This window comes from Coenobita brevimanus, chromosome 14 (genome assembly GCF_032717465.1).
Source record: "Coenobita brevimanus isolate Jiangsu-jjx chromosome 14, ASM3271746v2, whole genome shotgun sequence".
In the NCBI taxonomy this organism is placed as follows: Eukaryota; Metazoa; Arthropoda; class Malacostraca; order Decapoda; family Coenobitidae; genus Coenobita; species Coenobita brevimanus.
The window spans coordinates 58,259,071-58,370,637 of record NC_136967.1 but is presented as its reverse complement, the minus strand read 5'-3'; the positions used below and the strand labels follow the sequence as shown (position 1 = coordinate 58,370,637).

Below are 111,567 nucleotides of genomic sequence, written 5' to 3'. Positions count from 1 at the left end.
AACTTTTCTACCACATCTTCGACAATTAAGTAACTTCTGTAATGACCAGTCTTGTGAAATCGCATGAATAATGTCAAGGAATTCACTACAAGCAATCAGCACACCCTCCGGGTTCATGCAGTCTTTTCGCAGAGCCGCAGAGGTACGAATGGACTTCCGCTAAGACCCGTATTCCCAGAGAAGAAGGGCTTAGAGGCCTTTACGAGGAAATAGAACGAACGGGTGTGCTAGAGTGTGTGGGAAACCCCTTTGCGCTTGATAAGTTTAATAATTATTTCAATAATATTGATATTCTCATCGTGCCAGTTGTCATGTGCCCGCGGGCCGCAGGCCCTTTTTTTTTTTCCAGCGTATTCTGGGTTCAACTTGAACTCAGCGTATGGGCATGGACTTGGGTTCTTTTGTTCAGGACCGGGCAAGAGCATGCAGCAAAGGTACAGGGCTCGAACACAGACTAACCAGTCTTACACGTATATTACAATAGTACAGTGGACTCGCACAATACAAAACAATATAGTACACAAGTAAAGCACAGAGTCTAGATCACAGGTAGGTGCAGGTGGCGGCCAGGTGTGGTAGGGGGGCCGTCAGGGGTACGCTCTCGGGAGAGGAGCTGGTCTCGGGCTGCGTAGTCGGGTGTCCGGTATAGGCCAAAGGGCGGCGTCGTGGGAGGCCCTTTCCTGGTGGGGGCCTTAGGGGTGTGGTGGCCCTCGGGACTGGGGCCAAATAGGGCCAGTAGGTATGCTGCTCGGCGCCTGCCCTTGGCTGCGTTGGGAGTCTTGGTGGAGGGTCCGGGCTAGTCAGGGCCCGGGGTCGTCAAGGCGCCCCTTGAAGGCCGAGGGCTGTGGTCTCGTCGGGAGGGGGAGGCCATCAGGAGTCGCCTGTGGCTGCTCACTCCCAGGGAGTCCGACAGCTGCTGGGGACGTCATGGGCTCGGCTGCAGGGACAGGACACCCAGGATCACAACAGGTCCGCTCCAGACGTTGTTGAGCAGGAGCTCTGCAGGGGAGCAATCTCCACCCTTAGTGGTACAGGGGGAGCGTGAGGGACGTCTTACTCGGCCTCTGGAGGGGCAGGCCGAGCCAGGGACGCTGCCCTCGGTGGAAGCCTCCGGAGTAATGGAGGAGGGAAGACCGGTTGTCTTTCCCTTGGGTTGGCAGGTCTGGTGGACTCTACTGGAACTCCACTCTGGGGCAGTGGAAGGAGATCCGGTGGATTCTTCCTCAGCCTGGCAAGTTTGGTGGATGTTACCAAGGCTCCCATCCAGGGTAGTGGGGGAAGGAAGTCTGGTGGATTTTCCTCTCACCCGGCAAGTCCAATGGACGTTGCCGGGACACCACCCATTCCAGGGACAGCAGGAGGAGGAAGTCCGATGGACGTTCTGACTCCTGCAGCAGGTCCGGTGGACTCTACCATGGTCCTGCTGCCAGGGGAAAGTCACAGCCGAGGGGTATCCAGTGGATTCCCCCTCTATGGCAGGTCTGGTGGACTCTACCAAGGCTCTGCTCCCTTCCCTGGGACTGTAAGTGGGGGAAGTCCAATGGACGTTCCCATGCCCCTGCTCCCAAAGGTGGATGGCAGAAGAACGGGATCCGATGGAAGTTTCCTCTGCAGTAGATCCGGTGGATGCTACTGTGCTGCTGCTCCCCTTGGTGTACGTAAGACTGGGAAGACTGGTGGTCATTCCCCCTCTTCTAGTGACAGGTCCAGTGGACTGTACCACCGAGGTCCTACGTGGGACTGTATGAGAACAAGTCCCACACCAAGGCTGGTGAGTGCTGTCCTGGTCGGAGGGTAATGCACCGGGACAATGCACTTCCCGCTGGTCTGGCTGGGTGGAAGAGGGGCATATGGTAGCGGGGGATGTGGGCTGGTGTGGCTCGGGGCTCCTATGCACCTCCCCGTGGCCTCCTCTTGGGGTGGGTGTCGCGCCCTCCCCGGGGTCACTTCCTCGGGTGGGTATTTCATTCTTCACAGGGCATAAGCTTCACAAACTGTAATACTATACACCCACATGCCACCATTTTGGCCAAACATCCACCATCTACTGGATACTGAATACGTGCTCGAATTGTCTCATACAGGATTGGTGGTGGGGTATATTTTTCACATTTACAGTAACCGTTAAGGAGATCGCACTACTCCATCATGCGCAACAACTCCAGATAATTTCCAATCACCTAAAAATAAAAAAAAAGTTGAAATGGAGGACAGCCTATGGATAATGGTGAAGGGACGAACTTGATACAGGTGGGCAGCAATAGTCTAATCTTCAAGTGGTTCGTAGTATGCTGGTTTGTTGGTTCGTTTTTAAAACAGCCTACAATTTTCTAATGAAAAATACTCATATTGCGGTCAGTTATTAACTGAATAACAGGATAAGGACATCTATGCATACTTCATATCAAACATTTGTTTCATCCTGCAGTCTGTCTCGTAAGATTTCCTGTTCGTTAACCTATCAGCTACAGCATTCTGTGCACAATGAGTGTGTATGTAGCATAATTCTGAACTTTGACGGAAGTTTTTATCAAATTTTTGCACGTATGTCCAATATCAAACAAAAAGTTTTGTTCAGAATGGTATTCTCTGAGTGGATGTTTTGGCTGTCTCCTGTGACTGTTTACTTGGGAGTATTGTGCACAGAGTTTTAGCTTTCTAAGTACTGTACTGTAAATGTGTGTGTGTGTGTGTGTGTGTGTGTTAGAGAGAGAGAGGCCAGATTGATTTTCTGTGAGGGGCTGTTATTGCTAATTCTGCAATGATGAAGCTCCCAACACACCACATCACCAATATGGCCAGTGTAGGAGTTAAGACACCCCATTATACTAATGCAGGACTTGTAACAGGATTCTTTACACAGCAGTAAAATTCCTCTTTGTCTAAATATTATTCACACGCAAGACAAAGGATGTCTGGAAAGATCATCATATAAGATATATACAGTACTGTATATTCAAACTTATTGAACTAACATGTGCAAACTAGAACACTTTCATCATGACCATGCAGGTTCAGCACATAGAACTGGAGGCAATATTTTGGGTTGTACAGTCTCTGTATACTGTACTACTATATACTGCACTTACATACTCCAAGCTGTCAATCAATGGTCAGTTATATTTCAAGCTGTCAATCAAAGGTCTTCAAAACATAAAGCTGGGAAATATTTCTAGTTAGCCATCACTTATTATGCAAGGAAGAAGGACGCCAAGGCTAGAAGCCCACAAGATTGTTCCCTCCAAAGAAAAAAAAAAATAATGGAGCCAAATTCAAGATCCCTTCATTTCAAGATGCCAGAACACATTGCGTTTTAATAGACTGGAGGTCATAGACCGTAGGAAATCCAGAAAAAGTTCCAGAGTTAGCTGTTGTATACATGAAGGACTGGGAGTAATGGTAAACACTTGCATGAGAGAGATGGACAAATGTGCTGCCAGATTAGTGCTATATGCTCATCATAGTGGTGGAGGGATGCAAGCAGACTTCAGAGGAGCAATGATCACAGAAGGAACAACAGAAAAGAGGGAAAAGGTACTGTACAACCCTGCAGTGATGAGACAGAGGTTGAGGAAAGCCAGTAAAAGGAGCGTTAATGAGACAAAAAGTCTTTGATTTTTACCTTGTTGAGAAGAGCTGTATGTGGGGAGCCATGACAGTTGTACTCAACACAGGAACAAATAAAACCCCAGTATAAAGTCAACAGCTGTGCAGGAATAAAGAAAGCATTGGGTCGGATTAGCACACCTAACCTATAGGAAGCAGATTTTACGAGATAGGTAATATGATCTTTCCAAGATAAATCATGGGAGAATGAAACCCCAAGTATTTTTAAAGATGATGTAGGATTGAGTTGGATATTGTTTAGAATTAAAGAATACTGTGGAAGATTTTGAGAAGTTGAAAGATGTAAGATTTACATTAAAACCAAGATTACTCTTACCCTCAAAAGAGATATGAACCTAATTGGACATAGGTGTGCCATAACCTCATCCCTTGTTTGCTAAGGTAGCCTCCGAGATGAATGCTGCAAGAGGCGAATAGAAAGATGAAAGGTGGAGTCATCAGCACATGAGTGGACAGGGTTAGATGTACAGCTTAAAGGTCACTGATAAATAGAAGGAAGAAAGATGGTGATAGGACAGAACCCTGAGCATCACTGTTATTGATAGCTCTAGGACAAGAACGGTCACCAACTACAACAGCAGCTATAAAACAACCAGAATGGAAGCTAGAGATGCAGGTACAGATAAAAGGGTAGAAACCACTAGAGGGCAGATTGGAAAGTAGAGAATTCTATCTGATTCGATCAAAAGCCTTTGAGATGTCAAGTGCAATAACAAAGCTTTGTTTTTGCACTTGACATCTTTAGCCAAAGTCCCAAAAGGAGGATGACCAGGAGTCTAAACGGAAGGTGAGAAGATCACCAGAGAAGCATCCCTGTCGGTACCCATACTGGCAATTGGGAAGAAAGTTGTGATAGGAAAGGTGCTTTAAGCTGTTTTTTAAGAATACCCTGTATATTAAAAATCTTTAGAGATACAGGATGTTAAAGCAACTGGGCAATAGTCAGAGGGCTGGGATGCTCATCCTTCTTTGGGACTGGCTGAATGAGAGCAAACTTCCATCAAGAAGGAAAATTACAACTCAACAGGCTATAGCAAAAGAGTTTACCTAGGCAGGGTGTAAGCACAGTCCCTTTCACAAGTAATTATACTCATTTCACATTCACAGGGTATAGCTGCATTCAATAAAACAATAAATTATAAGTTAAGTAATATTTTGATACTAAAAACTGGTACAACGAAAACTTTTCAAGAAACAATATGTAATATAAGATGACTAGAAGATATCCTAAAGGTATGGTACAGTTTCCAAGCACTGCTTTGTAATGTTCCTAGCTGTATATTCTGTGCACAAGTTTTGATACTGGTGCACTAAATTAACCATAAATACTATTTTTTTATAATCATTACTGGTACGCCATATACGGTAGATCTTCAGTGTACCAAAATGCATCCTACTGTATAATGACATAGCTCTCTGACAGTAATTTTTTTTTTTCCTAATGCTGTTTGTCAAAATAAGTATATGGTCAAATTGTTTTTTTTTTTTTTTTATCAGGCTCAAATATATGAAACAAATCTTAAAATATGGACATACATTACAATGAGGATCCATGAACTAATGTATTTCTTATTTATTGTAATAAACCCAGTATACTCATCAGTTCATCAAGATCTACTGTACTGGTGGTCAGCAACCTATAATAGTCCACTCTACTACATTGCAGTAGTGAATCCCTGTACTGTATTTATAAACAGCCAACTGACAGAGTACTGTTTTCTTATGTAAAGCAACTTTAATGTTGTGTTCATTTATAATAAACACTGATTAATTCGCCAACAAATTAAACCAGAAAAATGAACCATCAGCTATCAGTACATCTACACCAACTAAGGGAATGAGTAACCTACTGTACAGTGCCATATATTCCAGATTCAAGTGAGAATGCTGTACAAATCAAAGATACCTGAACATTCACTCTACATATGGTAATTAAAGTTTGCTCCACAAGTGCAGGAGATATTTATAACATGAACTCTTTTCATTATGGGTACACAGTGACCGACTCAATATAAGCTCAATTGCTTTAATGGCCATCGACAATATCAAGCACATAACTGATGAAGCAAAACTATGAGAAAAATTACATAGCAGTACATCACTTGCCAAAACACTGAAGCAGTTAATAAATTGTAAAACCACTAGCTTAAGCACGCCATATGTATAAATGACTAGTTTCTTCCTTCTTAAATGGTCACAGCCCCCCTGTAATGTAGGTTTCACAAAGGGAAGTTTGGTATAACATGATGTGGGTACAATATGCCAACTTTTACACAGTCAATCATTTCCTTAGTGTGAGCCAGGCATAGCTATAGCTTGACCTGGCTTGGCTCGACTTAGATTCTAACAACAGATTCCATGTTCTAGTTCAGGAAATATCAGATCATACTGTATCATATGCTCTGTCATAATCACAACTCTAAAGGCTGCCTTTTCATTCACACTAAGGCGTGTGTCCTGCCCCTCTGTTGTGTCAGCTGCACCAAGACAAAAATAATCAGAAGAAGTTAATGCTCAATAAAGTGTAGCATCTGACACCACAAGTGTCTGATTCTTACACTAATCAAGCCTGGGAGCAATTCAGCACTGTTTCTGACACTGAAGACCTTGAGAATCATGATGTGGATTTGCCTGTGGTGACAGCTGTGGAATCTGAGGGCTATGGGGATAAGGGGATGACCCACTTGATGCATCTGGGGCTCACTAGCCTGACCCCTGCTCCAGTCTCAGAATCCCTACACTCCCTGCATGTTTATCAATAAACCTATCTATGGTAAATATATCTCTTTATCTATAGTCAGACACCATAACCTGCAAAAAGTTGCCATATGACTGGGAGTTAGTTTTTATAGGGAGGGGCACTAACCCTCTGCCAGCCCACATGCTGACAGGTAGGGAACATGTATGGTTGGTTATATGGTTACCAACCAGCACTGTAAATGGTTTCCTGGCTAACAGGAAATCATTAGACTTGTCACTCAATGTAAAGCCACCTGAAATGAAAGAAGAGTAACAAAAAGTGACAGGAAAGATGGAAGAAACTGGATGAGAGGAGGGCAGATATAGAAAAAAAAAATGATAGGGGTGAAAGAAGAAGTAGGCAACACTACATCAAGTGAGAGGACAATGGTTGCCACTACCATACTAATACAATGTACACGTATGAAGGCAAGTTAATACCAGTATTACTCACTCTATTATTTTAAAAATGTTTGAATGAACTATATTTCTTGGAGGATCATGGAATAGCTGCCAGAAATCCCAAAATCAGTTAAAGCCCTCTTATGTAAAACTGGGTCCCACAAGCAAGACTTTTTTTTAGCTTTTTCATCATGGTCATGGCTCAGAATAGTACAGTAATATCCCACTGCGGAAGGAATGATTCTGTATCACTACTTGGATGACCAATAACCTTATACCCCAGCCTTCTTCAGGAGGTCATCAGCAAACTGCTCCAAGTCAGCACTAAATCTGAAAATAAAAAGATGTATAACCATTCATAATGCCTACATCTATGTATGGCAAATAGAATTGGATGCCTTTGCCTTTCATTACAGTAAATAAATCACATGGTGGTTGCAGTTATAAAGTATAAGATGTAAAAGGTTTTTTGTACATCCAAAAACCAATTTTTCACTCAAAAAAAAGTTAATTTAATGACACCTTTCAAGAAGATACTTCATCACTCTCAACACCACAAAGGCATTTGAAATGGTAAAGGAAGGAGTCATTCTACATACAGAGAGCTAAGGATACAACAGACTGCATCTTGTCTACTGTTATGCCGCACATGGCATGGTCATCGGTGTCTTGTTTGCTCATTCAGGCCAATGCTATGTGATGCACTTCCGCATGATGTACTGGGAGTCCACTCTTGGCAGCGGTGCACTCATGATGCCACTGTTCTTGTCTCTAGTACAGCATTCAGATCTTTTGTCACTGTGCTCCTTTTGGGTCCCCTTCTGTCACCTGGCTTCCCAGTTCTTTGAGTAAGTTTCTGGGTCTTTTATGTCAGCCCCTCCAGTTATGCAGTCAATAATAAGCTAACCTATCCCTCAAGTACATGGAAACTGCAAAGACACTCCTTCTGCCCACTGTAATAAAGCTAATATGCTAACCAAACCTTTAGCCTGACTGCCACTTTTCCACAAAAACCACGACCCCAACTTTCCTAGCGATATGCATTCCAGTGACATACCTTACTACTGTTGTTACTGTAGCTCCAGGTTGAGCTGGACATAAAGCCAATGGACTGTGGGCTAAAGCCGCCCTTCTCTTGCAGTCCACTATCCTCCTTTCGAAGGATAGAGAGGGAGATGAGGGACACTTGTATGAATCGGCAGAATAGCCACTTGTTTATGTTGATGCCACTGCATGAAGACAATCCTCTCCAACACCTACCCTACTGTATACACACACACACACAAACATTATAAATATATATATATATATATATCCATCCGTCCATCATCCAATCCTACGTTGCCCCATGAGGAGCGTAGGAGCCCAGGGCTAGGCAGTTGGTCCTGACATTTAAAATGAGAGTGACCAGCCTCACTCATCCCTGAGTGGCATTACGTAAGCAATAAACCCCAACCATCCCTTGGATATAAACCTTCACCAGCTCAATCCGATTGGAGCACAATAATTGCCCACTAAACCACCAGGCGCCAAAATTTGGTTATATAGTTACCACCCAGCATAGTAAATGGTTTCCTGGTGTACAGGAAATCATTTGGTATGTCACTCAGTGTAGAGTCACCCACGGGCAGAAGAAAGAGGAAAGAATGAAGGAATGAAAGACAGAAGAGGGAGTGTAAAGTCACCTGCAGGCAGAAAGACGAGGAAAGAATGAAGGAAAGAAAGACAGAAGAAGATGGAAGGAAAGAAGGATGGAGGGGAGGATAGGGCAGACACCCAAGAGTAGCACTACATTGAGTGAGTGGATGGTGAATGCCCCCACCTACAACTAATATATATATATATATATATGTTGTGGTAGGCGGGGGTGCTCACCATCCACTCACTTGATGTAGTGCTGCTCTCGGGTGTCTGCCCTTTCCTCTCCTCCATCCTTCTTTCCATCCATCCTCTTCTGTCTTTCTTTCCTTCATTATAACTCTGAGCACTACTTACTATCTATCTATCTATCTATTGCCAGATGCCTCAATCCCGTTTGGGGTGGCCACAAACAAATCGCCTCCAAGTCGCCCTGTCCCCCGCCATTTCACTCCCCTGCTCCCAACTCACACTCCCCTCTCTCATATACCTCTCCACCCCATCCCTCCATCTCATCCTCGGCCTCCCCCTCCCTCTCTCCCCCTCCACCTCACTCACATACACTCTCTTCGTCAATCTTTCACCCTCCATCCTCTCCACATGGCCAAACCACCTCAGTGTGTTCCTCATAACGCTTCCTATCACATCCACATCAACACCACAACACTCCTTTATATCCTCATTCGTCAGCCTGTCTCTCCATGTGACTCCACAGGCTCCTCTTAAATAACTCATTTCCACTGCTCTCATTTTTGACTTGTGTCCTTCCAACAAAGTCCAAGCTTCACTTCCGTACGTTAGAGTTGGTATCACAATACTGTCATGTAGTAACTTTTTCACTTCCATGCTCACTTCCCTGTTTCTTATCACTGCTTTCAAAGAACCAGCAACCTTTCTTCCCTGCTGTACCCTTTCAAGCACTTCACCCTCCAAACCTCCATCCTTACTCATCACACTACCCAAGTACTTAAACGTACTCACATTTTCCAATTCCTCACCATCCAACCTCGCTGTACATTCACTGACTTCACCTCTCCCAAAGACCATCACTTTACTCTTCCCTACATTCACCTTTAGATTCCGTTTCTTACACACTCTCTCAAACTCATCCACCAAGCCTTGCAGCTCCCCTTCGTCTTCACTCAACAACACAGTATCATCTGCAAACAACAGTACAGGGAGTTTCCAAACACTATCCTCTCTCACCAGGGCCACTCCAACATCCACTACCCTACCTTGTACCTCTTTCATTACCCCATCCATGTACAGATTGAAGAACCATGGAGACATGAAACATCCCTGTTTCAACCCAACTTTCAAAGAGAAAAATTCACTTAGTTCACCATCCACACGCACTGCAGCCTTCGCACCATCGTACATACTCTTCACAGCATTCAACAACTTCCCATCTACTCCATATATTCTTAACACTTTCCACAATCCTAGTCTATCCACCCCGTCATATGCTTTCTCCAAATCCATGAAAGCCGCATACAACTTCTTTCCCTTCTCTAGAAACTTTTCCACTAAAGATCTGAGAATGAATATCTGATCTACACAACCTCTTCCCTTCCTAAAGCCTCCCTGTTCTTCTCCAACTAATTTCTCTGTTCTTTCTCTAACTCTGTCAATAAGTATCCTACCATACACTTTTCCTATTATACTAAGAAGACAAATGCCCCTATGATTACCACACACTTCTTTTTCCCCTTTTCCTTTGTACAAGGGAATAATTATACCTGACTTCCAATCCTCCGGGACTTACTTACACTTCCATAAATATTCAAAAGTTCTGTTTCATACAAATCACAGAAATTATGGAGTTCGCTATCCTGGCCAATAACTTATTTAAACAATGTCCTAAAATATTTAATCTACCAATTTCTACAACTCACAGAGTCCTCACATGATATTTTGGTAATTACACTGCTATTTCAACTCCCCATCTACCTGTAATTTTAAGAATGCCATGGCATTTTAATATGTGTACTGAAAAACCTGCAGGGGTGTACATTATGGGATTTTGCAGTTTCTGTACTGTGCTGTGTATCTGTCTACTAACATCACCACTTTTTCTTTTGAACATTTCTCACACAATTAATTTTCCTTATATGGTAATATTCATGCTTGTGTACAATGGAAATGGCATCTCACACAGAGGTCATCATTGTGCAACAATTTTGTCACAATACTGGCTCTTCCTTAATGATGTTAGATTAGGTTAGGTTAGGCTAAAATGATCTGCAAGAGACATGCAAAGAAATGAATATTTTGAAAAGTGAAAGTTTGGAAATTATTGGGGGTAGCATTTCTGAAGTGAGGCTTTATATATATATATATATATATATATATATAATATACATATATATATATATATATATATATATATATATATATATATATATATATATAATATACATATATATATATTCATTCATTCATTCATTGCCAGACGCCATGTATCCCAAACGGGGTGGCCAAGGCTTAGAGTTAATTGTTTTACAGGGAGGGGCACTAATCCTCCACCAACCCCACTTGACACGTAGGGAGAACGTTATGCCAACAGCATCCGGTGTTCCCAGGTGGTCACCCATCCAAGTACTAACCAGACCCAACGTTGCTATATATATATATATTGTGAGTGAGGACTATCATTATTTCTGTAGTGGACTGCAGTGTTGTGAGATGAAGAAGCTGCACAGATTGGTGAAAGAATATGGAAAATACATGACAAAAAAGTTTGTGGTTACTTTAAATATAAACAAATCAAAGGTATGGTGTTCAAAAGAAGCATGGAGATAATTATGGTGTGAAGCAAAAGGTGTGGGAAGGGATAAACTGAAGGGATCCATGAATAAAACAAGATTAAATAATGAACAATAATCGCAACTTGAGGATGATATGAATAAAAGGGTGCACCACGGAAGGTTCCAGGGGTACTAGAAGCAGAAACACAAAATAGAAAATAAGAGAATGGTAGTAAAGAAAGCATTAAATTACAGTATCTAACCCCTCCACTGATATTCAGTGCAAAAAACAAGTCTTGAGAATTAGGAATTTTTATATGGGGAAACCCCAAGCTGGACCTTGATAGATCACACAGCCCCGCTAGGTAAGGGGAGTGCGCTATGTCTCCCAGCAGGCCAGCTACCTTGGCAGGGCGCGAACTCTCAACCCTTTGGTCTCAAGTCAGGTGCTCTGCCACTGAGCCACCCTGCCCCATCAATAAGTCTTAGGAAGACAGCCTAGGTCTCAGTTGCCAACACCATGGTTTACCTGCCAATTGGGGTACTTTTAATGGTGTGCTATAGCCTAAAAATATATTGCTGCTACCTGTTTTTGTTTGGGTTAATTTCGAAAGTCAGACTGCGGTACCAGTAATTAACTCACTATTCATTATGATTATTTACTTAGGAAACAGTCAAAATGATTATATACTTTGGAAACAGAGTCTCTCCCTTATTTTATTTTATTTTTTTTTTTCACCCAATGAGGAAACTGGTACACTGCATTAATTATACAGACACTATATGAGTTATAGTAAGTAAAATATATGGAAACTCTTTATTATTGGCTGAATTGAAGTTTTTGTGATTTTTTTTTTTTTTTTTTTTTTTGAAGCATGAGCTTTGTTACATTTAAAGTATTTATATAAATAACTGTGACCCATCTTCAAAATTTGTAAATTTACAAGTATACACTCATTCTAAGATTAGAGTTTAACTTATACTCATACATTTAAGGTTTTGTAAGCCTACACAAGGCTAAAGGGATCTAGAGACCCTATATATTTATTCCAGTATACTGTATGTTAATGGTCGGTGGGGATACTGAAGAACAGACTGTTACAGAAAGTACGATGAGCTACTTCTAAAATACAGCGTATGTCACAGTTTTGTTCAAGTGCTATCTACTACAGTCTGGCAATGTTCTTTGTTGGCAATCCTGGTCTGAGTTAGGGGTTGTAGAGACAAGTTACTGGTAGCCAATAGTAGCTAACTGTTAAGTAACTTATGAAATAAAAAATTAATGGCTATGTGAGTATTATGATTGAAGGGTTAGGTGGTAAGGTGGTTCTACATATGGAATATATGGTAAGTGAGTGACTAAGACAGTGTGTGGCAGGTAGCCTAGGAGGATGGAAGAATTAACAGACCAAAAATGAGACATAAGGAAAGTGTTGTGGTATGTGAGGGGTCATTACTGGGTGGCGACAGTAAAAGGTCATTCTCTCATAATAACCTTTCTTAAGATCCACCATCAACAACAGTTATGCTGAAAAATGTAATGCTCTATAAGCTGCAGTCATATTCAGTAACTGTATACTGTACAGCATGAAAAATAACCAAGTGCTGAGAAAGCATGCAAGTACAGTATTGTTCATCATAATAAAAAATGTGTAGTCCAAACCTACTTTGCTTATCTTCTTATTTAGAACATGCAAAACCACCATACCTATTCACTGTACTGTAGACCAAACCTCAAGAAACCATTAAAGGTCAATATATTATTGTGAATTATGTAGCAAACATGCAGACATTGGTCTACAGCTATGTTCTTTGTATCTGAGTGATTTTGTCATTCTCAAACTGGATATACCAAGGGTACCTAGGTAACTTTTTAATAGCTTCATCTCTGAAGATAGTTTTCAGGCTTGCCAGGGTTTCTGCTGCAAATTTTTCTGCTCTGCTACGGAATTTGATGCTCGCTTGCTATTCAAAGTGAGATATCACTACAAGCACTAATAACATACTTTTCCTCAAAAGATGATAGTAATATATTGACATTGCTAGTGCTGCTTAGATTTGGTTTACAGCAAACAGACAGGTTCTTGTACATGTCCATAACCTATAAGATAAAAGCATAATAGGTTTTGGTGAAACATCACAATGCTGGGAACTATTTTATCCTACCTCATAACACTGATCTTAAACGTTTATAATGTATACTGAAAACGATATCAATAAATTATCAGTTCCAGAATCACAAATAATGGATCACATTCAACTTTAAATTCTTCTGCTCTGTCTTTAGAGTGTAATACTGACAAAAATACATTACGTTACTTTAACTGACAAAATAATTCTTTTGATATAAAGCTACATTAAGCCACAGCACTGTCAGTAATTCAGATAAAGCAACTATATACAATAGTTTCAATGTGTGATGAGCTCACATTAAATTTTACAAACTCTTATGTCAGTAGTTACCCAACCAATTATGAGCAGCACTTTGAACACCAGCATATTACAAGACTGTAAAAAAAATTTCAGGCTAGCATGTGAATGTGAACACATGTGCAATGGAGATATTGGGTGATGAGTGCACTATGTGCTGGTTTACACTAACTACTCACGGACACGGAGTCAACACTTATGGCGCTACTATTCCCTTGCCTCTTTCTCTCACCAAAACTATATGCAAGAAGAAAGAGGGATTTTTAATGTTCCTTTGACCCTTTATGATTTTTCAAGTACACATATAAACAATCATCATTCTTTCACATTCCCATACAGTAAACATCAGGGAGGATCTATAACCAAGAAAAAGAAAACAAGCAACACCACAAATAATTAATCCTGTACTTCAGCACAAAACTGCAACAACAGATTTTTGCAGTGAAAATATACTAATATGTTATGGCTTCTTAGGATTTGGTACAATACAGTACAGTATCCATACTGTGCTTTACTCTCTCTTGTCTCCTCATCACCCTGGTCAAAATCACATCAACGCTGGCTAACAACAGTGGCCAGGCACTTACAACATCTTTGGAGTAAACCTCACCACCCTTCACAGCATCAAATTGTCTCTGATACCATTCTCCCAAAGCAATCTCCATATCTTCTCTATCTCTCCTCCTCTGTTGTTTTGTTTCTTGTGCTATGTTGTGGACACCGTCCTGCACTCTCCTAGCTGCATAGCTTCACACTGTGGTCTATGTGCATGTTCTTTGTTCTTTATAGATTTTTTTCCTCTCTCTTTCTTTTTTAATGGTGAGATACAGTCAGGAGCAGGTAGCAGCCGTGGCTCAGTGGGTCAGAGCGCTCCACTCTGGCTGATGCGTCAGAGGTTTGAGTCCACCCAAGGGTCATTGGTAGACATCAGGAAAGGCATCTGGTCATCAAGGAGTAGACTGTAGCACCAGTCGAGCAGGGCAGTACTCCCGAGGTGGATGGAAAGCTGATGACAGGGAGTGCTGGAGCTCCCGTTTCATCAGCCCTCAGGACTAGTTCCTGACCATCCCCCTTTGCTGAACTTTTTCAGTGTCTCAGTTACACAGAGAGTAGGCCAGCATGCTCTCCAGTACAAATTTCTCTATCTATCTTCACCAAACTACATGCACAGTACACACTACACTTCCTATTCAAAATTTACCAAAATGGCGTCAATTCACCCAGCCTCGGAGTCCCCAGAGGGGGGGACCATAAATGCCCCCGCCATCTGCCCCTCTCCCGGTGACGACTCGAGGTGCCTGGAACCACTGTCTGACTCTCTTCTTCTTCATTTCTGCAACATTCGCGGCCTTTCATCTAACTTTCGCTCTGTTGAGCACCACCTCTCCTCCTCTAAACCTCACCTTCTTTTTCTAACGGAGACTCAGCTGTCTGAGGCAACTGACAGCAAACCCTTTTCTGTATCCTCCTACTTTCTCTATACTCATTTCAAAGCCAAAGGTGGCTGTTGTGTATACATACGCAACGACTTATCTTGCTCTCGTGTTCCTGAACTTGATTCTTCTGAATTCTCCACTCTCTGGCTTCGGCTTTCCTGTCATTCTCTGACTAAATATATCTGTGCTGTTTACTTATCCCTAATTCTACTGACTATCAAAAATTCTTCGACTATCTTACTTCTACGATGGAACACATTCTGTCCATTTCTCCTTTCTCTGAAATCTCCATTCTTGGAGATTTCAATGTTCACCACCACCTTTGGCTCTCCTCTCCTTTCACGGATCCACCTGGTGAACAAGCCTACATCTTTTCTATCCTTAATGACCTAGAGCAGCTTGTACAGCACCCTACCCGTATCCCTGACCGCCTTGGAGAGAGCTCCAACATACTTGACCTCTTCCTCACAACTAATCCTTCTGCTTACTCTGTTAATCTTTTCTCTCCACTGGGCTCCTCCGATCACAACCTTATTACCTTAACCTGTCCTATCGCTCCAGTACGGCCTGCGGACCCTCCAGGGAAACGTCGTCTCTGGCATTTTGGAGCTGCGGACTGGGAGGCCCTCAGGCAGTACTTCTTTGATTTTCCCTGGAATGATTATTGCTTCCATGGCCGTGAGCCATCTGAGTGTGCCTTGCGCATTACGGAGGTTATTCTCTCGGGCATGGAAGCATACATTCCTTTCTCATATCCTTTGACTAACGCAAGAAAGCCTTGGTTTAATCACGCTTGTTCTAATGCTGTCAGCAACAAGGAGAAGGCCTACAAAAGGTACCGGAGCCAACCCACCCCTGAATCACATCATCTTTACGTTTCTGCCCGGAATCGTGCTAAGTCTGTTCTTCGCTCTACTAAAAATAATTTCATCCATACTAAATGCTCTCAACTCTCCAACTCGAATTCTTCCCGCTCCTTCTGGCACCTTGCCAAAAATCTTTCTAACAACTTTACCTCATCATCCTTCCCTCCTCTTTTCTACTCTGATGGTTCTGTAGCTATTTCTTCTACTGATAAAGCAGATCTCTTAGCACAGACTTTCTCCTCCAATTCCACCTTAGACGATTCCGGTGCTGTTCCTCCATCACTTCCCCCTCTGACTTCCTCATGGCTGACATTAAAATTTCTTCAGTTGATGTATTTTCTGCCATTACTGGCCTCAGTACTAACAAGGCATATGGGCCTGATGGGGTCCCTCCTGTTGTTCTCAAAAACTGTGCTTCTGTGCTTACACCCTGCCTAGGCAAACTATTTAGCCTTTGTCTGTCAACTTGTACCTTTCCTTCTTGCTGGAAGTTTGCTCTCATTCAGGCAGTCCTAAATTAGGTGACCTCTCCCAACACTCAATCTATCGTCCAATTGCTTTAACGTCCTGTATTTCAAAAGTTTTCGAGTCAATTCTTAATAAAAAAATTTTAAGGCATCTTTCCTATCACAACCTTCTTTCCGATCGTCAGTATGGGTTCCGTCAGGGACGCTCCACTGGCAATCTTCTCACCTACCTTTCAGACTCCTGGTCATCCTCCTTTCGGGACTTTGGCGAAAGCTTTGCCATTGCACTTGACATCTCAAAGGCTTTCGATCGAGTCTGGCACAAATCTTTAATTTCCAAACTGCCCTCCTACGGTTTCTATCCTTCTATCTGTACCTTCATCGCTAGCTTCCTTTCTGGTCGTTCTATAGCTGCTGTCGTAGACGGCCATCGTTCTTCTCCTAGATCTGTCAACAATGGTGTTCCTCAGGGCTCTGTCCTATCACCAACTCTCTTCCTTTTATTCATCAATGATCTTCTAAGCTGTACATCTAACCCTATCCACTCATACGCTGATGACTCCACCCTTCACCTTTCCATTCGGTTCCCGTAACGCCCATCTCAACAGTTACTTCAAGAAACAAGGGATGAGGCTATGGCACACCTAATGTCTGACTTGGCTCATATCTCTGACTGGGGTAAAAATAATATGGTTGTGTTTAATGCTTCTAAGACTCAGTTCTTACACCTATCAACCTGACAAAATCTTCCACAGGTATACCCACTAATGTTTAATAATATTCAGATTAATCCTGCATCATCCTTGAACATGCTTGGGGTTTCATTTACTCGGGACTTATCTTGGAAAGATCATATTACATCTCTTGTAAAATCTGCTTCCAAGAGATTGGGTGTGCTAAGCCGACTCCGCTCTTTCTTTACCCCTGCACAATTGTTGACTCTATACAGGGGTTTTATCCGCCCCTGTGTGGAGTACAACTCTCATGTGTGGGGAGGCTCCCCCACATACAGCTCTTCTCAATAGGGTGGAGTCAAAGGCTTTTTCGTCTCATTAACTCTCCTCCTCTTACTGACTCCCTTCAACCTCTGTCTCTTCGCCGCACTGTTGCATCTTTATCTCTTTTCTATCGCTACTTTAATGGTCACTGCTCCTCTGAACTGTCTGCTTGCATTCCTCCACCTCTACGACGGGAGCGTAGCACCCGTCTGGCAGCAAACTCTCATCCCTTTTCTGTCCAACTCTCTAATGCAAGAGTTAACCGTTACTCCCAGTCTTTCATTCATGCAACAGGTCAGCTCTGGAACTGTCTCCCTCTGTCTGTATTTCCTCCTGCCTATGATCTCCAGTCTTTCAAACGCAGTGTGTCCAGGCATCTCAAAATGATCGGATCTTGAATTTGGCTCTCTATTGTATTTTGTTTTTCTCTTGGAGGGAACTGTTACTGCGGGCTCATGGCCTTTGGTTCCTTCTTCCTCGCATTAAAAAAAAAAAAAAAAAAAAAAAAAAAAAAGTACTACATGCTCCAAACCAAAATCCTCTACCCAGGAGCAATGCCTTAGCCCTTATATATATACAGTGCTCGTCAGAAGTATGGAGTGCCCTGCGTCCCTCCTGAGAAACAAACCTTTCAACACTGAAAAAACATATAAATAATGCATTTTATTTACCTTTAGTGCTTCGTAGGGTAGCCTTTACGTTTCTTCACGGACCCGAGACGTCTTGGAAGTGAAAGGGCGAGGCTCCTGAGGTGCTGGAGTGGTATTTTGTCCCAGGAGTCACAAATGGCGGCTTCCAGCTTAGGCAGAGAGCTCACGTCCTTCCCTTGGAGACTCTTCTTTACGAGGTACCAGAGGTTTTCAATCGGGTTGAGGTCTGGGCTATTTCCTGGCCAGTCTGTCATGAATGATACCTCGCAGTCACGAAGCCAATTGGTGACCGATTTGGCCTTGTGAGCAGGTGCACCGTCCTGCTGAAACACTCGTGCACCTGTTAGCTCGAAGGAGTCTGGTAAATGATCACACAGAAGCTCCAGGTAAACATCCTGATTCACTCTGAGGTTCTTGGGAAGTACAGCAAGCTTCCCCAAACCCTTCCCTGAGAAACAACCCCATACCATGAGTGAATCAGGATGTTTAACTGTGCTTTCTACATACCGTGGGTCAAGTGGGTCACTACCTTTGCGTGCTCCTCTGTTACAGGTAACACTAAACGTTGCCTCATCAGACCACAACACTGACAACCATTGCTCCTCACCCCAGTTTAGATATTTATTAGCAAAGGCAAGCCTACGAATTCTCTGGCTGCTAGAGAGAAGAGGCTTTTTCACAGGCCTGTGACTTGTGTAACCAAGCTCATGCACCCTACGAGACACTGTTCTCACTGACACCTCACCAAACACTTCTGGGTTGCTCTCCTTAATTTTCCTTGCACTCACACGAGGATTAAACTCCACTGCACGTTTTAAAACATTAACAGACCTTGGGGAAGTTTTCCTAGGCCTACCAGACCTCGGTTTCTTTGTGGGAACTTCACCACTGTTTTCCTCCCGAAACCGCGCACACCAACAACGCACTGTCGATCGTGCCACACCAACCAATTCACTAATTTCCTTTGTCTGGTGGCCTGCCTCCTTTAGAGCAATGATCTGGGATATGATTTCACTCGATAGTTCACGGGTAGGTGCCATAACAAAGTTTTAAAGGCCAAAACACTGCGGGACACTCGGTAAAAAATGGCGCAATTTGAGAGGGACACTCGGCGGAGTTCCTCTCTCTCAGGCAGCCCGTGGGCAACTGAGGCGGGAACCAACCAGCGTGTCGGAAGGCCTCAGGCTACCGTGACGTCATGCTCGGAGCTCAAACTTGTGGCTCAATTCTTACCCCCAAAAATGGGTGATTCTTTTTGGGCCATAAGTATTGCGCGCCCGGCGGACAACGCTGAATACTTCTGACGAGTACTGTATATATATATATATATATATATATATATATATATATATAAAAAGTCAGACGTAGATCCTGACCAATTTATTTCATGCCTGGTAATATCTTAAACCCACTACTGTGTTTATGTTCTGAACTGATGGGAGCTTGTTTTTCAGTCAATGAACTTTGTATTCTATAGGATAATAGTTAAGTAAACAAGGGTGAAAGAAGAGAGAGAGAGAGAGAGAGAGAGAGAGAGAGAGAGAGAGAGAGAGAGAGAGAGGGGTGAGGTCTGTCACACCATGCCTGGTTTGTTCATCTCCCTCTGTCTCTCTGTTAGACCTAACTCCCACACACTAACACAAACACCTGCAGACATACATTCCTATCAGATAACGCATTCCCACTTTGTTTATATATATGTTTGGTTATTTTGTATGATTAGCTACAGTGATGTGTGGTTTACTGCATAGTGATTAGGTGCAGTGCTGTGTGTTGTTATCAAGGAATCGAGTAGTTTTTACTGCAGGTGTGTACTTTCGAGTTAAGACTATCAGCCATGTTATGACTTTCCTTTCTGGTAATTACAGTAGCTTCATTTAGGTTACGATTATATGGATTATTCTGAATGCTGTGTTTGGAAGATGTATTTTTCCTCTATTATATGTGTTACTACAATTAAAATTAAGTATATTTCTTCCTCTTGTTTCTTTCCTCTTCTGTAAGCCGGTGACTCTACACTGAGTGACAAGCCAATTGGTACATGAAAACATTTACTATGCTGGGTGGTAACCATATAACCAAACTATGGCGCCTGATGGTTTCGTAGATAATTAAGGCACTTAGTGGGTATTTAAGGCACTCCAGCTGGATTGAGCCTGTGTAGGTATATATCCAAGCGGTGGTTGGGGTTTATTTTGCTTTTTTAGTTAGTTCTTTTTACGGGGTGGGGCACTAACCCACCACCAACCCTTTTAGTCGCCTCGTACGACAAGCAGGGATACTGGGGGAGTATTCTTGAAACCCCCCTACCCCCAGGGGAAAGCGGGGATTCGAACCAGCGCTTGCAACTGCATGAGTACAGCAGCTTACCAAGTGAGCCATTTAGGAAGCGAGGCGTGGACATTGCAAGAGGGGAACAAGTCAAGAGTGAGAGCAGTGGAAATGAGTTACTTGAGAGGAGCATGTGGAGTGACATGGAGGGACAGGTTGACGAATGAAGAAGTGAAGGAACGTTGTGGGGTAGATGTGGATGTGGTTGAAAAGATTAGGAGAAATACACTGAGGTGGTTTGGACATGTGGAGAGAATGGAGAATGAAAGACTGACTAAGAGGGTGTATGTAGGTGAGGTGGAGGGAGGGAGAGGGAGGGGTAGACCGAGGATGAGGTGGAGGGATGGAGTTGAGAGGTATATGAGGGAGGGGGGGGTGAGTTGGGGGGAGGGGAGTCAAATGGTGGGTGACAGAGTGACTTGTAGGCGTTTTGTCTGCGGCCACCCTTTGCGAGATTAGGGCGTCGGGCTATAGATAGATAGATAGATAGGTTGGGGTTTACTGTTTATGTAATGCCACTCAGGAATGAGTGAGGCTGGTCGCAATCATTTTAAATGTCAGGACCAACTTGTCTAGCCCCGGTCTATTATGCTCCTCATGGGGCAGCACAGGATTAGATAATGATGATGATGATTTCTTTACCTCAATGAGGTAGGTGGGGACACTCATCATCCACTCACTCGATGTAGTGCTGCTTTGGGTGTCTGCCCTTTCCACTCTTCCTTCCTTCCTATTGTATTTCTTTCCTTCATTCTTTCCTCTTCCTTCTGCCTATGGGTGACTCTACACTGAACGACAATCCAAATGGTTTCCTGCACACTAGGTAACCATTTACTATGCTGGGTGGTAACCATATAACCAAATTACGGCACCTAGTGGTTTAGTGAGTACTTAAGGTGCTCCAATCGGATTGAGTCGGTGCAGGTTTATATCCAGGGGGTGGTTGGGGTTTATTGCTCATGTAATGCCACTCAGGGATGAGTGAGGCTGGTCACTCATCTTAAATGTCAGGACCAACTTGCCTAGCCACAGGCTCCTAAGCAACTAATGGGGCAACACACGACTGGATGATGGATGGATGGATGAATATACACTACACTGTGCTATTAAATTAATTCACTGGTCTTTTCATATGAATCTGTACTAAACAACCTAAAAGTCAGGGATTTTTGCCCATCTTATTTATTTTCATGTATTTTCATGCACAGTACTCTGAATGAATTAACCCCTGCATGCCATGTGATGGACATGTTCAACACAAAAGAGGTGTATGGGCACCGCTGGGTGTCGGTATGATCCACAAATGCAACCCCACCACAGTTTGAATGGTCCGCCATTTGATCTTGCTACCAAAGAGTAGGGAGAGATGCCCTCCCACCCAGCGCAAGCATACCTCAGTCTTCTCTGTGACTTAGCCAGGTGAAGAGCGATGTTTTCTGAAACATCCTCATGCAATTCTGTTGCTGCCTTACATGGACCCCTTGCCTCATCCACCCTTGACAAGCTTCTTCCTAAGGATACTAGGAAAGGGCTCAGCGATAGTGCCATAAGGTGTGCCTTGGATGCCACTGTGTCTAGTTTATCAAGTAGTGGAGTGGTTATCACGCTGAGAGTGTAGCCAAAGTAGGGGCCACATACACACGCACAAAGACATCCTGCTTCAAGTGTCATAAGTTAATTATCTTTCACATCCCAACTCATCGACGTGCCCACCTGCAGACATGGAGATCCTTTCATTCGCACGAAGAAGAGTTGTTGAGTAATATGGTCTTCATTTTGTTTCCCTAACTGCTAAACTCTCCCAGACATGAAGGTTTGAAAAAAGGCTATTTCAGGAAATATGCCTGCAGCGAGAGGGAGGCCGCGCCAAAATAATGCCAGTGTCAGTGGGGTGTGCCAGCTGAAGTAGATGAGAATGGTAGTGCTTTGGTGGACATCTGTGCTTGTAAGGGGTTGGCAATAGCCAACACCTACTTTCGTCATAAGATGATCCACCGGTATATATGGAGAGTAATGAGGAGGATGGATGGTGAACTTGTTGAACGAAAGGCAATGATAGACTATGTATGTGTGGATGAGCGAATAAGAAGACAAGTGTTGGATGCAAGAGTGTGGAAAGGATGGGGGAATGGAGTCTCAGACCATCACTTAGTGATGGCCAAGGTAGAGCTGCAAAGAAAGTGGTTGAGGAGACGAAGGGGAAGACAGGAGGAAGCAGCTCCTGTGAGAAGAGTGGAGAAATTGCAAGATAGTGAGAAAATGACAGAGTATAAGAGCATAGTGGAAGAAAGATTGGGAAGGTATGAGCTAGAGCAGATGGAAGGGGTGGAAGACGTATGTAAGATATTCAAGGAAGAGATAGGCGCAGCGTGTGAGGTGGTTGTGGAGTGAGGAGGAGATGCAAAGGTGTGCAAGGGACAGCATGGTGGAATGATGAGGTGAAACGAGCTGTGGAACAAAAGAAGAAGGCATATAGAGAATGGTTAGTGAGTAGAGGTAGGGGGAGATGAGAGAGAGAGAAGAGAGGGGTATATGTGAGCAGGAGAAGGGAGGTTAAGAGACTGGTGAAGGAGAGTAAGAAGAAAGTGGATGAAGAGTTTGGGAGGAATCTGAGTGTGAAATGGAGGGAGAGTAAGAAATTGTTTTGGAAGGAGGTAGAGAAAGTAAGGCAGTGTGAAAGGGGAAATAGTAGGGGAGTGAAAGATAGGAATAATAGAATGTTGGTGGAGAAGAGAGAGAAATTGAGGAGATGGAAGGAGCACTTTGAGGATTTGTTGAATGTAGAGAGTGAAAGCAGTGTGAGTATAAGTGGTTGGTGAATGACTGGGAGAAGAAGAGATGAGAGGAGGGAGGAAGAGATCAGTAGGGTGGAAGTAGTGGAAGTGATGAAGAAGATTAAGTTGGGAAAGGCCCCAGGAATTGATGGAGTGTGTGGTGAAATGCTTAGGTATGGGGGTGAGATTGTTGTGAAGTGGATATGGAAGTTGTGTAGATTGGCTTGGGAAGAGGGAAGGGTTCCAGAGGACTGGAAATCAGGTATAATTGTTCCTTTATACAAAGGAAAAGGGGAGAGAGAAGTATGTGGTAACCATAGGGGTATTTGCCTTCTTAGTGCAACTGGTAAAATATATGGTAGAATACTCATTGATAGGGTTAGGCATATGACAGAGGAGCTAGTTGGAGAAGAACAAAGGGGATTTAGGAAGGGAAAAGGGTGTGTAGATCAGATATTTGTTCTAAGATGTTTAGTGGAGAAGTGTCTAGAGAAGGGAAGGAAAGTGTATGCTGCCTTCATGGACTTGGAGAAAGCTTATGACAAAATAGATAGGCAAGGTATGTGGAAGGTATTAAGAACATATGGAGTGGAGGGGAAATTGTTGAGTGCTGTGAAGAGTACGTACGAGGGAGGTAGGGCTACAGTGCGAGTAGATGGTGAGCTGAGTGAATTCTTTTATCTCAATGTGGGACTGAAACAGGGTTGTGTGATGTCTCCATGGCTGTTTAATAAATACATGGATGGGGTTGTAAAGGAGGTGCAAGGTAGGGCAGTGGATGTGGGGGTGGCTCTAATGAATGAGGGTGAGATTTGGAAGCTTCCGGTGTTGCTGTTTGCTGATGATACAGTATTGTTGAGTGAAGATGAATGGACGTTGCAAGGTTTGGTGAATGAATTTGGGACAGTGTGTAGGAGGAGGAATCTGAAAGTTAATGTAAACAAAAGTAAAGTTATGGTGTTTGAGAGGAATGAAGTCACAGAGTGTGCAGTGAGGTTGGATGGTGAGGATATGGAGAATGTGAGTGCATTCAAGTACTTGGGTAGTGTGATGAGTAAGGATGGAACTTTGGGGGATGAAATGCGTGAAAGGGTACAGCAGGGAAGGAAGGTTGTTGGTACACTGAAAGCAGTGATGAGAAATAGGGAGGTGAGTATGGAAGTTATGAAGTCACTGCATGATAATATTGTGATCCCTACCCTGACGTATGGAAGCGAGGCGCGGACCTTGCAAGAGGGAAACAAGTCAAGAGTGAGAGCAGTGGAAATGAGTTACTTGAGAGGAGCATGTGGAGTGACGTGGAGGGACAGGTTGACGAATGAAGAAGTGAAGGAACGTTGTGGGGTGGATGTGGATGTGGTTGAGAAGATTAGGAGAAATACACTGAGGTGGTTTGGACATGTGAAGAGAATGGAGAATGAAAGACTGACTAAGAGGGTGTATGTAGGTGAGGTGGAGGGAGGGAGAGGGAGGGGTAGACTGAGGATGAGGTGGAGGGATGGAGTTGAGAGGTATATGAGGGAGGAGGGGGTGACTTGGGAGGAGGGTAGTCAAATGGTGGGCGACAGAGTGACTTGTAGGCGTTTTGTCTGCGGCCACCCTTCGTGGGATTAGGGCGTCGGGCTATAGATAGATAGATAAATAGAGTCAATGGGTTAAGGCATTGTTATTAAACCAGCACAGGTCAGTTTTTCATGAATATTTCCTTTTTTTTTCTTCCTCATTACTTTTCCTCTCCCTTCTGCTTCTCCCTTCCTTCTGTTCCTCTTTCAAGTTTGCCTAAGTGATGTTGCAAAATGGATGGAAACCCACTTTATATGGGTACTTCCAAAGAGGGAGGACCTCTTTTTTTCCATTACCAGAAATTCCCTTCTCTATTGCACGGAGTGAGTTTCTTTAGTCCTCTTCATCCCCAGGCTTTACTTTGTGAGCAACTTTGTTATACTCTTCTCTACGGAAAGAATGGAGAAATCAGTAAGTGACTGGTGAGCAGCACACTTGAGTTTGAAGTTTTGAAGTACAGTACTGAGGTTAATAAAATTCTTTGGGAACTTATGTGTGAGTCTGCCTTCTCTTCCTTCCTGGAGCCACTACCACCCTTCACTTCAGCCTTGCTCTTCCCCATGCTTCACTGTGGCAAGGCACTGTCCATCATAAGGGAACATCAGTTCACTGCACAGGATGGCTGCGCAAAGGTGATTGCTTGCCTATGATTGATGAGTCTGCTTGGCTACAAAGATCAGGGTTACTTTACTACTACCTCAGCCTTTCAAAGGTATTCCCTAGCCTCCACTCAGTCAGAACTGTATCCCTAAATGGAAAAAAGGCCTACTTTCTGGAGGAGCTTCAGGCATTTTTTTTTTTAAGGTAGCATATGTGAGACTGTCTCGCTGGAAATGGCTGGGGCACATATATAGAAAAGAAGGCAGTTTAATACAGGATGTGCCAGGGTGGACTGCTAGAGGAAGAAGAGGAAAAGGAAGGCCGAGGGAAACCTGGCTGAGGACAATGAAAAGAGAAGCAGGAGAGGAGTGTTGGTGGGACCTGAAGGAGATGGCAAGAGACAAATATTGGTGGAGAGAGTTCATCGAGGCCCTATGCATCCTGTGGACAGGAAATGATTGATTGCTTGATTGAGAAACAAAAAATACTGCTATTTTTTTAACCCCTTACCCGCGGGGAAGGCTGGACCACGCCGTGCCCCTCCCGCGGGGATAGCAGCACTCTAAATACAGTACATGATAAATTAGCTACTTCCAGGTCGATGGAAGTATCACTTATCCTTTTCCCTTTTTTATATATATATATTTTTTAGTATGAGAACAGGTCATAAGGGATATTTCAATGGGTAATGAACATGGAAAATTAGCAACCAAGTGCACGTGGGGTGTTGCCAGGTGACAAATTGGCTACTTCATGGCCAATGGCAGTATCATTTAGCCTTTTCCTTTTTCTATATATATTTTTTAGTATGAGAATAGGGCATTGGGCACATTTCAATGGAAAAAGCGAATGGAGAAAACTGGCCGGGAGTTGCGTTGTGCGGCCTGGTTGTAGCTATGCAGGGGAGGGAGTAAGGGAAGGGAGGTGGGGAGGCAAGGCAAATACAGAAAAATGGCTAAATTGGTAACATTGGATGCAAGTATTAGCTGTATTAGCAGCACTGCCTACAGCTACACACTGGCAGTACTAACAGATAATGCAAGACCGCACTTGAAAGCCCGGGTGATTTTAAAAATCCCTGAATCACAAAAGTGACGCGGTATGGTACTTATGTAACGAGCGTGACGAAAGTGATGGCCCACAGGTTAGGGGTTAAAGGTCTGTCATTTCACTTTACAGATAAAGACTACTGTAATTCTCTCTTGAAAATGAAAAAGCACTATCATACAGCAGGAAACCAAATAATATCCCTGAGGCAGAAATTAACAAAAGTTAACTCACTGCCACCTTTTGAACAAGGCAGCCCCATGTGACCCAGGGAGCATTCTTTCAAAATGTAGGTTAATAAACTGCTGTACAATACTTAGAACTTAAACTGTTTCTTACCTGTTTGTATAATTAGATGATGGACGGGAACCTTCAGTGTGGCCATTCATGCCAGGGTATTCCTCACTCTCAGGGGATGACATACCATCTACAAACATTGAAATATGAAGCTGTGATACACTTCACACTACATAAAAAAGATAGTTTATATTCAATCTCACAGAAGCAACCATGTGTGATATACAGCAGTATAGTATTAATATACTGGTCATACTTGTTCAGAAATTACCTTGCTATAAAGTTTGCATGTAAAGTATCAAATTATCCCTCATATCTAAATTTTTCACAGATTCCTTTTTCAAATTACCCTAAACTAACCACAGGGTTCTTACTGTTCAGTAGTCAGCAATGGGTCTCAATTTCCACTGGCAACCAGACATGGGGTAATAGTAATAGTAATAGACTATTACATTACAGGGTTTTCAAAGTAATAGTAATAGTAATAGATCACAAGTTCCTGGCTGTAATAGAAATTGTAACAGTAATAGAAGGCAAAGTAACAGATAATTGTATATTACTTTCCCATTACAGACACTTCTTTAATACAGTTTACCATAATAAAAAAAACAGCCTTTTCACCTTGGTTACCTATTGGCTGCTCTCCAAGCTGCAGGTACACCACAGGAGACCGTGCAGAATGGAAAGTAGTCAACAGGCCATCAGGTGATCTAGACACACCTGTGCATTCAGTGGAACAGCCTCCCAACGATAATGAAAATAAAAACCATTTTCAATTTAATTAATACAGTTATCATAAAATAATATATTAATAGTAATAGTAATACTAATAGATGACTAAGTAATAGTAATAGTAACAGATGACCACTAAAGTAATTATAATAGTAATATCATAAAGAGCAATTGAAATTAATAGTAATAGTAATAGAAACCCAGTAATAGACCCCATGTCTGCTGGCAACACTGTAAACACTTTGGCAATGCAACTGTACTTAACTAAGGCTGTTCCTTTTATGGCAGCATATATCTAAATCCACAGCTTCAAAGTTGGCAATTTTAAATACAGCAGACCCTTCTTATCTGTGGAATTTGCATCCACAGATTTAAGTTTCCGCGGATCAAACTTATTTTAATACTGTACTATACACTGTAATTTAATTTGAAATTGGCGCATAACTCGCACTTCTTTTGTAGCTGCAATTAGCATAACCGCACCCACGGGCATTCCCGCCACTCCGCCAGTCTTATTGTAAACACCTATCAGTTCGTTACTTACGTCGTCGTCCCCCTTCTCGTGTTTACAGTTCTACTGTTCTTCATTGTGTAAGTGAAAAATGGCTTCCAAGAAACAAGTAAAGGATAAAAGCAATCCTTCTAAGCCAAAGAGAGAGCATAAGGTGTTATCTGGCGTCCTGTCAGGTCAGACTAGACTCACAGCTTACCTACAGTGCCAAGACACATCTCTTTGCCTCACCACATTGGCGCTGTAGGAACTGCACTACAATCATCGTCGTCATCATACAGCAATCATCATCATCTATACAGCAATCTTCATCGTCATATAGCAATCGTCATCATTGTACGAAGGTTATGAAGAGAATGCACAGTCTTTTGGTGAGTGTTAATATGTAGAACACATGGTCTTTTGGTGAGTGTTAATATGTATTTGTAATATTTTAAAGTATGTTTCACTCTCATCTTAAATGTCAGGACCAACTGCCTAGCCCCAGGCTTCTACACTCCTCATGGGGCAATGTAGGATTGGATGATGGATGGATGGATTAAAGTATGTTTTTATTTGTTCAGGGATGTGCTTAGCTTATGTGGAAATAATATGTCATTTTGTGATGATAACTTGAGTATCCGCGGAATTTACCTTCCGCGGGTGTCTTTGGAACCTAACCCCCCCGCATAACTAGGGACTACTGTATGCACAACAGGTATCATATCATGTAGCCATCATCCCCTTCAACTGTGATACCTCTTCATTATACTGTGGCTACTACATCAAAGTTTTGTTCATCTCAAGAGAAGCCATTCACTAGGAATGTTAATATGTTTACCCATCTTTTGCCATGCATCTGTTGTTTGAGTCTGACTATGATGGCTGCATTAGTACACCAAAACCTTCCTGTATTATCACCACCAAAATAACTCAATTTCCACATACAGTACACCTGTGGTAGGGGAGATCTAAATTAGAGAAGAATGGATGCCCCACATACTGTATAATTTTACTCAACCTGTGATGTAAGAGATATGCTGTGGCTAACTTACCATGGTGCATATTTCCCTTATCTTTGAGCAAACATGTTGGAGCCTTCAAAAATGAACAAACAATCGAACAGTAGTACTGTATAAGGCTGGATACACAGACTGAAAAGTTAAGGCACACTAGGTGACTAAACTGAGATCTTGAAGTATGCAGTACAACTGGAATAAAGCTCTGGATCTCATACTTATGACCAAATTATTACAAGTTGCAAGGCAAAGGTGTATGCAAGGCCCAAATTCCTGATGGTCATTTATGGAACTGTAGATGGGGTTAGCCTGCATGCCATATTACACAGTGCATTTAGCAGTGATGTACAGTAGCCAAATATACCTTATTTTAATCATGGGTTGTACAATTAAGTATCAGAAACTTGAGGCTTGCCTACCTCTTCACGCCCTAAGTTTTAATTATATGGCCATCAGTTTCACGTATATTCTCACGACAACTCTAGGGTCACCATAAATCCCTTACAATGCAACTTTTTCAATCTCGTAATCACCAGGGATAACCAAAATGGCTCTTGGGAATGTCAAGCAATCACAATCTTACCAATTAGCTGATGCAATGTAAAGACAAAAGAAATTTAGCAAGGTAGGAGGGAAAGAGCGTGACACTGTGTTTATCACTTCATCTATTACAATTTCCCTCAACTAAATCATGTAATCTGATGATAACCTGTACAGTATAAGGTGTTTAAGTGTATCTACAGCAACATGAGAATTAAATGATATTTTTCTCTCCATGTTCATTCAGTGAAGACACCCATAAGAAAGAAAGCTTATTTCTCCCTGTTACAGCCATCAGTATTTTGTGGAGGTGTGGGAGACTCACAGTAAAACTCAAACAGGTGAGGCTAGCATGTTCAAGACTGCTAAATGCTATACAGAAAAACTACTCCTAAGGTTTCAAACCTGTCTCTGGTATGAGTGGTTACCACCATGTGACAACATTCCTGGATGATGAATGCTCTGATGCCAAATTTGAGTAGTACAGGTAATCAAACACACACACACACACACACACACACACACACACACACAAAGGGGTACAATGCTCTCTGTGGACTATACATGTGGAAGAATGCTTTTAGGATACAAAAGGTCATAAAAACTTAATATCACTTAAGAGGAGGATTCTAAGAGCCTGGGTCCTACTAAATATACCTTATACTGTATCATTCAGTGAGTTACCTATTTGGGGTTACAGGTATCACTGTGTACTGTATATATCACTTTCCTGGGTCCCAAGAATTTTGAAAGTGGATTATCCTAGTATAATGGTCTTCAAAACTGAAATAAATTTTGCTTAATTGCGGGATGTATGCAAGGCACTAACTATAAACACACTGCAATATGTACTGGTGATCATTCTTATCTGTAACTGTAATAACATGTCAAGTGAAAAGCAGTGTGATGATGACTCTCAACAGTTACTGTTAAGTATCACACAGTATAATTATTAGCATTCTACTGTAATTTTCTGTATATGAACCAGAAACTGATTTGCACATCTATAGTACTGTACTGAAATGGTGTTATGCTTTGATTTCAATACAAATTACAACCGTACAGAAGGAAAACATTACTTTTAGGGTGGACTTTAATGATCAGTAAAAATGTATTGCCAACAAATTTGGTATAATGTGTTCACTCTATTCTCACTTACCTGGCAACTGGTTTTTCAGCAATATATTCAAATCTCTAAAAGCATTACGTCTGTATATCTAGATATTCCCTTCTATATAACTCTGTTGTGATCAAATGAATCTGTCAATTTAAATCTGCAACTGACCAGAATAAAGTCCCTGGTGATCCAATACATCTGAGTGGTGAAGGTAAGAATGTCCCAGCCCTTCCTCTCCTCCAGCCATTTCTTCTCCACCCATGGTGTCCACATTCTCCGCCTCTTCCACCATATCCAACCACTGACTGTTATACCACCGGAACTTGTGGCACTGGATTCTCACTGCCCAGTCATTGTCATTTTCCTGCAGACACAAGGGTTAGGGCAGATGTAGTATTAGGTGGGAATAGAAGTGTCATTTATGATGCAAATGGTGATGAGAGATGGGGTGAAACTGTCAACAATTGTGGCGGTATTATGCTCTGTCCACTTTAATTTGGTCTAGTGCTGTCATTTTGTTATTTTGAATGTGGAGTTGTAGCTACAGATTAACACTACAATATGGTACTAGTCACAAAAGAGTGCTATGGAAGGGATGTAGATACACGGTACAGTATTATCTGTTTCTGCCACTAATGTACAGGAAGGTAGCTGGGGAAAAAAAAAAAAAAAGGCCAAGTTAAGGTGGCTGAACTACAGTGCATAATACATTACCAAACACCATTTTTAGTATGGGCGACCCCCACTTTATGAATGATCAGGCAATGAAAAATCTCTTTTAACAATCGCATTTTACTACCCTTCGCTCGCCTAACGAATGCCAAAATTCAGTTTTAAAATTTTTTTCCCTGGGCAATTTTAAACCAAGCGCACTCTCAGTCAGCTGATTCCACCACAGCACCACTAACAGAGAAAACACACACCATTCACTCTCACTCTGCCATCCAAAACAGTACAGTGCCTTGCTGCCACATGTGCAACATTTATTTTGTCATCATGCTGCCAAAACACCCAGCTACAAGTCCCAGTAAACAAGTTGCCAAGTCCACCAGGAAGAGCCTTTCTTTTGAGATGAACGTAGACATACTAAGGAGGCACAAGAGCGGTGAGATGACAAACAACATAGCACAAAACCATGCCCTGGCCCCATCAACAGTCTCTACAATTTTTAAATCAGCAGATGCTATCAAGAAGGCAGGAGGAATATACATCATCTCTGCAGGCCAAAATGAACACCCGAGCTTGTGGCCCTGCAATCTAGTCATAAAATACACAAATAGTGATTCACTGAGCGAAAAAAAAAGGGGGCTAATATGGGTGGATGGGGGAAAAATCGGGGTCCTCGAACCAAACTCTATTTAAACCATGTTATAATGGGTCTGCACAATAAAATATCACTTAAAGAACGGTTTATCAGGAACGTAACCCATTCACAAAGTGGGAGCCTCCTGTATTACAATACATACTTTACATGTAGCCACAACTTAAATACATCCATCCATAGTTCAGTCCTATATTGCTCCACCAGGAGTGCAGGGGCCTAAGGTTAGGCTACTCAATCCTGACATTTATGCCAAAAGCAACCAGTGTCCTCAAGCAGCTTCGGGAAAAAAAAAAAAAAAAAAAAAAAAAAAAAAAAAAAATCACCCCATGGAGGTTGACCCTTACAGTGAGGCAACTTAATTCACTAGACTACCAGGTATCTAAAACACTGTACGAGGGAAACAGGGCTAAAGCACACAGTACGAAGCACATAGTACGAAGGCCCACCTGAGATTCTCAGTGTCCACCATAGTACTACCCCATAAGTGGGCAAGAACCTAAGATCAACATGGGGATGTCACAAATGTATATATAAAACTAAGTCCAATTTTTTATGTAAATTACCACTACAAACAGCTTGGGTGACAAACACTGGGAACAACTGATGAAAAAAATTTTGCTTAGTTCCCCCCCCCCAAAAAAAAAAGCTTTCAAAACCAAATAGCCCTTCAAGCTGTATAAGCATTTTGGAGGAAACTTCAGTAGTGGTATCAGGCCGCTTATGACATCACACAGAAGTTGTCAGCAGTGACAAGACTAATCATTCCAAACTGAGGAGTGGCTGCCTTAACTTCTTGTCTCCAATTATGCTGCCTCAAATGACATGACAACTCCCTCAAAGTTACCAATTACTCATCCCCTCTTGGGGAAATAAAAATGGCTAGTTTCCCATGCACAGTTTAAGAATTCCTAACCAAATAAATCCTCTATGGAAAACACAAATTTCCTAAATCCATTTGTTTCCAGTTCACAAACCCTAACTCCTCCTTCACCTTTCATTTATAATCATGTTCTACTGCCTAGTTTCTCACAATCCCACTTCCATTTTTTTTTTTTTAATGCGTACCCTTCTCACCCACTTTCCTCCAGGCTTCCTTCAATTTTCATTTTGCATATTACAATCACATGACCACAGAGTTACCACACCTTAGCCTCTAATGTCACATTTGCTTCAAAGCATCCTTCTTTATGTTCTACATGCACAATCAATTAGGCTTTTTGTCAATATTCTCTCCAATCTTTTTTATACCATGTACAACACAGTTTTGTGCTTCTCTCTGTTGGAGCAAAGAATTACAAATGGATAACTTTCCTTACACAGCTATGTCTTTCAGTCACTATCCTTTATACAGTAGTCTTCTCTTGCATACCAAAACAACCTATCCCACAACTCACAGATTTCACCCCAACAGTTTCATATTTCCCCAACCACAAACACTAAAACTCCTTGACATGTATTTTATCACTCTCCCCACCTGGTTTCTAAATCCATTCTTCCTTTCCACGTCAATATTACCAAAGAAAGTACAGTAAGACCTCACTATAACGGACTAATTGGGGCCCAAACTATTCCAAAAAATGCGAATTTCCGATAAAAGCGACATCCAGACTTCCCCCTGCTATTCCGGACTTTTTCCGATATATCAGACACTAGTCCGGATCGCATGAACGGTTTTTAAACTGTTTTGACTACCATTGCAGTACTGTACTGTGTTATAACTTCACTACATTAATCAAATGGTATAATATGTACAATAATTCTGTACTGTACACTAATATATGTACAATAATTCTGTACTGTACACTAATAAACATGTCTTTTATTTACCTTATTGTGGTGAACATAGCTGACGTGGTCAGGCAGTCCGGACTGCTTCTGGCTTTATTGGACTTTTTCCGATATAGGAATCTAGTCCGGTAGCTCCTCGAGTCTGATAAAAGCGAATTCCAGTCTATTGAAGTCTGTTATATCGAGGTTTTACTGTATTTAAAACGTCATTTTCACTATCTGAACTCAATCTGGCATACATACACCTTTAACTGATACATTCATCATTTATTTACCTCTACTATTCAACAGCAAACCAACTCCCTCTTTACTCCACCCATAAGTGCTCATACATGACACTATACTTGTCACAACTTCCTGTTCATCCACTACACTCCCTCTGAGACACACAAATCCAATCTTCCTTCAGCAACTTTGCTACAATAATTATTCAGTTTCTTTATTCACACCTCTAACATTCCAAACAGCAACACATGCATGCCTAGCTTTGTTAGATCCTAGGCAGAGAAGAAAGTACAATTACCGAGATGATGTCCAGGGTCGTATCACAGACACGTCGGATCTCTGTGTTCTTATCGTGCATTAAATCAATAAGGTAGGCTGGAACTTCTGTAGTGGAGATGACCTCTGGTCGTGTTGACTCATGACGGGTCAGTTGATAAAACACATACACAATCTGTAACACCATCTCATCATCCTCTTGTTTGGCTGTTGGAAGAAGAAGAATAAAGTATCATTGTTACATTTACAAAGTAACAGGAATGGAGCTGAAAGACATCATCATCACACTCATCCTATTCAGTTATTTCTAGAAGTATCATTGTTACACTTACAAAGTAACAGGAATGAAGCTGGAACAAGTCATCACACTCATCCTAATCAGTTATTTCTAGCACATCAACCATCTGTTTCTATAATGAAGAAAGAAATAACATAGCATATTATAACCTAACTGCTTGGTATGTCCCACAGATACTGTATTCTCTAACTATTCAAGCCCCTGACATTCTTGGTTGTATCACATAAGTTATGGAGGGTGCTTCACTCACTGACTGGCTCAAAGTATCAATAATGTAGTTATTAGCAATGTGCCAACTTCCAAGAAACCTGACAGCAACACTCTCATACATCTGCCTCTGTCACATATACATACATAAACTCACAAAACACAATTTACATGCACACATCATAATAAATCTTGGGTTTCACTTCATGAATCCATGTACTGGTGTTGTCCATGCTTCAGATGATATTTTCTATGGACTGGAAACTAAGATAGGTTCCAAAACCAGCTAATAACATTCCAACAGCTGCAGGAAGCTCTTGGAAAAAAACTAATCTTAAGATGTGTAATACAGATCTGTAACAATGTGAAAGTATCAGCTTGAACTCTTATGTTCTTGTGGCTGAATGCTTCTTGCCTCAGTGTGATGATTATATGGCTAGTTACCAAGCTTTTTGGTACACTTCACTCATGGTGGTACCCCCAAAGGTCGATGGCAGGCATTCGTCTACTACTTTCTACAACACATACTTGTGGTCTACACATAATTTGCATACAAAACATAAGGTGCCACAGTGTTGCAATAAGATCAGCATGTAGTGTGGTCTTTCCCAGTCCCACATTATTAGGAATACTGTACATTCATTTCCAGTACTGTGAATACAGAGGTCTCAACATTTTCAATGAATCTGCTGATCACACAAATGATATGGACATGACTAAAAAAATTTTTCAGCACAAATAAACAATGACTCTTTGTTATTTTCAGCAAGATAAAGCAACTTGCTATCCATCAAATGAAAGGAAAGAGATGAGCTAATTTGCACTATCCACCTATATCTCATGAAATACCTCAGACTTTCTTCCTACGAGGTCATGCAGAAAGATGGGTGCTCAAAAACAAGTCTGGCGCCATGAATGACCTACAGGTAAACACACACTGGAAGAATGAAGCATGTGAAGAGGGTATGGCACATGAATCTTTGTCATACTAAGCACTACATATAATTAACCTAAAAGTTGAGCTTGACCATAATCATTCCAACCTCTTTCTTCCATTAAAGGGTGGGGTGTAATAGGACCAGAAAGCAGGAGAAAAGAAAACACAACAGATGGAAAAGTAATCAAAAGTATTCCCAGTGTAAGGCATCACACACTCATTCATTCAACATTCATGCCTTCATAATTCTCATTCTGCCTCAAGTTTGGGGAGGCAACGAACTTGATTGTGTGCAACACACATTTTAGGAAAGGAGAAAGTAGGTTAATTATGTACGAGTCTGGGGGAAATAGCAGCCAGATAGATTATTTTCTGGTTAGGAGGGCTGATAGGAGGTTAGTGAGGGATGTTAAAGTTATAAGAAGTGAGAAGTGTGTGCAGCAGCACAAACTATTGATCTGTGATGTGGTGCTTAGAGAACGAGTGATGAAAAAGAGGACTTATGTACCTAGAAGGTTAAGATGGAAGCTGGAAAACCAAGTAGTATAGGATGCCTTTTACAGCGAGATGAGGAGAGTGGTAGCTGAACAGGGAGCCGCAGAGAGAGGCGTTAATGAACAGTAAAGAGCCCTCAAGAACAACCTCTTGAGAGTTACTGTTGTAATATGCGGTCGGATAAGAGGCCCACCAAGACACAGAGTAACTTGGTGGTGGGATGAGGGTGTAGAAGCTGCAGTTAAGGAGAAGGCTCTTCCAGGAACAGAAGAAGGGTGATAACAAGGAGGAATACTTGGCAGCCAAGCGTATGACTAGAAGAGAGGTATAAGGGCAAAGTCTGAGTCACAGAGACAATTACTTGATAACCTAAATCATGGGGAAAGGAAAAATATGATATTTAAGGTGGCAAATCAGATGAAGAGGGATAATTGGGATACTATAGGTGAGCAGTGTGTGAAGAATGATGAAGGAAGGGTAGTGGTGAACAGTGGGGATATTAAAGACGTATGGAGACAGCATTATAGCCGGTTGTTGAATGAGGAGTTTGACTGGGACAGGGAAGGTTTGGAGCCAGCAGATCCAGTGTTTGGCCCTTGGCCTTTGATTGACGCTGCTACTGTGAGTGAGGCAATAGGCAGGATGTAGGTGGTGAAGGCAGCAGGTGTGTCTGAGTTGACTGCCAAAATGTTGAAGGCCTCAGGAGATACAGAGGTGAGGTTAGTCACTGACCTGATAAATAGGATTATATATGAGTGTGTTGTCCCAGATGATTGGTCGAAGAGTGTAATTGTAAATATGTATAAAGGAAAGGGTGATGCCCTGGAAAGAGGAAATTATAGAGGTATAAAGCTTTTAGATCAGATAATGAGGGTAATGCAGAGAGTTCTAGAAGGTATGATTAGAGAAAGAGTGAATACTGATGAGATGCAGTTTGGGTTTATGCCAGGCAGGGAGACCTCTGATGCCATATTCATTGTTCGACAGCTTCAGGAAAAGTATATTGGAAAGAAAAGGGATCTGTATTTTGTTTTTGTTGATTTGGAAAAGGCCTTTGACAGAGTCCCTAGAGAGGTGATGAAGTGGGCAATGAGAAAGCTTGGCTTGGAGGAGTGGCTGGTTAGGGTGGTTATGGCTATGTATGTGGGTGCTCACACCCAGGTAAGAGTGAATGGGGATTTGAGTGATGAGTTTTCCATGAACGTTGGTGTGCATCAGGGGTCAGTTTTGAGTCCCATGTTGTTTATCATGGTACCTGAAGCCCTCTCACTTGACTTCAGAAACGAACTCCCATGGGAGATGTTGTATACTGATGATTTGGTGTTGATTGCAGAGAAGTAAAGGGAGGTGGAGGAAAGATTTAGGAAGTGGAGATAGTATGGGGCACAAGGGCTTAAGAGTAAATGCAGATAAAACAAAAGTGATGATATCTAGGGTTGGTGGCAGTACTGTCAAAGATGAGGGAAAGTGGCCATGTGCAGTTTGCCACAAGGGTGTGGGAAGTAATTCCATCTTGTGCAGTGTTTGTGATATATGGGTGCACAAGAGATGTAGTGGTATCTGAGGTAGACTGTGAGATAATGCTGATTTTATGTGTGCGGCGTGTCGGGGAGAGTGTGAAAGGATTTAACTTGCTGGTGAGTCTCTTGAGTGTGTGGAAGAGTTTTGTTATTTGGGAGACATGTTGTGTGCTGGAGGTGGGGCTGGAGCTAGCTCTGTGGTTAGGGTGAGAAGTGGTTGGAAGAAGTTCAGGGAGCTCTTGCCTCTCGTGACACTGAGAGGACTCTCCCTACGTGCTAAGGGGTCTTTATATGCAGCATGTGTTAGGAGTGTAATGCTGTATGGTAGTGAGACCTGGGCAGTAAAGGAGGAGGATATTCGCAGGTTCAGACGTACAGAAATGACAATGATTAGGTGGATGTGCAGTGCGTCCCTGCGTGTAAGGCCTGGGGGGGGGCTGGGTTTACGATGGAAAAATTGAGAGGCAGGATGGGACTGGAGTGTATTGGTGTTGTGATGAGGAGAGGTAGATTGAGATGGTTTGGGCATATGGAGAGGATGGGGGATGATAACTGGGTGAAGAAAGTGAGAAGTGTTAATATTGGGGGTGGAGTTATGAGGGGTAGACCGAGAAAGACGTGGGACGATGTCATTAAGTGTGACCTAAGGGTTAAGGGACTGAACAGGGAGGCTGCAATAAATTGTGCAGCATGGAAAGCCGCCATTAGGTGACCAAGGCCGACGCATGCATGCATGTTGGAGCCTTCAAAAACGAAAACGAAAACGAGATCTAACCATCATTATCATTTCACTTTCAGTTTTATGTTTTTTCCATACATCATGAGCCAAACAGGTTCATCTGATAGCACTCCTCCAAACTGCTCTGTTGTGTACAGCTCACTAGCAATGCCTTACTAAGGTTTGCATCATCTCATCCCATACTTTCCTCAATCTATCTCTCTGTCGATAGCTCAATTCCTCTATACTTCTGTACCTCCTCACCAAAGTCCCTGGGTTCATCATATCGACATGCCCAAACCATCTCAATCTCATCCTTTATACATCCTTCCTTCCTGATGCTTTCCACTCCTACTCATCTTTTCAGCTCTTCTTGGGATATTCCATCATCCAAATTTTCTGGCATCATTTTCAAGTAATTTTGTTTCGCTCTTACTACATACTCATTTTTTTTCTCCCTATGTTTCACTGCTATACAATATGACAATCCTAACATAAGTACCAAACACTTTTCTGTTTGTGGACAATGAGAACACTCGAGATGTCATGATGGGTAACTTCTCTGAACTTTTTCAATCACTATGCACTCTTGCAATGGTACTCTGCTAGGCCCTAACCCCACACTGATGACACCACAGAGGTAGCACAATTTGTCCACGATCTCCAGTGACTCATGGCCTATCACTAGGGATCTTACTGGTCTGCCATCAAGTGGTCTGGCTGTGACCCTTGTATCTGCTGTACTTGAAATACATTGTCAGTCTTAAGCTGCCATGCACTTCACTACATTTCCTGTGAACCCAGTGTTTTTAACCAGTACATCCAGTACTGTTCCTACCCACACCTTTCATACACAGAGCATATGGCCAGTTACCTGAATCTTTAACCAGCCCAATATCATTCCTGCAGATCATGATTTTTTGCCTTCCCAGTGTTTACTCTGACACCATTTTGACCCAATCCGTTCTTGCCACTTTTGGAATTTTAAAATCATTTCTTCCACCATCTAAGTCATCAGCATCAGATTAGTTGCATAAAAGAGGTCTCACTGACAACCCTCTCTGAAATCTTTCAATTATCTGCACAGGTTTTTTGGTATTCTTTATTAATGTGCTTCATATTACCTATCAGACAGTCAGTTTGACAATTGATCCCTTGCCAGGTCCCTCATCAAACCAACTTCTAGACCATGCTTTTGTACATATTCACTTAGCATATACATTCATTTTTTTCTTGACCTACCATGCTTCCTTCTACCTTCAAACTCACACATGATATACCTTTTCACCACCCTGTTTACTGTACATCCATTCTCTCCATATGACCATACCATCTAACCACTCTCTCTTCAACCTTACTGTCAACAGACTTCTACCTCAACATCTTTCACAAAACACACAATTTCTTATCTTATTCACTTTACACACTCCACCTATGTACCTCAAAAATCCAACTTTCACTACTCTTATCCATGCTACACCACCAGTCTCACACTAAAACACCTTCATTAACTCCTCTTGCAGTCTCCACATTTAGATCTGTTTTGTATCAAGGTCTTCATAGCACCATTCACTTTCCTTCTTTGTGCCACTCCTTTACACACCTCTTATCCAGCTGTTCTACTACTATATCCATCCAGCATATATGTATACCTCCATTTATTCAGTACACAAATTCCTCATGTTTTATAACTCTCCAATTTTTCATAGTAACACCATCAAAAATTTCACACCTACACAATACTTTGGAGGTGAAGCTCCTCAGACCTCCTTTCAATCTCTCTCATTACTGTACATGATTAGACTTTATCTAAAATCTTTTGCAACTAACATTATGCCCAAGCATTTAAAAAAAAAAAAAAAAAAAAAAAAAGTAAATAATCAGAAGAACAGATGCTTAAGTACCATTCAGGAGATTGAGGAGTGCAGTGAGAATGCCAGTATTAACAATGAGTTCAGCTGCTGCCTGGTCACTTGCCACAGTTCCAAGCAGCACAACCACCTCCAGAGCTAAATCATCCTCCACTGCATCTGTTCATAATAACAAAATTCATATTGATTACTGGTTTTATTTATGGCAGCTAGTAAATGTTTTAAACTTGCATTAAACCTGTTCATACAGCAATGCAGAAATTATACTCTTTTTAATATAACTTGGCCTACAATTATCTTCTTTCAATTTTGAATGCTTAGAAGTGTGAACAAATGGACACCTAAATATGGTGCTGGTCACAATGAAGTGCTATGGAAAGACTGTAGAACTACTGCACTGCCATTTTCTGTCACAATGCTTTGTGAATTAAGCTGCAATAGGATGAAACTGTGCCTAGTCAGGGTGAAAAGAGTATTATGATTTTTTTAATAATAAGGTAAATTTAGACAACTGTACAGCAAATTCTTATCTCTATGTTAAAACTCTACCTGGCAAGAGACTCTCCTTGATCCAGTCAATAAGATTGTATTTTGTGAGTAGTTGGCAGTAGTCAAGGTCTGGTAGGGAGAGGTTGCCCAGGACACCCACACATTCTAGCACAAACTCATCACTGCGTCCACTGCTCACTACCTCACACAGTTCTCCAACATACTCCTGGGAGATTGGAGAAGGAAACTCATCTAAGAAAACCTTTGTATCTATTTTTTTTTTTTCTATGCAACCAAGAAGTATAATGCATGTCTATGAAGTGATAAGACACAACATTCCTGGCTCCACTCAATTTAGAACTGTACTGCATGTGATAAGGATAACCGCATATGAAAGTTGTACTCCATACTCAGGCAATGAAAGCCTTTGTACAGTCAGCAATGAATGGAGCTATAAAAAACATGGAGTCAGTTCAGCACCTTCTGTCTGTGAAGAGAAATTTTCAAGAAACACCAAGGATACCAGTACTGAAAGGATAAAGGACTGAGCTGTGTGTTGTTGAAAGTAAGAGGAATTGAGGAACTGAGTTTCTGATGTATGAAGAATGACAAGGTTTCTTTTGCCCCAATCAGAAACAGACAAATCAGATGTCAGGTGTGCAAAAGAATCCTCATGATTATTGTCCTGACTGTTGTGATGAATGCTGTAAAAGGAATGTAGAAAAGTGAAGGGTTGAAGCAGCAACAGATGAATGGATAAAGATCAACATTCAGCTTACAACGTCACCAACAAATGGAACAAAAAGAGTTGGTGAAATTACTGAACCTTGAGGAACACCACTGTCGACAGCCATAGAAGAATAGTGGTCATCTACAACAGCAGTCAAGGAAAAACTGGAAACAAAACTTGGGATGATGGAACAGAAGGCAAGACAGAAACCATACAAGAGTAATTTGGAAATTTACAATTTGTTAGATTCTATCAAAGATTTTGTAAAAATCTACTGTAATACCAAAGGTTTCACCATACTGCCAAAGGAATGATAAGCAGGAATCTAAGGGAATTTATGACTGTTAGTGGAACATCCTCGATGGGCTCCGTGCTGCAGTCAGAAAAGTTATGAAAGGTGATTCATATTTTGAGTAAAGACTCAACTACTTTAGAAATGCAAATTATCAAAACATCCAGGCAATAGGGAAGTCACATTTATTTGATTAATCAATTAATTTTTTTACAGAATGAATGAGAGCAAACTTTCAGCATGAAAGGTGTAAGGTAAAATGTTTACCTAAGCAGGGTGTCAATAGGAATGGAGAGTTCATGAGAGCAAAAGGACGCTCCCCCTTAGGACTGTACATCTTACTAATGCAGGTGAGATCAGAAAGTTCTTTTTTTTTCAAGAGGGTGGAGGAGATGAAGCAAAAATATAGGAACCATCACGATAAGATTCAAAGACAGAAGTCTGAGTAAACAAGAGGAAACAACTAAAGAGACATCTGATGGAAAATAGAGGAATGAGTAAAGTTACTAGAGTGGATTTTGGCTGCAAGTTGCAAGGAGACATGGAATGAGTTTGAATCACAGCATTTACTGCTCTTTCTCTAGGCAGAAACTGGATGGGAACTGGGTTCTGAAGGCTGATGAAACAGGAGCCCCAGATCTATCACCAGCGTTCATGCACACTGGGAGTTCTGCTCTGTTCAAGTGGTGCCACAGCTTTCTCTCTGGACAATTGCTAGCCTCCTGTAGGATATATTAACCTGAATTTCTATGTGAAAAAATGAGGCAACATGTAAATGTATCATAAGACACCATTCTCAAATGAAGTTTAACTTTGATACTGGACTGATAAATACTGGGAAACTTATATCAGAAAGGTACACTCAACTGTAAATAGTGCTCTTGTTGGTCCTTCATGCTGAGCAATGTTGCGAATCATCTTGGTGAGGAGAGGGTCACAATGCCGGAGTGCCCGTTTCATCAGTAAACGCAGGCCAGACCCCTCACAAATCAACTGGGCATTGCGCTTGTTGGCTGCCAAGTTTACTGCCAGTGCCATCAATTCCAGAGGCACCTGAGGTCCACTTGAATTCAGTATTAACTTCATAACCTTGGGTTAAAACAGGGAATTAATAATTATCACTGTAATATCAGAATCCAATACGAATTATCCACCCATACTTTCAAACACCCTTCATATTGTATACTAATATATCAAATACAATACTTAGGGAATATAACAGATGAAATGAGAGAAGCACAAAGAGTGCTGACTGCTCAGCCAGTGCCTCTCAACAACGATGTGATCTTTATTTCCATTTGGGCTGTTAGGTAATGTGGAGTCTAATTTGGACCTGGACAAGACTACTAACCTGATGCGTGCACTCTGAATATACAGTAAAATTTACCTAAAACCCTGAGATGCCGAGAATGTTTTAGGCACAGCCGCCCTCTCTCTACGGCAATATTTCCCAAAATAGCCTTTTTTCAGACCTTTATATCTGGGCAAGTACAGCATTTACAGAAAGAAATTATAGACCAAGTTACTCATCAAGTCTTCTTCTTGCAAATGAAGTCATCCCCAGGTCTGCAGGTGGTCATGTCAATGAGTAAGGATGTGAAGAATGGGATTTATCCTGAGCTAGTGTCATCAGATCATACAGCCCTGTTATGGTTACAGGAGAGTGCTACCCCTCCCAGCACAGCAGCCACCGGGCGGGGCACGAACTCACAACCTCACGATTACAAGTCCGACACCCTACCACTGAGTTACTGGACTCCTCGGATGTGAAGAAGATGAGTAACTTTTGGCGCTTGGAGCAGGATGTATTCATGGGTGTGCATGCGCCCCCAACTTGGCTTCTCTCTCAATGTGATAACTACTCCACTACTAGATAAACTTAACACAGTGGCGTCAAAGGCACGCCACTATCAATAAGCCCTTTCCTAGTATCCTTGAGCAGAGGCTTGGCTAGGGTGGATGGGACAAGGAGTCTGTATAAGGCGGGAACGGAATCGGATGAGGAGGGTTCAGAAAACATCGTTCAGCCCCTGGTTAAGTTACAGAGATGACTGAGGTAAGCTTATGTCAGGTGGCGGGAGACTCTCCCTACCCTTCGATAACAAGATCAAATGGCAGCCAGTTCAAACTGTGGCAGGATTGCATTTGAAGCTCCTCCCGTCACGTGGTGGTCTCCATCCACCCGTTTTGTGGCAGCTATACCTGTCCCCCGGCATGTAAGGGTTAAAAACTCTTTTAATTACCGTATGCATATCAGTAACCCAGCTAAGACTACAAAACAGCATTACAGTACTGATAAATCTACTCACCGTTGGAATACAATCTGTGTAGGTAAACATGGACTTGCATTTGTCATCAACACTTAGATGGTACAACACTGCTAACACTGCCTGCTGGTGGCGTTCCTCGGCTGACATAAAAAGTAAAGAAGAAAACTTAAGTTGTCGTCATCATCATCATCAACATCATCATCATCATCATCATCCTACTGCCCACTAATGGGTGGGATAGGCAGGACCCATTAATAGGGCAGGAAAAGGTGTAAGTTGGAGAGCTAACAAAACACGACAGGCACAATTCTCCTGTCATTCAAGCCACAAAAATTTTTAGCTCCACCTCAAAATCATCATCATCATAATAATGGGTTTCACAACATGTTTGGATGGAGATCATTACTGTTAAAAAAAAAAAAAAAAAAAAAAAAAAAAAACAGCCCATAGTGCATCTCCATCAATTCTTCATTCATTTCCTTCCTACATCATTCTGCTTCCCCATCGTTCTCATCTACCTTCCTTGCACTTTCACTTTCTATATCCATCAGTAATCTTGGCTTTATGCACCTGCTCCCACTCTCCAATTCACTAAATATTATTTTCATCATCCTATCCATTTAATATGCTTTTGCTATGACTGTACCAATAAAGCAAATCTCTTCTACATTTTGATCAAAATACAGCACTTCCTTACTCCACATTTCTCATAAATATATTACACAACTCACATCCATTCACAACCTTTTCTTATGAACAGGTTTCCTACAACTAAATATAATACCTGGCAGCATACAATAATACCCAACTGATGTCAAACAATGCAAAGTATTAACCTTACGGCTTCAATACACTTAATTTGCATTTGGCTTGGCTAGCTTTAGAAAATGCCATTTCATTCATTCATTAAATATGCTTACAATATATAGAATCACAATTAATATTTTGCCAAGATTTTATTTCAGATTGTTTATATATTTAAAAACTTGTTGTGATAGGTGGTGGCGACCACCATCCACTCACTTGATGTAGTTCTGCCTACTTCTTCGTTAGCCTTTATCATTCTTTTTCTGTGCCTGCCCTCCTCTCTTCCTAGTTCTCCCATCTTTCCTGTCACTTCTTATTGCTTTTCCTTCCTTTACAGGTGGCTTTACATTGAGTGACAAGCCAAATGGTTTCCGTAGGCCAAGAAACCATTTACAACGCTGGGTGGTAACCGTATAACCAAACCATACGTGCTCCCTATGTGTCAGCAAGTGGGTTGGTGGAGGGTTAGTGCCCTTCCCCGTAAAAAAAATAACTCGAAGTCAAATGGCCACCCCTTACAGGATTGTGGCATCTGGCAATAGATAGACAGATAGATAGAATAAAAAATGTTATACAGTATTTCATTCCAGTTTAAAAAGGATGATTTTATTCAGATAACAAAAACTCACTGCAATCAGACGGTTAAATAAAGCAGTTTTATAACCCTCTGTCAGTCATGGGTTTCCCTTGTCAGGATAACATCATCTGGTGGAATGCAAAATAAAATATCTGCCCTACAGTAGGTTAACAGTTTGGCAGTCACTGGAAGATAAACTGCACTTCCATAGGTACTGTTACAACCAATTATATGAGTGAACAAACTAAACAACATCTCACTCTACTCCATACCTTCTTATTCCTAAGAACACTACAGTGCAATGAAACACTCACAAAGCAGTGCAACCAACTTGGGCAAAAGTCCAACTTTGATCATCTTGGCACGCAGGCCGGCATCAAAAGAGAGGTTGAGAAGAAGACGCACAGTAACATTGAGGAGATCACTGTTATCTGTATTCACCAGCCGACTCACTTTCTCAACAATGTTCAGGTCAGCCTAGAGAGGAAAAAGGAATGAACTGTAGTTGGTTCTCTATTCTAAATCAGATGCTGAAAGCTCAATCCAAACACATATCATCAAACTGTGTACCACAGCCATTATATATTAAAACTACTGTTTATACTGTATGTTTCCTTTTACCATACTGAGTTTGGCTGTATGATATGGACAGGAGTAGTGAAGTCTACAGAAAATAGTAATCAGATTATTATTACTGTACTACTATTTTTATTTTATTTTATTATTATTAGGTGCGAGTAAGGGGATGTGGCAGGGGTAAACCAGCTCTGCTGTCGAGACCTGCTGCGGATGTCACTGATTGCACTATGCAGTTGACCCATGTGTGGTGTGGTGCGGTGAGGATCTGTCCCTTCTCCCCTTTGGGGCTAAGATGCGAATGACTGTTTGAATGGATGAGTAAATGAGGAGTGTGTCGTCCTGTCTCGGCTACCTCCCTTTCCTTAGGGGAAGCAGCCTAGGTATGTAGATAGATAGATAGATAATTATTATTATTATTATTTATTCTTTGCTCCTTCCTTTTAGAGGCACCCTAGAAAGGGACTAACACTCACTCATACCATCAGACATGCATTAGCACTGGTGGCCTGAAGAAATCATCTAAGGCCCATACAATAGCTGAGAAGTGGGTATATTACCACTTCCAGTAACTATGCTTTGCAAAGCATGATGACTCTAATGCAAAGTTAGTTATAGTTTGTTCCTTCCAGAAAAGGTTCACTCACAATATGTTAACTTGTGCATGTCCTGTGTTGTACCAGTCCTGTGACACCATTTTTCATGTCAGACTCTATGTTGTCCTCATACAGTATTTCTTTTCCTACTTTTTCATGTCTTGTGTTATGGTTCATTTGTGGAACTGTCCAGCTTTCTGTGTAGTGTCCTCTGCCAGTTTGACAGTATTTTTATTTATTCATTTATCTTTTTTTTAAATTATGGCTCACTTTCATTTGGAGTCAGGGGCATCACATGACACATCCACGACACAGTGCATTGCATGCACTGCATTCAATTTTACCCATTAACTTTTTAGGCCGTTTTCATCTCACTTTACTTCTGTTACTTTTTAGTTATTATAATAGACTTCCATTATTTCAGGGCCACCATCCTTTAGTATTTGTTGCTTTTTAGAGGAAGCAGCTAGTTTGCCACTGTGTTATATTTCTGGCTCCCCCTCTTGGAAATCATCTTACTTCTTTCAGTCAGTCCCTGGCTTGGTCTGGAATTCTGTGCTTAGCCATTCCTCAGGAGCTAAGATGTCCTGTGTTAGGGAGCCATTGCATCCTGTTGGAAAAACCGCATGAGGGAGCTCATTTTATCCCTTTGTATGTCATGGTTCTCCCTCTGCTAAATAAAACTGTCCGGTGTCAGCCAGAATAAAGTGCTTAAGTAAGAATTTGTCCAATACAATAAAGGACTAATCTAAACCTTTTTTTTTTTTTACCCTTTGTTAGGCAGGGTTCTCCTCAGCTGAATAAAACTGAGATCAGTCACAATTCAATGTCTACATAATCTGTCTCTGGGTAACAGATGGTTAGCTAACATCAACCCTGGGATGCATGGTATTACCATAAGAGTGAAGTGTAACAACAAGTTTGTTAACTAGCCAAACAATTTCCTTGGGAAGGAAGCATTCAACAACAGGTACATAAAATCCAAGTCCAAGCTGATACTGAAGATATATATCTTATTACCAATCTTTGACTTCTTTTCAAAGTTTCTAACAATTGACAGGAAGTGGTCAGCTGATGTTGGCACTTGGTTTAGCTTCTAGTCAATAAAAAACATCAGCTATACCACTGACAGCCCCTATTGGCAGATTCCTTCGGAAAAATTTTAAAATATGCATAGATCTATGTATGTAATCATTTGTTTGACAATGGGATGAAATGTGGACAAAACACCACTGACTTCTGGGATTATCATCATCATACCTCCTGATGCATATTAAATGGCAGCAAGAAATAAAATCCTACTCCTCAGGCCTTTGACTCTGAGATGATTCCTCCCAGCACCAGTTTCAATATCTGCATGGTGTTGTAAAAGGGTTGAAGGCACTTCCTAACTCCAAAAGTCACTTAAAGATGATTTTTTTTGTTTTTTTTCTGGTGCAAATGCCCATTATTTCTATACAGTAAAGCAGATGGGTGGTAGGTGGAGGCATCCATCATCCACCCACTTAGTGTAGTGGCACCCTGTTTTTAGGGTAGCTCTACACTGACGGGCAAGCCAAATGATATCCTGTAAACCAGGAAATCATTCACAAAGCTGGGTGGTAACCTTATAACCAACCGACACGTGTTCCCTACGTGACAACAAGTGGGTTGGGGGAGGGTTAGTGCCACTCCCCAGAAAACAACTAACTAAAAATACAAACAAGATGCCTTGGATCAGGACTGACCAAAAGATGACGACTAAGGACTGTACAAAGGATGTGATACGGATGGTGACAAGGAATGTAAGGGGTGCAAATGATGAGGTGAAAGAGAGAGAGATTATCCAGGTGCTTGAGGGTGCAAAAGTGGATGTATGTGGATTAACTAAAACTAAATGGGGTGATAAGAGTGTGAGAGAATGGGAGTGTGGATGGGGTATATGTGCAGGAATAGGTGTGAATGAGAGGGCAAAAGAAGGAGTGTGTATTGTTGTGAGTAACAGATGGATGGAGAATATAAAAGAATACAGATCAGTTGGTTCAAGGATTGTGTGGGTAAGACTGAAAGTTGGACTACAAATGTGGGCGATTGTGTGCGTGTATGCGCCACCACGAGATCATGCAAGCAGAGTGAGAGAAGAGTTCTGGACAAATGTGGAAGTGTGCATGGAAAAGTTTGAAAGGAATGAAAGAGTGTTTTTGATTGGTGATATGAATGGTAAAGTTGGGAATGTGAAGGTGTTGGTGAGTGGGGTGTGCCTGCTGAGACAGATGAGAATGGCAGTGCTTTAATGGACATTTGTGCCAGGAGGGGGTTGGTGATGGCCAATACCCTCTTCAGGCACAAAATGATCCACAGGTATACATGGCGAGTGATGAGAAGGGTGGATGGTGAACTTAATGTAAGAAAGGCAATGATTGATTATGTGTGTGTGGATGAAAGGATGCGAAGATGTGTAATGGATACAAGAGCATATAGAGGTTGGGGGAGTGGATTTTCTGACCACCACGTGGGGGGAGGCGGTGGCTGAATATGTAGAGAGGTAGGCTGCGGTCCTAATGGACCCAGGATTGACTCCCGGCTGGGGCAGGGAACAGTTTCAGAGTCTGAATTTCCTAAAGGCAGACTTTCCTGATCTACCAGATAACCCGCCAACATGTCGTAAAAATACCCCCGCCAATACCAATAAACCAATCCTGTATGAGACATCCCTAGCATGTATTCAATATGGATGGTGGGTGTTAGCGCCAAAGTGGTGACATGTGGAGGTGTAGGACTACTGGGCCTTGGGATAGGTCACTGCCCCCGAGAAATGGGGGGGTGAGGGAGCCACACTTCCATTCACTCATCATTCAAGCCCCCGGAATCCTGACTCTACCAGATGTGCCAAAAACATTCACCACATTCTGCAACTTCACACAAACGTATCCAATTGAGTCAATCTGATTGACTGATTTTCTTACAAACAAACTTAATTTTTCTTTACAGATAAACCAAAGCCTACCATATCATCCTTGTTTTCCATGTATACTGATAGTTTCTTAAGGAAGGAGACCACGAGGAGGAGAAGGTCCTGTGATTCTCGTTCCAACATGCGCACCAGGAGGCCCACAATATTTTTCCTACGCATCTTCTCCTCCACTCGTACGTCCTCAGCAATGTTCAGCAGCAAGTAGGTACATACTCGGAGAACCTGAAAATTTTTACCAACAAGGTATTGTGCACTTGTTCTAACCTGATGAAGACCCCTAACCCCAAGTATTAGGAGTGTCAATCTGAAAGAAGACACATTCTTGCCTTCATGCTACTGTACAGCACAAGTTTCAGGCAACTATGACTTAATATTCATGTTGTAGTACTGGTCCAGTTTTGTCATATAAAAGTAAAATGGCTGTTGGAAGCCCAGTGATATTATCCTTGGATACACCCAATATATAGCACAGTATAATAAACACAGATTGTTCTATCATCATCATCATCATCCAGACCTCCTCTCCCACCCTACGGCAGGGTGAGGAGATTGTTCTATCATCATATTATTATTTTCCAATCAATTAAAGAGGAGAAAGTCTAAAACAATACTCTCTGTTATAGAACATGAATCACAGGAAGAAGATCCTGCTTTTAGCTCAACCTCCCTTACTTCATCACATGGGCTGTGAGGCTGAGTCAACTACAGATGATGAATGCTGTAACATACTCATGATGGGCAGTACACAGTTAACACAGTAATGGGGAGTGACACCCGTATGTGGTGGCATCAATATTAGTCAGTTCTGCTACCTAGTTACACGAACATCCCTCAGCTCCATCCCTGTCCCCTAAAAGGAGGACAGTTGACTGCAGGAGAGGGGCAACTTCAGCTGTTGCCCATTAGGGTCATGCTTCAGATGAATCTGGGGCCAAAATAATAACAGACAACAACAACAATTATAACAAATTAGCATATTTATTATGGATGGTATGGTTAAAGCAGCTACACACAACAATACAATCTTCTCAATAGTATTAGAGGTATAGCACAAACATGAGAGGTCAAAAAGATGACTCCTTCTCCTTATGGATTAAAATTCTGATGATAGCATCAACTGTTTGTATACCATAGTTTTTGTTCCAATCAGTGTAATGAAGAAATGATAACCCTCAACAGCTGAATCCTGTGTGTTCATGAGGCCAAAAAAAATGAAGTGCATGATAAAACTACCTCTTTCAGTCTGAAAATTCCATTACCCTAAAACCCATGTTAGTGTCTCACAGACTCTTGTCCCCTATCTTTCCCCATGAGTAGCCAGTACCCACCATGAGCCAACCAGTCTTCTTTTCTACCTCTTCCTTCCATGTACTTTAGTGTGAAGTGTCCCATATTTTGTTCTTTTTTTACACCACACTCTCTCTTTGGAGGAACCCTTGACTAACTGATATATTAAAGCAGTACGGGTATTTTGCATGGCAGTGTAATATCAAAGGTCACTCGTAAAATACACATATCTATGAAGCTTTTCCGCAGAAATTTTTCTTTCACTTAACATCGTCATTACTACAAACCTGTTATCATCTTTTACCATTGTGAAGGCAAGAATTAAGTTACAGCATTTATTCAGGAGTTCCTTACTTCTGTTGTTATTTTCACCCACTTCTGATACAATCTTGACACCAAGAAGTGTAATATTCACTTTTGGCACGATTCTTCTTGGTTCAGACTTAGTGAAGTCAGAATCTGAACTAAAATATGTCAATTCCACAGTCTCCTCTGCCTTCACAGTAGAAAGTCTGACAAAGGTGTCAGTCTGTCTCGCTGCAGCTACTGGCTGGAATGGACATCAACGCCCTGTCAAGACTTCCAGCAGCAGAAGCATCCTAAGTCTTACCAACCACAAGGCCTACTTTAAGTTTTAATATAATCACCTCCTGGCTGAGAACTGTCCCATCCCTATCTATATGCCTAACGTTCACACCTATTCCCTTAGCACAACCCTGCCACCCCTCATTATATTACTGGTACAGTGCAGAACTTGTCACTCTACTTATCTAACTATTGTATTTGCTTATACACCATTTCAAATTAATTTTTTCTAACTTCTTTCTAAACTATCCTTGACTTCACCTTTCATCCTGGCTCGAGACCATGCAAACTGATATAACCATAATTCAATCATTACTCAATAATATGATAAACACTGAATGAATCACTGCAACAAAACAGTTATTATCTCATATCTGCCTTGTAATTTTCACACAGCTCATCAATAAATGATGATTCCCACAGACTTCATTTGCACAATAATTCTGCCTGTTTCATAGATTAAATATGGATTTTTCCAAGCTGCATGAATATCTTGAAAAAGTGCATACCTGATCCTGCTTCTCAACAACAGTCTGGTATTTCTTCAGATTGCGGTCATAATCCTGCTGAAGGCGTGCTGGGTCAGCAGTTATGTCTCCTCCTTTTTTCCTCTTTGTCAGTTGTTCACGGTACTGGTCTGTCCGCTGCAGCTCTCCATCAATGATGTCCATACATAATGAACCAATCTGTACACATCAAATGATTTTTACCAGTGTCAGTACCATATATTGCATTCCACCTTACCAGTAAATGCAACACTGCATATTAAGAAACACTATTCTCATCAATTTTGCATCAAATCTGACTTATAATAGCAAACACTGAAACATTACTCTTGAAGTCCTTACAGTGAAAAAGTATCATCATGACACTCATTTCCTACCTAGAGATGGGTTGTGGTATGATCCATGAAAAAAAGGTGACAAATTACAAAGGGGAAACTATCAATAGCAAACCTAATGAAACAGGTAACATACTAATCAAAACATCATTCAAGCCCGTACAATCTGGCTCCATCTCACAAGCCTAACCATTTGCATGTATGATTCTGGTATTTTTCTTCGTAGAAGAACTTCACACACACCACACCTGTCAGGCAGAGTCAATTAAAAAATGGGATAGCAAATTCTCATCATGTGACCCAGATATATCCAGACAACTCAACACCATGTCTATTCCCTCACCTCCTCACCTTCTTTTTTTTTTCCACACACCCATTTACCTTATCCTTCCACCTTCTTGGCCTATCGTGCCTCCTCCCACCTTCAGGCTCACTCTCACACACCCATTCCACCACCCTCTCGTCATGCACAAACACTTTCAGAGCTGCATAAAAATCACAGTAATTTGCTGCAAACAAACATATACAAACCTTAAAGTGAGAAATCACAGTATGGAAGTTAGAGAAGACTGAGAAACAGAAGAAGGTATAGACAATGTTGTAGCTGAGGTCAAGACTTTTCTTCCAGTCTTCTCGCAACACTCTGGCAAGTGCACCCAGCACTGTCTCTGTAGGAGAACATTTATTTACACATTATCCCAATGTGTCCTGCTATATATATGCCTTGTCATAATACAACTGGGCAGGCATGGACTTAAGTAATCTGTCAGTCTAACTCTATCTGAGACTTCACTTTTATAAAATGCTACATATCTTCACCAACCAAGAATATGCTGATATACATTTTGTTTAAGGGTTTCACACCAGAAAGGTAAATGGAACAGTAGATTACAAAGAAAGATAGTGGTACCCTAACAGAACAAATTCTGATCAAAAAGTGCATTCAAACTCAAGTCAGTGATTTTAAACAACTAGTGCACATGAGCTGTATATACTATACTTCTTAAATAAACCAATGTAGCTACTGGACATCTTTGTGTTATTAATTTTTCACTATGGCATGCAAAACAATAATAAACAAGCCTGATTACTTTACTTAAGTTATATGCTTATGAAAACAATCTTAATTAACCCAAAGAGTATAAGAAAGAGTTTTAATGTTATTGAGGCTAATGGCAGACAATTTTAGTGGTCGGTGGGGGTGCTCACCATCCACTCACTCGATGTAGTGCTGCTGCTGGGTGTCTGCCCTTTCCTCTCCTCCATCATTCTTTCCTTCCATCCTCTTCTGTTTTCCTTTACTTCATTCTTTCCTTGTCCTTCTGCCTATGGGTAACTTTACACTCCCTCTTCTGTCTTTCATTCCTTCATTCTTTCCTCTTCCTTCTGCCTGTAGGTGACTCTACACTGAGTGACAAGCCAAATGGTTTCCTGTACATCAGGAAACCATTTACTACACTGGGTGGTAACCATATAACCAAATTTTGGCGCCTGGTGGTTTAGTGAGTAATTATTGCGCTCCAATCTGATTGAGCCGGTGAAGGTTTATATCCATGGGGTGGTTGGGGTTGATTGCTCATGTAATGCCACTCAGGGATGAGTGAGGCTGGTCACTCTCATCTTAAATGTCGGGACCAACTGCTTAGCCCCGGGCTCCTACGCTCCTCATTGGGCAATGCAGGATTGGATGATGGATGGATGGCAGACAATTTATTTCCCTTACGAGGGATATCTCATATTTAAGTCGACAATGGTAGTAGGTACAAAAATAAAAATCTAAAATAAAAATGAAAATACATCTATTAAATTTAATATACATATGCATGACAATGATGGAAAGGCTGACAGTGGATGAGGATGAGGATGTAATTCCTATTCCTACCTTCAATACCCAGCAGCTGGCCAGTGCATGAGGATGACATCTGGCCTAAACTTTAACCCCTTTGCCACAATGACATACCCTGTACATTTTTCTAGGTAACATGAGTATACGGGGACGTACCAAGGACGTCAAAAGCCAATACTGTACTGTACTGTACTGTACTTTATTACAGGGATAGCAGAGGGCTGTTTAAAGCTTTCTAGCTCCTCCTCCTACTGCTGCGTAGATTTGGTACTGGCAGGGAAGATAAGCTCATGTCAAAGTGGTTAAAAGGTTAAGCTTGTCAAAAATGGGTTAAATACTTTAAGCTATGTGTACAAACACTGCAAAGCAAGTACTTGCATAAAAAACAATTTTGTCTAAGAATATCCTCATATATCACTTCCTATAATTTCTTCCCTTTCCTCCTAGGACACTGTCCACATGTGAGGTGCTTAGACTAGTGAGAATAATAATAATAATGAGATATGACAGAAAGACATGGAGTAAGAGAGAACAAAATTGTGTGGTAAGATAGTACAGTCACTGATCAGACATGCACTGGGTAGTGTGGGTACACATGAGTGAATATGAAGGAGGATGCAAAGAAGGCCAAAAATATGGCTAGAAATGGTATGTGAACTTATGAAAAGTGAGATATGAATGTGTGAGGAAGAGAAAGAAGTGTTGAAAGACAGAAGTTGGTGGATGAAGTACAATATGTATAGAAAAGCACACAGCTCCACTTCCCATGTGATGCATGAATGATTTTTATCAGGTGAAGCAGGTTAATGTGGATGGTTTGTGCCTGTGGGGTAAGGCTGAAAAGGGAAATGGCTAAAGACCATGACATGTGGAGATCTGCCATCAGATGAAAAGAATTATGCCATGGTCTTTAAATGTAATGTGAACAACGAGTGCATGGCAGTGTGTGGCCCATTTTTGCTTAGCACTCTGACCGAAGTGCTTTTCATTTTCTTGTTTCTAATCATTCCCCAACAAATTATAAGAGTCGAAACAAGATAATGGTGATGATGGTACAGTACTTTATGAGATACTGATAATCAAGATGATGATGACGATAAAATACCGCAGTAATGAAAAATCCAGGAAAGACACTGGCATCTATGGACATATGCATACTATGAATCACTATCTGCTTGATGGCTACTGTTCTCTACAATAAAGCAGATTAACATACTGATATTAAATATCAATCAGATAATTCATCTACTGTATTTACCTCCTACATTATGCCATATTCTGTGAGAAGTGGCCTAAGCTCCTTGACATACTGGAAGCATGTATAAAAATATATCAATTATATACAAAAATTACTTGCCATTCTGACAGAGTTCCTCCAAGTAGTCAGGGTTCCTGGCTAACTGAAGTATAAGCGATGCACCTCGGACCTTTTCTGTCATGTCCTCATACAACATTTCCATATACGTGTCCAGTTGATTCAAGTTGGCTGCCTCTCCACTCCCCTCACACAGACCAGGAGTTGGTGGCTCCAAGGGAATGTGGCCATCTATAAAACATACTGAAGGTAAGATCTGATGCACTCCACAGGAGAATTATAGTTTGGACATTATCCCATATTTTCAAAGACTTACGCTTCACCCATAACTCAAGCAAGCTATAGTGCTGTAATACAGTAATCCCTGTACTTTCCAGACGCCCACTTTCCGGACTCCCCACTTACCGGACATTGTAGGCCTGGACCTTCAGAACCCAAAAATGGCCAAAAAAAGAAAAAAAAATCCCCCCCAAATCCTAATTTTTTCCCACCCATAATTTGATATTGCCGCACGGCGCCAAACAGCTGTTTACACCATGGCCCTTCACCCCTTCCTTCCTCCCCCTTCCCCCTTCCCCAGTCACAGTTGCCATTTGGTATTTTTCATCACCAAATGTAGGCCAATTTGGTAATGAAAAGTTCGTTTTTTAGTGAATCAGCATGATCCGTTACCAATCAGATTTTTCACATGTATAAAGATATTGAGAATGGAGATGGTGGACTGTCTGCTTTCTTTGATTAATCTGTTAGCACATATAGCACAAAAATAAACATGCTGCTGATTAGGAGAGTAATTATTTCCATTGTACATATAATTAGTGAACAAGAAATGCTTAAGAATTTGGTAATGAAAAGTTAAATCTGGTAATGAAAGTTGAGGAGTTTGGTAATATGGCCGAGTTCAGATCTGGCAACTGTTCCCAGTTACTGCCTAACCTTCGTTCAGGGAAGACGTCCATCGTAATGGGTGCTGCACGTGCTCGTTTTTTTACAAATAAACAGAGAATAATCTGCAATACCTCGCCACTATACCACATGGGAATTTACAGTGTTGTGCAGTGTTAAGAAATTAGAATTTAGAGTGCAAAGGATTAAGTGTGGAGTGCAGAGTGGCGGCTGAAACTGGTGTGGTTCAATTAAGAAGAATGTGCAATGTTAAACATTCTTATTATAACTCACAGTGCAAAGAATTAAGTGTAGCACAACACTGGATTACTGTATGTGCTTCAAGAGCATTTTCACAACTAACAGAGCCTTAGATAGTTCAAGGAGGCAGCCACAGACGTGCTGTAAGTACAGTACCCTGTACACTGCTAGGCCTAAGTATTTTCCATACTTCTAATTCCTCATTCTCTGGTTTCTTTTCATTTATTTAATGCTTTATGTCCATTATTGGTGTGAATAGGGTCTTTAATAGGTTTAAATAAGTGCTATGCATGTCCGGTAGGCAGTTATTCAGGTGGCTTTCAAAGTTAGGCTGGGTTAGGGTCATAAGTACCAGTCCAGCAGTCAGAGGCCCACTTTCCGGACAAGACCACTTTCCGGACATGCCTTTGGCTCTACTACATCGGATAGTGGAGGGATTACTGTATACATAAACATACATAAATACACAACAACGATGTGATTATTCCTCTTACAGAATCCCCATACTGAGGTTGGCCATGGTAAAGATGCCGATGTTTTCTAAGAAAAGAAGGTTCAACCAAATGTCAAACCAGCAAATTATAAATTTTTCCCAAAAGCTTCCAGCAGCAGTTGGAATAAAAGAAATCTATCTATGATGTGTAATCTGGCCTGTAATAATGTGCAAATCACAGTCTGGACTGACTGAACCAGAAGGGTTAGGTGTAGCCCTATTCAATCCTTATATAATGGTCTTTTCATAAGGTGTACAATAATATCACAAAATGCCATAGGACTTGTTGCTGTTGTTGATCAACCCAACTCTGTCTTGATGAGCAGGCCCATCAATCAGACGCAAAAATAACATCCCTCCTGGGCTGTCCCATGCAGTGAACTGATGTTTCCTTGTGGCTGAGCACCCTGCTGTGGGAAGCAACAAAGAAAAGTATGGAGATTTGGTTCCTGAATGAACATTTCATGTGCATCCCTCCACCCAGTTAACAGGGGCACAACAGCTCCACTTCGCCCCAAAATCTAGCTACTGTATATGGTTACCACCCGGTGCTGTAAATAACTTCCTGGGTTACAGGAAACAATTGGGAGGGGACTTAAATGGTCATGCAGGTGAAGCAGCACAAGATTATGAAGGAGTGCATGGGGGATGTGCGTATGGTATAAGGAATGCAGAAGGGGAAAGGATACTCAAGTTTGGGGAGGCAACGGACATGATTGTGTGCAACACATATTTTAGGAAAAGAGACAGTAGGTCAATCACGTATGAGTCTTGGGGAAATAGCAGTCAGATAGATTATTTTCTGGTTAGGAGGGCCGATAGGAGGTTAGTGAGGGATGTTAAAGTTATAGGAAGTGAGGAGTGTGTGCAGCAGCACAAACTACTGATTTGTGATATGGTGATTAAAGAATGAGTGATGAAAAAGAGGACTTATGTACCTAGGAGGAAAATATGGAAACTGAAAAACCAAGTAGTAAGGGATGCCTTCTATAGTGAGTTGAGGAGAGTGGTGGCTGAACAGGGAGCTGCAGACAGAGGCGTTAATGAACAGTACAGAGCCCTCACAAACAATTTCTTGAGAGTTACTGATGTAACATGCAGTTGGACAAGAGGACCACCAAGACATAAAGTAACATGGTGGTGGGATGAGGATGTAGAAGCTGCAGTTAAGGAGAAAAGAAGGCTTTTCCAGGAATGGAAGAAGGGTGGTAGCAAAGAGGAATATTTGGTTGCCAAGCGTAGGGCTAGAAGAGAGGTATAAAGGGCAAAGTCTGAGTCACAGAGACTTTTACTTGATAACCGAAATCATGGGGAAATGAAAAATATGATATTTAGGGTGGCAGGTCAGGTGAAAAGGGATAATCAGGATATTATAGGTGAACAGTGTGTGAAGAATGATGAAGGAATGGTAGTGGTGAACAGTGAGGATATTAAAGATGCATGGAAAGAGCATTATAACCGGTTGTTGAATGAGAAGTGTGACTGGGACAGAGAAGGTTTGAAGCCAGCAGATCCAGTATCTGGCCCTTGGCCTTTGACTGATGCTGCTACTGTGAGTGAGGCAATAGGCAGGATGAAGGTGGGGAAGGTAGCAGGTGCGCCTGGGTTGACTGCCAAAATGTTGAAGGACTCAGGCGATATAGGGGTGAAGTTAGTCACTGACCTGATAAATAGGATTATTTAGGAGTGTGTTGTCCCAGATGATTGGCTGAAGAGTGTAATTATAAATGTGTATAAAGGGAAGGGTGATGCCCTGGAAAGGGGAAATTATAGAGGTATAAAGCTTTTGGATCAGATAATGAAGGTAATGGAGAGAGTTTTAGAAGGTATGATTAGAGAAAGAGTGAATATTGATGAGATGCTGTTTGCGTTTATGCCAGGTAGGGGGACCACTGATGCCACATTCACTGTTCGACAGCTTCAGGAAAAGTATATTGGAAAGAAAAGGGATCTTTATTTTGTTTTTGTTGATTTTAGAAAAGGCCTTTGACAGAGTCCCTACAGAGGTGGTGAAGTGGGCAATGAGAAAACTTGGCTTGGAGAAGTGGTTATGGCTATGTATGTGGGTGCTCACACCCAGGTAAGAGTGAATGGAGATTTGAGTGATGGGTTTTCCGTGAATGTTGGTGTGCATCAGGGGACAGTTTTGAGTCCCATGTTGTTTATCATGGTACCTGAACCCCTTTCACGTGACTTTAGAAACAGACTCCCATGAGAGTTGTTGTATGCTGATGATTTGGTGTTGATTGCAGAGAACGAAGGGGAGGCGGACGAAAGGTTTAGGAAGTGGAGAGATGGTATAGGGCACAAAGGCTTAAGGGTGAATGGAGATAAAACAAAAGTGATGATATCTACGGCTGGCAGCCGTACTGTCAAAGACGAGGGAGAGTGGCCATGTGCAGTTTGCCACAACGGCGTGGGAAGTATTGTAATTCCATCTTGTGCGGTGTTTGTGATAAATGGGTGCATAAGAGATGTAGTGGTATCAGAGGTAGACTGCAAGATAATGCTGATTTTATGTGTACGGCGTGTCGGGGAGAGCAGGTGGAGATTGTCAGACGTGAAAGAATTGAACTTGCTGGTGAATCTATTGAGTGTGTGGAAGAGTTTTGTTGTTTGGGAGACATGTTGTGTGCTGGAGGTGGGGCTGGAGCTAGCTCTGTGGCTAGGGTGAGAAGTGGTTGGAAGAAGTTCAGGAAGCTCTTGCCTCTCCTGACATTGAGAGGACTCTCCCTACATGCTAAGGGGTCTTTGTATGCATCATGTGTTAGGAGTGTAATGCTGTATTGTAGAGAGACCTGGGCAATGAAGGAGGAGGATATTCACCGGCTCAGATGTACAGAAATGACAATGATTAGGTGGATGTGTAGTGCGTCCCTGCGTCCAAGGTCTGGGGGGGATGGAGTCACGATGAAAGAGTTGAGAGGTAGGATGGGACTGGAGTGTATTGGTATTGTGATGAGGAGAGGTAGATTGAGATGGTTTGGACATGTGGAGAGGATGGGGGATGATAATTGGGTGAGGAAGGTGAGAAGTGTTAATACTGGGGGTGGGGTTATGAGGGGTAAACCGAGAAAGACATGGGACGAGGTCATTAAGTGTGACCTCAAGGTTAAGGGACTGAACAGCGAGGCTGCAATGGATTGTGCAGCATGGAGAGCCGTCATTAGGTGACCAAGGCCAACGCATGCATGCTGTTGGAGCCTTTAAAAATGAAACGAAATAAAACTCAGTGTACAGCCACCTCATTGAAAAGAAGTGTTATAAATGACAGGAAGGAAAAGGAGAAGTTGGATGAAAGGAGGGCCACACACACTGATTTATCTACAGCCAGAATGCCTTAATCCTACACGAGATGGCCATGAACAAATTCCCTCCAAGTCATCCTGTCCACCATCAGGCTGCCCACCCTCCAAATCGCACCATCCTCATTCATATAACTTTCCACTACATCATTCCCTTTCATTCTCAATCTCCCCTCCATCTATGCCTTTCCACTTCTCAGTCTTCCCCTCCATCTATGCCTTTCCACTTCTCTCAAATACAATATCCTAGTCAATCTCCTTCTCCATTCTCTCCACATGGTGCCACAACATGATGGCATCCAGACCCAGCACCAAGCTGGGAGTATTTCAGTCTAATGTAACGTTTGCAGCAAATGGATACATAAGAAATGCAGTGGTGTCTGAGGTAGGCTTCTGTATGTACAAGGATTTGAGTGTGCAATGTGTCATGATGAACGACAACAGAGGACTGAACATCTTGGAAAGAATGGAGTATATAGCTTGACAAAAAAAATCTAGAAGTGGGTATAGCACCAAAAAGAGTAGTTCTCAGCCTTGGAATGAGGTCTTACAAAATGACCTCTGGGTTAAGGGAATGAACAGATGCTGCCTAAGATCATGGAACACAGAGAGCCACTATCAGGTAAAATTAATTTTCATTCATTCATTCATCATCTAATCCAGTGTTTCCAATGAAGAGTGTAGGAGCCTGGGGCTAGGCAAGTTGGTCCTGACATTTAAGATGAAAGTGACCAGCCTCACTCATCCCTGAGTGGCATTATGTAGGCAATAAACCCCAACCACCCCTTGGATATAAACCTGCACTGGCTCAATCTGACTGCAGCAGCTTAATTACCCACTAAACCACCAGGAGCCATAATTTGATTATAATGTTATCACCCAGCATAGTACATGGTTTCCCAGTGTACAGGAAACCATTTGGCTTGTCACTCAGTGCAGAGTCACCCATAGACAGAAGGATGAGGTATGAATGAAGGAAAGAAAGAAGAGGAATGATGGAAAGAAGGAAGAGAGGAACGGGCAGGCACCCAAGAGCAGCACTGCATCGATTCAGTGGACAGCAGGCACCCCCACATGCAAAGAGCATTTCAAAATGAAATGAAAAACTGGATGTACAAAAATTATAAATACAGATCAACTGCCCCAGCCCCTAAGAAAATATAAGTACAACAATCCTAATCACAGGCTGCAAGAACATGAAAGACACACAATTAACTATTCAACACGGGATCAATCCCAACCTAGTAACTTTATCCCTCATCACAAAGATACAAAAAACAAACAACTTCTCAACACTACACAAAATACCGTAAACACTCCTCTTCCTCCCTCTCCAAACAATACATTTCAGAAACATGTACACAAACACACAGCCCCTAACAGCATCCAAACCCTACAAACAGCAACCATCATGAACCCTCAACATCCATTCATCGTTTCAAAACTGCCCTTCCCAGGGAGACATGAGTTCATCTAGTCAGACTATGATACAGCTACCCTCCTTATCTGCTTCAGTTCCAGTCTATTTGTTTATCCTTCAATCCTTTACTGCCCAATCAAGAGCATAGGGGTGTGAGGTTGGGGCCCTTGCAAACAGTCCACTATGCCCTAAAGCACCTTACTCTTGCAAAACACACACCTTCAGTGTCTGTTTATCTATCTACTGCCAAACGCCTCAATCCCGTAAGGGGTGGCCACAAACAAACTGCCTCCATGCCGCCCTGTCCCCCACCATTTCACTGTCCTCCCCCCAGCTCATACCCCCCTCTCTCATATACCTCTCTACTACTCCTTCCATCTCATCCTTGGCCTCCCCCTCCTTTCCCGCCCCTCCACTTCGCTCACATACACTCTCCTCATTTGTCTCTCGCTCTCCATCTGCTCCACATGGCCAAACCACCTCAATGTACTTCTCCTAATGCATTCTGTCACATCCACATCACAAGGATCCTTCACTTCCTCAGCTTGTCTCTCCATGTAACTCCACAGGCTCCTCTCATATAACTCATTTCCACTGCTCTTACTCTTGACTTGTGTCCTTCCAACAAGGTCCACACTTCACTTCCATACGCTAGAGTTGGTATCACAAAACTATCATGCAGTGACTTTTTTACTTCCACGCTCACTTCCCTATTTCTTATCACTGCTTTCAAAGAACCAGCAACCTTTCTTCCTTGTTGTACGTTTTCAAGCTCGTCATCCTTACTCATCACACTAACCAAGTACTTAAATGCACTCATGTTTTCCATTTCCTCATCATCCAACCTCACTGTACATTCAGTGACTTCATTTATCTAGAAGACCATTTACCCCTCCATACATTCATCTTCAGATTCTGTTTCTTACACACTCTCCCACACTCATTCACCAAGCCTTGCAAACTTTAACATAACAAATACAAATGATATCAGGGAGCATCCAGTCAAACTGGCCAACTTCTTGCAGTCATTCAAATGCACATCCAGATGAAGTTGGGCCTCGATAACAACAGCCTACTGGGTGTCTCTATCTCATTTGGCAACAGTGAAAAGTACACCATCCACTCAATCGATGTGGTGCTGCTCTCAGGTGGCTGCCCTTTCCTCTCGTCCTTCCTTCCTCTTATGTCATTCTTTCCTCTTCCTTCTGTCTACAGGTAACTCTACACTAAGTGACAAGCCAAATGGTTTCCTGTACACCTGGAAACCATTTACTATGCTGAGTGGTAACAATATAATCAAACTATGGTGTCTAGTGTTTTAGTGGGTAATTATGGCATTCCAACCAGACTGAGACTGTCGGTTCATATCCACGGGGTGGTTGGGATTTATTGCTTACATAATGCCACTCAGGGATGAGTGAGGCTGGTCACTCTCATCTTAAATGTCAAGACCAACTTGCCTACCCCCAGGCTCCTATACTCCTCATGGGGCAACACAGGTTTAGATGAATGATGGATGGATGGATGAAAAGTAGTTTGCTGGCCTTGCAAAAACCTGCTTTTATGTAAATTTATGCGACTCACCTCTGGTAGTCTCTTTGCGTGTAAGCAGGTAGCTGATCAGATGCTGAACTTCACTGAGTTTGGATGGGTGGATCAACTTGCACTTGTCCACCACTTCCCTGGCCAAAGCTGCCACATCCGTGCTGTTATCCAGGCTCTTGAGGCGAATGATCTTCTGGCAATCCTGAAAATGTTGAGAAGATAATGTAGAACACAGTGTGCTGCTATACACCATCCAAATTATCATTCCAATAATAGTTCACACACTGGTAAGACCTACAATTATCTCTTTTTTTCCAGCTCAAATACAATAGCTATGATGGCATTGAACACTATGTTACATACGATAAATATTGACAGACAATGTTCTACAACTGCTTGGGTCAGCGTTGCTCAACTGATGGCAGCTTTTCAAGCTACACCATCATCTGCAGCATCCCTATTATGCCCCCAAGCTTCAAGGTCCCATCTTTGGATCTCATGCCACATTTCCCAATCCAGATTGGTACAGTACCCTCGCGTCCAACACGCGCTAGTCCAGCACGATTCACGTCCAGCATGGAGAGCAAATAATTAGTATTATTTAATACGATTTAATTACTGCAACACGAGTGTGTTAGCATAACACGCACAGAGCTCCGAGAAGTGGGCGAAATCCGCAGAGTTCACCTCTAGCACGATCACCCCCTGTCCAACACGGTCATACTGGACATTCCCATGATGATGATAGCCAATGAAAACTTCTGATCAAGTAGCCTTCCCCGCCCGCTATCGTGATGTGATCGTGATGCTGCCCAATTAAAAACGCTTCTGCTGTCACGTGATGTTTTGTTTAAATTTCTACCACCACAGCGCCACTCAGTTGCATAATTCGCATTGGAAGGTGCTTTTTTCTTGCTGCATTTTCTGCCCTTGTTTTTACTGCATTTTACCCTGCTCACGATGCCTAGGAAGCCTTCTGAGAACCCCAAGAAGCGTCGGCACCACCCTCAGGCCACCAAGCTAGAAAGCATCGAGAGGAAGAAGAAAGGGGAGAGGAAAGCTGACATCGCTAAGGTCTACGACATGAATGAAGCCAATGTGAGGACCATAATAAAAAACCAAGACAAGATCCTGGCAGCAATGAAGGCTTACGGAGTGCTAGGACAGGCAGAAGCAGGACCTTCCATGGCTGTGGACGAAGATAGTGATTCTGAGTGTGATTTCGAAGGATTTATGAGGGAGGCTGAGGAGGAGCAGCAGCCATTACTCGCTAGTGATGCCAGCAGCCATGCTCTGGGGACCCAGTAGGACTACCTACAGCCTTGGATACCACTTTCCATTCCCAGCAAGCCCACCAACACTATCCTAAAAGGTTAGTTATCATTCATAGCACAGTACCATTTATTATAATTACAATAGTACCAATATATGTATAGGTATATGGTAGGTATTTAGGGTGACTTTTCCTAGGGTTGCTGACATAATTCATTTTTCCCCATATGCTCTATTGTTTGTCCAACAAGTTTTTGGTCCAACACGTGACCCACGCATGACAATATTACCATGTTGGACGCAAGGGTACTGTACAAAGTTTCATACAAGCAATCATATCACAGGCTCACACTGCAGTGCCTCCTCCTCAGACACTCATTTAGGAATTCCATGTTTCCAGAAACTCTAATTTACTCAAGAAATCAAGAACTTCAAAATCAGAGATGACTTCTACCATAATTCACTCTCAAAGACTATACAAGTACTATGGCAAACTTACACTGTTTTACTGATTACTTCTGAGCTTCAGACCAGCAATACGACAACAAACATTTCAATGATAGAAAAGGAAGTTTTTTTTTTTTTTTTAACCAACCAGGCTGTTTTAACTTGACAATTAAAACACAAGAAAAAATTTACTACATAAGCTTTACTTCGTTTTGTAGTACATAATAAAACACTGGCATCATAATATAGTGCTGTAGTATTAAAATGTGAATAATAATTTTTTCCAAGAGAGTTGCTGAAAATGTGCGCAAGATAATGGTACAGGCAGATGCTCCTCAAGAAATATTTAATTTCAGTTACACTCATTTACTCCATTTTTTGTAAGCAATGGTACTCAATCTTTTTAAATTATATAGTAAACTAACAATTAAAAAATGAAATCCTTTTTGTTGAATATATATATATATATATATCCACTCACTCGATGTAGTGCTGCTGTCGGGTGTCTGCCCTTTCCTCTCCTCCATTCTTCTTTCCTTCCATCCTCTTCTTCTTCCTTTCCTTCTTTCTTTCCTCATCCTTCTGCCTACGGGTGACTTTAAACTCCCGTTTGTCATTCTTTCCTCTTCCTTCTGCCTGTGGGTGACTCTACACTGAGTGACAAGCCAAATGGTTTCCTGTACACCAGGAAACCATATACTATGCTGGGTGGTAACCATATAACCAAATTTTGGCACCTGGTGGTTTAGTGGGTAATTATTGCTTGCCAATCGGATTGAGCCAGTGAAGGTTTATATCCAAGGGATGGTTGGGGGGTATTGCTCACGTCATGCCACTCAGGGATGAATGAGGCTGGTCACTCTCATCTTAACTGTCGGGACCAACTTGCCTAGCCCCGGGCTCCTACGCTTCTCATGGGGCGACATAGCATTGGATGATGGATGGATGGATGGATGTACTGTATATATAGTTTAATGTGTCCGACTCTGGGCAAAAGCTTCACAGCCTATCCCAAGGCCCAGTAGCCCTCCTATGCTCCTCCACATGTCACCACTTCTGTGCAAACACCAACCATCCACATTGAATACAAGCTAGGGCTGTTTCATACAGGACTAGTGTAATGGTATTAGCAGGGATATTTTTACATGTCGGTGGGTCTTCTAGTAGATCAGTAGAGTCTGCTTTTTATGAAATTCAAATCCTTAAATCGTTCCCTGCCCAAGCCATGATTCAATCCCGGGTCCAATAGGACTACAAGCCAACTCTCTATAGATTCAGCCACCACCTTCCCTAATTACTGATAACTTTGTAGAAGCCATTTGCAGTCAATATATTATACTTAGCACATAACTAAAGAACAGGTATAAGCTAAGCATGAAAGCATAATGTAAATGATAGTAAGAGAGCCTGTGACATGAATATGCACTACAGTACTATTAGTGGCAAATCACAAAAAAGTAATTACTGCAACTATGCAAGTGACCTACCATACCAACCTGATGGTCAGCAGCCAATCTGAGAGAGTTTTCCTGAACTGAACTCAAGTAAAAATTCCTTACTTTTGTGAAATCCTAAGGCAGGCATCATGGAGCTTTTTACACCCAATGGAATTCTGGTTCAATGTTCCTCTCTGCAAGTGACTGATCTAAGAAACTGCCACAACTCCACAGCACTTGGTGGAGACTGTAGCTATGGAACTTATGAACTGAAGTCTTTGTGGGTTGAACTATCAAGCAGCAGCAGATTAAATATGTTTTTTTTACCACATATTAAGATAACTTTGGCTATATTTGTTCAATAAACAGGTGCTACACTGCATTTACCTAAGCATTACTTCATTTCTACGTGCATAACATATCACAAATCTAAAAACCTTCTTGTCTCCGAGCATAGCGTCCCCCAGCTGGCCCAGGATGGTGGCTTCAAGTTCATAGTTGACAACAAGGGCTTTTTCTGTGGGGTGGACATCCAGTGATCCCACCTTCACTTTCCTGTCAACATATGTAATACTGTGTTAGTCATCACTACCATCATCATCATCATGATCTTATTTTCCCACCCAAAGATGGGGTCAGGTAGGGTCCTGAAAGCAAGAAGAGAGAGAAACAAACACTGGACAAATTAATCAACTATTCAACAATACCTAATGAAATGGATCACACACACTCATTCATTTACCATTCAAACCCAATTAACTGTGACTGCACTTCTCAAGCATAACCATCCACACTTGTGGACTTCATAGTTTCTCTCAGACTGAATAAGTCTGTTGATTACCTTGTTATAAAAGGGATGCCAAACCCTTATCCAGTGGCATACTGGTATTAAGTGGAGTGGGAGGGGTCCACCCTGGGTGACAGCCATTGGGGGGGTGCCACAGGGATGAATGGTAAGTTTTTCACTGCAATATTTCAAAGTTCTTTATTATTGGTATCAGAAACTACTCTAAAAGTAGATGATGATACACTGCTCAGTTATTATTAAACCTGATTTCTGAAATTGCCAGAAAACAATTTATTGAAAAAAAAAAAAAAAAAAAAGAAAATCAGTAAACTAAATTTCTATTGCACATTTGATTTGTGTATTTATTCATCTCTCAGAGGAAGTGGGTGTCAGTGGACAGATCCACCCCAGGTTGTAAATACTTTTTTAAGAATGTCCCTGCCCTTGTCATGCAATCCTCCATACAAAATTTACCCAACCAGCTAGATCCCCAGTCATTTGCCTAGGCTCATCATCCTGCACACCTCACTTTCTCCCACACGGTGATACAATATAGATGATAGGCCTGGGAAATTGAGATGAATTCAGCAGTGATGAAAGTTCAAAGAATGTAATTTTGTTTTGTTTTTAAGCAGTCAATTTTAGTCTGATTGCCACGCCCTTAAAAATGTGAAATATGTGGATAAAAGCCTGGGTTAGATTTGAAAACAGACAACTGTATGCCAGAAAAAACAAAAAAAAGGGGTTTCATATCAAAAATGGCCTAATGGTTCAAAGAATCATTACTGTTCCTAAAGAATCATATATCTTTTATTTGAATTTTTAAAAGCTGGCTCAGACTGTCAGATTTCTTAAGTATCTACTTTGACCTACAATGAATTTGTAAAGGTAGGCTAATGCCAGAAAAGTGATCTTACTGATACTTTTAAATTCACTTAGTTTCTCATAAAAGAGCAAATTATCTGATGCAGCTACTAATTTTTGATACCATGTTCACAGGCACCTTCGTATATTCCTGGATTCTCAACAAAATGGAGAAAATCTTACACCACTTGAGAAACTGATAAAAAAAAAAAAAAAAAAAAAAAAAAAATTACAAAGATTAGGTATGAACATTTTTCATTTTTTTCTGTCTGCCCCCCCTCTCTTCCTATTTCATCCATCTTTCCTGTCACTTTTTATTCTTCTTCTTTCCTTTTCTGGTAGCTTTACACTGAGTGACAAGCCTAATGGTTTCTTGTAAGTCAAGAAACCATTTACTACACTGGGTTGTAACCATATAATCAACCTATACATGTTCCCTACAAGTCAACAAGTGGGTTGGCGGAGGGTTAGTGCCCCTCCCCGTAAAACTGTAATGGGGTATACAGTATAAAAGCCCGCGTTGCCTAGAGGCAAAGCAGGGATCCTCTCTTTGGTTCAGTGGTAACATGTGTGCTTATGAAGCGTGAGGGCCTGAGTTCAAATCCCGACCAGACCAGTGATTAATTTATTAAGTTTTAGTTCGGTAACTACAACTAATCCAACGTCAAACGGCCAGCCCTTATGGGATTATAGCATCTGGCTATACATACAGTAGATAGATACAACAGACAGGCTACATGCAAAGACATCGGGGCTAGGTTCAAAGGAAGCTACGGTTAGGTGTGAAGGATGCTATGGTTATGTCTGAGAATGCAGTTTTTCGTTTAGGTTAGGTTGGTTAGGTTTGGTGCAGGAGATTTCTCCATGCACTTCTCCTTCAGAAAGATGACAAACTGAAGTCTCAAAAATGACATGGTAGGTCTTAGCAGTTTTCAGGCAAAAACTGCCATTTTTGAGGCCTCCTTGTTACTTCCTTAAAACTGGAATATTCCCATGGAACTGAATGTCAGAACTGAACATTACACCAATATATACCAGGAAAATATAACTTCCCATCAAAACCAAGCTGTAGGTTACAAATTAGTTTTTACGTAAGTGGGTCTGGTTAGTACTTGGATGGGTGACCGCCTGGGAACACCAGATGCTGTTGGCATCCCTACGTGTCAAGTGGGGTTGGTGGAGGATTAGTGCCCCTCCCTGTAAAACAAATAACTCTAAGCCCTTGACCATCCCGTTTGGGATACATGGCGTCTGGCAATGGATGGATGGATGGAATTGTACTGTCTATCTATCTATTGCCAGACGCCATAATCCCGTAAGGGGTGATCATTTGACTTTGAGTTATTTGTTTTACGGGGAGGGGCACTAACCCTCCACCAACCCACTAGTTGACATGTAGGGAGCACATATGGTCTGGTTACATGGTTACCACCCAGCGTTGTAAATGGTTTCTTGGCTTACATGAAACCATTTGGCTTGTCACTCGATGTAAAGCCACCTGTAAGGGAAAGAAAAGCAATAAGAAGTGACAGGAAAGATGGGAGAAATAGGAAGAGAGAAGGGCAGGGACAGAAAAAGAATGGTAAAGGCTAAGGAAGAAGTAGGCAGCACTACATCAAGTGAGTGGATGATGGTCGCCACCAACTACCACAGATGGATACTAATCACAGCTGTTCCCTATTGGAAGAACTGACTATACTGTGAGTCCACAGTTATAATAAAACAGTATTATCATTACAACTGGAAAAATAAATCTGTGACCTGAAATTTGGCTGAATCAATACTGCTTTTAAGTGTTAAACCGCCACCAGAGTTCTTGGAAAAGCAAATGATTGGTTCTCCCGCAAATGCAAATAATATTTGTATTGCATCAATCATGGAAATATAAAAATAACTGGTATTTCTTTTTATTCAGCAACATCACCCGTATATATGGTACCCTACATCTATTTGCGCATAATCAATACATCAGTATAACTACGCTCACAAATATGTTAGTCCTAACAAAGTTAGACATCGTCAGCAGCTACTATTACTTCATTAACTAAGAGTGGATAAATACTTACTTCTTCAAATATCTAGCGTCTTCGGCCTGCATCTCTCAAAGTGACATTTCTCTGTTGATATACCAGGGCAGCGTTGCCAAACCCTCCAGGTTCTACACCACCTCCACCACTGATCTATTCGACCTGACGCATAAGGAAATTATCCTACTCTTCAGTACCGTACAACTGAGGAATTTATTTTAAATAATTTTTGTAATTGCCTGTACTTTATTAGTGATAAAACTTGCCATAGTATTTTGAATACCCTACGATGGTTAGAACATTAAAAATATTTCTATCGTTCGACGTTTTTTGACTGGTATGAATGCCACCAGCAGGGGTGTAGACTTGCCAGCTACCTACTCTTACACTTCGAAAGGTTTACTTAAATGTTTATTGTTGTAAAAGTTTATATTGTACTATATATACTGTACAACAAAAGAAGGTGGTGGGTCCTGCCACGCACCTTCCTCAGCAAATATAGTTATATGCAGTTACTGGATGCAAAGTGCATATAGTGAGATAAGGTTTTTCTGCTACCTTTGTATATTATACCTTCCCCTCCCTTTTTTTTTTTTTTTTTTTTTTTTACAATTAGTTGGTGATGAATCATACAGCTTAGTGTGTAGTCAGCTCACGCTTGTGTGCAGATTTCTTTGAAAGTAGGGGGGTCACTAATATGTATATTCTTTTCATTTAATGTATAGTTGTTTTATTACTATCTTGCTTATCATAATACCGCGATAATCAGTCATATATAGTTCCTTACAGTTCCGAAAATTTGGCTGAAATGCCTTGCAGTTGGTAACACTGCAACACGGCTCGGTTGGTAGGAGTCTGCTCCGCTCAGGTCCTGCGGTCTTTGGAAAACTGCACAATACCCCAGTCCAGATTACGGCTTTATCGTTCATTCAATTTCCAGTCAGCTATTTGAGCTTTCAGTCCCCCATTACAGCTATATGGCCATTTACATTTTTACTTTAGGCCATCCCTTGATACTTATCTTGAACCAGGATTTTTTTTGCACATGTTACCTTTTGTTTGCCCACCCCTTCCTTGTGTGTGTGTGTGTGTGTGTGTGTAATGGAGTCATCCTTCTAAAATACACTGGAAAGTAACAATATATCTAGACCTGTAGGTCTAGGACCAATTAGTGTTGCCAGGAGTCCACAATCCTTTTGAACTTCTCGTCCTCCACTTGGTGGAGCCATTTTTCTCCTTTTTGGATTTTTAATAAATTATTCCAGTCATCACCCTAACTTAGATGAGCTTTTTCATTAGCCCTGTCAGTCAGAACTATTATTCCATTCTTGAACTCTCATACAGTACTACTGTCAATATTATGCTCTTCAAACTTCCCTCCTTTCACAGTCAAAACATATTCAGTATTTGCATTACTCTTCCTGCTTCCATTCACCACCTGCCTCTGTTCCGTGTGCTGTCTTCTATTTCCATTCTTAAGGGCTTAAGATATGAAAATAATTGACATGCAAGAATTCCACACAAAAAATTACCATCCTCACAGTAGTCTTAAAAGAGTACCATCATTGCTGTCATTGCTATTCCTTTTTCCTAGCAGATGAAACTGTACATCATGGTGGGAACAACGTGTTCATCTGACCATGATAAGCTTTCACATTTCATCATGCCATACCACTGTTGTACTACTGGATGCATCAAGACATACACATATTCGGTACACAGTGCAGTAAAAAAAATAAATCATTTTTGTTTTCGTTTTTAAAGGCTCCAACATGCTTGCATGCGTCGGCCTTGGTCACCTAATGGCGGCTCTCCATGCTGCACGATCCATTGCAGCCTCCCTGTTCAGTCCCTTAACCCTGAGGACACAATGACCTCATCCCATGTCTTTCTCGGTCTACCCCTCGTAACCCCATCCCCAATATTAACGCTTCTCACCTTCCTCACCCAATTATCATCCCCCATCCTCTCCACTATGTCCAAACCATCTCAATCTACCTCTCCTCATCACAACACCAATACACTCCAGTCCCATCCTACCTCTCAAATCTTCCATCGTGAACCCAGCCCCCCCAGATCTTGGACGCAGGGATGCACTACACATCCTCCAAATCATTGTCATTTCTGTACGTCTGAGCCAGCGAATATCCTCCTCCTTCACTGCCCAGGTCTCACTACCATACAGCATTACATTCCTAACACATGCTGCATACAAAGACCCCTTAGCATGTAGGGAGGGTCCTCTCAATGTCAGGAGAGGCAAGAGCTCCCTGAACTTCTTCCAACCACTTCTCATCCTAGCCACAGAGCTAGCTGCAGCCCCACCTCCAGCACACAACATGTCTCCCAAATAACAAAACTCTTCCACACACTCAAGAGATTCACCAGCAAGTTCATTTCTTTCACATCTGACAATCTCCACCTGCTCTCCCAGACATGCCGTACACATAAAATCAGCATTATCTCGCAGTCTACCTCTGATACCACTTCATCTCTTATGCACCCATTTATCACAAACACCGCACAAGATGGAATTACTTCCCACGCCCTTGTGGCGAACTGCACATGGCCACTCTCTCTCGTCTTTGACAGTACTGCCACCAACCCTAGATATCATCACTTTTGTTTTATCTGTATTTACCCGTAAGCCCTTGTGCCCCATACCATCTCTCCACTTCCTAAACCTTTCCTCTGCCTCGCTTTCATTCTCTGCAATCAACACCAAATCATCAGCATACAACAACTCCCACGAGAGTCCGTTTCTAAAGTCACATGAAAGGGCTTCAAGTGCCATGATAAATACCATGGGACCCAAAACTGACCTCTGATGCACACCAACATTCATGAAAAACCCATCACTCAAATCTCCATTCACTCTTACCTGGGTGTAAGCACCCACATACATAGCCATAACCACCCTAAACAGCCACTCCTCCAAGCCAAGTTTTCTCATTGCCCACTTCACCACCTCTCTTGGGACTCTGTCAAAGGCCTTTTCCAAATCAACAAAAACAAATTAAAGATCCCTTCTCCTACCAATATATTTTTCCTGAAACTGTCAAACAATGAATATGGCATCAGTGGTCCCCCTACCTGGTAAAAACCCAAACTGCATCTCATCAATATTCACGCTTTCTCTAATCATACCTTCTAAAACTCTCCATTACCTTCATTAGCTGATCTAAAAGCTTTATACCTCTATAATTTCCTCTTTCCAGGGCATCACCCCTCCCTTTATACACATTTACAATTACACTCTTCAGCCAATCATCTGGGACAACACACTCATAAATAATCCTATTTATCAGGTCAGTGGCTAACTTCACCCCTATATTGCCTGAGTCCTTCAACATTTTGGCAGTCAACCCAGACACACCTGCTGCCTTCCCCACCTTCATCCTGCCTATTGCCTCACTCACAGTAGCAGCATCAAAGGCCAAGGGCCAGACACTGGATCTGCTGGCTCCAAACCTTCTCTGTCCCAGTCAAACTCCTTATTCAACAACCGGTTATAATGCTCTCTCCATGCATCTTTAATATCCTCACTGTTCACCATTACCCTTCCTTCTTCATTCTTCATACACTGCTCACCTATAATATCCCAATTATCCCTCTTCACCTGACCTGCCATCCTGAATATCATATTTTTCCTTTCCCCATGATTTAGGTTATCAAGTAAAAGTCTCTGTGACTCAGACTTTGCCCTGTATACCTCTCTTCTAGCCCTACGCTTGGCAGCCAAATATTCCTCTTTGCTACCACCCTTCTTCCATTCCTGGAAAAGCCTTATTTTCTCCTTAACTGCAGCTTCTACATCCTCATCCCACCACCAAGTTACTTTATGTCTTGGTGGTCCTCTTGTCCAACTGCATGTTACATCAGTAACTCTCGAGATTGTTCTTGAGGGCTCTGTACTCTTCATTAATGCCTCTGTCTACAGCTCCCTGTTCAGCCACCACTCTCCTCAACTCGCTATAGAAGGCATCCCTTACTACTTGGTTTTTCAGCTAACATATTTTCCTCCTAGGTACATAAGTCCTCTTTTTCATCACTTGTTCTTTAAGCACCATATCACAAATCAATAGTTTGTGCTGCTGCACACACTCCTCACTTCCTATAACTTTAACATCCCTCATTAACCTCCTATCGGCCCTCCTAACCAGAAAATAATCTATCTGACTGCTACTTCCCCAAGACTCATACATAGTTAACCTACTGTCTCTTTTCCTAAAATATGTGTTGCACACAATCATGTCTGTTGCCTCCCCAAACTCAAGTATCCTCTCCCCTTCTGCATTTCTTAGACCATACGCACATCCCCCATGCACTCCTTCATAACCTTGTGCTGCTTCACCTACATGACTATTTAAGTCCCCTCCCAACACCACTATCTCATCATCCCACATACCACCCACTACATGTATTAAATCATCCCAAAATCTATGTTTCTCTGCTTCATCCAATCCTGCCTGTGAAGCATATGCCGATATAATCGCAGCTATCCTTCTACCGAACAGAATTTTCACTACCAATATCCTATCGCTTACTCTCGTAACATTCATAACATATTCCACCCATTTCTCCACAACCATCACACCAACACCTCCATAAATAATTGCACGAATAAAATAAAAATAATGCCCAAAATGATATGTTACACAATGAGTGTTGTAAATGGTGTGGGATCCTAAAGGCTAATGTCATGTGTCCATCAATTTAAACCACAACAGACAAATTTTCATACATGCAGGGTGATGGGCAGCAGCACTAGATTTACCCTACAGCTCATCAGTGGTACAATGAAAAAGCAACAATTAAAGTACTGAGACTAGAAAAAAATATGTATGCTCCCAGCATACATATGCAGTGAATCATCAGCTGATCATCAGTGTCAACTGATGAAAAAAAAAATAAAATAAAAGCACAGTGGTAACATCATGTGAAAACACTCTATATTCCAAATGGACACAAAGCAAACAATAAAAGAAAATAGCTGCTGTTTTATTTCTTCATATACATAATGAATATAAATGCTAATTACTTGCCAACAAATACCAGTACCCAACATACACTCCAATGAAGCTTTACAGTACATATGGTACCTGTACATATGACTTAAAAAGCATGGTGGAAAAGTTTATGCGGAATTTTGGAGAAAAAAACTGTAACAGCCATTATCATATTGCACCATGCAAGGTGAGGGAGCTCAATGCTCAGCTATTTATGAGTTATTTCCCTATAATGATGCTTTTTTAATTCTATTCTTGCTATCTTCACACAATTTTACTCAGCTTAGGGGGAAAACTATGTTGTGGACGGGAAAATGGATACTATTTATAAGCCTGTCAATCAAAATAATCACCACAATTCAACCTTTTTTTTCCCCCCACATAAAACTGGGATGAGGTAAGGTTCATAAAATGAGTTAAGACAAAGAGAAGACAAGTGAGAACTATCAAACACTTCTCTCTTTTTTGTGCTTTCTCTTTGCCTGCTTTCTAGACCTTACCTGACCCCATTCTGATAGAGTAAATCACATCTAGATGATGATGATAATGATGATGATCCTTCTCCAGATCACTTTGTTTCTGCTTAGGAGCGCCATCTAATACTGAAGGGGTTAATGTTGGCTATATCTAATCCTTCATTTGAACAAAAAATCTACCATAACCTGAGTAAAATCATCTGGAGGTAGCAAACATAATATAAACAATGACATCTTTTCTCACTTTATAATAATTAGGAATATGATGATTCATGATTAATGATTTTGATACCAAGGATTAAGATGACTTGTAGCAGCAGTGACAATGACAAAGATGATTGTGGTGACAAAGCTGATGATAATGATGATCATGACTGAAAAAGATGCTGAATGACAATGACAATGATGATGATGATTATAATAATGGTGATGTCAAAAGTGAATGATCCAGTACTGTTTAGTGTATATAGTCCCAATGGACTCTTGATTTCTTCTGCCAATTAGGTGCAGAATATTAAATAGTTTTATCAGAATATCAAAATTGTTGAAGGAAAATACAAGAAGCTATTCATTCACCAAGAGATACTCATCAACTTCCATCCCTGTATTATTACAATATGGAAGTACCACAGTAAATTATTACAAGTACCTGTAAAGTTAGGGACAAAACTCTACCTACTATTCCACAGCATCTACTTGACACTTAGGATGTCCATCACTTTCCACTCTGATGCATCATTTATGGTAAATCATTTATGGGCTGACAAACATAACAGTGGTCTCTTAGCTTAGGAATACTGGCCAGTAGAGAAAAGTAAGCAGTAAAACTGGTGATATATTAGAGAATCTTTTGTCCCTCACTGTATGTATTACCCCATGCTACACAGCATATTACAGAATATTCAAAATAATTGTACACATTAAAGACGTCACTTTATTCATTTGTACATGTTATTAGGGTAACACTGTAAGTAACCAAATTACTTCTGCATGGGTAATTAATGCAGTATTATGTTGCATCACCTTATTTATCAAGACACAGTCTCACCAAAAAGTACTTGAACACCTGGGCATGACTGATGTGAAAATGAGCAGAAAGTAGCTGTCATTTTGGAATGGTTAGTACAGTATGCCTAATCGTAGACTGATGCACTTCTAAGGCATAACACTGGTGTATGGTGCAGTAACCATTGCCATTAGAGATATGCAAGACTGCTGTTTTCAGATGCTTTGGTCACATTTCAGTGCATGGCGCTTACAGTGTTCAGATGCTTTTTGGCAAGACTGTACTTCCTAATACCTAACAATGTTTCTCTCTTCCTAACACTTAAAAAGGTTTCTCTCTGCCACAAGGCTACTGTGGAACTGCATTGTACTTTCCTAATTACTTCTGTCAATTGTGACTTCATCCATCCATCCATCATCCAATCCTACCTTGAGGAGCGTAGGAACCCAGGGCTAGGCAGTTGGTCCCGACATTTCAGATGACAGTGACCAACCTCACTCATCCCTGAGTGGCATTACATGAGCAATCAACCCCAACTATCCCTTGGATATAAACCTTCTCTGTCTCAATCCAACTGGAGCGCAATAATTACCCACTAAACCACCAGGTGCCAAAATTTGGTTATATGGTTACCACCCAGCATAGTAAATGGTTTCCTGGTGTACAGGAAACCATTTGGCTTGTCACTCAACTAACAGATAACAGTAAATCCAGCTCAAAGTTTCCTCCAAAAAAAGAACATCTCCACATAATACTTCTGTAATTAATTCTACATAATACTTCTGTGAATACCTCAAACAATATTCACAAAATGAGTTTAGGTGGGACTGGACAGAGATCTGAAAAATCCCAACATACTTACTGGAAGGTAACATCTCATGATACTGTACTAGAAAAACTAGGGGAAGACCCAGTGTGATTAAATCTATAAATAGTACAGTTAAGCACTGCATACTCTGAACCTATGTCAGTCATACATTCAGGAAATGTCTATCATACTGGACTGAGTTAGATATATGGACGTACAGTAAGATACATGTGTCATATAGTGAAGCCTCATATACAGTAGTAATGGATTACTTATACAGTGACTGATTACTGTCTCTGATTTATATTTCCTTCCTTGCATTTCCATGCCAAGTTCTGTACTACAGTCAACTCAGTGTTAAGTGCTTCTGCTTTATGCAGCCTTCTTGTACATGGTGAAATGTCTGACCATAACCCAAACCATTCATTATGCAGTACATATGACTTCAATATGGAAGCAACTACAACAATGGCACATATCCAGTGAAGTAAATATCATGCAGTAGTTTCTAGTTGGTGGAACTGGCAGCTGTGACATCAAGCTCATCCTGCCAGCTTCTTGCTCAGTTCCTAACACCTCGCTGAACATATCTATTTAATCTGCTTTATGCATTTAAATAATGCTGTGTGACTATGACATGATTCTCCTCTCACTCAATCACTACATGTACTATATATTCTTGAAAGCAATCTATGCTCACACTGGTCATTTACACCAATCTACCCTCCACGGTTGGACTGAATGCTCTATCTGAACTAGCCTTTCAATACAAAGCAATGCTATACGGTAACACCAAGTGATGAAGCCAGGAGTGTCTTGAGGCCAGATGTAATTGTTACTGCTGTTGCGGCCCTAGGCTCATCCAAATATGAAGCTGGTGGACTGCAGGCTAAAAGCTGCCTTTTTCCTGCAGCCACCATCCTCTTTCCCAGGATATGGAGCGAGTTAAGAGATGTTTGTATCTACTGGCAGCTCTACTACCAGGTTATATAAGTGTCACCACATGATGCCGTCTCCAGATGATAACACAAACATGGCCAACATAATACGATAAATACCAGTATTTTTTTAATAATAATAATAATGACAATAATAATCATAATTTCTCACATTTGACTGCCTATTACTTAGGCCTCAGAAAGAAGTCACTCACTAATGCCTCAACCAGTGAAACAATTTCACTTCAATTATCACCAATGGAATAAGTTGCAGGTGTATTTACTCTTATGGCATAGTAAGAACCCCATCATCATGACTGTATTGTAAACCCCATCATCATGACTGTATTGTAAACAGACTGTTATCTTATCTTGTTTTTTACTACAGCATACGTACTAACAAATATACGCTAATATCACCCACCATTAATGCAGTTCTTCTGATGCTATTTTCTTCATTTCTTTGTTTATACAACCTAGCAGATTTCTTCATTGTAACACGCATTTGATCATTCCAGTAAAAAAAAAAAAAAAAAAAAAAAAAATCAGGACAAGATCTGTCTTATCCATTCCCACATGCATGTTGGAGGTTCAGACAGATCAGACTTATCTAGACTGGTTTACTGAATTGCAAAACTTCTCCATGCTCTGGTTGATACATGAACAAAAATTCTAAAGGGAAAACAGAAGAAATTATATTTCATATGAATTTTATGATTTCACAACAATATCCTGCTGACTCTCATCCCTTTTCTGTCCAATTCTCTAATGCAAGAGTCTGCTCTTACTCCCAGTCCTTCATTTATGCAACAGGTCAACTCTGGAGCTGTCCTCCTCTGTCTGTAACTCCTACTGCCCACGACCTCCAGTCTTTTAAACACAATATATCCAGTCATCTCAAATGGAATGGATCTTGAATTCAGTTAAAATCAATGGAATGTCTTTTTATTGTTCTTGCTGCTGTTGCTCTACTCCTGTCTGTCAGGCTGAGTACACCCATCAACCATTAGCATGTAGCTGCCTTCCTGTGGCAGACAGCACCTTGCCAGGGCCAGAACAGGGTCTTCCTCAGGGCAAGGTGCAGGGGAAAAAATTACTGCCTGGGAGTGCTGTGTAAGGCCAGCTACCAGGTGTAGGCCCCACATCACTTCCATGGCAATACCTCCCAGGATGATGATCATTACCCACCTACTGTACTAACTTTTTTGAAGGCTAATGGATGTTACATCTTGCCCAAGGGTGAGCTGGGACTATTCTGGGCAGAGGTATTCAACTTTCTTGAGTAGGGCACATGTTTTGGTCACACACCCCAAATGTTTTTGGGAATTTGGAACTAACTGAACTTTAAATGATTTCAGTTTATAGCACAGGATGGCTATCACAGTTTCTGAGCTTAGGTAGCATTTGGGAAGATTGGGAAGATGTTGTGGGAGTAGTATGGAATACTGTGGAAAAAATGACAGCTTTGGTTGGGAGGCTGGAAGAAAAATGGACAAAAATGTGTTTCACATCTGTCCTTATTTGGATGATAAAACCTGAGCTGACTGTATCAATGCTTTTTGAAAAGGACCATTTGTAGGTTAACTAGACACTGCAACATTACAATATGTATGTATGTATTTTAGTAACCAGCTTGCACAAACATGTTGCTAGTGCTTAGGCAGCTCCATTATTCTATAAATGTGCAGCAACTTTAACTGAAATTTTACATTCTCCAATAAAAGCTTATTCTCATCTGACAGAACATGAAGAATAATATTACTGGAACTGAGAATTTTTCAAAGCATTAAATATAGTCATGGAAGTCGCTATTCTTCATTAACCAGCCTATTGTCAAGATAAATCTTGCAACCAATGGTTAATACCTTGTCCCTACCTCACATAAATACTGACAGGAGGTAGGATGTTAGAAAAACTGTTTACTGAGACTAGATAATCTGACTTTTGAAAAACCAAGTATGACAGTACAGTACTAAACTACACATGCTCAAATCCATTTGTCAACTGATGAATGCTAATGTATCCCTCAATGATCATTTAAGTGGACACCATACCACATAGAACCCTGATAACCAATGGGCTGGATTATTCCCTTATGCTTACTGTGTGTGAAAAGTTCCAAAACCATATGGGACTCCATCCAAAATATGGTTTCCAAAGGATGTGATAATAGATGAAAGATGGGGGTTGTATGTGTGTGTTCTGAAAGGGTAAAGGGACTTGGAACCTAAGATGTCAGTAAGTTGTTGTTTTATAAAAGTCTGCTGTGGTGGAAAGTTGCACAACCAATACAATCAACATCTGACTCAAATCAGATAGGTATATATGAAGCTATAGAAAGTGGTGAAATTTTTTTGGCCCATCTGACGGAGCCAGGTTTATGTGGGCTTGAATGATGAGTGAATGGAAGCATGGCCTATTGAACTGGGCAAACTTAGGTTGTCTGGATGTTGCTACTCCTCACCCTACCCTAGGGTGGGAAAGGAAGTTCAGATGATGATGATGATGACTTAAATTAAGGTATCAACAAACTGTGCTATATGTGTGGATGTGGATAGATGGGAGGGGGGTGGAGTGGGGGACAGGCAACCAGCAGGACCTTAGAATCCTGGCAACTGATTTACACTGTCTTCATCACAGGCCTATTTGGTAAGTATTTTCAGATAAACAAAGATGGCATAGGTGCTATGACAGAGCATCAACAGGTTACCATGGGTGTTGGAATGTGAGGGCTCCTAAATCCTTATAATCACTAAAGTTGCCTTAATGGTAGCATACTGAGTATGTAAAACTGCACACTCTTGGACAGCCCAGTTAATGAGCTGCACCATCCACAATGATGTGCTGTGGGTGACTGAAGGAGGGTAATAGGAGAATTTTAACATTAATTAGCATTTGGGTACAGACAGGTATAATAGGATGTATACAGACTAGCAGCACCTTAGTTATTGAGTAACAACATCCACAAACTGTAGTGCAGGAGGTGGGGGTTGAGGGTGATTGTTGAAACAAATGAGTTTTGATATATGAAAATACAGATACAGGCTCAGGATAACTGAGCTGTTAGTAAGGGAGTGGTTTGCTTGCAACTGTTTTTTTCTCTGACACATGTTTTTTAAATACACCCATCCATTACACTTCACCATAGTCATGTTGTGTATATAAGATTACATAACAAAAGGCGCCCTGGGCACTGATATAAAGCACCCACAAATTTATAATATGTTGGGAGAAAGTTGGAGGGGAGAGATGCTGGGTGGGGGGAAGAGATATAAAATCTTGATGTGTGCCTGCTGAGATAGATGAGAATGGGAGTGCGTTAGTGGACATTTGTGCTGGGAGGGGGTTGGTGATAGCCAATACCCTCTTCAGGCATAAAATGATCCACAGGTATACATGGCGAGTGATGAGAAGGGTGGGTGGTGAACTGAATGAAAGGAAGGCAATGATTGATTATGTGTGTGTGGATGAAAGGATGCAAAGATGTGTAAAGGATGCAAGAGTGTATAGAGGTTGGGGGAGTGGACTTTCTGACCACTGCTTGGTGGTGGCCAGAATTAGGATGCAAGTAAGATGGAGGAATAGAAGAAGGGAAAGACAAGAGGAAGGAGTAGTTGCAAGGAGAGTGGAAAGGTTACAAGAGGATGAGAAAAAGGCAGAGTATAAGAGAGAAGTGGAGGAACGATTGGGCAGATATGAACTGGAGCAGATGGGAGACGTGGAAGGTATGTGTAAGATATTTACAGAAGAAATATGTGCAGCATGTGATGTGGTGTGTGGAAGGAAGAGAAGACGGAGGGGGGTGCAAGGAACAGCGTGGTGGACTGAAGAGGTGAAACAGGCTGTGGCACAAAAGAAGAAAGCATACAATGAATGGATGAGAAATAGGGGCGTGGAAGAAGTTGAGAGGCGGAAGAGAGAGTTATATGTGGAAAGGAAGAGAGAGGTGAAAAGATTAGTAAGAGAGAGTAAGAAGAGAGTGGATGAGGAATTTGGAAGGAATTTGAGTGTAAAGTGGAGGGACTGTAAGAAAATGTTCTGGAGAGAAGTGAAAAGAGTGAGACAGGGTGGAAGTGAAGTTAGCAGGGGAGTGAAAGATAAAAATGGTAGATTACTAGTGGAGAAGGGAGAAAAAGTGAGCAGATGGAGAGAACACTTTAAGGAATTGTTGAACGGAGAGGATGGAAGTAATGCGAGTATAAGTGGCTGGGGAATGGCTGGGAGAAGGAGGGAGGTGAGAAGACAGGAAGAAATCAGTAGGATAGAAGTTGTGGAAGCAATGAAGAAAGTTAAATCGGGGAAAGCCCCAGGAATTGATGGAGTGTGTGGTGAAATGCTGAAGCATGGGGGAGAGATAGTAGTAGAATGGATGTGGAAGATGTGCAGATTGGCCTGGGAGGAAGGTAGAGTCCCGGAGGATTGGAAGTCAGGTATAATTATTCCCTTGTACAAAGGAAAAGGGGAAAAAGAAGTGTGTGGTAATCATAGGGGCATTTGTCTTCTTAGTATAATAAGAAAAGTGTATGGTAGGATACTTATTGACAGAGTTAGAGAAAGAACAGAGAAATTAGTTGGAGAAGAACAGGGAGGCTTTAGGAAGGGAAGAGGTTGTGTAGATCAGATATTCATTCTCAGATCTTTAGTGGAAAAGTTTCTTGAGAAGGGAAAGAAGTTGTATGCGGCTTTCATGGATTTGGAGAAAGCATATGACAGGGTGGATAGACGAGGATTGTGGAAAGTGTTAAGAATATATGGAGTAGATGGTAAGTTGTTGAATGCTGTGAAGAGTATGTACGATGGTGCGAAGGCTGCAGTGCGTGTGGATGGTGAACTAAGTGAATTTTTCTCTTTGAAAGTTGGGTTGAAACAGGGATGTGTCATGTCTCCATGGTTGTTCAATCTGTACATGGATGGGGTAATAAAAGAGGTACAAGGTAGGGTAGTGGATGTTGGAGTGGCCCTGGTGAGAGAGGATAGTGTTTGGAAACTCCCTGTACTGTTGTTTGCAGATGATACTGTGTTGTTGAGTGAAGATGAAGGGGAGCTGCAAGGCTTGGTGGATGAGTTTGAGAGAGTGTGTAAGAAACGGAATCTAAAGGTGAATGTAGGGAAGAGTAAAGTGATGGTCTTTGAGAGAGGTGAAGTCAGTGAATGTACAGCGAGGTTGGATGGTGAGGAATTGGAAAATGTGAGTACGTTTAAGTACTTGGGTAGTGTGATGAGTAAGGATGGAGGTTTGGAGGGTGAAGTGCTTGAAAGGGTACAGCAGGGAAGAAAGGTTGCTGGTTCTTTGAAAGCAGTGATAAGAAACAGGGAAGTGAGCATGGAAGTGAAAAAGTTACTACATGACAGTATTGTGATACCAACTCTAACGTACGGAAGTGAAGCTTGGACGTTGTTGGAAGGACACAAGTCAAGAGTGAGGGCCGTGGAAATGAGTTATTTAAGAGGAGCCTGTGGAGTCACATGGAGAGACAGGCTGACGAATGAGGATATAAAGGAGCGTTGTGGTGTTGATGTGGATGTGATAGGAAGCGTTATGAGGAACACACTGAGGTGGTTTGGCCATGTGGAGAGGATGGAGGGTGAAAGACTGACGAAGAGAGTGTATGTGAGTGAGGTGGAGGGGGAAAGAGGGAGGGGGAGGCCGAGGATGAGATGGAGAGATGGGGTGGAGAGGTATATGAGAGAGGGGGGTGTGAGTTGGGAGCAGGGGAGTGAAATGGCGGGGGACAGGGCGACTTGGAGGCGATTTGTTTGTGGCCACCCCAAACGGGATTGAGGCGTCTGGCAATAGATAGATAGATAGATATGCAACAGGTTCAACCTTTGCCAGAGGACAAGTATCTGTATAAATGGTACAACCAAAAGTGGCCTGGCTACTTAAATAAGTTAACAAACTGCTACCTACAATCTTGAAATATACATGTTTCAGCTTTACCAAATGCTTTGTGTGTGTAAAACTGCCAGTGGTGGGATTCCAGCTGCTAAGTATGGCCAATAGTATTCATTAGTAATAAGCAGAGTATCACTAAAATTCATTGGTGATGGGTAATGTGCCGCAAAATACCAAAACCATTTGCAATTAGGTTTATAATGTCACTAACTTTTTCATCATCATCATCATCCGGACCTCCTTTCCCACCCTAGGGCAGAGTGAAGAGTAGCAATGTCCAGACAGCTTAAATTTGCCCAATCCAAGAGGCCATGCTTCTATTCGAAACCTCTCTTCTTCACACACTCATCCACCATATCCCTCCACCTTCTCCTTGGCCTACCTCGCCGCCTCCCTCTTCATATTCACTCAGATATACCTTTTTCACCACTCCACTGTTATCCATTTTCTCCACATGACAATACCATCTCAGTACACTCTCATCGATTCTGGTGTCCACAGACTTCCTCACTCCACATCTTTCACGAATCACATTATTTCGTATCCTATCCACTCTCTGTACTCCACGTACATTCCTCAGCAGTCCCATCTCCACTGCTCTCACTCTTGACCTTTCATTTTCATGCCACACAATAGTCTCACATCCATATGCTAAAGTTAGCACTGATACTCCTTCACGTAAACCTCGTGCAGCTGCGACACTCACAGACATTGGCAAACTCTGCACTAGTCTACCCAGTTCTTGTCCAGTATTTGCTTGTAGTACTGCATCATCAGCATACAACAAATATGAGATATTCCATCCATCACCATTCATTACCAATGCCATCCCCCTCTCCATTACTTGTGTTTTTACTTCTCTGATCACTCCATCCATATATAAATTGAACAACCATGGGGACATCACACAACCTTGTCGCACACCCACACCAATCATGAATCATTCACTTACATGCCCATTAACCCTTACACATGTTTCATTACCATCATAAAAACTCCTGACGGCATCTAGCAGCTTACCATTCACACCATGCATGTGCAGAACCTTCCACAATCCTTCTCTGTCTATTTTGTCATATGCTTCTTCCAGATCCATGAATGCCATAAACACCTTATAGTCCTTCTCGCAAGCCTTGTCCACTAACTGTCTCACTGCAAATATTTGATCCACACATCCTCTGCCACTCCTAAAGCCACCTTGTTCATCACTCACTAGGCCTTCTGATATCTCTTTTACCTTCTTTATAATAATTCTTCTATATATCTTCCTTACCACACTCAATAAACTTAGGCCACGATAATTCTTGCACTCACTTTGCTCACATTTTTTTTGTACAGGGGTACAATCACAACCTTTTTCCATTCTGCTGGCACAGTTCCACTAAGTTTTTACAAACATTAATTGTTATATCACTAATTTCCACGACTAAACCTGCCAGAAATGTTAGAAATATATATTATGGATAATGGCACCATGGCCTAAAAATTTTGTCTGACAAATTTTGCAAATCTAACGATTAATCCTAAACAGAACATGAACATAAGGATGTAGTATGTAGGATAGTTATCACATTCCTGCAATGATTAGAATTAAGGATTTAAGTCTTTTAACAAACTAATTTTTTAGTGTCAGTTGGTTTTTATTAAACTGTACTCCATTAAACTACACATACAAATATGATTTATCCACACATCAGAGAATCACTTAAGTTGGTCACAGTAGTATACTCCTATTCAACAGACTTCATCGTTTACTACAGGCCTAATGTGTTTGCAAAGCTGTAAATCTAAAGATGGCTCAGCTACTGAAATATGGCATCCAGCATGTTGTGATGCACTGGGGGAGATATGAAATTGGTGGGCTGATGGGGTAAGTATTGAAAAATTGATAGGCTTTAACTTTACCACTGGCATACAGTAATGTGTGAGCAAACTTTTACAAGAAAAGGTGGTCCAGTCACTGAAATACAGCAACCATAAGCTGTGGTAATAGTAGTAGTAGTTCCCTAGGCAGTCTAGCCAGACAGCCCCGAGTCCCTAGGGAGGGCCACAGCTGAGACTGAGCTTTCCCACAGTGCTCTCGAGGAGTGTACAGTCGGCGCAATGGAAGTCTGGACCCTCTAATTCGCACCATATATTTGATAGGATCTAAGAAATATTGTAGGAAAATTCCTGTAGTTGGTGGATTTTTTTCTGGTGGTTTCTAGTGACTTTAGAGGCTTACCAGCATGTGCTGTGAGTTTATGAGCTCAGTGCCTGCCTGACTTTGGATGGGAAAGCACGTCAGATTTTCTTATCCTGCCTGGCCTTTGTTAATTTCAAAGCTCTCATTTTCACACCCTCCTCTGCCTTAGTGAATCATTGGAGATGGGTCCCAAGACACTAACTGATGTAGAAAAAGCCTGAATTTTAACTATGAGAGAGGAAAATGTAAAAATTAAGGATATTTGTATTCGAACTGGGTGAGGAAAATCTACCGCTGTCACTCCTTGCTGCTGCCCGCCACCTGCTAAAAAACACAATTCCCCAACATAAAGACAGGCTAGGACCTAAAAGGAAGGCATCACCAACTACAGACAGGTTACTGAAACAAGCTGTGATAAAAGACCCACGTTTGACTGCTAGACAACTAAAAGATATGTACCCACAATTGCTGAAAGATGTCTGAAAGAACCATACAGCATCGACTTCATACAGACTTCAAGATCCCCACCCGTACTGCTGCACTGAAGCCTCTCCTTAATTTTTACATTTTCCTCTCTCATAGTTAAAATTCAGGCTTTTTCTAAATCAGTTAGTGTCTTGGGACCCATCTCCAATGATTCACTAAGGCAGAGGAGGGAGTGAAAACGAGAGCTTTGAAATTAACAAAGGCCAGGCAGGACAAGAAAATCTGACATGCTTTCCCATCCACAGTCAGGATGGCACTGAGCTCATAAACTCACAGCACCTGGTGGTAAGCCTGTAAAATCGCTAGAAACCACCAGAAAAAAATCCACCAACAACAGGAATTTTCCTACAATATTTCTTGGACCCTACCAAATATATGGTGCGAATTAGGGGATCCAAACTTACATTGCACCGACTGTATGTTGTGTTGTTGGCACAGGCAATGCAGTTTTCCATAATGTGCTTAATAGTATGGGGTGCTGTGCTGCATTCTGGGCAGGCATCTGCAATGGAGTCATCCCACCTTTTCTGATAACTCAAGAGGTCTGGATGATGCCCACATCTTTGCCTGGCCAGGTGGGCCCTGTCCTCATGAGGGAGGTAGGAATCAGAAGGATGGATATCAGGAGGCCGTGAATGCAGCTGTGTGTCGTCTTTGAGTGACTGAATGGAGCAGTGAGTGGTTTGAGCATGGATATGTTTTCCAGAAGCATGTTTGAGGCAGACAAAGGGGGGAGAGATGACAGTATTTGTGAAAGATATTCTGTGCTGGGTGTTGTTTTGATGTTCCTTGGTGTGTATGCATGTGCTGCCATATAGTGTAGTGGATGGTGTGGGTTTGTAGAGGCTGCAGTTGTGTGCCTTTCATGTCTAAATGATCCTTGACTTTGAAGACTTTGGTTTCTTGGGGTAGGTGGCCTGTAGGTGTAGTAGCTCTGCAGCTTGTGATTATTTTTAGGGTCTTGTTCTGTATGGTCTGTAGGGTGTTGATGTGTGTTTCAGAGAGGTTAGAAACCCAGGCAGGGCTTGCATAGTTCATCACTGAACGTACATATTGTTTGTATACTATGGTGGTGGTTTCTTTGTTGTGTCTGAATGTCCATAAGCTGTTGTATGAAGTGTTTGAACTAAAAACACAAAATCCCTCCTTACACCAATGGATACAATTACAATTCAGAGCCTACAAATATCGCTGATACTGCAGTTAGTACTGTACTGTCTGGTGTAAATGCTTTGCAAGACTTCATCATGTTGATGGCTAACACCAAGGAAGACTTATATAAACAACCATAAACACAAGGTACAAAACTGTATAACATATTTAGTTAAATGAGTAACCCAGTATCTAGAAACATTTACCAGGTACAACAATTAAAGTCGAAGGATCTTTGAACTGCAAGTCTTCTGTCAGGTCAGAATAGAACTCCACAGGATTTATGAACTCAGATTTCCATACAGTAACAGAAATACAGAAATGCACCAACAAAACAAAATAATATTTACCACCAATACCCTTCATCTTACCTGAAATCAGAGCCACCATACCTATAGTACAGTAAAGACAGAGTGTGTTGACTGCACAGTCCTTCCATGAAACAATGCTGAAAAAGATTACAGTGGATGTAAAGAGCTAAAGGTTATCATGTTAGGTTTATTTAAGTCTGTAACTGATAAAAAGGTAGTAGGAGGAATGCCCAGGAGTTATAAAGTCTTTGTAATGGAAGACATCAATGGGAGAGAAGGAACAATCATTTGAACAATGACTGGAGATTGAGCTGGTTGGATGAATTATGTACAAAGGAGAACATGGCAAGAATTTAGCATCCTTTTTATTTTTATTGTATAGTAACTAACTCTGTCTCGCAGGTGCATGTGACGTTTCTATTAAAAAAAAAAAAAAAAAAAAAAAAAAAAAACTGTGCAGATGGTTAGTCCTGTTATGCACCCAGGAAACTAGGAGCTTGGTAATGATAAGATAAATAACCCTCAACTCCCTTCCTAGCCATCCAAAGGAGGAAGGTGAACTGCAGCGCAACAGGGTAAGTTAGATTGCACTAGGTTCACATTCACATGAGCCTGGGGCCAATACAACCACAACAACAAGGACCGCTATGATCATGCAGGATATAATTTTTGGATGACGTTTCCTTTCATTTCGTTTTTAAAGGCTCCAACATGCTTGCACGTGTCAGCCTTGGTCACCTAATGGCGGCTCTCCACGCTGCACGATCCATTGCAACCTCCCTGTTCAATCCCTTAACCCTAAGGTCACACTTAATGACCTCGTCCCATGTCTTTCTCGGTCTACCCCTCATAACCCCACCCCCAATATTAACACTTCTCATCTTCCTCACCCAATTATCATCCCCCATCCTCTCCACATGTCCAAACCACCTCAATCTACCTCTCCTCATCACAACACCAATACACTCCAGTCCCATCCTACCTCTCAACTCTTCCATCGTAAACCCAGCCCCTCCAGGCCTTGGACGCAAGGACGCACTGCACATCCACTTAATCATTGTCATTTCTGTACGTCTGAGCTGGCAAATATCTTCCCCCTTCACTGCCCAGGTCTCACTACCATACAGCATTACACTCCTAACACATGCTGCATACAAAGACCCCTTAGCATGTAGGAAGAGCCCTCTCAATGTCAGGAGAGGCAAGAGCTCCCTGAACTTCTTCCAACCACTTCTCACCCTAGCCACAGAGCTAGCTCCAGCCCCACCTCCAGCACACAACATGTCTCCCAAGTAACAAAACTCTTCCACACACTCAAGAGATTCACCAGCAAGTTCAATCCTTTCACGTCTGACAACCTCCACCAGCTCACCCCGGCACGCAGTACACATAAAATCAGCATTATCTCGCAGTCTACCTCTGATACCACTACATCTCTTATGCACCCATTTATCACACACACCGCACAAGATGGAATTACATCCCACGCCCTTGTGGCAAACTGCACCTGGCCACTCTCCCTCGTCTTTGACAGTACCGCCACCAACCCTAGATATCATCACTTTTGTTTTATCTGCATTTACCCTTAAACCCTTTTGCCCCATACCATCTCTCCACTTCCTAAACCTTTCCTCCGCCTCCCTTTCGTTCTCTGCAATCAACACCAAATCACCAGCATACAACAACTCCCGCGGGAGTCTGTTTCTAAAGTCACGTGAAAGGGCTTCAAGTACCATGATAAACAACATGGGACTCAAGACTGACCCCTGATGCACACCAACATTCACGGAAAACTCATCACTCAAATCTCCATTCACTCTCACCTGGGTATGAGCACCCACATACATGGTCATAACCACCCTAAACAGCCACTCCTCCAAGCCAAGCTTTCTCATTGCCCACTTCACCACCTCTGTAGGGACTCTGCCAAAGGCCTTTTCCAAATCAACAAAAACAAAATAATGATCCCTTCTCCTACCAATATATTTTTCCTGAAGCTGTCGAACAATGAATATGGCATCAGTGGTCCCCCTACCTGGCAAAAACCCAAACTGCATCTAATCAATATTCACGCTTTCTCTAATCATACCTTCTAAAATTCTCTCCATTACCTTCATTATCTGATCTAAAAGCTTTATACCTCTATAATTTCCTCTTTCCAGGGCATCACCCCTCCCTTTACACACATTTACAATTACACTCTTCAGCCAATCATCTGGGACAACACACTCATAAATAATCCTATTTATCAGGTCAGTGACTAAACTCACCCCTATATCGCCTGAGGCCTTCAACATTTCGGCAGTCAACCCAGACACACCTGCTGCCTTCCTCACCCTCATCCTGCCTATTGCCTCACTCACAGTAGCAGTATCAATCAAAGGCCAAGGGCCAGACACTGGATATGCTGGCTCCAAACCTTCCCTGTCCCAGTCAAACTCCTCATTCAACAACCGGTTATAATGCTCTCTCCATGCATCTTTAATATCCTCACTGTTCACCACTACCCTTCCTTCATCATTCTTCACACACTGCTCACCTATAATATCTCGATTATCCCTCTTCACCTGACCTGCCACCCTAAATATATTTTTCCTTTCCCCATGATTTAGGTTATCAAGTAATTGTCTCTGTGACTCAGACTTTGCCCTGTATACCTCTCTTCTAGCCCTATGCTTGGCAGCCAAATATTCCTCTTTGCTACCACCCTTCTTCCATTCCCGGAAAAGCCTTCTTTTCTCCTTAACTGCCACTTCTACACCCTCATCCCACCACCATGTTACTTTATGTCTTGGTGGTCCTCTTGTCCAACCGCATGTTACATCAGTAACTCTCAAGAAATTGTTCTTGAGGGCTCTGTACTGTTCATTAACGCCTCTTTCTGCAGCTCCCTGTTCAGCCACCACTCTCCTCAACTCGCTATAGAAGGCATCCCTTACTACTTGGTTTTTCAGCTTCCATATTTTCCTCCTAGGTACATAAGTCCCCTTATTCATCACTTGTTCTTTAAGCACCATATCACAAATCAATAGTTTGTGCTGCTGCACACACTCCTCACTTCCTATAACTTTAACATCCCTCACTAACCTCCTATCGGCCCTCCTAACCAGAAAATAATCTATCTGACTGCTATTTCCCCCAGACTCATACATAATTAACCTACTGTCTCTTTTCCTTAAATAAGTGTTGCACACAATCATGTCCGTTGCCTCCCCAAACTCGAGTAATGAAAAGTCGTGTACATACAGAACTATTCTCCAAGTGATTTATGTGCTATGCACTGACATGTGGGTCAGACCTTGGAAGGATGAAACATTTTTAGCTCTATGCAGAGTTGTGTGAGGGTGTTGTGATTGTAATGTATGGAACACTGCATACAGGAAGTGGAATGAGTGTTTAAAGAAGTCTCACAGTTACTACTGAAAGATGCTATGATTGCATACAGGAAGTGGAATGAGTGTTTAAAGAAGTCTCACAGTTACTACTGAAAGATGCTATGATGTTTTAATGTCACATGAGATCAGAAGGAATGGCAGAGACCAGTGTCTGATCACTTATCATATTCTTGCACTATGCAATAAAGGTGAGCAACACAGAAGAAAACTAGGACAGTACTGCTCAGACTTTATGAATGAAAATGAAAAATTCTAAAAACGATACAGTACCCAATGAATGAGAGCAAACAATATGGGGAGGAGTCAGGTGTCACTGAACAGAGAATAAATGGATTTTTTTAAGCTTATGGAATGCATAATGAAAGTTAATTAGCAATTTTTGAGATGTGCACAATGTTGCGAGGATGTCAGTGACCAAGAATAATGGTACAGTGGGATATAAGAGTAAAAAGCAGTGTAGTGCAAATAAGAGAAGTGAGGAGTGGTTGCAATAATGAAGCTCTGAGGAAATATACTGAGTGCATTATGTATGCAAAATTATTATTATGGAAGAAACAGTGGTAGGTGAGGGTGCTCACCATCTACTCACTTGATGCAGTGCTGCTTCGGGTGTCTTCCTTTTCCTCTGTTCTTTCCTTCCTCTACTGTTTTTCTTTCCTTTATTCTCTTCTCTTTCTTCTGCCTATGGGTGACTTTACACTCCCTCTTCTGTCTTTCTTTCCTCTTCCTTCTGCCTATGGGTGACTCTACACTGAGTGACACTCAAATGGTTTCCTGTACACCAGGAAACCATTTACTACACTGGGTGGTAACCACACAACCAAATTATGGCACCTGTTAGTTTAGTGGGTAATTAAGGTGCTACAATCAGATTGAGCCTGTGTAGATTTATATCCAAGGGGTGGTTGGGGTTTATTGCTCACGTAATGCCACTCAGGGATGAGTGAGGCTGGTCACTCTCATCTTAAATGTCAGGACCAACTTGCCTAGCCCTGGGTTCCTGTGCTCTCCATGGGGTGACATAGGACTGGATGATGGATGAAGAATGAATGGTCTAATAAAGAAATCCAAAAGAAAATTAATGTGACACTCTCTGTTTTGAAATGATATCTATCTCAGGTCCACATGCTCCCCATGGCACAATCATACCATACACAGTTTATATGTAACCAACGTCTCCATAATCTCTCTTACCCTGACAATCACTATTCTACCAACATTTTCCTGATTACAATGGACAAACTAATATTGTACTCCCATGATAACAAACTGTACTCTCTTACATCATCCCCTCTCTTGTATAACAACATATTATATACTATCTCCCATCATCTACCACATTTCTGAACAAGTACCCAGTTCCTAGATCTATGTAATCCCTTGTGTACTGCACAGTTACTTCACAAATGATGTACTCAGAACCCACCAGGTGGTCTTCAGTCCATGGGGTACACTGCTCTTAGCCATGGCCGGGGCACGTACTGCGCTCCATCATATGAATCAAAGTACAGGTTCAGCTCTGGGTGACTGATCTGAAATATAATAAGAGAGTCAATATTCCTGGTTCCTCATTTATGACAGCATCAATTAGGCTACACTTCCAAAGCCTCACCTTTGCTGCATCTCTCAAGGAATGCTTCTTTAGTATTACCTCTCAAGGAAAGTTTCTTCAGGACTATCTCTCAAGGAAAGTTTCTTCAGCAATATCCCTCAAGGAGAGTTTCACCAGACTATCAATAAGTGCCACTCTTAACACCTTCCTGTTCCACCCCTTCAACAACTCACCATCCAATCCCATTCTTGTTTAGCTGTCAAACCCCTTCACGTTGATTCTCGAGCTTTTCAGATTCAGGGTATTTTCCATAGTTTGAGGTAGCATTTTTAAAAAAATATATTGAGCATAACTTACGTGACAGGCAAATACAACCATGGGGCATCCAAGGAACAAGTAAAGATCTGATGCCTCAGAACATCCAATGAATGGGAAAGTGTTAAATTCTTCAACCTGAACATGATATATCCTCTATTTGCTACCTGAGAACTGATAATAGTTTAGTTAAAAGTAATCCCTGTTAACACAAAACACAACACAGAAAGCATCAATGACCCAAACCCTTTATGGGGTAATAGGAGACTGGGTGTTTCTGGTTTTTCTCTCTGTCTTCATTCAGTGCAGATACCCATTAGGAAGAAAGTCAGAGACCACAGCTAGCATTTTATGGAGGTCAGCATGATTCACATCATGTCTAAGGAGGTGGCAAGGGTTTTCGTTATTTTGCCAAATGCCTGCCTCTCATTCATCATGAGGGTATCAGGATGGTGAGGCTTGTTTAGCATTTTTCACACCTTTCCATATTCTTTTTTAACTGGAGACACACTTCAGTAAAAGGACCCTTCAACCTTTGACCATCCACCCACTCAGGTACCCTACTCAGTAACATACCCATTGTTGATCTATGCCTATGGGTTTTTGGTACTCCCATGTGGGACTAAACAATCCTCACCAACCCAGAACTCTCACAATGAATAAGGGGTAGGCAGGCATCTATGATTGCTGCTCTCCTGGAGCACAACATATTTTATCTCTCCCCCAAAAATACATCTCTGCAAGAATAAAGATAAAAACTGCCAGTTAATATATGACACTATAGGGGTGGGGTTGGTCACTGACCTGATAAATAGGATTATTTGTGAGTGTGTAGTCCCAGATGATTGGCTGAAGAGTGTAATTGTAAATGTGTATAAAGGGAAGGGTGATGTCCTGGAAAGAGGAAATTATAGAGGTATAAAGCTTTTAGATCAGATAATGAAGGTAATGGAGAGAGTTTTAGAAGGTATGATTAGAGAAAGAGTGAATATTGATGAGATGCAGTTTGGGTTTATGCCAGGTAGGGGGACCAATGATGCTATATTCATTGTTCGACAGCTCCAGGAAAAATATATTGGTAGGAGAAGGGATCTTTATTTTGTTTTTGTTGATTTGGAAAAGGCCTTTGACAGAGTCCCTAGAGAGGAGGTGAAGCGGGCAATGAGAGAGCTTGGCTTGGAGGAGTGGCTGTTTAGGGTGGTTATGGCTATGTATGTGGGTGCTCACACCCAGGTAAGAGTGAATGGAGATTTGAGTGATGAGTTTTTCATGAATGCTGGTGTGCATTGGGGGTCGGTCTTGAGTCCCATGTTGTTTGTCATGGTGCTTGGGGCCCTTTCACGTGACTTTGGAGGCGGACTCCCGTGGGAGTTGTTGTGTGCTGATGATTTGGTGTTGGTTGCGGAGAGCGAGGGGGAGGCGGAGGAAGGGTTTGGGAAGTGGAGAGATGGTATGGGGCACAAGGGCTTAAGGGTGAATGGAGATAGAACAGGAGTGATGATGTCTGGGGTTGGTGGCGGTGCTGTCAAAGACGAGGGAGAGTGGCCGTGTGCAATTTCCTGCGGAGGATTGGAAAGTGGTTCCATCTTGTGCGGTGTTTGTGATGGATGGGTGCATAAGAGATGTAGTGGTGTCAGAGGTAGAATGCGAGATAATGCTGATTTTGTGTGTACGGTGTGTCGGGGTGAGCAGGTGGAGATTGTTAGACGTAAGGGGATTGAACTTGCTGGTGAATCTCTTGAGTGTGTGGAAGAGTTTTGTTATTTGGGAGACATGTTGTGTGCTGGAGGTGGGGCTTGAGCTAGCTCTGTGGCTGGGGTGGGGGGTGGTTGGAGGAAGTTCAGGGAGCTCTTGCCTCTCCTGACACTGAGAGGCCTCTCCCTACGTGCTGAGGGGTCTTCGTGTGCAGCATGTGTTAGGAGTGTGATGCTGTGTGGTAGTGAGACCTGGGCAGTGAAGGAGGAAGATATTCGCCGGCTCAGACGTACAGAAATGACAATGATTAGGTGGATGTGCAGTGCGTCCCTGTGTCCAAAGCCTGGAGGGGCTGGGTTTACAATGGAAGAGTTGAGAGGTAGGATGGGACTGGAGTGTATTGGTGTTGTGATGAGGAGAGGTAGATTGAGATGGTTTGGACATGTGGAGAGGATGAGGGATGATAGTGGGGTGAGGAGAGTGAGAAGTGTTAATATTGGGGGTGGGGTTGTGAGGGGTAGACCGAGAAAGACATGGGACGAGGTCATTAAGTGTGACCTCAGGGTTAAGGGACTGAACAGGGAGGCTACAATGGATCGTGCAGCGTGGAGAGCCGCCATTAGGTGACCAAGGCCAGCACATGCACGCATGCTGGAGCCTTTAAAAATGAAAACGAAAATGAAAACTAGCAGTGGATGAATGTAAGACAACTGGGTGGAAGCTCCTCACGTGAAGACCAAAAAAGAAAGAATATGGCAGAGCCTGATATGATGAGGTAGACAACGCTTGACTCACGCAGTCTCATTCAGGAATGACAATGTATTGAAAAACCATCCATATACTGTACAGTAGTGGTAAGTTCAAAGTGCAGACCTTTTATGAAAAACCTTGGGAGTATACTTTTTGACTTTATGGCATTTGGAAAAGTCATAAACACATTTGCCTCATCCTACTTAGGCCTGAGATGAATCATGTTGACCTCCATAATGAAGACAGAGAGAAAAGCCACTAACAGCCAGGCCCCTATTATCTCACAAGGAAGTAGCAACAACTGATAGAGAGGATTTACAGCACTCCACTCCCATCACCTGTGCCCACTTTCTTTAGCCATGTACAAAATGTGAAGGACGGTTCTTCATCTTGAAAACTGGATACTATACCTCATAGTTTATTATTGGTGCAATGTTCTCCTGCGGAACATAAGTGATCTGTGGAGACTGTCTGTCATCAGTGTTGACCAAGAGAGCATAGTTGGGCTGGTCTCTCCAGTGCTGCAACATTCAGGAAGTTTACAAAAAGTTTTCAGCAGAATGCCTGATTCAAAACATTTCTATATTCATGCCTGAATGGGTAAAACTACAGGTAAACAACTGTAAAGAATGAAAAGAATTTGTTACTACTTCCCAAGATTGCTTTCATATGTTAATAATTATATAAGATAACAGCACTTGACATGCAGTGTAATATATGTTCACACTGTTGTCTAAATAAACCACAACCACTCTTGCAAGTACAGTATCTCTCTCAACCATGGTGCCACTATCCAATATAACACAAAGGAACATTTGACTTACAGTCAATAATATCAAGAATAAAGGAAAAGAAATCTAAACACTAAACATGAATATGTAGCCCTCCCCAACTAAGGTTGCAAAACAGGACGGAAGGAATGGGGAAACAACGAGGAGCAGAGAAGAAACTAAAACAAGGAGAGAAGTAAACTATCCTGCTCTAACACACTTGTACACATCTACAACCTCACATTATGAAAACCAAAGGACATCCGCATAAAGCACAGCAAGGTGAACTGCCAGGAGGTGTTTGGCGCTGCAATCGCAACAGACCACAATGAAAAACAGTAAAAACAACACAAGACAAATTACTTTGTGTAGACAATAGGGCCTGCTCTGGGAGAATGGAGATATATGATGCATGGGTTACACATGAAAGTCTCATTTACCATGACACTAGGATGAGTCAGAAGGTTTACTTTCACAAATATTATAAATGCTTGGTTGATGCTGGAAAACATCACGGTGATTTTCTACTTAACCCGACCATCCGGAAGTCAAGGGAGTGTACTGTAAGTATGGCATTGCATGATGTGAATATTTTGCCTTGCAGGCATTAAATCATATGAGACTACTGTATTAAAGTATTCTCATGTAAAAATACTAAGCACACAAATCTTACCTTATTATCTTGGTGCATCTTGCGTATCCACTCCTCGGGTGCCTGGAAAAATAAGAGAATACATATAATAAAAGTTGGCTTGGAATAAATGTTCTCTATGATATACTATTCACTTCCTCACTACCACCAGAAAAATAAATAAAGAAATACTTGCAACTACCCTAAACTGAAATGAACACACTGGTTACTAATTACGATTAAAATCCTTTACCTAAAAATGTTAAATAGCTATAACAAATTCTTGCATTATCACCCAGACACCAAATCATCCAGAATCTGACTATTTAATATGACTGTCAGTCAATATTTTGATTAATATCACAATTTCTCTTTCCTGCCAATTTTCATATAGTGTAATACAGTACTAAACCCCAGAAACTTGGTAATCTTGCAATAACATCATGCGACTTATGTGAATCACTCACATTAACACAAGTTCTCTGCATGGTCACCTGCCTGTGGTTGATGGATCAGCTCAGCCAGACAGACTGAGGTTGATCAACAACAACAACAACTTGGCTTTCAATGCTACGCCACAATGTGAAAAGATGTCCCATCCTTGGTTTGAGCTGAAATTCTATCCCTGTTGATCTGCAACTACAAAACTTTAGCCTCTGCATTTACTATGTGACTATTAATGCCTAATGTTCTTCCGGAGGTCGTCTATGGCAAATCACACCCCCCAATGCATGCACTTACATCTCAAGATAGATACAGTAAAGTATCTTTAAATCAGACTGAGAATGATCAGGAGACTAATACTGTACAGGCATTTTCAGAAAGACTTGACTGGTACATACCAAACTACATTCATTAATGGGTTATTCATTCTATTTCTTGTACAGCACATGGAGGGAAGGCAGGCAGAGGGGTGGAATCAGAAGGTTAAATCACCTGTGTCATATCATGAGGTTCAAGTTTTAAATTCTCTCAGGGTTACTACAATGTAAATTGTGTGTGTGTGTGTGTGTGTAATTCACCGGGTCGGTCAGGATCACTTGATGGTCGTGATCGTCAGCTTTTTACCCTCCCGGAAGGGAGCTGAGAGCTCATATAGTCCGATCTAAGGGCAAGGCTGTGACCTTCACACACGCACACACCCGTCCCCTTGCTCAAGGGGGACAGTAACCACCCACTTCGTAAGTGTGTGTGTGTGTGTGTGTGTGTGTGTGTGTGTGTGTGTGTGTGTGTGTGTGTGTGTGTGTGTGTGTGTGTGCGCACGTCATAATATTAAGAAGTGACTGTAAGGAGAACCAAAGAAATGATGCTTGTAAGGGGCAAAAAGACAATGTTGAGACAAAATGGTACAGAAATGAAAAATATGCAAGTGTTCAATCCTTTAGGAAGTGTTGTAAATAAAGACGGTACTATGGAGGATAAATAGGAGGAAAGCATTTGGCATGGAAGGAAGGTAACAGGAGTATAAGGAGCAGTGATATGAAATAAGACTGTAAGCATGGATATGGAGAAAACAATGCATGACAGTACATTAGTATCACCATTAACATACAACAGTGAAAGGTGGACAATGCTTGATTGACACAAATCAAGAAAGAGAGATGTTGAAACACATTACAAAAGAAGGACCTGCAGCGTGACATAGATGGACAGGCAGACCAATGAAAGGATTTGTGAAGAATGTGGTTAACAGGTCAGTGAGGGGAAAACAGAAAGAGGTATTTGGCCATATGGACCAAATGAAGACCAAGAGCTTGATTACATGAGACTATGAACGGCAGGTGGTTGGGAAGCAAAGGAAAGGGAAACCAAGGCCAAAGTGACGAGATAAGATGCAAAGAGTAAATGAAAACAGTGGCATGTTGTGGAAAGATGGATCAATACTGAGAAGACACAGAAACACCTGGAGGTTCTTTTATGGGGGCCACACCTAACATGGTGCAATATCACGCTACAGAATAAGAGAATAAAAACGTGAGCACCTTAGCTCTATGGTCCCAGCCTATGATGACACCTCTGTAGCCCCAGATGCTATGCTTCACCACCTGCCCCACCCTCCACTTGACATTCAGAGGACGAAGAATACGGGGCCTTGGGGACATGCCAAATGAGCCCTCAGGATTGCGGTAGTCCCACACTTCCACTGCTGGACACTCTCCACTAGGGTCATCATCATCCAGTATATACCAATGACTGTAATCTGTAATGTTCAAAAACTGGGTAAATGAAACTGAGGTGACTACAACAAAATGCAAAGACCTGTAATTATACTCTTTACAGCTGCTTAACCCAAGTCCATCTGACCAAGCAGATCCACTGACCATAAGTAATCAACTGCTTTTATGGGGCCATCCTACATGTAAAGTACAGTACATACATAATGCAGGAACAGGTGTCCTTTCAGAAGACAGGGTCAGATCAGGATCCATCCCCACAGTGAGATGAAGGGATATATGTGCTTTGGTTCCTGGCTAGATCCTGAAGCTCCTTAGCTCAACCCAGAGTGTATATTGACACCACATGTCGGTTCTTTATCAGCGCCACTCATTAAAGCATCTGACACATATCCTATTCCGAGTAATGTCGCATAAAAAAAGAAAAAACTAGACAGGCACTCAGTGGTGTGAATCTCTCCGACAAGGGCAATGTAATTTTCAAACCACTCTTAATAATGAGTAAGGTTTTCTCATCACTGATAAAGTTTTGCAAAATGAGTTGTCCGGATCCTGAATCTGTAATACAATCTCGATCGGTCTGAAAAGTTAATCGATTGTTCCCTGGGACATGGGCTATCTACCCACCAAAGTTGATCGAAATATCTCTGAGTTTTTGAGTAATCCTGCTAACAGGCACACAAGCTACTTTAACATACATCAGTCCCAAAAGTTAATCGACAGTTCCGTGGGACAAGGGCTATCTACCCACCATATATGGTCCAGTTTTCTAATTTAGTTTTTGAGTAATCCTGCTAACTGACAAAGTAACAAACAAACAAACAGGGATGAAAACACACTCTCCTTATCAGAGAGAAAAACAAATCATTAACTCACTCAAAATCTATCAACCTATCTGTTTATAACCACATGCCTTCATCTTGCAAGGGGTTACCACAAAATAATGAATTGCCCCCATGTCACCATGTCCTCTGCCATCAAGCTGCTCTCTCTCCAACTCACATCTCCATCCCTCATATACCTTTCCACTCCATCCCTTCATCTCATCCATGGTCTCCTTACTGTCCCCACATTCACCTCACCCACATACTCTCTCATAGTCAGCCTCTCATCTTCCATCCTCTCCTGATTGCCAATCCATTTGAAAGTATTTCTCCTAATGTTTTCTGGCACATCCACATCAAAACCACAGAAATCCTTCCCTGCCTCATTCATCTGTCTGTTTGCCTTTAAAAAAAAAAAAAATAATAATAATAATAACAGAAAAAAAAAAAAAAAAAAGCTCCTCTTAGATAACTCACTTCCACCACTCTCACTTTTGACTTGCATCCTTACTACAAGGTCCAAGCTTCACTTCCATATGTTTAAGTGAGGCTCACAATACTTACCATGCAGCAACTTTTATACATCCACACTAACTTTCCTATGCCTTACCACTGCTTTCACTGAACCAGCATCCTCTTTTTCCCTGCTGTATGACAGTATTGTGATCTCCACGTTAATTTATGGAAGTGAAGCTTGGACTCTGTTGGAAATACACAAGTCAAGAGTGAGTGGAGTGGAAATGAGTATTCTGAAAGGAGAACATGGAGTTACATGGAGAGTGACAGAAAAATGGGCAAATGAAGGAGCACTGTGTTGACACGCATAGGCTTGAAAAATAAGGGCCTTGAGATGGTTTGGCTATATGAAGAGAATGGAAAAAGAGAAACTGACTAGAAGAGTACATATTATTGAAAGGTAGAGGGGAAGGGGGAAGGGTGAGACAAAGATGAGGTGGAGGGGTGTGGTGGTGAAGTAAAGTATGGGTTTATGAGTGAGGAGGGTTTGAGTTGCAGTGAGGCCAGAATGACATGAAGGTGATTCATTTGTGGTCACTCCCTCCAGGATTACGGTGTCTGGATACAAACAGGTTAAGAGATTACGTTGTATGATACAATATCCGGTGTGCTCCTCCAATGTCAACAAAAGTATTGATTACTAAAACACAATGGTAGATAATATAAATGAGTGATAGCTTTCTAAAAAATGTCTTTGCTTCAGCTTCAAAATATGTTCACAAAAAAACTAATGGATTTAAGGGATGTCTGCACATTATGCCTATGATCTGCTAACACCATGCTAGCAGCAAGATGCATCAGTTAGTGAAGTATGGAGTTACTATACCACTGTTGGGGTGAGAAAACAAATAAAAAAATAACATTTGTTCATAACAATTCTACTATTAGCAAAAGCAGTCTTCATAAATGCAGAACTGGTCTATAAATCAACATCATTACCAGTGGCCATGTACTGCTGCTGGATGCCCACCAGCCATTCCCTCCATGCCTTTGTTGAGAGCCACTTGTTAGTCAGGGCATGTACTTGGTTCACAAGCTTATGCACCTCAGCTGTGCGCTGATCCTGAGTGACTGAGGTATGCTGTGAAATCCAATACTGCAATGGCACACAGCACACCAGCACACTCAGCACCATTGCATCATGCCATGACATAGGCATTGTTTCTGCTGTCAAACCTGTGGGGTTGTGATACAAAGCATTATACATACAGTACATGTCCAAATGCCTGTTGCTAATCTTATTCAGTACCTATTTTCTGTCAAAACATACACAAGTTTTCCTAAAAAAACATACACACATTTTGAAAGGTAATGTACCATGCTTGCACAGGTCAGCCTTGTTCACCTGATAGTCACTTTACAGAGTACATGATCTGCAACATCACCACCAATTTGCATAATCCTTCTCAAGATCTTATCCATCCCAGTACTTCTCTCTGCTGAGCATAGTTTCATCCAACAGCTTTCACACATTAGCTCCTTGTATTCAAACCAACAAAGTCTAACTGTACAGTAGAAAACACCTCACAAATACACACAATAGTTTAATCTCTTATTTCTACAAAAAATGTCTGGTCTCTAAGCAACAGTGCATAATCATCTCTCTATTCACATTTTAGTACACTGTATACAGAAACAATGGTTTTTAACTGCCCATGTTTCATGATCATACAGCCTTACACCTGTCATGCATGAATAAAAATTCTCTCTTATATGGAAAAAACTTCCTTTTGTGCCAGTAACAGGTCAAAGGTAAAGACTGAATGAATGTTTCTTTCATGGTTAGGTTATATCCAACTATGTTTGATCTGCTTATAACACATAAGGTACCAGGTATTATACTCAATATCATCAAACTTATGCATTTCTGCAACTTTAAAATCCGGTGGCTTATTTTAAAAATTACATTACAGTGTATTTTAGAAGGGAAATAGTTACCTGTAGTACACTGGTGCACTGTATGAGAGGAAGTCTCTTAGATTTTCACCAGAAACAGTCTTGATGGAAAAAAGACTACAGACCTCCAGGATCACTCTATGCAAAACTGGAATAAGTACTGCTGTGATCCAGAATATTATTATAACCTGCAAGATCTATATCGCAGTAAAATTTTTATAAGTGGTGATCAACTCAGTGAATCTGCAAAATAATGTCTCCTATATTATCATATTTTTTACCTAAGGGATTTTATTATTTGTGCTCTTAATCTCCAGACACCAGGCTCCCTGCACATTATCCCTTTCCCACAACCAGACTTACTATTGCAATTTGGATTTAAAAAAAAAAAAAATCTTACAAATCAATTACAAATGACATAAATACACAAAAAAATCGTGTACTTACCCTCTGCTGCTGTTGTAGAGGTCGTGGTGTCAACTGGCTGGTGTATAATTATCTACTACTACGTATAGTGCCCTCACACAGTGAACGTATTCAGAGTAAACGATTCGCCGAGTAAACGAGCTGGGAGTAATCAGGTCCTCAAAACCACAATGAATGAGTTGAACCCAGGGTGAATGAAACTGGGGTAAAGAGTAGGCCATAACCGCCATCTCCCATTAAAACAAAAAAAATCTCTCATACTGAATGACTCCCCCTCCTTGCAGATACTGCACAAGAGGCAAAATCTGAGCAACCCGTTTAGCAGAAACCAATGGAGGACGAAAATTTGCCTATGTTGATGATCAGTAAAATTCTCTCAGCAGTGGATGTTCTAAGAGAAGAGGTATGGGCAAATGAAACCAGCTACCATAGGACACAGTAAGTGCTCAGTGAGGCAGAAACCACTTTTCATTATTACACTGAAAGACACAATATGGAAGTCAACAGAAGAAAAACGCTCATTACATGCTACTACCGAACTCAGGATCAACAGGAGCCAGTTGCCTCCCCATCCTCTGCTACACTTCCTGGGGAAGACGATGATGATGTGATGTCAGTGGTGTCATATGTGGACTTTGAAGGCTTTATGGGAGAGATGAATGAGATAGAGGCATGTGGGAAAATGGTTCAGTCAGGTCATGAGGGTGAGACTGGTGACGGGAACGAAGAAGTGGAAGGTGATGTGGCGGAGACACCCTAAGTGTATCTCCCTGCCTAGGAATCACCTGCATTCAAGCCAGTCAGGACTGCCATCTGCTTCATTTAAGGTAAATAACCATGTGGTTTATAGTTTACATATCTGTACTGTATGTTTGAAATGTGCAATTTAATAAATCTCTATGACTCAAAAATTGGACTTTGAGGGAGCAGTGCTGCTCATATGCTATTTTTCCCATGAGATATGTTGTTCACAGTGAACGAATTCACAGTGAATGAGCTCATCTGCTGCCCATAAACTCGTTCACTGTGCGAGGGCTCTGTTCTGTATAAATATACTATACCATTAGTGTATATAATTATATACTGTATCTATCTATCTCTCATCCAATCCTACGATGCCCCACGAGGAGAGTAGGAGCCCAGGGTTAGGCAGTTGGTCCTGACATTTAAGATGAGAGTGACCAGCCTCACTCATCCCTAAGTGGCATTACATGAGCAATAAACCCCAACCACCCCTTGGATATAAACCTTTACTGGCTCAATCCAATTGGAGTGCAATAATTACCAACTAAACCACCAGGTGCCAAAATTTGGTTATATGGTTACCACCCAGCATAGTAAATGGTTTCCTGGTGTACAGGAAACTATTTGGCTTGTCACTCAGTGCAGAATCACCCACAGGCAGAAGGAAGAGGAAAGAATGAAGGAATGAAAGATGGAAGATGGAGTGTAAAGTCATCTGTAGGCAAAAGGACATGGAAAGAATGAAGGAAAGAAAGACAGAGGAGGATGGAAGGAAAGAAGGATGGAGGAGAAGAAAGGGCAGATCCCCGAGAGCAGCACTACATTGAGTGAATGGATGGTGAGTGCCCCCACCTACCACAAATTATATACTGTACTGTATGTATATATATCGTCATCGTCAGCCGTTTGTGTATCCACTGCAGGACAGGCCTGTCCTGACTGAAGTCAGGACAATACAGCCAATGCATCTTTACCAAGAGGCTTAGGCTGTCTGGCAGAGATTGTATGTTGGGTGAGAAGTGCTTGTAAGTGTAATTGTAGTGTTGTAGTGGCTTTGGATGTGTGTGTAGTCTGTGAACCAAGTGCAATCGGCCCGCGCAGGCCGACTGGGTGCAAGCATACTTTATAGTAAGCAACACTGGTTCAACCACAGCACCCCTTGTGTCCGCCAATGCAGTATGTGGCTGGGTGAACACTCCCAAAGTTTATTACCCTGGCGGGGCGCAAACCCTGGTTCATCAGTGTATGAAACGCACACTCTACCACTGTACCACAGAGGCTTCATGGATGTATATATATATATATATACAGTATACAGTATATATATATATATATATATATATATATATATATATGGCCATGTGGAGAGGATGGAGGGTGAAAGACTGACAAAGAGAGTGTATGTGAGTGAGGTGGAGGGGGGAAGAGGGAGGGGGAGGCCGAGGATGAGATGGAGGGATGGGGTGGAGAGGTATATGAGAGAGGGGGGTGTGAGTTGGGAGCAGGGCAGTGAAATGGCGGTGGACAGGGCGACTTGGAGGCGATTTGTTTGTGGCCACCCCAAACGGGATTGAGGCGTCTGGCAATAGATAGATAGATATATATATATATATATATATATATATACATACAGTATATCCTCGTTTTTCGCTCCTTGCATGTTCTACCAAAACCTCACGAACCGTGAAACGTCGAAGTGTGAAGTTAAGAATCAGTGGGAAAAATAGAGGAGCGTTCCGGTAGGGCACGTACCTACCCTATCAGAAAGTACTATAACACTAAACAGGCCTTACCCAAAATTAAATGAAGTGTGTATGCTAGTGCTAAAACAGCATAACACAATAAACATGTACCTGAAAAGACATTAAAACTGTTATAAAGAGCTGCAACACCAAAAATCCTTACCAGAAATAAGGTGAAGACTGGCTTGAGTGGGAAGTGAAGGTGTGTTGAGAGTGGATGGGCTAGTTCCCGATGTCACTAACCAAGGAAAAGCTGACACTTTTCACCAGAATATTTAATTTTCAACATCAAAGTAAGTCAACTAAACCCCGGTCATCTAATGTGCCCTCTTTGTCACTAAAAGGAGGGGAGAAATTATAACAGCATTATTTTACTCACTGCTACAAGGAAGAGAGGCTGTAACAATGTCAAACAGAATAAAAAATTGGTGGGCTGAGTCTACCATCTCTGTATTGGTACGGTTATTTTCCTTTCCTTCCTTAAATATCGATAAGCTTTATTTTACATTCATTTCCGGTATTTGTCCATCAAAACAAAAATAAATAGTGTTATGAGAAACAGGTAACAATTCTTTGTTAAGAAATAGTAGCATGACACAGCTGAAGATCGTATGTTATGATCACAAACTATAACAAACTCATGTGTGTCTACTGCCCAACTGGACCTGCTGTGTATTCACGACACGGCTGAAGATCATACGTTACTATCATAAATAATAACAAACTCACGTGTGTCTACTGCCCCGCTGAACATGCTGTATAAAAATCATGGAAAACTGTTGCACAGAAAAATGGACAGTGCCTAGACTGAGCATCGATACGCATCGTCTGCTGAATGTCGTCTGCCAGCTGGTAGGGTCGAAATGCAAGAAAACTAGCGAAGTGTGAAACAACTCGGAAACTTTTTTCTTGGGCGAAAAACAAGGAGTCGAAGTAAAATGTGTCGAACTACGAGGATTTACTGTACAGTATACTGTATATATATATATACAGTATATCTATCCATCCATCAATCATCCAATCCTACATTGCCCCAAGAGGAGCGTAGGAGCCCGGAGCTAGGCAGTTGGTCCCAACATTTAAGATGAGAGTGATATATATATATATATATATATCTTTCATTCATTCATTGCCAGATGCCATGTATCCCAAACGGGGTGGCCACGGGCTTAGAGTTAATTGTTTTACAGGGAGGGGCACCAATCCTCCACCAACCCCACTTGACACGTAGGGAGAACGTTATGCCAACAGCATCTGGTGTTCCCAGGCAGTCACCCATCCAAGTACTAACCAGGCCCAACGTTGCTTAACTTCGCTGATCGGACGGGAAGCAGTGTACTCAATGTGGTATGGTCGTTGGCATACTGTATATACTGCATATATATGTACAGTACTCGTCAAAAGTATTCAGCGTTGTCCGCTGGGCGCGCAATACTTATGGCCCAAAAAGAATCACCCATTTTTGGGGGTAAGAATTGAGCCACAAGTTTGAGCTCCGAGCATGACGTCACGGTAGCCTGAGGCCTTCCAACGTGCTGGTTGGTTCCCGCCTCAGTCGCCCACGGGCTGCCTGAGAGAGAGGAACTCCGCCGAGTGTCCCTCTCAAATTGCGCCATTTTTTACCAAGTGTCCCGCAGTGTTTTGGCCTTCAAAACTTTGTTATGGCACCTACCCGTGAACTATCGAGTGAAATCATATCCCAGATCATTGCTCTAAAGGAGGCAGGCCACCAGACAAAGGAAATTAGTGAATTGGTTGGTGTGGCACGATCAACAGTGCGTCGTTGGTGTGCGCGGTTTCAGAAGGAAAACAGTGGTGAAGTTCCCACAAAGAAACCGAGGTCTGGTAGTTCTAGGAAAACTTCCCCAAGGTCTGTTAATGTTTTAAAACGTGCAGTGGAGTTTAATCCTCGTGTGAGTGCAAGGAAAATTAAGGAGAGCAACCCGGAAGTGTTTGGTGAGGTGTCAGTGAGAACAGTGTCTCATAGGGTGCATGAGCTTGGTTACACAAGTCACATGCCTGTGAAAAAGCCTCTTCTCACCAAGAGCCAGAGAATTCGTAGGCTTGCCTTTGCTAATAAATATCTAAACTGGGGTGAGGAGCAATGGTTGTCAGTGTTGTGGTCTGATGAGGCAACGTTTAGTGTTACCTGTAACAGAGGAGCACGTGTGTATCGACGCAAAGGTAGTGACCCACTTGACCCACGGTATGTAGAAAGCACAGTTAAACATCCTGATTCACTCATGGTATGGGGTTGTTTCTCAGGGAAGGGTTTGGGGAAGCTTGTTGTACTTCCCAAGAACCTCAGAGTGATTCAGGATGTTTACCTGGAGCTTCTGTGTGATCATTTACCAGACTCCTTCGAGCTAACAGGTGCACGAGTGTTTCAGCAGGACGGTGCACCTGCTCACAAGCCTAAATCAGTCACCAATTGGCTTCGTGACTGCGAGGTATCATTCATGACAGACTGGCCAGGAAATAGCCCAGACCTCAACCCGATTGAAAACCTCTGGTACCTCGTAAAGAAGAGTCTCCAAGGGAAGGACGTGAGCTCTCTGCCTAAGTTGGAAGCCGCCATTCGTGACTCCTGGGACAAAATACCCCTCCAGCACCTCAGGAGCCTCGCCCTTTCACTTCCAAGACGTCTCAGGTCCGTGAAGAAACGTAAAGGCTACCCTACGAAGCACTAAAGGTAAATAAAATGCATTATTTATATGTTTTTTCAATGTTGAAAGGTTTGTTTCTCAGGAGGGACGCAGGGCGCTCCATACTTCTGACGAGCACTGTATACATATATATACACATATATACAATATATATATATATATATATATATATATATATATTCATTCATTGCCAGACGCCATGTATCCCAAACGGGGTGCCCAAGGGCTTAGAGTTAATTGTTTTACAGGGAGGGGCACTAATCCTCCACCAACCCCACTTGGGTATATATATATAAAATGAATGTGGTGAATGCTCTTCCAAACATAACCAGTCCGAATTTTTGGCCCACCTCAGGCCATCATCAGGTACTACAGTGCTGACTATGTTTGGAAGAGTATTCACCACATTCATTTTATTACTGCTTTGGAAGCTGTGATGTCCAAGATCGCCTGCAAACGTCTTACTTGGTATACTGTATATAAATATACTCTCTCCCTGCCTGCCTCTCCCCTACCCTCCTCAGTCCCCCCAGGTGGACCTCCAAAACCACTCCCCATCTCTGTCCCACCAAGCTTCTCCCTACACCCTCAGGCACACGAGAGAGCCAACCACACCACTCTTAGTGAGTCTGGTGCTATTTTAAGTTTAAACATACCTACTCCCCTCCCATGATATATTATGAGAGGAAGAAAGGTGTTTGGGTTGATGTATGCAGATTTCCACGTTCTTCTGCACAGCAACATACTTTAGTACAATCTGTATAAGCCAATCATGGTCTGATCTCTTCTGGAGGTTTTACCCTAACCTAACCTATTCTATCTTAAACCTAAATTAACCTATAAAATGTGCCTGGTTAAAACAGAGTGCACTACTGTATTTTACTATGCAGAAGAAAACAGCATCCTACAATCTGATGCTTGACAAAGAGAAAAATTTTGGTAAATTTGATTAAAATAAGAAGAGTAATACGGTATTTCGAAATTTCCTAATGGAATGAAGCATTGAAAGGACTGTTTATTAACATTTATTGATTAGAGTACACAATGACTGTGCCACTGTCCTCATATTTTACCCTATGACTGTTCATGGCTTTCATGGTAAAACAAAAGGTTCGTCTGAAGGATTTTTGTGATTCTTAGAATTCTGACATTCATCTGCATTGCAGACACTTTGTCTGCCAATATACAATGTAGTGTAGCCTAGATACTAATCACCGGTAACCTAAACTTGCAACTTGACACGGGCCAATACAGTACATTGCAGCCTCTGTGTGGGACACCATTTGCAATGTTAACATTCATAAATATTCTACAGGGAACAAAGCTGATGTGTGACAAGTGTTACCGTACTATGAAAAGGTGACGTGTATAATGAGCCATAAAACACACTCAAAACTCTGTACCATAAAACCTGAGTGCCCTTATGTAAAAATAAAAAAATAAAAATAATATACGGTATAATTTCCCGTAGGAGAGAGATGAAACAATTGAAAATAAAAATGCTCCATAACAATAAGGCTTCCTAAATAAGGCAAGAACACACAAACACAAATAAAAATCATAAGGAAAATAGAAAAATATTGATAAACTACTCAAAGTGATTCTGTCAATTTATGACCAGCTCTTTCATTCACAAAGACTATCACATTTTCCTGTAAGAACAGTATCATAAATACCGGTAGTTCAATAGATACCAGTACTTAGGAGAAACATCTGCAATTTGAGTATTTTGAAATGCTTTCTATTTACATCTCAAAATTTCCAAATACTGTTCTTGTACAACACATCACAAATTAACTCCTTCCCTTCCTTTAGGGTCATTAATCCCTTCAGAGTGGTCATTTTCAACAGAAGTGTCATAGAAGAAAAATGTAAAGTAAATGGTACTACCGTATATTGATAGTAAAAACAAAAATACTGCAAGGCTTGATGACTGAATTTGAGAGAGTGTGTATGAAATGAATTCTAAAGGTGAATGTAGGGAAGAGTAAAGCTATGGTCTTTGAGAGAAATTATGTCACTGAATGTACAGTGAGGCTGGATGATGAGAAAATGGAAAATGTGAGTGCATTTAAATACTGTACTTGGGTAGCATGATGAGTAAGGATGGAAGTTTGGAGGATGAATAACTTGAAAGGGTACAACAAGGATGGAATGTTGCTCGTTCTTTGAAAGCTGTGATAAGAAACAGGGAAGTGAGCACAGAAGTAAAAAAAAGTCACTGCATGATAGTACTGGGATAGCAGCTCTAACATATGGAGGTGATGCTTGGATCTTGTTGGAAGGACACAAGTCAAGAATGGGAGCAGTGGTAATGAGTTCTCTGAGAGAAGCACGTAGAGTTACGAGGACAGACAGACTAACAAATGAAGATGTGAAGGAGCATTGTGGTGTGGAAGTAATAGAAAGCATTAAAAGAAATACATTGACGTGGTCTGGCCATGTGGAGAGGATGGAAAGTGAGAGACTACTGAGGAGAGTGTATGTGGGTGACATGGAGGGGAAGTGAGGCTAAGCATGAGATGGAGGCTTGGAGTGGAAAGGTATATGAGAGAGGTGGGTGTTAGCTGGGGAGAAGGGCAGTCAAATGGTGGAGAACAGGGCAAGATGGAAGCAATTTGTTTGTGGCTACCGTACCCATTATAGGATTAAGGCATCTGGCAACAGACAGATAGACAAACAAAAATACTTGAACAGTTTTGGTTTCTGCTACCGTAGATTGTATTCAACATTTCAAGCAGAATAATTTTTTCAGCCATGAACACACTGCTTTTTATTTCAACAAGCCAAAAAAATAAATAAATAAAATAAAAAAAAGGCACAAAATAACACAGCAGCCTGAAACTTAAGACAATAAATCATAAAGGACAATAGGATGCTTTCCTTAGAGGCAACACCCGTTAAAGTTGAAAATGTTAAACTGCCTAGTTGTCTTCACACTGATTTAGAGTACTGTATTTCATCTCTTGGAAGCTAAGGGAGTAACCTACCGTAGTTCACAGCCTGGGAAGAAGCTGTGAAGTACAAATCACGGATAGAGAGGTCACTCTTCTTATTTCAGTGGCTTGTAGATGAAGTTCCGCACAGCCGCCACTCTGCCTCGAATACAGACGTAAACAAACCCAGCTG

The 111,567-nt window shown here is 41.7% G+C and overlaps 2 protein-coding genes and 1 non-coding gene across 4 annotated transcripts; all 3 read right to left on the bottom strand.

Annotated features, from left to right (window-relative positions):
- Window positions 1–6,674: 6,674 nt before the first annotated feature.
- Kap3 (kinesin associated protein 3) lies at window positions 6,675–70,177 on the bottom strand. The gene is made up of 16 exons (XM_080264934.1): window positions 70,115–70,177; window positions 66,835–66,952; window positions 63,282–63,444; window positions 55,376–55,564; window positions 52,704–52,840; window positions 51,841–52,017; window positions 49,493–49,681; window positions 45,649–45,811; window positions 43,990–44,090; window positions 42,548–42,769; window positions 40,719–40,884; window positions 40,203–40,328; window positions 34,146–34,330; window positions 30,679–30,874; window positions 26,655–26,742; window positions 6,675–7,098 (listed from the first exon to the last, which is right to left on the bottom strand). Exons 1-16 carry the CDS (start codon window positions 70,144–70,146, stop codon window positions 7,041–7,043), a joined length of 2,310 nt encoding a protein of 769 aa, XP_080121060.1. The 5' UTR covers window positions 70,147–70,177; the 3' UTR covers window positions 6,675–7,040.
- Window positions 70,178–88,157: 17,980 nt separating this feature from the next.
- LOC145389738 (uncharacterized) lies at window positions 88,158–111,485 on the bottom strand. Of its 2 annotated transcripts, none has more exons than XM_080264930.1 (7): window positions 111,429–111,485; window positions 101,904–102,140; window positions 99,433–99,650; window positions 97,493–97,534; window positions 96,460–96,570; window positions 93,164–93,269; window positions 88,158–88,479 (listed from the first exon to the last, which is right to left on the bottom strand). In XM_080264930.1, the coding sequence occupies exons 2-6, from the start codon at window positions 102,121–102,123 to the stop codon at window positions 93,174–93,176; spliced, it is 687 nt and encodes a 228-aa protein (XP_080121056.1). In that variant the 5' UTR covers window positions 102,124–102,140; window positions 111,429–111,485; the 3' UTR covers window positions 88,158–88,479; window positions 93,164–93,173. The 2 variants fall into 2 exon arrangements, with proteins under 2 accessions (XP_080121056.1, XP_080121057.1); XM_080264931.1 differs by having other exon boundaries at window positions 88,464–88,479; window positions 93,153–93,269.
- Window positions 107,015–107,133, bottom strand: LOC145390446 (5S ribosomal RNA). Its single transcript, XR_013895635.1, has one exon. It is a non-coding gene; the product is annotated as a 5S ribosomal RNA (ribosomal RNA).
- Window positions 111,486–111,567: the final 82 nt, after the last annotated feature.

Bases quoted from the DNA above. Each gene is read 5' to 3' on its own strand.
- Kap3 (XM_080264934.1), bottom strand. From the start codon at position 70,146: ATGCAGGCCGAAGACGCTAGATATTTGAAGAA. The intron at 55,565-63,281 runs GTGAGTCGCATA...TATGTTTTATAG, and splicing joins ACGCAAAGAGACTACCAGAG to ATGGCCACATTCCCTTGGAG. The intron at 7,099-26,654 runs GTAAGAAACAGT...TTTTATTTTCAG, and splicing joins TCATCTAATTATACAAACAG to ATTTAGTGCTGACTTGGAGC.
- LOC145389738 (XM_080264930.1), bottom strand. From the start codon at position 102,123: ATGCCTATGTCATGGCATGATGCAATGGTGCTGAGTGTGCTGGTGTGC. The intron at 97,535-99,432 runs GTGCTCACGTTT...TTATTTTTCCAG, and splicing joins GCTGGGACCATAGAGCTAAG to GCACCCGAGGAGTGGATACG. The intron at 93,270-96,459 runs GTATAGTATCCA...ATTATATTTCAG, and splicing joins CACCAATAATAAACTATGAG to ATCAGTCACCCAGAGCTGAA.